This window comes from Hemiscyllium ocellatum, chromosome 18 (assembly GCF_020745735.1).
Source record: "Hemiscyllium ocellatum isolate sHemOce1 chromosome 18, sHemOce1.pat.X.cur, whole genome shotgun sequence".
Classification (NCBI taxonomy): domain Eukaryota; kingdom Metazoa; phylum Chordata; class Chondrichthyes; order Orectolobiformes; family Hemiscylliidae; genus Hemiscyllium; species Hemiscyllium ocellatum.
In genome coordinates this window covers 25,618,478-25,731,618 of record NC_083418.1, presented here as the reverse complement: position 1 = coordinate 25,731,618, position 113,141 = coordinate 25,618,478, and the positions used below count along the sequence as shown (strand labels likewise).

The window sequence follows — 113,141 nt, the reverse complement described above, 5'->3', positions numbered from 1 at the left end:
CAATGGCAGAGTATTATTTAAATGGTGATAGATAAGATATTGGAAGGCAAACGGATCTGGTGTTTCTGGGCAAGTCACTGAAAGCAAACATATAGGTGCAGCAAGGAGTTAGGAAAGCAAATGGCCTTCATAACAGGAGAGTTTGAGTACAGGAGCAAGGGAGTCTTGCAGCAGTTGAAGAAAGCAATGATGAGATATTCTTTCTGTGCAGGATTTGTCTCCTTAACAAGAGAAGATATCCTTTCCCTTGAGGACAGTGAAGGTTCATCAGACTGATTCCTGGAATGGCAAGGGGCATCAGAGAAAGAGAGATTTGAGTCCAGTAAGTCTGTATTCACTGGCAATTAGAATGTAAAGAAATCTGCTTTGAAACACCTAAAATTCTAACAGGTCTGGACAAACTAGATGCAGGGATTCTGTTTCAATTGTCCTGGAGATGCCTAGAACAAGGTGGTGAAGTCTCTGAATACAGGGTAGGTGATTTCAGACCGAGATGAGTTAAACGTTTTTTTTTATTCAGACATTTGTGAATCTTTGGAATTCTGTATCATTTAAGGCAGTGAAGTTCAACTCACTGAATATGTTTATGAAAGAAATGGATACATATCTAGATATTGAAGACATCAAAGAATATAAGAGAGAACACGGTGGTATGTCACTGATCTAAGAGATCAGCTGTGACCGTATTGAATGGTGGAGCAGGCTCAGTGAGCTGCTCATATTCTCTGTATTTTTGTGTAATCTTGTGCTCCTGCAACAGCTTCATGATGATGATTTATTGTGCAAAAAACCATTACGATCAAGTCAGCTAGGTTAAATGCCACGGATATTATTCACAGGTCTACTGTGATCTAAATTGTTTCAAAATAAGGGATGTAGTATAAAAATTTGAGACAGACAACATAAATACATGAAAATCCGCACATATGCCTGTGGATGTATATCAGTAGATCTTGACCTTTTTAACCCCACTACTGAAGCTGTTTTTGATTATTTATGTAGTTTCATGGGTACTTCATGCAGTCTTTAGCATTACACCCCCACCGTGTTTCCACTCCTAGGCAATTGCCTTGGTTTGCCTTGTGGTTGCTCCAGTCCTGAGTGAATGAGACCATTATGAATTGCTAGTTACCCTATCTTGTTTCTAGTTGTCTTGAGGTACATTCCATTACTGTGTTACAGCATTGGGTAAACCCTCCTGCTTAATTTAAACCAGCAACACAAAAAAAGTATCCCATGCCGTAATCTGTTAAAATTCGAGTGGCCAAGAACTACTTAATGTAAAAATTAACAACTTTATTTCTTAAAGTATAATAGAGAATAATCAACTAACAACTAATCACAAGTCCTTACTCTAACCTATCTTTTAGCTTCCCTTCTATAAAACTAGTCTGATAATACTCCCAATTAAGATTTACAAAACAAAACTTATCTCAAAAGCAAGCAGCTTTCGGCTCTTCTATTTGGATCTTTCTGTGTTTGTCTTTTCTTCTTAGGGATTCTGCTTCACAGGTTACTAATCGATAAAGATACTTTTAAGAGAGCTGTTCTTCAGGCAGTCTTTTATTTGCTGGTAGCTGGGCTGTTCTCCTCCAACTGTTCAATTCTCCTTGGTCTAATATCCCAGAGCATCGGATTGTGTCATTTTGGCTTTTAAGATTGTCAATATGCTAAATTCAAACTTGGGGTATAAGTTAAACTGGCCTAATTCGCTTTTTTTTGTCAATTCCAGGAAACCAGCTACTCCAGTAGCTGGAGCCCATTTTACATTGGATCTTGTTGAGAATACTTGGTGCTGTTACTGCTGGCTTTTTAACTCTCTCTTAAAAGGTATAGTTCACCCACATCTTAACAACTGTACCAGATTTTTAATTATATTGTTTAGCTACAATTGTTTAACATATCTTAAAAATAAATGCCCTGTATTGTTGAGGAAGTGACAGTTTGATCTGCCATTCTTATCATTGTCACTTTCTAACAGGAATAGCCATATATCAACCTCTGAGTAATAAACTGCCACACACAACAACACTGTGGCAGAATGCAGGACTACTGTTTCAGGTTGCTCCTGAAATATTGTGTTTTTTATTTTTGTGGAAGCTGATGTACTTTGGATTGAAGGACAAACCGGTTATCTAAGGGAAATTAATTAAATGCTTATTTGTTTTGAGATTTGGCTATTTGCAAAAGTTAAGCAGACGACTGGCATTGAAATCTGATGCTTGCAGCTTTAAGCTGAGGGATATTTTATTTGTATCTCAAATGAATGTTAAAAGATTTAACCTAAGGACTGCTCTGTGAAGTTATTAATAGCTAAAAATGAGTGAACCTCATTGAAATTAGTGACATGTGGATTTAGAAATGAAGTTATATTGCCCATGCCTAGCCTGGCATGTCACATAATTAGAGTAATTGGAACTATGGGTGGTTTGCTGGTGGCTAATAGATGAAAAAGAGCACGGGTGACTTGGCAGTGGAAGGAAAAAGCCATTCAGTTGTGTGTGATGACACTTCTGGAGACCGAAGAAAATTTTAGGTTTGAAGTGCAAAACAGCTTTTTCTACCACACACTAGGTAGGTCCTTCTGTGAAGAAGGAACTCCTCGATAGAGTGCAATTTCCAGCGAACTGAGCACCTTTCTACATGGATGCACAAAGATCTTTTTCCTGAAACAAAGACAGAAATTGCTGGAGAAACTCAGCAGGTCTGTGGAACGAGGAACTGAGCTAACATTTCAAGTCCAATAACTCTCTCCATTCGATCTTTTTGATCTCGGTCGATTTTGATGAAGAGTTGCCAAACTCAAAATGATAGCTCTACTTTTCTCTTCACAGATCCTGCCAGACCTGCTGTTTTATTTTTTTTTTCCCTCTGTCTAGCAATTTGTTTTTTGTTTGATTTCCTGGACCCACAGTTCTTTGTTTTATTTTATGAGTTGCACTAGCTTGGGAGTATAGGTACTCAAATCAGTTAGCAAAATGGAGAATTCCATGTTGGTTGCAGTTTACAAACCTTTGCTAGGATAATACTTGAGATATTCTTTAACCAAATTTCTATCTGTAGTGATTTAATTCTGCATAAAGAACAGGGAAATCCTTCCTATAACTGTTTCTTTGTTTTGTTTCTAAACTATTTTTTTTATATAGATATTTTTATTGGGAATTTAACATTTTGACAAATTTACAAAAATAAGCAGAATTTTCAAGCACAAACATTAATATAAAAATAGATCTTAAATATAAAATCATCAAAATTCAACTAATCCACAATCATCCAGAGTGTATAGTTGAGTCGCTTACATCCTTCAAATAAGAGAAAATGTTCTCTAATACACTCATAACAGTATGATAAAAAGGAAGCTATTTCCAAACAATAAGAACAAAAAAAAATTAAACATGTTTGAATGGAGATCTTCCCCCTTGTTCTCAGGGGGCCTTACTACCTTTCCAACGTTCCACCATATCCTCTCCCAAACAGTGTCCCACCCTCGACCCGGGCGCTCCTTAATAGGATTTAGATATAATACCGAGCTAGAGTTAACAGTGAGCGCCGCACCCCCACCCCTCCCCACCCATACCTGAGTATATCTAATAGCATCAATGCCACGTACAAACACACATAACTATAAAATTACAACTCCAACAGATTACAGTCAAGTATAATAACATAGCAAGGAAGACAACCCCGCTCCCAGAGGCAAAAGTAAAGTAGAATAAAGTATCCATTTCTCCCCACGGAGTGTGGAAGAGGCAAGCCAACATAAATTGTCTCTTACGATTTATTTAACCGAGTCTAAAAGTTTCTTGGCCTCTTCCGATGATCTAAAATTATACTCGGATCCTTCGTGGGTAAAGCATAACGTCGCTGGGTAGCGTAAGGTGTATTGAATATCTAAGTCCCTTAAACATTTCTTCACCTCATCAAACGCCTTCCTTCTTCGTGCCAAAGCCGGGGAGAAGTCCTGAAATAACATAATCTTGGATCCTTCATGAATCATAGCTTTAGGATCCTTTCCAAGCTTTCTGGAGGCATCCAGGAGTATCTGCCTCTCCCTATAACTCTGCAGCCGGAACAGGACCGGGCGTGGGCGCTGGTTTGGGCCAGATCCGCGTACTGCGACCTGGTAGGCCCACTCCACCCTTACCCGATCAGTTTCAGCCCCCAGGTTTAAAAGCTGGGGCAACCATCGCTCCAGAAATGCTGCTAACTGTCCTTTCCCTTCTTGTTCTTGAAGGCCCAGCAACCGAATATTCTTTCTCCGATTTCTGTTGTCAATATCATCCATGTAGATTTCAAAGGCCCTGATTCTCTGCTCGAGCGTTCGCACCTGTTCTGCAGCTGTTTGAGCTGCAGCCTTGGAGGTCGTGGCCTTTAGTTTCGCCCCCTCCACTCGGCCCTGTAATTCTCCGATAGTTTGATTCTGTTTCTGCAGCTTTTCTTCGAATGCATTCCATCTCTGTCGGGATTCTGCGATGAAATTGACGAGTGTCGATTCCAATCTGGCAATCATCTCTACAAGGCCTGTTTTTACATCAGTTGCAGCCGGAGGAGAGGAGGGTGGGGGAGGGGTCTTTGTTTTCTGAGAGCTGTGGGGTCCCTTTGATTTACTCATTATCCACTCAGTATTAGACTATTTAAATATAATATTCAGCAGCTAATTAAGATTAAAGAAATTTTTTGGGTGGTTTGGCAAGTGTGGTGGGGGCAGGAAACCCACTTTTCCCAGGTTTTGGGAAGGGCTCTGTAGACTCAGACTTGCTGAGTCGCCACCATCTTGGATCTCCCTAAACTATTTTTAATGTCATTGACTTGGAATATTTCTGTTCAGTTTTAGTGACTAAATCTTCTCTTTTTGTTCGTTCATATTGGCAAACTCGACCTATTTCATCCCAGTTAAGCAACATCAGAGTGATACTGACGTGAAGAAATCTGCTTTTGAATGGTGTCCCACCTTTTGCTGTTGAAGGGTGGTGCAAAATGGAAACTAATGTGATAGCAGAAGTTTTACTTATTTTCAACAGATTAGAATAGTGTTGGTGCAGTGCATGTTCAGAGATGTAGCTTTGTTGTCACAACCCCTCATCTGACGGAAAGATTGCATCTAGTTTCTGTAGTTTAGTGCACCCTTTGGGAATGAATTGATGCTTCGTTGTTCAGTACCAGGGTAGATTTCTCCCCAAGCTAATAGTTGGTTGATGGCTAGAATGCCTTTTTGGAAGACATCCCAGATACTGTCTATAATACCACTTCCCTTTTCCTCCTTCTCAGTGGTGATTACTGAATGGTGTCGAGAATCTGTAGCTAATTTTAGCACAAGACTTAATTGGTTATATTGCATCATTACCTTTCAAATGAACATTTCTTAAGCTGCTGTTTATCTGTTCCTTTGGGTAAATGCATCTAAATATGAAAAGTGCAAGGAGATATTTGGGGTGGAGTGAGGCAAGGCAGTACACAATGAATAGTGGGGTACTGGGAATTATCAGCAGAACATTTGTGCTTGTCTATTGACCCTTGAAGACAGCAGGACATGTAGAAGGGTTCTTTTTAATGCACATGTGGGGCATGATATCATTAGCTATGCCAGCATTTATTGCCCATTCTTAGCTGCTCTTGAGAGGGTAATTGTGAGCTTTTGCCTTGAGCCATTGCAGTCCATGTGCTGTAGGTTGACCTTTGGAAAGGAATTCGAAGATTTTGATCCAGAGACAGGTGAAGGAATGATATATTTCCAAGTTGGGATGGTAAGTGGCTTTGGAGGAGAAATTGCAAGCAGTGGTGTTCCGTGGTGCTGCCCTTGTTCTTCTAGATAGAAATAGCTGTGTGTTTGGAAGGTGCTATCTAAAGATCTATCTTCTTGTAAATGGTGGAAGGCAGAGTGGTTGTTTGCAGATGTGCCAATCAAGTGGGCTCCTTTTGTCTTGGAATACCCCCCACTTGCTTGGATGAATGCAGCTCCAACAACACTCTAGAAGCTTGATGTCATCCATCTCTAGTCTTAACTTGTGCAGTGGACAGGCTTTGAGAATTTGGGATGTGGGTTGCTCACTGCAGTATTCTTAGCCTCTGACCTGCTGTTGTAGCCACTGTTATTTGACAAGACCAGTTTCGTTTCTGTTTTTCTTTTTTTAAAAAAAAGCATATGGGATACTTGCATTTTACTGGTCAAGCTATTAGGTACAAGAGCAAGTGGGGTAGTGGGATTCTAATTGAAACATACAGAATACTGAATGGTCTGGACAGACTGGCTGTTGGGAAGATACACCTATTGGTAGGAGTGACTAGGACCTGAGGGCACAGCCTTAAAGGGAAGATCTTTTAGGACAGAGATAAGGAGAAACCTCTTCCGCCAGAGAGTGGTGAATCTGTGGAATGCAGAGGCCAGATCATTGAGTATATTTAAGATGGAGATAGATAGGGTTCTTGATTGTCAAGGGTTATGAGGATAGAGGTTTCTCAACCCCAATCAGCCATGATTGCAGGGATGATGGGCTGAATGGCCTAATTTCTGCTCTTGTGTCTTATGGTTTTATTTGTTAAGCTGCCATTGGGTGCACCTTGCAGGGCCCTGTTGATGGAAAACTATCAGTGTTCCTCTGTAATTAAGTGAAACAACAGGGTGTCAGGTATGTGCAGAATAGAATGGAAATATTAAACTTCTTGCTCGTCCCTCGAGGCGGAAACACAAAGGTGCATTGGGGAGCCTGCCATTGTTGGAAATCAGTGAGAATTTCAACTTTCCAGCTCTTGTATTGCTGTTTCCAACCCCTTTAAATGGTCACACCTTCAAACAGACAAACCTGGATATCTATTGGCAATCTGATTAATACAAATTCATGGACAGAGCTGACCCTAATGTTATAGTTAGAGTAAATGATTCATTAGTTATTAAGCCAATTTTAAAATAAACTTTTATCTCTCAAATTTGCCAAGTGAATGTTCCAATTCCTATTCAAAGTTCCTTTTTTCTTTTTACAATGTTATTTTGCTGCTTTTAGTTTCCTGTTCATGTATATGGAGATCCAGTTAGTTTCTTGGAGAACTGAAAATGTCAGTACAGCTCACATTGGGAATGAATCATCAGACTCCCTACAATGTGAAAACAGGTCAATTGGCCCATCAAGTCCATACTGACCCTCCGTAGAGCATTCCACCCATAGCCATTCCACTATTCCATCCCTGCAATTCTGCTAACCCACTTAGCCTGCACACCCATGGACACTAGGGGCAATTGGACTTGGCCAATCAACTTGCACATCTTTGGACTGTGGGAGGAAACCGAGCGCCTGAAGAAAGCCCACGCAGACGTGGAGAATGTGCAAACTCCACACAGACAGTCCCCCAAGGTTGCAATCAAACCCAGCTCCCTGTCACTGAAGCAGCAATGCTAACTACTGAACCACCATGTGCCCAGTAACGAGCACTACAATCAGCAGTTGTGCCACTGCACCAACCTTGGAGATTATATTCTTGTCAGAGAGACCCTGCTCTGTGTGTACTCAAGGACAACAGCCTTGCTTCCCCAATCCTGATTTATGTCTCTTGCCTTTGGAAGTAGACCTGTGTATACACTCCAGAACTTCTCTTCTAACATTTGGTACTTCACTTGGCTCTTCTCTTTTTCTAAAAAAAAATCATCTTCAAGAAAGTAGTGCTAAATGCTCCCAAACATTTTCCAGTAAAATAATAGAACAATAATAGTCATCTCACGAACATAGAAAACAGTAATTTCAAAATACATCCAGAAACGTTTGCTGATAATCTGAGAACTATTCTCTGAGATTTTGTTTTAGAAGAAACCACATCGCTCGATTAATTTTTGGAAGTTTTTTTTTTAAAAAAAAGAGATACTTAAGGTGGGACCTTCATATATCAAATATCTGGAAAATCTCCCAGATGGCCAACTTCTGTGGCCAAGAAAATTAAAATAATTCAGTAAACTCTCAACCTTAAAGCCATTAAACAAAGTCATGCATGGAGAGACACTTTACATATAAAGTGAAATGCTTATCAACATTTGCACTCGTGTCTGCCTGAAATATGGCCATTAATTAAAATTCATAATGGCTACTCTTTCCCTTCACAAAAGGAATGTGTTTAAAGAAAAAGAAACCCCCCTGAGGAAAACCCAGGTCAGAAAGGTAGAATCAAAAATCAGTTTGAAATTCATAAGGTATTTTGTTATCTCCTCTTGGGAGATGGTATATTCTAAAAGCCACATTTAGAGTCATGGATCCTGGAGCTTTTTGCAGGATGAAAAGATTCCCTTTGGCCCATTCTGTCCATGCCAATCAAACATCCACCTACAGGTAATTCTCCTATAATGCCATAGTTGCATTCCAGTGAAATCTCGCTTAATAGAAAATTGCTTATTATAAATAATAGGGCCTATGGGGTTCAGGGCAGACCAGCAAAAAAAATCTCAATGGCTCAATCACCTGAAAGCCTAATGCAAAGTATAATACAGCCTGAATATAAGTATAAATTCATCATTAATGAAACAAAAATTTAACAACGTGCATTTTCAAAAAATATAAGAAAGCTGCTCTCCATACAAAACCTCTCACAGAAAGCGACTCTGTCAGCAATTGGCATTGGCTCATGCACAGACAGCACAGAGGTTTTTTGTGCACATGCAGAACAAAGCACACCAGCTGATCCCCACTGGAATCGTGCTATTGTGAACGGAGGTAAGCATTCTTGAACATACCGTTCTCTAATTCTTCAGCCACGTTATAGCCAATTGCACTGCTGAAATGTGCATTATCTCCAAAACTACCTGTCTCCCAATCTTATTTTCCAGCACTTGGCCAATAACCTTGTACACAATGGCATTTCAAGAATTCATCTCTATCGTTCTTAATGTCTTGAGAGTTCCCGTATCTATTACCCTGTTTACGTAGTGAGTTCCAGATACCCACAAACCTCAGGATGAAAAGGAATTTACTTAAAATCTCCTCTAAACCTCTTGCCCTTTACCCCATAATTGTGCCCTTGCTTACTGATTTCCCCTTACTGAAAGGAAAAGGTTCCTTCTATCCACCTTGTCTATGCCTCTCATAGAATTACCCTCCACAATTGGATCTCCCCTCAGTCTCCTTTGCTCTAAGGAAAATAGCCGCATCTATTTAGTCTCTCTTCATCTCTGAATTGTTCCAATCCAAGCAACAACCATGCTGAATCACTGAGTATGTCATCTGGTGTAAAAAGTAGTATTTTCCATCCGAGTTCTCTCACTGCCTGAAAACTGAGAGGAAGTTCACACTTGTCATCTTGCATTCATCAGGACTGGAGAGCAAGAAATCCAAATGTGGAATGGGACATCATTAGCATATGCTAAAACGCTATGTATGTATTTTTCGATTGGAAAAAATAAGCTTGTGCATAAGTTACTTTGTTTTCATTTGAGGAAAAGGCAATGGTGACTGCTAATCCTGGCTGCATTTCCCATGGTAATGCACTGACCGATAGCCTGGCTTGCCAGGACTGAATTTAATCTGTTAAGACTGATAGTCAACCATCTCCATGCTGCCTCAGCACCCTCATCTCATGCTGTATAAATTGGTGTCCCCTTTCAAAGGTTTTGGTTTATTGTGTCCCAGGCCTGATGCGTGCAAGATGAAAAGCTTTTGACTTTGTCTCTTTCCAAATTTTTTTTATCTCTTTTCCTCTCTCTCTTGCTTTCTGTCTTTCGTGCACTCTTTGTTCCCTTGCTGTATTGCTTGTTGCTTACACTCTCCCTCTTTTTTTTGCACTGGCCTCAGTGACTCAGTCCACCTGCTCTCTTTCCATGATATTATCTGTCTTTTTTTTCTTGCTCCCCTTCACAGCTTCAAGGTTGCTGCGTTCCACAGATGAAGTCAAACATCTTTCTCCTTTCTTTCAGGGGGAAGCTGCGAAGGGGAGCAAGAAAAAAGACTGATGATATTATGGGGGGAGAGAGAGAGAGAGAGAGAGAGCGCAGATTGACTGAGTCACTGAGGCCAGTTCAAAAGAGGGAGAGTGTGAGTAACAAAAAACACACAGTCCTCCGAGGATAGAATCAAACCCTCGTGCTCTGAGGTAGTAGTGCTAGCCATTGTGCCACCCTAGTGTGTAATGGATAGAAGTCGTTATTATGATGGTGTAACAACAAATTCATAATCATGTCGTCATTTTGGGAATGTAATCCTTGCATTTTCATAAATCCACTCTCCATTTGTACCATGTAGTTTGTCCTTACTTATAGGATGTAGGATCATTTTGTCTTTTTATTGGAATATAGAGTATTGCTGGCAAGGCCAGTATTTTGGTGTTGATCCCTAATTGCCCTTGAACTAGATGACTGACTTGGCTAATTTTATCAGGAGTCATTTCACAGTCAACCACATTAACGTGGGTCTGACGTTGTGTGGGCCAGACTGGATAAGGACAGCAGAGTTCCTTCCCTAAAGGACGTTACTGAACCAGATTGGCTTTTACGATACTTGATGATATCTGTCACTGGCATCATTACGGACACTAGTTTTTCAATTTGATCTTTATTCATTCTCGTTAAATTTCACCCACCACCATGTTGAGATTTGAAACCATTTCCTCCAATGACTAGTCTGGTGAGGTTTTCACGATGTCCGAAACCGGGGAGGCGGTGACATGATTGTTCGCTTTGCCGGTTTCCAGATTAACCTGTTTTCGCATTTCTTTCTACCTCACTGTGACATTAAAATTAGCACGGGGATGACATCTGGAAGGATTTATTGACAGAACTGTGGAAATTCTGGGCTCCTTTCTGCTAAAAAAAATCTTGTTGAAGCCACAGCAGTTGAAAAATGTCAAATCCTGGCTTGGTAAAGTTTGAGGTAAGGACTGAAACAGAACTAAGGCAGGTAGACAGAAGTAAGGTGGAGATTTTGTTGAAATCTAATTATACAGCACAACATTCTCTAGGGGCTAAATGTCCCACTTTTCCTGTGTTCTTTGACTCACCAACTTTTCAAATGTGGAGCTTTTTCTTTCAGGAGTGTAGGTTGCCATCTCCCTAAGTCTGATCTGCCAGTTCCCAATAAATCTATATTTTATGTTTCTCCTTCTGCATTTTCTTTTCCTATCTCTGCTGGTCAAAAGAACTGACTGATTGATTTAGCAGCAATACTCAGAACCTTTCAAATCAGCACTAAGTGGGTTGTTGCTAAGTGATGCTACTTAATATCCGACGACTCAATGAGTGATGCAAACATATGCACCTTTTGTTGTTGTTGTCCCTTATAGCGGCGTGCTCACTGGGCTGTGTGCTGTTTGCTGGGCTGGAGCACCAACTAGATGATGTACAGAAAGAGAGGGATCCCGGCTGATGATTGGTCTGTAGAAGGAGTGGATCCCAACACAGTAGGGGATACTCGGGACACCAAGTCAAATCCAAGTGGACGCATTACTCGCCATGAGACTTATGAAAAGGCCCGTGAACTCTTCCAGTTGTGTGACAAAGAGGAGAAGGGCTTCATCACCAAGCGGGACATGCAGGTACTAAGCTTTCTACTTCCATTCCCCTGATGAATCCGTTCTACAGTGTAAATATTTATGGATGATTTCAGGTGAATGCTAGCAAGTCGTTGATAGGATCAATAGAAGATGACAGTTTGTGAAATGATAGGCTGGTTGGGTTTGGGGATGCCTGTGAAGAGAACAATTTGTGTCGCGAAATCTGAGTACTATATTCGAGGTGTCGGTCTTGGACTAATCAGTGGTATTTTTGTTGTCGATTAAAGTCCCGTTGCCAAGGTTTAAGGAGCAAAATCATGAATCTGGCACCCCCAGTGCTGGGAGAGCGCTGCACAACATACAATGCTACATCTGAGATGTGATGTTAAATGTCTGCGTTTTCAGGTTGACTTAAAATATCCCATAACACTATTTTTTTGAAAAACAGCAGAGTTTTCCCTGCTGTTATGGACAATCTTCAACCCTTTGCTGCTTTATATTTTAAAAAAAACTTATCAGCATATTGTTGGTGTGTGCTTGTTTGCATAAATATTCATTTGTTTAAAGTAAAGAAGTTCTGTTTGCTTTTAATATTTTTAAAGGCTTTTTTTAAATTAAGGAAGCACTTTGAACCATCCAGCATGGAAATAGACCCTTTGGTCCAATGGGTCCATGCTGACCATGTTCCCAAACAAACTAATCCCACTTGCCAGCACTTGGCCCATATCGTGCCAAACCTTTCCTATTCATGTATGATTCTGAATGTCTTTAAACCATTCTGCTTGTGCCCTTAGAGGTTATTAACAAGCTGGCTTTAAAAAAAAAACTCTTTGGAAAGCTGTGTTAAAGCTTGGAGATGCTAAAGAGCTGGGTCTTTTCCCCCAAGAGCTGAGAACTAGGATGCTATTGGTTGATCTCCACCAAATTATCTACCTTGGTATGCACGTCCATTGGTTCCTTTCAGATGCCTCTGATACTGATGTTCTTGAGGTCCTCGTGTTCATTGTGAATTAGTTTGCCTTGTTTGTCCTGTCCTAAAGCACATCACCTTACGCTTCCCTGGATTGAACTCCATTTGTCACTGATCAGTGCATCTGACTGGCCCATCTACATATTTGTCATTTAAGGTGATCCCTTCTGTTTGCTACCTCACCAATTTGTGTCATCCGTGAGCTTATTGATCAATCCTTCTCATTCAAGCCTAAGTCATTAAACATATCAGAAAAAGCAAGGCTCCTGCACGGACTCTGATGGGATTTCACTGGACACAAGCCTCCAATCACACAAAACGCCCTTTAACTACTGCCCCTCTGCTTCCTGCAACTCGGGCAATTCTGAATCCAATTTGCCAATTTTCCTTGGATTCCCAAGGGCTCTTGCATTCAAAGTCCGTCTCCCATGTGGGAGCTTGTCAAAAGCCTTGCTGAAGCCCGAGTAGGTAAAGTCAACGCTTTTGACATAATCTACACAACTGGTCACCTCTTTGAAAAATTCGATCAATTTGATCATACACGACCTCCCCCTTAACAAAACCATGTTGACTGTTGTAGGTGAATCTCTCCCCTTTCAAGCAAGGATTAATTCTGTCCCTTAGAATTTCTTCCAATAATATCCCCACCATCTAAGGTCAGACAGAGTCCTGTAGTTTCCTGCTTTATCCCTTCCTGAACAAAAGTACCCCATAGTGGATGTTGTCCAGTCTTCTGGTGGCCAGAAAGAAATTAAAAATTATTGCTCATGTCCCTACTAGTTCCTCCCTTGCCACAGTCAACATCCTTGGATACGTTTCACCCAGTCTTACTGGTTTATCTACTTGTGAGACGACTCAGCACTGCCTCTCTGTCTATATTAATATCTTTAATCATATCATAGTCCCTCTCCCTGATTTCTATGCCCACATTATCCCTCTGACTATTGAACACTGACATCAAGGATTTATTAAAATTCGTGTGTCTTCTGGCCCCATTCACAAATTATACTGTGGTCATTATTGGGCCTTACTCTTTCTACAGTTATCCGTTTTCCCATAATGTACTTATAAAATAACATAAGAACAACCTTTTTATTTTACCATTATCCTTTCATGCCTCTTTGTTTTCCATTTTTTTTCTCCTAGTTTCTGCTTTCACATTCTCTACTCCTCTCGGGCTTCTGCTATTTTGAGCTTTTGGTATCTTCCATTAGCCTCCCTTTTCCTTTTTCTTTTATCCAACGCTGTATGTCCCTTTGATGTCCAGTGTTCGCTGGATTTTAAAAAAAATTACTCCTGGAACTTGAACATTGCTGGCTGGGTCAGCATTTATTGTCTATCCCTAATTGCTCTTGACTGACTGACGACACCTTCAGTGTAAACAACTGATTTCCTGGAAGACTGCTGCCTCCCGCTTTGCTCTGAGGTGTGAATACTGTGGAACTTGATTAGATTAGATTCCCTACAGTGTGGAAACAGACCCTTCAGCCCAACAAGTCCATACCGACTCTCTGAAGAGTAACCCACCCAGACCCATTTCTCTCTGACTAATCCACCTAACACTATGGGCAAATTAGCACAGCCAATTCAGCTAATCTGCACATCTTTGGACTGTAAACTTGTGCCATCACCTAAACGTGGCCCCTGGTGTCAGACTAAGACAAAGAACAGAGGGTGAGATGCACCGTGATGCATGAACATGCGAATTGAGAGCAGGAGTAGCCCACTCGGTCCCTTGAGTCCATACTGGCATTCAGAAAGATTATGGCTACTTTTATGACTGAACCTTCATGGGACCCATCCTGTTGACTGCCTACCCTGAGTCCATCAGCCCTCTGATGGGGTCATAAATGTCACCATGGCCCAATTTCAAAGAGCATTTGGTGCAACACTTTATCATATTTTTGTCCTGTAACACTTTGAATGTGACCCACTGTTTTGACACAGATTTACCTGTCTAGTCCAGTCCAGTCTGGGCAGCTGCCACATATTAACCATTTTGTAATGACCAGTGAGCCTGCACTACTGGGCTGTTGTATGTTCTGCTATTTGACAATTTTAATTTTAAAAAAAATTGTTATGGGATGTCGGTATTTTACCCTAGGCCAGGAGAAGATGATCTGATCTGCCTTCTTGAACTATTTCGCTGTGTTCTGGACCAGGCCAGAATCCCTCAAAACATTTCAAGTATCCCGGACCTTAACTTTGCCATTTGTTTTAAGCAGGTGTACTGTGGATATTCCAGGAGTGATGCAGTTCGTCAAACACCTTACTGTTAAACAGAATTGAATTTATTTACAAGATTACTGAAATGAAACACAAACAAATGAGAACGGAATACCGAATAACAACCTAACTGAAAACCCAACAGATTATCGCAAATTAATGATGCTGTTCCAAATACTCTCATCAATCCCCATAAGCACCCCTTGGCACAAAAGGTGAAAGAGTCTTGCGAGAGAGGGCAGAGACTCGACATGGAACACCTTCTTCCATATAGCTGTTTTTTGGACCAGCAACCTCAGAACTGTACTGACTGCATTCAGTGAACAGCCAGACTGCTAAAACCAAACCAGAGAAAAGCTGAGCTGGCCCTTCATTGTTCAAATTTTTTGGTTAAATATTGAAAGCATTCTCAAGTAGATCAACCCCAGACCTTTCTGAATTGGTGTCTTTATGACCTCCTGAAAACAATCCCTAAGGCATAAATGTTGAAGGTGGTGGATGGGATGTCCGTAAACCAGATCGCTTTGCCCTGGCTGGGGTCAAGATTCTTGGGTGTTGGTGAAGTTGCAATCCTCCAGGTAATTGGAGAGAATGCCACCGGAGCCCTGGCTGGTGCCATGTAGGTCGTAGGCAGGCTTTGGAGAGTCAGGAGCAATATTCCCTGTAAATGGCTCAGTCAGGCACCTGATCCAAAGCCACGTGCATGCTGATCCACATGCCAACATGTCTCCGAGGTCAGTGCGTTGCTCTGAATTTGTGCAGTGAAAAAATGTTTGTGGGATTATTGGTCAGGAGCTGAGTTACTTGCTGCAGGATTCCTAGCCTCTGATCTGCTCTTGTCATAGTGACCATAGTAACTTAGATTTAGCAAACATGTTTTTTTTTAAAATGTGACTACAAGGTACAGAAAGAGAGCGGTAAAATCATTCCGTATTCCTGCCCCTGTTCAGATGAGGATCAGATCAGGTCCGTGTTGTGAAGAAGTTTGTGGACACTGCTGTAAGGGGTCAAGGATACCAATGATAGAGAGGAAAAAATGGATGGGCACGAGTGAAGCAGACTTTGAGAGGAGACGATGATGGTCGTGAATATAGTTAGGTGAGTTTCTGTAGTAAGGTGAGAGATTCAGAGAGAACGGGAATTACAGGAAAGGGGGGCTGGGTGGAGTAAAACTGTTAGATAAGTATATGCTCAGTGCAGAGCTGAGTTATTAATTGTTTTGCTTTGATGACCCATTCTGGTTACCTGTCCTGACCAATATAGATTCCAATATCTTTGATATCCAGTGACAGTGGAGGTGAGAGAAATGGGGGAGACTGATCTGTTTAATATGGATGCGGGTGGGACCTCTTGGTTCTGGGAGAGGGTACTGAAATGGAACGCCTCCAGCAGATTGCCTTGTGAACCAATTGGGAGGAAATCTTGGTTGAGAAAAGGGTAGGCAAATCAGAAGCACTAATATGGAAGGTTGTGTTGTTGGAACAGATTTCATTTCTGCCACCAGCAAAGACATCATTTGCTCCTCCTTTCCATATCAGTATTCCAAGACCCTTGTTCCGTCAGACATCCTGATCAGCTCTTTAACCACCCCCAACAGTCCTTGAACGTCCACAACACCGTCCTTTTGCAAATGTAGGAAATTCAGCACCTAACATCTTGCCTCCTCCCTTCTCATTGCATATAGGTGGGTGAATCTTGTCCTTAATTACCTGGGGCAACTTGCTCATGGAACAAGAGAAGTGCCCCATTAGAATAGATTGGTCGTCAAGGGTGCGATGCTGCTTCTCTGATTAGGGGTAGGATGTCCCTTATGCTTGCTGCCTATCAGTAATAAATACAGAAGTGATTAAGTGTCACAATGAGGAAATTGCCAGGGGGACCATGGTTTTGTGAGTGGGGAAAATCGACTACACCTAGGCTACAAACCTCCCACTATTTTTCAGAGGCCAGAAGGGGAGCCATGGTCAGCAGCTGATGTTGGAGCTGAGGCGGAGTGGCTGTTGGAAGTGTAGTGGCACCTTTTTTCTTTTTTGCAGAAGTGGTGTCTGCCCACTAGTTATTGGGACTGGGGGCAGGAGGGACTCTGTCTCCATCTAATTCCTTTTCAATGTGCCAGAGCACAAAGAGGCCACTAGGTGGTTGGAATGGAATATGGAGGCTGCATGTGGGTTTGGAAGAGAGAACAAGCTGTTTCAAACTTGGTAACAAAGGAACACTCCACTAACTAGGTTCTAGATGAACATTAAATCACTAAGGGAATGAATGCATAAGGTTTCTCAAACATAAGGCTGCATATGTTTCAGAGTTACTCTGGGGAAGATTTGTAATGGATACTATTGCAGTGGATACCTCAGATGAAAACGGAGATATTATAAAATAAATCGTAATTGCCTATTTAAAATTTTCAAACTTTGTGAATATGTGATAAAAATATATTAGCTGTGACCTGATCCATCTAGGAAGATGCATTTTGGATGATTGTTTTTGCCAGTTGAAGTAAGTATCCTAGGAGATTTATTTTTGGTAACTTTCATGTCTGTTGACTTTTGCTAATTTTAAGTTTTCTGGTGTGTAACCTTTTGCTTTTCTTGTGTTATTTTGAGTTTAATTTTCTGCTTCTGTGTGAGTTGCATCAATACACAAGCAAAAAGTAATGTTACTATGTGACTGTATCATATAACAAAGGGGCTAGTGAAAATGGAAATGTAATCTTCGAGGAGAGCCTTTGAGGGGAAAGAAAATAGGGCTTTGTGCAATTTCTTTTGTGCAGTTGACAATGCACTTAAATTATTTTGCAAACTCTAATTTGACCATGAAATAGTACTCTTTCTCCTGAAAGATGAGACAAAAGCACTTTTTAAAAAATTCAATGTGATCTAATTCTGTCTTCCTATTTATCTGTTTGAAAAGTCTTTATTAGACTAATTTGGAAATTATGCATTCAGAAAGGTTAGCTGTACTGTGCAGAATGCTCCATCATTTATGTGCATGAGAAACGATTGTCTTGCTCTGAATTTATTGAACAGCGATCTCTCGGAGAAATAAAGCTTTGAGGTTCGTGTATTTTGAGTTTGCTTTGTATTTGTACGCAAATTACTTCCGCCAGATCCGCTTCACATTATATTTAGCAACACTACAGATCTCCTGAATTCCATTTGCTTTTATATCTACCTTTTACTTGACTTTCAATGGAAAGTGTAAGCAAAATGTTTCTATTTTGTCCTGAATTCCCAATTTGCTTAGTGCATGTTATTAGATATTTCAAATCTTAGTTAACTGAATGTCTTTGATCACATGAGGGAGGTGCGACATGTAGTGCAGCCAAAATAAAGTAAGTCAACAACAGCTGGCAAATGTTGTTATTCTGACTTTTCCATGATTCTCACATGGGCCTGCTGCCTTTCGATGCGACTTAGGAGTACTGTGACTAGTGCAGTTGTCCAGCAAGTCTGAAAGTCACTTTTCCAATATGGAATCTAATTGCCTCAGGAAATTAACATTCCAGAGTTTTTTTTTCCTCCAAATCATGCTGTCTCTCTTTTTTTTAATTTAATCTGGATGTCTCAATTTTGTTTTGGAATAATCTTTGTTGCTTTCCAGTTTGCAGAAGCCACAGATTCCCCTGAAGAGGGTACTGTACTTGACCATATGCCCAAGTAGTGGAAATGCCCGCTAAGAAGCAGAGAGGTGTTTGGGGAACTGTATGCAAGGGAAACCATGAGAGCAATTCTTTCACCACTACCAGTATAGTCCAGGCCAGTAATGCCTGACCCTTCTACTCAACCACAAATGAACCACGTGCAGGGTTTCATCTTGTATGTTATCAGCTGCAACACACTTTTTAAAAATTTTTGTTGCCTCCTCCTCCTCCTCCGCCTCTAGAGACTGCTCATAACTATTCTTTTCAGATGATCAATTTCTCTACTAAAGTTATGCTTTCTTTTTCTATAGTCAGCCTTGAAACAGGTTGATGAATTATCTTGTATGCAACTCCCTGGAAGGCTCTGCCCTTATTTATAATCATCTCAAAAGGCAGGAGTACAATACCAGATTGTACTGTGCTTTTGACACTGAACAAAATCTCAAATTGTTGCTGTGACAGATAATGAGGAAGTTATGTGCATGAATCATCATTGCAAACCAGCAAGCCAAAGAGTACAGCTACTCTTTTTTTTTTGCCAACTGTATAACAGTTGGTCTGTAGGGATCAGTCTATCTATTTCAGTCCAAAAATGATGGGATTTTAAGCGACCGATCAGCATGAAAAAAATATGTGGAGAACTTTTAAACATTCTAATGCAGTCAAAAGGTCCAATTGGAAAAGCATTCAAAGTGGCATTGTACCATACATTCAGAAAGTTAAGACAAAAATATTGGTTATGTATATTTGGTCTTAGTTACTTGCCATTCAAAGTAGAATGTGATGATAAATTGAAGACTCGTCCAGACTGCATTACGGTGATCAGTGATACTATGGAAGTTAGGTTTTCAATCCTTATCTGTTTGTATTATTTGGAAATGCGAACATGGAATCATGCTAACAAGGAGCTGGAGTAGGCTATTTAGCCCCTTGACTGCTCCATCATTCAAAGAAGATCATGGCTGATGTGATTGGAACCTCATTCACGAACCCACCTCCCCCAATAACCTTTTCACCCCCAACACTTCACAAGAAGTTTTCTAACCTCTGTCTTACAAGAGTGAGGGCCTTTGTTTCCACCACTTCTTCAGAAAGTGATTTCTAAAGAATGATAAAATGCAGAACAAGTTTCACCTCATTTCTGTTTTGCATAGACAAACCCTAATTTTATTTTTTAAAGTGTTCCCTAGATCTAGATTCTCCCACAAAAGGAACCATTCTCTATCCATGTAGCCTGAGAAGAGTTCTCAGGATCTTGTGTTTCAATCAAGTTGCTGTTATCTCTTTTCAACACCAGTTAGTCTGTCCAAAAGTTAACCCTTAAAAGTCAACCCATTTATTCAGGTATTGGTCTGGTAAATCTTTGCTCAACTACTTCCAACTCATTTAAATCATTCTTTTGAAAGAAGATGGCCAATACTGTGGACACTACTTCATATGTGGTCTTACTGATGCCCTGAAAAAAAACGAAGCCTGACCTCCAGATCTTGTATTCAGGTTCCCTTGCGATATATAATAACATTTCTAATAGATTTCCTAATTATTTATCAGAACTGTATTCTAACATTTTGCTATTTATGAATTTGGCTACCCAGATCCCTCTGCATCTCAGAGCTCTGCAGTCTTTCACCATTTAGATAATCTTTCTATTTTGTTCTTCCTGTCAAGTTTGACATTCTCATTTTCCTATTTTGTCCCATTTGCCAGATCTTTGCCCACTAATTTGACCCATCTGTATCTCACTGTAATGTCCGTATACCCCTTCTGACAGCCTAACTCCTTCCTTACACTTATGTTATAAGCACATATGGTAGCCAAATGTTCTGTTCCTCCAGCATTGATTAAAAGTTGTAAACAGTTAAAGTACCAGTATGAATTATTGTGACATGCCACAGGCTGTATCTTACCTGCAAAAGAGCCATTTTTGCTTCCTGTTAGCCAATCAATTTTCTATCGATGCCAATAAGGCTGAGCTTTTAATTTTCACAATAATTGTTGATGTGGTACTTATATCTTCTGGAAATCGAAGCACAGTCAATCCACCTATTTCCCTTTTTATCCGCAACATACGCGACCTCCTCAAAGCACTCCAATAGATTGATTAAATGTGATTTCTCCTTTCACAAAACCCATGTTAATGCAAACCAGTTGCCTTTTAGAGGTAGTCTGAAATGCTTTGCTATATGTTTAACAATAGATTCTGACAATTTTCCTTTGACGATAACCTAACAGGCCTGTATTTTCTTTCTTCCTGTCTCTATCTCCCTTTTCAATTAAGGGCTTGCCTTCATTGTCTTCCAATTTAGTTGGACCTTCCCTGAAGAGTGTGTTTGGAAAAATAAAATCAACATATCGACTATTTCACTGGCCACTCTCTTTTTAAGACGAGAGGGTGAAGTCTGTCAGGACCCATTGACATGTTAGGCTGAAATATCAAAACTTTTCTCAGTGCCACCTTTCTGGTAATTTGTGCTTTTTTTCAAAGTTTCTCCCTCCTTTCCATTCCTTATTTATTGGAATGTTACTTGTATCCTCTATATTGAAGATTGATGCAAAATGCATGTTCAATTAATTGGCCGTCTCTCTCTCTTCCACCCCACCCCCTTTTTTTTCCTTTCTATGGGAACAATGCTCATGTTGTTAAATTTTTTTTTTGCACATATGTATGGCAACTTTTGCTAACCGATTGTATGGTTCTGGCACTTTTTTCTGTACACTACTTTTTCTCTTAAGTTATTAGAAGGTTTGCATAGCTTGGTTTCATTGTTTCAGATTTTGACTCCCTAGAAGTGTGATCTTGTAGCTAAAGGAAATAAAGCTCTTTATTTACAAATGTATTGAAGCAGATCTCCCAACAGAATTTAACATGTTTGAAGCAAAGGTCAAAGCTATGTTTTCTAGATTCTGGTGTGTCTAATGCAGAAAAGCAAACCGTCTAAGCAATTAAGAACCAAACTTTACACAGACATAACACATCAGGATTATAAGCTGAAGTACTACAAGATCCCAAAAAATATTGATTGCATTAGAGGACCAGTGCACAGTTGGATTAAACATGCTTATTCATTGACTAGTATTTGTCACTTAGGTAAAAGTCTACAGAATCCATAATCCACTTTGTGACCAGATGCAAAGAAAAGTACTCATTGTGATTTTTTTTTTTAATTGAGCAGCTAGGAAACTGAATTATTGAGGTGCTGTTTCCTTGTCGATCAATGTGAGCTTTCAAAAAAAAAAGTCTGATCGACCAAACTGAAGACTCCAGCATCAAATAACTACTGAAGGAAGGATGTAGCGCACGACCCTTGCAGGTTGTCAAAGGTTTGTAGGTCCTCAGTACAACTTCAATGGAGACACGATCACTAGAGAGCCAAGATAAAGGTCAACATGTTGAAGGTATAGTCTTCTACATGCACTAAGGAAGGACCCAGCTTTCAGTAAGTCCTGCAAAGCAGATGTTAGAAAAGACCACTAGCAGAGGCAATGCACAAGTGACCAGGCTGATGCAGCTACAAAGCTGTGCAATAAGCCACCTATACATAATGTACTCATCAGAGGCCATTGACATTCTGCTCGAGGTGTGTACATTAAAGTAATCCACAAAGCAGAATCACATGATGTACATGAAACCAGGTGAAGAACACAGTTCCCCTGTCAATTTTGGGCAGAGCATCAATGTCATCGTACTGCTTGATGTATTTGCAAGACATCAAATTATTTGGCCTCAGAAAACAGGTGACTGCCAGTGTAAATATCCTATCCCTATGAATTCCAAAAAAGAATTGTGTGTCTGAAAATGTGGAAAGCCATGACACAATGCTGTGAAGGTAAAATGTTTGCATAAAGCAGTTCACTAATTCCATGTGCAGCGTCAACATTGCTGGAATGTTAATACAATCTGTTTTTATGCTGCAGATGACATAGACCTGGCTAGCCCAGCAATTGCACTTTCTGCATACTAACTAAACACTAGCTACAGTCTAGCTGTCTCTGGAGTCTTGATCAGACTTGTTCAAATATGATATTGAGAAGTTTCTACAATTCTTCTTTCGGAAGAACAAACTGGCTTAATTCTGACCGCAGTAAAAGGGTTTTCTTTTTCAGAAATCGAAGGGATCAACTGGGTTACTCTTCCTCATAGGCGGCTTGTCCCTCCATTAAAGGCGACCTGATTAAAAACCTCTCTAAGCCAGTCACTATTCCAACAGCCCCAGCTGAGGTCAACAGCAAAGCAAGCAATTATCACCAATCATGTCATTTCTAGGTAGCCTTATCTTTTCAAAAATCTCAAGTTTACAGTGACCTTTCAACAGCCTTGTTTTAAAGAGATTTCCACAACACTTGAAATGAACCATTTTCTATTATACTTCAAAATCTTAACTTCCCAAAGAAGTACTAAATGTGAAGCATCTCTGTAATACTATGGTGATATCTGATGAGGAGAAAATAATCACAGGCTAATGTTCCAATGAAATTATAAACGTCCAGCAGCATAAAGATATTCTGAAATCCATCTAATGTATATGATAACCTAGGATCTATGAAGCGCTGAATGCATTTATAATAACAAACCCAGATTCATTGAAGGGAAATTTGCCTTCCCTGCAGAGAATGTGAAGGTGCTGCCAAACATTTAACATCAAGGTGTTGCCTTTTAATTCAATTGTGTTACAAGCAGATTTGATATTCCATTGCTTCCAGGCAATCCTTCATGTTGCTGCAGCTGATGAAATCCTCCAGTTAAATCAGTGGAGTTATATTCGATAGGAAGCCCCATTACGAGTGTGAAATGAGATTGTTTAGTATTGGAAAGCCACTTTTTAAACTTGAGATATGGTACAATGGAACTTGTAATCATTATTGTACAGCAATAACATGCAATGCTATTCTGAGAATTAATGTAACATTATTAGTTAATTACTGTTTTAACAAGTGAAACAATTAGTTCAGGTATTAATTGTGGTGAGTCAAAGTGTGGTGCTGGAAAAGCACAGCGAGTCAGGCAGCTTCTGAGGAGCAGGAGAGTCAATGTTTTGAGCATAAGCTCTTCATTAGGAATGAGACCTCTCATTCCTGATGAAGAGTTTCTGCTTGAAACGTGGGTGCTCCTGCTCCTCAGATGCTGCCTGACCGGCTGTGCTTTTCCAGCACCCCACTTTTCGATTCTGATCTCCAGTATCTGCAATCCTTGCTTTCTCCCCAGTTATAACCTCCTGTTGTGTGAAATTTAATTTTGCCCACCCCAGACCAACACTAGCAAAGAAGAAAAATACTGCTAATTGTTTAAGGCAGTAATTAAACCTTACTACCTATCACTGTTGCAATGTACCTTGTTGCAAATTATTGATGTTTTCCTCTGTATATGTTAAGTTTATGTCTTGCATATTATAATTTTAGGTTTGCTATGGCCTTACTTGTGTAGTTTATGTTCCTAAGTAGCAGGATGCTCTCCTAGAGTGCCCATTAATCTAGAGTGCCCTTGATTACCTGACGTGTTCTCTTCAGGACCATCTCATGTTTGCTCCTTTGCTGTACAGCAAGCAGAGGAACCTTTCTCTTTAAGTGCTTGTAGATCTCTCTGTCAGGAATGCTGTTGGTCATTTAAAAATTGACTGAGCAAAGAAAATTACTTTCTGAAAAAAACCTGTAAGCTTTCAGTTGTGTCCCAAATACATCAATACATCAGGCTGAGTTCATAACTTAGTAGCCCTTCAGAAGTCCACTGAATCATTTAGATTATGGCTTAGATTCTCAAGTTAGGAAATTCCCAACTTCATGTGCTCATACCATCTGAGGATACACAAGATGAGCGTGACTGCAGTTGGACAAGCCCACTCAGAAAAGGGGCAGATATAGACACTGCTGGATGCCGAGGAAGTCTGTTTTGAAAAATATCTGCCTCCATTCTGTGGGATTTTGTTGCAGCTAAAATTAAAAATGGAAATCTTTCTAACTCTCGCCCCCTGAAAAACCTCAAGATGTCCTTATGCCTCTGACATCAGGCTATGCCTGTTAATTATTATCATTTTCTCCATGCCATTTACTGACTTATGCTATATAGAACCAAAGAACTAGCTTTATTACTTTCCATTTTGTTTTTAGGAAAATAAAATCCTTTGGCTACTTGGGAATGAATATGTCAATTATCCAGATCCTTTAGACTATTCATATTGCGAGCAATTTAATACGTTGTGCATTTGGCAGTAGAGATTTGAGAGGTAGACCTGTCAGGCAGGCAATATCCTTCTTGGGGTTCTAGTGTTATAACAGTCAAATATGTCTGGGCTGTTGGTTATAATCATGTGTGTATCTGTAAAGGTATTATAACATTCATATTCTAATATTTTGAACCGCCTCACTCAAAATGCAGTAATATGCTATTCAGTGAAACAGGTCTGTTATATCATGACGTGTAGATAGCATTTGTCATTGTGTGGATGCTGTGAATTTAAGGCTAGAGTCCAATTTTCAAACCAACATTGAGTGATGGTCACTTAGAGTCTAATTGCTGTTCAAAATTCCTGTCAGAAACTTTAATTTTTCTTTAAAATGTCTTTCGCTGCAGGTTTCTTGATTTTCCCCATTCTGGCTTTGGGTATTTTAGTCCAGTCGAGTATTTATGTCCATGTCCTCATTCTTCCACATTTCTTTAAATATAGAGTACAGCGTACAGTTCTGGTCACCCTGTGAGAAGAAGGATATTATTAAATTGAAAAGGGTTCAGAAAAGACTTACCAGGATGTGGTCAGGAATGGAAGGGTTGAGTTATAAAGATAGGCTAGGACCTTTCTCACTGGAGTGTAGGAGGCTGAGGGGTGACCTTTATAGAGGTTTATAAGATCATGAGGGGCGTAGATAAGGTGAATAAGAAGGATCTTTTCCCTAAGGTCGGGGAGTTCAAAATTATTTTTAAGGTGAGAGGAAACAGATTTTTAAAATGATGTGGGAAGACAATTTCTTTTTTACTTTGATATATGGTTTGTGTTTGGAATGAACTTCAAGAGGAAGTGGTGGATCTGGATCCAGTGAAAACATTTAAAAGACATTTGGATGAAGTACATGAATTGGAAAAGGATATGGGCCAAATGCAGGCTGGTGGGACAAGTTTGGTTTGGGAACATGGTCAGCATGAACTAGTTCAAATGAAGGATGTGTATGACTGCAAAATGTGAGAGGCAAGAAAGTGTTTGCTTTCATGTCAAAATATTATAAGTGGCACATAAATACTAATGTTAATTTTGAACTATTATACGGATGAGTAGATAAATCTGCATACATTAGAGTGCATCCACATCCCCAAGCAACCATGAAACTAATGACCAGTTTGCCTACTTTATCACGTTGCTGTCTGAGGGAACATTGTTTATTAAATTACTCGAAGACCAGTATTTTTCCTGAATAATGTTAGTGTTTAAAAGCTGTCTGCAGCAATAGATCAGGACCAGCAAATTACAATGCAAACTGAAGGAACTCCTCTTCAGACTAAGCACTTTACAACCTTCTGGACTTAATATTGAGTTCAATACCTTTTGGATTGTTAACAAACTCCCCATTTCTTTCCTTTCTGTTAGCTTTTACTGGTTGTATTCTTTGTGACCACCACCTTCAACTCCCACCACAACTCCCTTACACCCCACCCCACCACCACCACCACCACCATCTCACTCACCATCTCCCCTCCCCAGTGGGACTGTCTGCTGTTTCCAGTCTGGCAGTTAGATATACCATTGTTTGGCCATTCTTACATTTCAATCACATAATCTGCTCTATCGATACCCTTTCTCTCCTCCTCCACCACTCCTCCAACCCCTTCCACCCCACTATTACATAATTGCTTCTCCCCTCTACACTTCATGTCAGCTCTGAAGAATCACAGACTCCTAGAATCCCTAAGTGTGGAAATTGGCCATTCAGCCCAACAAGTCCACACTGACCCTACAGTACAACCTGTGTCAGAAACAACTTGAAGCAGAATTATACACAAAAAAAATTGTTAAACTACAGCAGATCCTATGCCTCCAGTGCAGTCACCTTTCCCTGGCATTGCAGATTTTGTAACTTCATCCATTGATACAAATGCATAAATCAATTTTTTGCAAACGCCAGCTTCTTGTGCATCTCCATTTCTTCATCCTGCCAGTTCCAGCTATGCCTTCAACCATCCAGTTCACATGTTCCAGAATTCCATTCCTAACAATTTGGCTCTGCATCACACTTTGCTCCTTTAAAATTCTCTTTGGCAAAGTGGTGGATCCATCTACCCCTTTCCACGTTGTCATATTTTGACACTGCCCAATTTTTTCCCCCACTTTATGTTTCCATCTAGAGCAAATCTTTTCTGCATCCTACATTCCCCCTCAACCATCCTGCTCATAGATATCAACCTGTGCTAAATACCTATTCCATTTTATATACAGAACAAACTCGATTATCCGAGCGAGTTAGGCAGGGAATATTTTGTTCAGATAGCTGATAACGTTTTTATGGGACCTTGAGATCTTATTCAAATAATCTGAAATTCAGATATTGACATTCAAATAACCCAGGTTATTCTGTAATTATACATCTATTTACTTCAATTCAATATGGGTAATGGCTTTAGGATTAAGCAGTCTCACTGTTGTTAGGTATGGCTTGTGTTTCAGAAGCTCTAAAATCTGACAAATCATAACCAATTCTGTTGAGTAAGTCACACAGCAATAAAACAGGGCTAGTATACAAAAGATTCAAATGCCTAAAAAAGGAGTGAAAATAAACTCCAGCCTAATTTTAAACCTTGTGGCCTTTCCATTAGATGTCAACACAACACTCTGGTCATATAGGAACAACTTGAAGTAGAATTGTGTAAAAGCACCAAAAGTTGGTTGCATGCAATCAGAATTGTATTGGGTCAGGAGATGGTTTTGAGACCCATGTCAAAGTGCATTATCAGGCACACCCCAGTGCAGTGAGAGAGAGTGCTGACATCTCTGATAAGTTATTAAATCCCGACCCTAATCTGAAAACAAATGCTGAAAATCACATCGGGTTAGGCAGTATCCATGGAGACAGAGAGCAAGCTAACATTTCAGCATGGTGGCTCAGTGGTTAGCACTGCTGCCTCATAGCACCAGGGACCCAGGTTCAATTCCGATTTCAGACGACTGACTGTGTCGATTTCGCATGTTCTCCCAGTGTCTGCGTGGGTTTCCTCAGAGTGCTCCGGCTTCCTCCCAAACATATGCAAGTTAGATAGATTGGCCATGCTAAATCGTCCATAGTGTTCAGGGTTGATGTAGGTTGCTTGCGATCTATTAACAGCTAGCAGGAGGCCAGCCAGGAAATATTTGAGTGTGGAATTATTAGAGGTATAAATGAAAGTTTTGGGACAATACCAGGTGATGATATAGTTGTGGAAGTAAGCATTTGTCGTAATGGAAAGGATTAGCTGTGGATTGAACTATTTGTTGAATTGGCAGACATTCTTATTTGACCTAATAATCCGTTTGGGAAGGAGACAGAGTCCCTGCCCAAGAGATAGAACTTTGGGAATATCGTGATGAATACTGAAACCATTAGGTTTGCCAGCGATTTCTTTTTTTTTTGAGAAGATTTGTAGCTCAGGTTGATGATAAATATGTAAGTTAGCTTGCTGAGCTTGAAGGTTTGTTTTCAGATGTTTCATCACCATGCCTAGGTAACATCAGTGAGAGTTTCTGGTGAAGTGCCAGTGGTAAGTCCTGCCTCTCTATTTATAGGTCTTGGTTTCTTATGGTGGGTGGTGTCATTTCTGGTTCTTTTTGCCATGGTATTCTAACCAGGACTCCATCAATAAACACATCGACTTAGACCCTATCTACCTTCCCTTGAAAATAAGAACAGGAAATGGCATCACCCACCTTAAGAAATCAAGACCTATAAATAGAGAAGCAGGACTTTACCACGGGCATTTCACCAGAGACTCTCATTGATGATGATGTTACCTAGTATGATGAACAAAACGTTTGAAACCAAACCTTCAAGCTCAGCAAACTAATTACAAACTTATTGCTAGGTTTGCTTTTCAAATATTTAGCTTGCAGAAATTGGGATTCATTCAAGAATAAGCTTCAGGTGAGCACAGGAAGAGATGGTGGAGATGTTTCAGTGGCAGGACATGTGAAAATGAAATTGTAATTATATTGGCAAGGAAGTGGCTGGTAAGACCACTGGTAGATTTGAAAGATTGTTAGAAATTGGGGTCCTTATAAAAACTGAATTTTTTTTTCATGTGTAGCATGAGATCTGTTTTTAACTATTATTGCAATGGTTACATGCTTTCCACAAACATAAACAATTTTGAATAAATGAGACAAAAAGCAAGTAACAGCAAATATCACCAAGGCTCCTAGGTTCCATAATTAATGTCAGTGAACTATATGGCACCATGTGTATCTTATTGCTGTGTTTGAGAAAACAGAACTACTATTTCTGCAAAAAATGGAAGTTTAAGATTCGAAAGTGGGGCATGTGTATTTTGATGTCATGATTAATTGTCCTATGTTCATTGGTTAAGAAAGGATTCAGGCAAGTGATTGACCATATTTTTGGGGTTGGTCATCTGCAATCCTTGCTCATAGTCAGAAGGCCGTTACAATAGGGAGCTGCTGTCTTCAGATGGAGGATAGACCAGCAGAGGTTTAGGGAAGACTCCAGGCAGATTTCCCTAACACCTTTTGTCTGGAAAGCAGGATGCTGTCTTCATAACAACATTAATATGATTGACCTAGACCTTGCCAACTGCCTATTTATCCTCTGGTCTGATGAATAGGGTTGTCATGGGTTTTATACTTATGCATCATATCTAGACTGCTGCTTTTCACACCACCTGAAAATTCCTTATGAATGGTCAACTGCTTATATTAAGTAGCTGTGGTAATGAGCCCCAAAAATCTAACCAAGTTATATTTGGGTGTGAGATGAGTGGCTGTTGATAGAGATGCCCTGGCTATATTTGGCTGCATGAATGAAACAGAATGAGAGCTGTTCCACTGAACTGTACACCAGAGGAAAAGCATGAGGAGACCAATGTGCTGACCCACCTCAAATACTCTAGAGAGGTAGGGGAAGGATAACATACCACTGTTAAAGCAAAATTCAGTACACATCATTGGACAGGAGGCAGAGAAACTTCACAACTTTCTGATGTAACAGCTAATCAAGGGAAAGAGATAATTAGGCAGATCAACATTCTACTTTTACAACAAAACGTTGCATCAGAGGTGAAAAGTACTTCTTTCCTTGTTTTAAAATATCAAAGTATTCAGTCAGTGTTTTTGCTCTGCAATAAAGAGCGTCTCAAGCCTGAAAATAGCCAATTTATTGCACTTATCATTTGGTGTAAGCTGTGACTTTAAGTTACTGTGTCAGAAACCCTTAAGTATGAACCAGTCCTTGTGTTTCTCCTGCAAACAAGTGACGGTACCTGGAGAAGGAGGGTTGAAAAGTAGCATTCTGATCAGCAAAAGAATCATCTCAGCAAACCTTGTGATCAAGGATGACATCCATGTATATTTCTGTGTGTAGAGGGAATGCTTATAAATGGATAGAGTTTAAACTAGTTAGTAGAGTTAAATGTCAATAGTTCATAATTGTTCATCTGTAGTTAAAACCTATTTTGTTTATAAGAGACCTGGTCCCCATTTTGTCAACCTGGGTTGAAAACTCACGTAAAGTAGGAAATTCTCTGTACTTTTTAAAATCTTTTGCGTCAACGCCAGGAATAGTGGGGCTCTATTTCCAGAATGCTATCTTAGTGAGGCATAATAGTTTGATTTTGTGAAGTGCTGGAGAATTTATGTTTGACTACCTTCTGTAGATCTGTCCTTTGCTTCATTTACAGAGATTGCAGAATGAGTTACCTCTGACCCCGGAGCAATTGGAAGATGTCTTTGATAGCCTGGACCAGAGTAACAATGGCTATTTAACGCCCTTGGAATTCAGCATGGGATTTGGTATGTACTAGAAACCCTCCTGTAAATTGTGAAAATGCTATTGTGATTGAACTAAGCGGTGTCTTTTGTCAAGTTGGAGAAATGTCTTTACATAGCATTCTTTGCAATGGAGAATCCTACATCTCCACGAGACTTGTTTGTTGAAGCAAAAGTTTTTAGGTGCATGTTTGAAGGTAAGAAAGATAAAAAAGGTGGGGGGGGGGGGGGGAGGCGGGAGTGCAGAGAATCTGATTCATTTTGGATTCCTTTAGCAAAGAATGTGGTGACCGTGGGCTGCTTTGCTGTATTTGAATTTTGCCCTAAAATGTCAAATTCTCCTTCAAAAAACTCCGTTCAATATTTTCTTAATAACTGAAATGAAGGCATACTGAATTCAGGATGAATTTGAAGTAATTTAATAATTTTGTCTTTTTAATAAAGATTGTGATGCGGGGCAAATATTGATGACAATAAAGGTTATTCTAAAAATAAATGAGCAGCTCCATTAAACCAAGCCTCATGGTGCCACAATGTAATGAAGTTTATTGAATTCAAAAAGATAGAATTAAATGAATAAAACCATCTGTACTCTTGTCTATTCTGCACAAAAAAAAAGACCCACTCTCGAAGTGCTAACAAAGATAGTAATGGTAGAACTGCTAAACTACAAATCAATTCCTCTTATAATTGGAACTATCCTTTCAACTCCCACACAGTTATAATTAAAGGTTCTGTGTGGAAATAGCAAACATATTTTGAATAGGGCATGTTGTGTAAGGAAAGCATCACTGTTGCTGGAAACCATTGGCAACACTAGAAGCACTGAGTTCATCCTAATTTGCCTTTTATGTTCCCAATACCACTCAGAATGGATTCAGTGCTAATTAGTTGCAAAATTAGCATGTGTGTTCCATTTACATTAGCCTTCTGAAGAATATGGAGTAGGTCATTGTCAGCTGCACCTATTTCATCGCTTGTCGTAGAACGGAAACGAAACATGAAATAAAACAAGTTGTTACAATTTCCCAGAGACCAATTTAATTTTGTTTTTAAAAACCGAGAAACTTCCCAACAGCTACTGGAAATAGTCAAAGGACAAGATTTTATCTTTTCAAGACTTCAGCTGTAACAAGTAAACTCAATCCATATAGATCAAATATTAGTTAATGCATAATAACTGCATCGAACAAAGGAAAGGCACTTGTGTATTAAACCAATGCATGATGCTTCTCAAATTACTTGTTTCTGTGCGCAGTACTTCAGGCAGATGTGCAACATCGCAGGAACGAGTCTAGAGTATCTCCTAACAGACTGCAACTCAATCATGCTTGATCCGAATTTAATGCATTAGCAAGCAAGTAGGATGCTCATAGGTGATCTGTTGATCCTCGACTCCAATTTCCTGCTTTTATTTTCTCCTAATTCCCATACAGATTAAAAATCTCTCTAGCTCATATATAAGGACCCAGCTTCCAAAGTCCCCCGCGGTAAAGAATTCACAGATTCCCAGTCCACTGGGAGAAGAAATTCCTCCTCATCTCCATCTCCAGTAGGTGACTCTTTTATTCAGAGATGATGCTGTCTGGTTCTAGCCTCTCCCACAAGAGAAAACAATTTCTGTCAAGTCCTCCATAAATCCTGTATGTTTGTATGTGTTTCACCATTTTTATAACACAACTGTCTTGTAAAGTCATTGAAATAAAAAGGTGTATGCTGTATTTGGATCTTCAGGGAAAAAAGTCCTAACATTTATCGCACTGAATTACTAAACAATTGACCTCCAGTCAGGCTTTGCTGAAAACCTGATGAAAGTTGCAGGTGGAGAATCATGGAATCCCTATAATGCAAATAGAGGCCATTTGGTCTATCGAGTCTGCACCAACCATCTAAAGAGTGTTCCACCCAGTTCCAGCCCCTTACCCTATCCCCTTAATGCTGCAATTAGCATAGCTAATCCACCTAACCCCCCATGTCTTTGAAGTGTGGGAGGAAACTGGAGCGCCCAAAAGGAACCCATGCAAACACAAGGAGAATGTGCAAACTCCACACCGTCGCCTGAGTCTGGAATCGAACCCGGGTCCCTGGCACTGTGAGGCCACGATCAGAATAATGTATTGGTATTGGACAAGGTTAGAAGTCACATGATGACACTAGGTTATAGTCCAACAGGTTTATTTGAAATCATAAGCTTTCGGAGTTTGCTCCTCTCAGTCAGATAGGGGGGTGGGGGCAGGCACTGAAGTAGGTGCACCCAGCTTGCGATCTGGATTCCTGGCGCCATTCTGCTCCTCCAGGCTGTTTGCATGGAGGCAGAATGGAGAAGTGGCAGGTAACTGATCTAACTGATTTAAGGGCCTCTAAAAACTGATTAAGGGAGGCTCCTTGGAATTTTCAGTTTACCTCCAGGTTCTTGCATAGGTCCAACTTTGCTGACTGTAGGTGGACTCCCAGTAGTGGCTCTGGGTGGGGAGGAGTCACTGCTCCAGGGAAACCTGGATACCACACTACCTTACCTGCCCTTCGGTGCAGCTGCTGTCACATACTGTACTGTGGAGGGTCCACACCCACCCCCCCCACAGCACTGAACCTGGCTGCGAAACTCTTTTTATCATTAAATTTCTAAACGTTTCACTTCCAAATGTGCTTTTTTAAAAAATGTACCTGCTATTGCAGTCTTCTGCTGGCTTCAAACAGGATGACCTTGAGTTAACCCTCTAGCTTTTTGGGAGGGCGAGCCTGCTCACTGGCCATCCACTGATCACTATCGGGGAGATCGTAACATCTCACACTCTGTGGACTTCTCACCCTCTCGTTTTGAGCTTGATTCCTGGTTTCGGAAGCCCTGAAGAGAACAACCAGCCTTAGGAGTAGCTCATTATTAGATAAATCTTCTCTCCAAGAAGATGGTTACACAACAAGGGCTGTGTCCTTCTGTTGGGTGGGAGAAGTGGTATCCTGTGAACATCTGGGGCAACCTCACCCCAAAATGTCACCCTGACCCACCTCTGTCCCACACCTCTCCTGTCTCATCTCTCCATAAAATCCCAGGGCTTAGTCCAGGATCCGTTTTGTTTTCTCCCAGGTCTCTTTGCATTCCCAGTAACATCCACTTACAATGTTCTGATGCTTCCGGGAGAGCTAACTGATCCCCACCCTTTCACTTGGCCATAGACTGAACCCATTGAAACAGTCATAATTCCGCAAAAGCTTGACAGGATAGAGACAGCAGGTGATTTGTCCAACTGGAGAATCACAAAGGCAGGAGAACAAATCGGAGTGTAAAAGAGTCACTTCTTCCTTCAAAAGGGTTGTCCAGCGTCCCTCTGTCAGACAGTTGTGAATTTTCTATTATTGGGTATATTTTAAAGCTGAGTCAAAAATTGTGGCACTGGAAAAACACAGCTGGTCAGGCAGCATCTGAGGAGCAGGAGAGTCCACGCTTCAGGCATAAGGCCTTCATCAGGCTGATTCTCCTGCTCCTTGGATGCTGTCTGACCTGCTGTGCTTTTCCAGTGCCACACGTTTTGACTCTGACTCTCAGCATCTGCAGTCCTCACTTTCTCCAAGGTTTTAAGGCTGGCGTAGAGAGATTCGGAACCTTTTTTCTGGGAATCACTGCATGTGAGGGTGAGGGATATGATCAGGTTGAGTGGGTGAGACAAGATCTTTAGACCATACTCCTATTCTTACCCTACAATCTTAATCTGTATTTTACTGCTTTAGTTGGTAAGTGTGGAGCAGTGCAGGCTGCCCTCCTATGTTCTTGTATCTTCATTCTTTCTCTTCATTGCACCAGTTTCCTTTAGTTCCGTTCTATTGCTGCTAGATTCCCAATGTTTTGACTTCAAAGGGCTGGGATTCTTCAACTGTAAGTTTTTGTTTATTGACCCGTTGGTGGAGTAGCTCGTCCAACTGTGTGTGTCTCAAATGTACAGGACAATTCATAGGTATCGAGATATTGCCAGCAACAGAAAGTCGGGAAAGCTCAAAGCTTGAGGAAACGTTTGAATCCGGCTGGTCTGATGACCTGGATATCATAGATGATGAGGAAGAGAAGCGGTTTTGTTTCTTGATGCAGCAACTTGGTGCTTCACAGATCTTTGAGGAGTAAGTATTTCCTATTCTGTTTCTGTGTAGTTTTATCGCACCCCCCCCCCCCCCCCCCCCCATCCAATATCACCTAATAGGAAATAGGTTGGGGTTAATTTAGGATGTCTGGTTGGACAAGTCTGACCAAAGGGTCTATTTTCATGCTGTACATCTCGATGTAGTGTCCAGGACTTCATGATTTGCACATGTTAGGCAGGAAGCAAAAAGCTTTGAAAGCAACTGAAGCTAATTATGATGTAGTTCAAATATAATGGTGGGGACAAAATGGTGCCCTCAGGTAAGAAGGATCCCAGTGAATTGAAGCCCTGTAATTTCTCCTTGAGTAAAGAAATGGACCGTTTGCACTTTCACTGTGTTTGTGAAGAATAATGTGAATTTTACTTATTGAGTACATGAGCAAGGATGACTCACTGCAGCTGTACAGGACCTTTAGTGAGCCTGCTCCAACAACAAAAGCTATATTTGCCTGGTAGGAGAGCAGAGGAGGTTCACCTGGGATGGCAGTTTTGTTATATCACAAGAGATTGGGTTGACTTGGGTTTGTATTCATTGGAGCTGAGAAGAATGAGTTACGTCTTGTTTGAAATGTGTAAAATTCTGACAGGGTGGGAAGTAGGGATGCTGCATCACCTGGCCAAGGGGTCTGGAATAAGGAGTCATGGTGGTAGGCCATGAGATGCAATCTCTTCACTCAGAGGGTGGTGAATCTATGGAATAACCTCCCACAGAAGACTACAGTGTCAAATCACTGAATATATTGAAAAAAGAAATAGATTTGGAAGGTAACAAAGGGTAATGGAAGAGAGCAGGAGTTTAGCATTGAGGTAGAGGATCAGTCATGATCACAGTGAATGGTGGAGGAACAGCCTACTTCTGATTCTAAAGTTTTGATATAGTAAGAGTGGTTAGCATACTGCTTGTATTTCAAGTGGGTCTAACGAAATGTAAGGCCATACAGAAGCAAATATGTCACATGGTTTTCAGTTTTAAAAATAAACTAGCAAATTGCCACTTTTTTTAAGGAAAGCACTGCTCCATTTACATCTCAAAAGGGCAAAGCTTCTTGAGTGTTTTCTTTAAGGTCTTAATCCAACGCCTTGACTACGCATAGTATGGATTGAGCTCAGAGGGCCTGTCAACCGAATTAGAAGCGGAGAGTGGGACAAGTGAATGCAACAAAGTGGATTGGGCAGAGTAAATCCAATCTTTTTATTATGTTTTGATTGAGTTAAGTAAGCAAAGTTTTTTTTTCTTCCTCCATCCTTTTTTCTTTGGATGGTGTATAGCTGTTTTCGGGGGAATACTGCAAGTGCAAGATTTTACCCACACCAGGCTGGGTCTAAAGTAAATTGCCCAGACAACCTATATTCCTTATTCCTGTCTAGTGATCCTTGGTAGAAGATGTCTTGTGTTTGGCTGTCACATGATAACCAGATTAGTTTTGATTGTCTGACAGTGAGAGTAATCACCATCAGGCTGACATTCCTTGACTCTGACTCCTTGTACTAGAGAGATACCAAACAAAATTGTATTGCGTCAAGTAATTGGTGCCTTAAGGTGAGGAAAGGAGAACTGAAGATAAAGACCTCAATAAGTAACAGTTATGTTGGAAAGGTTAAAGCTGTGAGAAAGACATAGAGCTCTTTATATAGATTGGGACAGACAAAGAATGCAATCTGAAATCTAACCCAATTGTGCATATTTACTGGAAGCTTTCTAACATGCTCCTGCAAAGCCAAGTCTTGGGCTTCTAAATATAAACCAAAATCAGCAGGATATATTGCGTATGATGTACCTTTTTTTTATTCTTGATTTAGCCTGGTGTAAATAGCTGCCATTGAAAACTGATACAACCACATCCATTGTGCACCTTTCAATGGTAGGAGACCACCACAAACCAATGAAACTATGTGACTTTATAAATACACTTTCTCCCCAAACCCTTCTGGGGACAGCAGGTGAGTAGCCTGCATAGTAGTGATGTGATAAAAGCAGCTAGAACACCACACAGACAACAAGGGCTAACGCAGGATACAGTCAGTCATTACCTTTTTTAAAAAAATTAAAAGTCACAAGGGCATAGTATAATTTAGGTTAAGAGAAAAATGAAGGTGGGTAGTTAGGATCCAAGAATTTGCTGGAAAAGCTCAAAAGGTCTGGCAGATCTGTGGAGAGCAAACAGAGTTGACATTTTTGGTCCAGTGACCCTTCCTCAGAACTCAACGTTCACTCTGATTTATTTACACAGATGCTGCCAGACCGACTGAGCTTTTCCAGCAATTTCTGTTTTTGTTTCTGGTTTACAGCATCTATGGTTTTTTTTTAATCTTTACTTTGTGGGTAGTCAGGAGTTCGTTTATATAAAAGAAGGTGACTCATTGATGTGAGGAAGCATTTTGCCAAGCTTGCATGTAAGGGAATATTGTACTGGTTTTGAAATAAGTGGGTTGAGCCTTGTATTGCTTTTTTTTTGCTACATCTAAGTTGCGTTGAATTTTATGGATGGAGTTGGAGTGTGGCGCTGGAAAAGCACAGCAGCTCAGATAGCATCAGAGGAGCAGGAGAATTGACGTTTTTGGCATGGATGGATCTCTGCAGCGGGGCCTAATGAGATTTCTTGCCATACCTTACCAAATTTTGCCTCATTAATTACCTGCACTGCCCCATAGCATCGCTCACCCAATCCCTGGAGCAACTCGGCGCTTGGTGGATCTCTCTGGAATTCACTGGCATCTCTTGCACCTGTTTTATCCTTAAAAGCCTTAAAACAGAGAGTCCGGAGCTGTCTTAGATCATTCGTGAGATTTGTCCCGAGACGAGAACAGGCCATGTGCAGAATGGCAACAGCTGTTTAGGTACTGGAGGCCCCACCCCCCCTTGCTCTCAGGTGATCAACATCTTGATGGCAATAAGGCTTTAAGATCTAGATGTCTTCTTACTTTTTTTGGCTCTTTGTTTCTGCTATTCTTTTTATTTTAATTTCTGGTTTTGTTACCAAGATAGCACTGGAGAATGGCGACTTTGTACACTTTGCACTGTCTCGTGTATTCCTCTACTTGAGTACATGCAACAATAAAATCTAATTATAATTCAACTCTCGTGCTCTACCACTCTCCCTGTTGTGTACAATGTCTTCTCTCACCTGCTGTTATCTCTCAGACCCTAAAGTCATTGACCCCATGTGCCCTCTGTGCTACCAAATTGCTCACTTGACCCACATCCCCACCTGTGCTGATAGTAACAGCTGTCCCAGACGCTTTGGTCTCACTTAATACCTGCTTCTCTCTCATTCCAGGAGGACAATAACCTCCACATTAGGACAGAAGGACTCAAAGAGCATGCTGGACTGTCCTACACTTGGCTCTTCACCCCTCATGTTGAGAGCATCCTGACGCTGAAGGCTGAATTGTCTGGCTGACTGTTTTCAATCCCTTGGAGTAATGTTGAAGGCTGCTCTTGGATTACTACACTAGAGTACCCTTTTTATGAAGACTATCTCTCTCCACTTGACTGAGGGCCTGCTAAGAACCATGGCATGCTTTCTGACTTTGTGTCTACACTAAATAGTATGGCAAGATAGAAGTGAATGTGCTTGGTAGCTCTGGCTGAGGGATGCAAAGTGGGGATGGTGTTAGCAATTGGTGTTAGTTAGACCAAGTGAGTGAGTATTGTGACTGTGGGGCTTTGCCCAATCCATGAGCTGGGTGCGTCCCCCTTGATGCAGTGTCCAGACTGCAGCGCTACAATGAGAGTTGCTGGTGCAGGTTAAGTTGCAGCATTGAAGTGGAGATGTGTCCTGTAGAGGAATTGAAGATGTGCCATGATGGTTCTTGTTGGAAGCCTATGTAAATGGATGTGATGGCCATGTGTGTATCTGGTGCCTATAGAGCATGTCCCAAGGTGTTGATACCTGGTGTCCAACAGGAAGCTCATTCAGAGAAAATGGTGTACTGAACACACCAGCTGCTCACTCTTTTTGGTTTTCCCATGTCAAGCCATCTTGATATTTGCGTGGGTTGGGGAAGATGGAAAGCTGAATGTTAATAAGGTTAGCCATTAACAAGGTATTTGACAGGCAATCATCTTCCTTAAATGGCAACTGCCTAATGGAAGCTCACTATGCCACTTGTTAAACCATAAAGGATGGAGCAAAGTGTTTTTGAGATGGGCCTCCCCTGATTCTGTCACTAATTAAACAATAGCCCACATCACTCTGGCTCCTGTGTGATTTCACTCCTAAGAGTCTGGTTAGATGTTCTTTATGCTCACGTGCTGTGTGACCACGTTGCTCTACCAGATGTTTGCTTTTAACTGTTCACCCAATCAGTGTCCCTCAAGATTTTACAATCCCCTAAGGTCACCCCTCAGCCTTTGATGCTCCAGGGAAAATAGCCTCAGACTATTTAGACTCTTCCCTGTAGCTCAACCCTAGCAAACATAATGTGGTCATGCCACTTACCAGATAGATCAGTGCAATTGTACCCAACAGGTTTTGTATGGCAATACTCAAAATGAAATTACTGATGCTAATTCATTCATATTATAGCACTGTTTGTTAAGTTAGCCGGTGTTCTGGTGTTCACAATAGATGTGTACTGTTTCCTTTTAAAATCTTTTTTTCTCTCTCTCCCTCTCCAGTCAAAGTGAAGTGAGAGAGTTGTGGACCAGATTGCGGAGGGACAAGCCTGAGCTGCTGGCTAACTTTGAACAGTTTTTGTCTAAAGTTTCAACACATGTCCAGGAGGTGCAAAATGACAAGATAACCATGGAACAGGCTTTGAAACGGTAATCAATTTAGTAAGCAAATATTGCAAGGCACAATCAGTGGGTGTTGAAATTGACTTGGTCCCTACCACTATCCAGCAATTCCCATTGGAAAGTGTTAATTACCAGGCACTGGATGAAGCCAGTATTAAGTCAGGCCATAATGTTTTCTACATTCATGGGGAAGAGTTGGCCACCACTCTCAGTGTAGTCACAGGTGAAGTGTGGGCAATTGGGTGATTAAATTCCTGAGAGATAATAACAAAAGGGGTATCGAAAGATAATGCAAAGCCATTAGAAACTCCACTTCAGATTTTCTGCTGATGCACTTGCTCCTTTTTGCTTTTCTGTCATTAAATTAGATCATTTTCTTTGTTCGTCACCAGTTATTTTATTGGCAAACATCAGGTTATTCTGAGCTGAATTATTTTGTTGAGTACCTGCCTCTTGTAGCAAGTAGTATACATGTGTGGAACAAAGTTTTATCATCTTTTCTGAAGCTCCTTTCTTTATCCCAAATACAGGAAGGAGTGTGACCATGATCGAGAGGTTCGATGCTTGTACGAGGAAATGGAGCAGCAGATTAAGCGGGAGAAAGAACAGCTGTTGAATCAGGTAAATGTTTAATTTTATGGTGGGGGTGAGGGAAGGGTGGTGATGCACAGATAATTTCAAGTATCCTGCATTTTTTTTTGTTAGTCAGCTTTTAATAATATTTATTTCCTCAGAACTTTGACGGACATTTTCTTTCATCCATTGTCAAGAACCAGAACCTGATTATTTATAAAAAATTGGCTTGATGAGTAAATATTCCATTCAAACCATACATTTGTCTGTTCTGTCATATTGTGATAGGTATTTACAGCTTTATTAATACTATGCTATTTTATAGTGTGATTACTTATTCTGACTGCTGGGTTCCTGTAAATCAGTCACAAGCCAAAATTAGGATGACAAAGGGACTATTTAATTACTTAAACAGATGGATTTTACAGAAGAAGATTGTAAAAAGACCACTGAATCATTAAGAGTAGGAGATCCATTTGGTTTATGAAGGAAGAATTCTTTTAGGCCACACGCACCAGACTTGACTTGAGGAAGTTGTTGAAAAGGACCTTGCTTAAGCATTGCTTATTAGATTGTGAAAAGTGGGATGTAATCCATTGAATCTTTCTGTTTGACTGAGAATTGCATACGTTTAAGCAGTATTGTGACACAGAATTGTCAAGTTACAAAATGTAATTTTTTTAAAAGAAGAAAGCAAACCAACATTGGTATGCTGCAAGATTAAAAGCTTTCAGAGCTATGGAAGAAAGCAGCATTTGAGAGAGTACAGAATTAAAAAGCTTTGAGGAAAATAGAAATAATCATGTTGCGAAGAACTGGCATAATATTGCGTGGTAGGTTTAATATCAGAGTTAGATCAAATAAACACATGATCGGACATCTTTGAAAAAACAATTCGTAAGATACAAAATAGTTTCCATGCTCATCCCTAAAGCACGAGATTCATAAATCAATATCCAATTGCATTTAATGTGATGTTATAGTTCATCCTAGCCATACAGAATTTCATATGTATGAAGTTTTATAAGCTTTTGATAATCCCTTCACCTGAGAATAATTACAATACTCGAAAGAACACGACATAATAAGAATGCATTATTCAGGGGCATCCATGGATTAAAGCCTTCACAAATGAACCTACATGGTGCAGGTGGAACACTTTTCAAGGTTAAAGTGAAGGGTGTAAGATAGTAGAGACTGTCCACAATTCATAATCAAAAAGCCTTACTCTTTAAGTGTGTGTACACATTTGACCTCCACGTTCTTGAAGTAACAGGAAGCATTCAAGAGAGACCAAATTATGCCAATTCAGTTCAAGGACAGCAAGGAGGAAAAAGCCATTCATTCAAGTGGTAGAACCCACTTGAGCTCATCGACCTATCTTTAACTGGAATTGTTCAGGCACCAACAGCACTTGGTGAACAAATTGTAACAAAAAGTGTGTGGATCTGGAAATCTTAAATAAAAACAGAAAATGTTGGAGCAACTCAATGGGTCTGGTGCCAACAATGGAGTGAAAAGTGTTAGTGTTTTAAGTCTAGTATGACTCGTTATTGTAATTGAGGGAGGCTGGAAAGCAATTTTTTTTCAAAAGCATTTTTTAAAAAATAGAGATCAAGTGGAGGAGAAGGGAAAAGTGCTGAGAGAAAAATGCAAAATAAATGCTAATAGAGTATCTCAGGTAGTAGAGGAGTGATATATAGATGAAGCGCAAGTGTTACTTGCCTGCTATCTGGTCTGCTGAGAGCAAACCCATGTAAGCAAGGCAGAGTGGGGAAGATGAGGTGGTGTTCCTCCAGCATGTGTTAGGCTCTGCTGGCTCACTGGGTTTAAGGGCCTACTGCAAGAAAGAAATGTGGCGAAAACCACTGTAACCAAAAATTGGTAATGGTTAGAATTATGTCACATGAAACAACTTAGATTGCATGCCTTGCTGTAGTGTGGCAGGTGGGCATGAAAGGCATGGAGAGGGAGGGACTCTGCATTGATCAATTAACACATTTGGCCTCAAAATATTTTAAAGGACTATAAATGCAAGTTGTTGGCTCCCCTTCTTCTTTTGTAAGTTAAAGAATTAGCTCTAGCTTTATGTTTTATGAGAAATCAGATCTTGGTTGTTGACATCTAAATGAGAGAAGTGGGACAGGTGGAGAGAAGTCTTTTTGCAGTGTTTACTATTCTAGACAAACATTTGAATTTTGAAAGTAAATGAGTGACTTGGTGGCTCAGTGGTTAGCACTGCTGCCTCACAGCACCAGCGTCCTGGGTTCGATTCCACCTTGGGCTCTCTGTGTGGAGTTTGCACTTTCTCCCTGTGTCTGCATGGATTCCCTCCTACAGTCACAAAGATGTGCAGGCTAGGTGATTTGGTCTTACTAAATTGCCCAGGGATGTGCAGTTAGCCATGGGAAATGTAGGGTTACAGGCACAACATGTATCTGCATGTAATGCTCTTTGGAGGGCCAGTTTGGAATTTGATGGGCTAAATGGCCTGCTTCCACACATTCTAAATAAAAACTGCTTGACACAAGGGATATGCGGAGAAAGGCAAAAGATTCATTGATTTCAATTCTCACCCCAGAGACTTGAGCATGCCATCTATACAGCAGTGCTTAATGGGTGCTGGAACATCAAAGATACATTGCACCTCTGTTTCATCCAAAAGACAGTCTGCTATTTCACATGAACATAAAAGATTGCTTGCAAAATTCCAAACATAATGGACGAGTTTGTCCAGGCCAGTCTTAATTGTTCAAGCAATGTTAGCCAAGCAGATCGTCTAGTTATGTATTTCATTGCTGGTTGCATACATGAAGATATTTGGGAGGTTCTTTATTGACTGTGAAGCATCTTGAGATGTCCTGAGGTTGTGAAAAGTGATAAATAAACTCATTCCTCCTACTCCTTGAAAAGACTAGAAATCTTTTTCTCATGCTGTTAACTCAAGAATAAAAGCTGGCCAGGACACTGGGAAAGCTCTTCAAATAGTGCTGCCAGATACGAAATATCCACAGAGTTGTGGTTTATTATTGCTTCTGAAAATACATTACTTCATACCTTGCAGCATTTATTTCCGTATTGCATTGAATTAGCAGCCTTCGAATGGAGGCTAGACCATATCCGTCTGAATCAATGGTGAAGTGCCACTATAGAGTCTTGGCTGATGCTTTTAGCTGGGGAGAGAGTGGAGAAGGAGGAAAGGACGGATGGGGAGGGAGATGGTTATCCCAGAGCCTAACTGGCCAAAAGGAGATGCCAAAAGAAATGTAGCATAGGAGGCCTATTCAGGGTAGGGTGACCATCAGGCGGTGAATCTTTGGAACTCTCTTCCTAAAAAAGAAGAGGAAATAGACTCTTTGAATACATTTTAAGGCTGAGATGGCTACATTCCTTGGTCAATGATTAGATGAAAGGGATAGCTGGAAATGGGAATTTGAGATCAAACCAGCCACTATCTTATTAGATAACAGAGCAGCTGGGGGGACCAAATAATCTATTCCTGCTCCTTGTTTATATGTACATCCACATTTCCCAGCAAGACCGTCCCTACTTGATGTTGTGTGTCGCTGGACAAATAGCATGCTTGCGATCTCAGTTCATCAAACTCAACCCGAGTGAATAACTTAACAAGTAAAGGCCACACGGATTCAAATCAGAAAACAATGTACCCAGGGCTGCCCTGTGATTGGTCAATAAAATGAGAATGGGCAGTTGGGGAGGAGTGACTGAGAGGAATACCTTACCAAAGGCTGGATTCATGAAGGTTGTGACTTTTGACCGCACTGTTCATACCCTGCACAGCTTATCATGGACCCTTCCCAGACTGTCCTGTGAAATTGGGCTGAAGTGAAAATGGCCCCAGAACCCAAAATGTCAGCATACCCCATGTGCCACTGGTAATCGGACTGATGGGCAATGACTGGAACTGGGTTGTGCAGATATTCTGGGAGCTGAATTAATGCGCCCAGGCAGTCTCTGATCATGTGGGCTAGCGTCGGATCTGCATGTCCCTGAATGTAAATTTTAAAAATACAATCTGCCTGATCAAGGACAGAGTTACTTCAAACTTTGCTGGAGAATGCTAAATGACAGACTTTGTTTGTTTGTTAACTGCACTGCAGTATATTCTTGCTCTTGCTATGTGTCCCAGCAGGATGTGTGGAAGCACAGTGACCGAAACCATCAGCTACAGAGGGAACTCAGCAGTAAGGAGCAGGACCTAGAAAATATCATTCAAAAGCAGAAGAAGGTATGTTGTGAGACCTAGATTCCTTTTCAAATTACTGGTTTTAACTTTGGGATTTGTTTGTTTTGTTTTCCATAAGGAGAATTCTCTGGGCCAGCAAAAAAAAATGTACCTTTTATAATGTCATGTTTGAAAGCAAGTGTCTTCATACGCATTTTTTCTTAATGAGTGTACCTAGACTGATTGGGCTCCATATTTAAAATGTTCCACAAAGAATGTATGCAAGTTGTTCTATTTTCACTGGTTTCTGTAAGCACTGGATGTTTGTTCTAGCTAGAAAGTATGGGGGAAGAAAAAGACACACTGCCATTAAACAGCTGTAAGGGCAAACCTTTGTGAGCCAGGAGAGTTTGACCCATGTAGGGTTGTGTGGAATAGAGCAACTTAATAGAGCAACTTCTTATATGACGTTGTCTTCCTTGGCGTTTTCCTTTTCTCTCAATATGTCTTCCAAAAGATTAGAGATTTTGTAGCAATCTGACTGAAAGATTTGTTATTTAGTTCAAATTGCAAAGGGACACTCTTATTCTTGCATACTGGGTATTGTTATTTGTATTAAACTGAGAAAAAGCTGCAACACAAAGGGACTTGGGATTACTTGTACATTCAGAAAGCTTGCACCCACACAGCAGATAATCAGGCAGGCTAATGGAACGTTGGTCCTTATTTCAAGGGGGTGAGAGTAGGGAAGTCTTACTGTAACTGTACAAGGTGCTGGTGAGACCACATCTGGAGTATTGAGAATAGCTTTGGTCCCCTTATTTAATTTGATTTGTCTCTGGGTGCAGTGTAAAGTTTTTTTTTGTTTAGCGTGTAGTACTGGCAGATCATACCATACAAAGATCATTGAGAGACTGATCAGAGTGAGGGATACAAAGTTATGGCTGCAAAGAAGGTGCACAAAAGCAAGACCAACAATAGATTCGAAACTTGAGAGACATTGAGGACTGCAGATGCTGGAGATCAGAGTTGTGTGTGTGGTGCTGGCAAAGCACAGCAGGTCAGGCAGCATCCGAGGAGCAGGAGAATTGACATTTCGGGCAAAAGCACTTCATCAGGAATGAGGCTTGTGAGCCAAGGGTGTAGAGAGATCAATGGGAGGGAGATAGAGCTGGGGGGGAAGGTAGCTTAGAATGCGATAGATGAAGGTAGGGCTAATGGTGATAGGGTAGAGCGGATAGTTGGGAAGGAAGATGGACAGGTCATTGGGGTGGTGCTGCGTTGGAAGATTAGATCTGGAATAAGGTGGGAGGAGGGGAAGTGAGATAACTGGTGAAATCCACATTGATGCCATGGAGTTGGAAGGTCCCAAGGCGGAAGATGAAGTTAGAGTGTGGTAATAGAGGAGGCCCAGGACCTGCATATCCTTGGTGGAGTGGAAGGGGGAGTTGAAGTGTTCAGCCACGAGGTAATTTCCTGTGAGTAAATATTTCAATCATTCCTTTCCTCTTCTGGAGAAGTTTGGATATTTTCTTCCTTGAGCAGATTTATACAAGTTCAAAATTCAGTTGAGGCCTGCCTTTCTGCTAAACAGATTAGAACAAGTAGTAGCCTTGAAAATTGAGATGTGGAGGAGTCTGTGTTGGACTGGAGTGGACAAAGTTTAAAAATCTCTCAACACCTGGTGAAAGTTCAACAAGTTTATTTGGAAGCACTAGCTTTTGGAGCACTGCTCCTTCATCAGGTAGATGTGGAGCAGGACAATAAGATACAGATTTTATAGCCAAAAGATCTGTGTCATGCAACTGAAATGATATATTGAACAAACCTAAATTGCTGTTACGTCTTTCATCTTTTAGAATGGGTTGCAGGTTAAAGTTCATTAAAAGAACGACTTTTAAGTCACATTCTTGAGGTAACTTAAAGTTTTATAAAATAATGTGACAGCTCAGCTCAGTCAGTGTATTAAAGGATGAGGTTAGCGTCTGTCTGTATCCCAATCTTGAGTCAGACTGGTTCTATTTCCAAAGTAGGAATTTATAAAATGTTATATGGATTGACTGCCTTCATTGTCTGCAGATTGTGTTTTTTGAGCAAAAATAGAATGTATCTGCAAATGCAATTTCACCCCACAGACTTGTATAAATGTGTGCATATTTTGTGCACATGAGTGTGATGGCAGTATAAGCCTGTGACTGTGTGTGTGTTTTTGTGGTTAAGAGTGTTGGGGGTGTATGTGTTTGCGTCTGAGAGAGGGTGTGTGTGTGTTTGCGTGTAGTGTAGTGAGGAGACCTGTAGTGTGATGTGAACCCAAGGTCCTGGTTGAGGCCATCCTCATGGGTACTGAACTTGGTATCAGCCTCTGCTCACAATCACGTTCTCTCTCTCTCTCTCTCTCTCTCTCTCTCTCTCTCTCTCTCTCTCTCTCTCTCTCCCCCCTCTCTCTCTCTCTCTCCAGATACATTCTGCACGGCACTGTGATCTTTTGCTATAAATTCTGTGTCTTATGATCCTGCCCAACTAGCTACCTAATGAAGAAGCACAACTCTGAAAGCTGGTACTTCCAAAAAACCTATTGGAGTATAACCTGGTGTAGTGTGATTTTTTTTAACTTTGAAAATTGATGCAAGAGTTGTATCTTGCAGTCAGTGAACTGCAAACCAAATTCATTTCAAACTGTTGTGATTTATCTACTGGTAATTCACTTTCGTTATTAGGAACAAATCATTTAATATCTTAGCCAAACATACAAAAAATAGATCTCTGTCCAAAACTTACTGTGCCTTGGCAGAATGAGAAATTGCGAAGTTCTTCTCCGTTTCTCCAATGTGACATTTTTTTCCCCTTCCTTCCAAACCACAATGGCAACTCTTATTCTGTTTTAATTTATAGTTCTCTTCCTGCTGAATTCAACCCTTGACTCCATGTTTTACAACTATGTCTTTGTACAAATGACTTACTGCTGAAGAGGTATGAGAGGCCTCATGCATACACTTTTCTTGCCATAATGCTCTGACTTTATTTATTGGTCTGTAAACTATTCTCTGGAGTAAAATGTTCCTCTGACTTATGCACTCGTGACAGTCCTTCTGTGATAAAAGCTTGGGTTTCGAGCTTTTATCAGCAGTTTTAAGAACATGATTGAAACCATTCCTTTCTACATCTTGAGCCTCTGCTTTTGTTTAAGGAGACAAAGTAAAAATATATTCATGATTGTACAGAGACTTATCCTGTCACCTTAGCAATAGGCCTGTCCATTGTCCATATTGGAGTCCATTGTGAAGGATGAGATTTCTGAATATTTGGCTATGTATGGTAAAATAGGCAAAGTCAGCATGGTTTCATCAAGTAGAGGTCATGCCTGACAAATCTGCTAGAACTCTGAGGAAGTAACAAGCAGGTTAGACCAAGGAGCGCAATGGATGTTATCTACCTGGACATCAAGAAGGCCTTTGACAAGGTGCTGCAAAGGAGGCTGCTGAGTAAGATAAGGGCCCATGGTGTTAGAGGCAAGGTACTAGCATGGATAGAGGATTGGCTGTCTGGTAGAAAGCAGAGAGTGGAGATAAAAGGGCCTTCCTCAGGATGGCAGCCGGTGACTAGTGGTGTTCCGCAAAGGTCGGTGTTGGGGCCACAACTTTTCACTTTCTATGTTAAAGATTTTGATGAAGGAACTGTAGGCATTCTGGCTAAGTTTGAAGATGATTCAAAGATAAGTAGAGGGACAGGTAGCATTGAGGAGTTGGGGCAGCTGCAGTAAGATTTACACAGTTAGGAGAGTGGACAAGGCAGATGGAGTACAATGTAAGAAAGTGTGAGGTCATGTACTCTGGTAGGAAACAGAGGCATGGACTATTTTCTAAATGGGGAGAAAATTCAGAAATCCAAAGTGCAAAGAGACTTGGGAGGTCTAGTTCAGGATTCTCTCAAAGTAAACTTGCAGGTTGAGTCAGTAGTTAGGAAGGGAAATCAATGGTGGCATTTATTTGGAGAGTACTTAAATATAAAAGCAGACGTACTTCTGAGGCTTCATAAGGTTTTGGTCAGACCACATTTGGAGTGTTGTGTGCAGTTTTGGGTCCTAATCTTAGGAAGGATGTACTGCCCTGGAGTATGTTCTGAGGTGGTTCACGAGAATGGCTGGAGGAATGAAAAGGTTAACCTATGAGGAAGGCTTGAGGACTCTGGGACTATACTCTGGTGTTTAAAAGGATGAGGGGGATCTAATTGAAACATACTGAATGGCCTGGACAGAGTTAAAGTTGGGAAGAAAGAGTTAATCTTTCCATTGGTAGGAGAGACTAGGACCTGAAGGCACAGCCTTAGAATAAAGGGAAGATCTTTTAGAATGGAGATAAGTAGAAATCTCTTCAGCCAGAGAGTGGTGAATATGTGGAATTCACTGCCAGAGAAGGTTGTGGAGGCCAGGTCATTGAGTGAGTATACTGAAGACTGAGATTTATAGGTTCTTGATTGTCATGGGGATCTAGGGTTACAGGCAGGAAGTGGGAGAATAAGGTTGAGAAACTTATCAGCCATGATTGAATGATGGACCAGACTTGATGGGTTGAATGGCCAAATTTCTGCTCCTATGTCTTATGGTCCGAGAGAATCTCATTGGGTTCTTCTTGCTCACACTGGCTCCCCTGTAAAAATTGAATGCAGAATGGATGCTATCGTATACCTAGATGATCCTGAATGGTTTCATAAGCAATCTATTGTTTGACATCTAGAGGTTTTGATGCATGCAAACAAATAAAGCCCTAGAGATTGGTTGATTTTCAAGCTCCTGGTGTTTATTTGATACAACAGTGAATGAACTGCACAGCTGATCAAGAATTGGACCATTGTTAAAGTAACTCCCCTCGGTCCAAACAATTATAATAACCAGCAGCACACCCTCTAGTTCATTGGGATCTGATTTTACCATTACTACTAAATCTCCTGATTGTTCACATGTCTCATCTCCAACAAGAGAGAATCTAACTATCACCCCATGACATCCAATGGCATTATCGTCCACTGCTATCAACATTCTGGGGGTGGGTGGTGGGGAGAAAGGTGTTGTGGTTAACTATAAACTGAATTGGACCAGTTTAGATAAATATTGTGGCTACAACAGCAGGTCAAAAGCTGTGACTCTCACAGTGAGTAACTCAACTCCTGGCTCCGAAAACCTATCCACTATCCAGAAGGTAAAATTCAGGAGTGTATTGGAATACTCTCTCCTTGCTATTTAGGACAAAACAGCCCACTTGATAAGTATTAAATCCACCAACATTTATTTCCTCTGTCTTCGACACTCAACAGCAGAAGTGAGTACCATCTACAAGATCATAGAATCCCTACAGTCTGGAAACAGCCTTCGGATCAACAAATCGACACCAACCCTCTGAAGAGTAACTCACCCTGACCCATTATTGACCCCTGACTAATGCATCTAACCTACACATCCCTGGACACTACGGGCAATTTACATGGCCAATTCACCTGACCTACACGTCTTTAGATTGTGGGAGGAAACCAGACCACCCAGAGGGTACCCACACAGACATGGGGAGAATGTGCAAACTCCACACGGGCAGTCCTCCAAGGCTGGAATCGAATCCCAGTTCTTGGCACTGTGAGGTGGCAGTGCTAGCCACTGTACCATCCAAGATGTGTAGCAGAAATTCATCATGTCTCCTTAGATAGTATCTTTCAAAGCTATGGGCACTATAGTATTAAAGGTGATGGTCAACAAATATTTGGGAGTATGACCACCCATAAAGTCTCTTTCAACCCATTCACCATGTAGTAAATTTCCTTCATTGTAACTGGGTCTAATCCTGGGCATTGTGGGTCTATCTACGGCAAATGGAGTGCAGCTTATCACCATCTTCTCAATGACTACTATGGATGGACAACCAATACTGGCCCAGCCAGCAAAGCCTATGTCCCATGAATGAATAAAAATACGGTTATAAATTGGTAACTGAATTCTACAAAATCCAAGTCCAAAACATCTCGGTGGCACTTCCTCTAGTCTACACAGGAACCTTTCTTCCTAAACATTTCCATCTCTGTTGCTGTCTCCTCCTTCAACATACTTGGTGAAGCTTGTCTCTCTAATCAAGCTTTTGGTCACCTTTCTCTAATATTTCCTCAAGTGGCCCTTTGTTGCATTTTGCTACTTGATCCTATGAAGCACATTGAAATGTTTTGATACTTTAACACTAAGTTATGTAAAAATGCAAGTTGTTGGATGAACTGAACCTGGCTGAAGTGTTACAGAAGCCTCTATGATCCCAGATAAGTGAATGGGAATTAGTAAGGTTCTGGTAAATGTAATTGGGCTGAAACTGGATTGGCCTAGCTTTTTATACCATTTCACAATCTGAAAGGTTGGCAATGCCCTGCATGTAGGTGCGCCCTGGGAAGAATGGCTACCAAAATGAGACACCAGAGGACTAGTGACACACATGGAATCATATACCAAGGAAACCAGTATCCTCCAGATAGAATGGAGCAGGGGGAACAATTAATATGTCCATTTTTCTGCATGAAGTCAGGACAGTCTTCTCCCTTAATTACCTCTCTAGACAATTGAAAGTGCAGCACTTTCATGGTATGAGGGCACTATGAAATGGCCAGGAGAGGTGCTGCAATCTCCCTGACTGAAGAAGCAATCGGGTACAACCATTTAAATGAATGAAATGGCCTCGCTTTCGAGACCGAGAGTGAGATGGGAGAGATCTCCATGGAAACAAATGTTTTAGAAAACAAAAACTGAAGCTGCACTCAGCAAACATTAATTTGCAATGAATGGCATCTCACCATGTTTTGAAAAAAAAAATCAAAGTCTTTGAAGGTGATTACTTGGAATTGTGGAATTTGTGACCATGGTGATGTGCATCGAGATTCCATTTGGCTTTCTATTTTCCATCCAGTCTTTCAAGAACACTCCAATTAGCCAAGTATTGACATGAGTCATAAAGATGTACAGGACCGAAACAGACCCTTGGGTCCAACTTGTCCATGCTGACCAGATTTCCCAACCCAATCTAGTCCCATCTGCCAGCACCTCCCACCCCTTCCTGTTCGTACCCATCCAGATGCCTTTTCACTGCTGCAATTGTACCAGCCTCCACCACTTCCTCTGGCAGCTCATTCCATACAAGTACCACCCTCTGCGTGAAAAGGTTGCCCCTTAGGTCTCTTTTATATCTTTCCCCTCTCACCCTAAACCTATGCCCTCTAGTTCGAATGGTAAGTCACTGGCCGGATTAGTTACAGAAGACTAAATGAACCTAAATTGGGTAGTTTCTGAAAATAGGTATGTAATTTAGTCAGTGCCTTTTCAGTGAAATGCAGGCAACCTGTTAAATTTGTTTTCTGCTCTTAAAGGTTATTGCATGCGGTCAGCAATAATCATGCTATTCATTGGCAGCACAAACCAGCCACTGACCCAATATTGCTATTTGCTAGCATTATGTACAGCTAGTCTACACTGTTTAATAAATCCTGCACCTCTTGGAATGTATGTTGTGATTTCTATGAGATGCTGGGGTCATTTTAAATCAAGCTGTGCAACAAATGATGTCTCAGCATAAGCATGTACATTCTCCAAGGATAACCACTGAGTTCAGTGCTCGGGGTTCAGCCCCCAGGGCTAATTATAGAGTCATTGAGATGTACTGCACAGAAACAGACCCTTTGGTCCAACATGTCCATGCTGACCAGATATCCCAAACCAATCTAATCCCACCTACCAGCACCTGGCCCATACCGCTCTAAAGCCTTCCTATTCATATACACATCCAGATGCCTTTTAAATCTTGCAATCATACTAGCCTTCACCACTTTCCCTGGCAGCTCATTCCATACACATATCACTCTCTGTAAAAACGTTGTCTCTCAGGTCTCTTTTATATCTTTCCCCTCTCACTTAAACTTATGCCATTTAGTTCTGGACTCTCTGACCCAGGGAAGGGACTTTGTCTATTTATCTTATCCATACCCCTCAAGATTTTACAAACCTTTATAAGGTCATCTCCAACATAACCTCAACCTCATCCTCCGACACTCCAGGGAAAGCAGCCCTAGCCTATTCAACCTCTCCCTATAGCTCAAATCTTCTAACACTGGCAACATCCTTGTAAATCTTTTCTGAACCCTTTCAAGTTTCACAATATCCTTCCAACAGGAAAGAGAACAGATTTGCACGCAATATTCCAAAAGTGGCCCAACCAATGTCCTGTACAGCCGCAACATGACCTCCCAACTCCTGTACTCAATACTCTGACCGATGAAGGAAAGCATACCAAACACCGCCTTCACTATGCTATCTACATATGACTTCACTTTTAAGGAGCTATGAACCTGCACTCCAAGGTCTCTTTGTTCAGTAACACTCCCTAGGACCTTACCATTAAGTGTATAAGTCCTGCTAAAATTTGCTTTCCCAAAATGAAGCACCTCGCATTTATCTGAATTAAACTCCATATGCCACTTCTCAGCCCATTGGCCCATCTGGTCAGGATCCTGTTGTAATCTGAGGTAACCGTCTTCGCTGTCCACTACACCTCCAATTTTGGTGCCATCTGCAAACTTACTAACTGTACTATTTATGCTCGCATCCAAATCATTTATATAAATTATGAAAAGTAGAGGACCCAACACCGATCCTTGTGGCACTCCACTGGTCACAGGCCTCCAGTCTAAAAAACAACCCTCCACCACCACCCTATGTCTTCTACCTTTGAGCCAGTTCTGTATCCAAATGGCTAGTTCTCCCTGTATTCCATGAGATCTAACCTGGCTAACCAGTCTCCCATGGGAAACCTTGTCGAATGCTGTACTGAAGTCCATATAGATCATGCCCTCTGCCCTCATCAATCCTCTTCGTTGCTTCTTCACAGAACTATATCAAGTTTGAGACATGATTTCCCACGTACAAAGCCATGTTGACTATCCCTAATCAGTCCTTACCTTTCCAAATACATGTACATCCTGTCCCTCAGGATTCCCTCCAATGAATTGCTCACCACCGATGTCGGGCGTACAGGTCTATGGTTCCCTAGCTTGTCCATACCACCCTTCTTAAACAGTGGAACCACGTTAGCTAACCTCCAGTCTTCCGGCACCCAACCTGTAACTATTGATGAGACAAATATCAATCACTCCCCGAGCTTCCCACAGAGTTCTTGGGTTGCCAGGCCACAAGAAATTCAATGGTCTTCTACATATGGCCTCTATTCCTGATGAAGGGCTTTTGCCCGAAACATCGATTTTCCTGCTCCTCGGATGCCGCCTGACCTGCTGTGCTTTTCCAGTACCACTCTGATCTAAACTATACAAATGGTCATTATTAGCCAATGTATTATAAGCTACCATCTGCATTAATAGCCTCAAATATTCCTCCATTTAATGTATGCCTATTGCTCACTTTCTAACAATCATAGTACATACCTAACCAGTACAGTTTGAACGCACCCTCCCACATTTAGTCCTGTTGTATCTCTGTTTGCACACATTGCCAGCTATTCAGCTATGGTAGCTACACCATTTGCCAATGACATTCACTGACTGACTTCCCTCTGGTTTGTAGGCACGACCAGACGGAATTGCAGAATTATTACAATGCAGATGGAGGCTATTCGGTCCATTATGCCTGCACCTGCTCTGTACAGTATAATTCTTACATCCCTCTCACTTCAGTTGCACAACACTTTTAATCTGTGCCCTCAGCCCTCACATTCATGTTTCTTTTACTAGCAGAAACTGCTTCACCCTGCCTATTCTGTCCAACCCACTCATAATTTTGAAACCACAGTCTCTACTCTCCAAAGAGGACAGTCCCAACTACTTCCACCTATTTTTTTAAGCTGAGGTTTCTCCTATCTCTAACCATTCTAGTAAATCACTTTTGCACTGTCTTTAATGCATTTGCATTTTTCCTGTAATGTGGCACCAACCACCGTACACAATACTCTGGCCGAGGTCCAACAAGTGTCCTCGTTTTTGTGCACTCTATACCTATTAATAAAACAGAACATAGTATGCTTTATTTACTGCTCGCTCCACCTGTCCTGCTACCTTCAATGATGTATGCACATTCACACCCAAGTTCCCGAGTTCCTGCAGCCCCTTTAGAATTGTGTCTCCTTTTTATGTTGTCTTTCAGTGTTCTTCTGCTCAAAGTGCATTACCTTTCACTTCTCTGCATTGAAGCTTACCTGCCACCCATCTGCCCATTCCATCAACTTATCATTAGAGTTCCACAGTGTTCTCTCACTGTTTGCAATTTTTTCAAGTTAAGTGTCATCTGCAAAATTGAAAATTGCTCCCGACGCACTAAGCTCCAGATCATTAACCTATATCAGGAAAAGCAAGATTCCCAATTCTGATATCTGGAGAACTCTTCTACAAACTGACTTCCAGCTGGAAATATATCCATCAAACAATATTGTCTCACTAAGCCAATTTTTATCCCATGTTGCCAGCCTCCATTTTATAATATGACATACTTTCCTTGCAAGTCTGTTGAGAGACACTCAATCAAATACAGTGATGATTAAAGCAGCGATGTGGAGGTACTTCTGTATATTTTATTCTCCACAAAACAAATAGTAATTGTTGAAATGGGAAGGGTCTTTGTTGGGGCTGGGTACAAGACCAGCGAAGAATGTGAATTAATTAGGACACATTCATACCTATACCACTATCTCACATTGTACATTTACCACATTTCACAGTAACCAAGATGGTGGCAGAGCAGCAGTACAGCATGTGGGTTCCTGTCCAGAGCTCATCTGCTCCATCCCATTTTATGCTGCCTTTTCTTTTGCCGCTTTCTTTTCTTTCTTTCATCTGCTTACCTTCTGTGGAGAGATTGGTGGCCTCAAGATGTCCAGTGCATGTGAGACAAGGTTTCTTCGCGGTGGTGGAGGGAGTCGACTTTAGTGCAGCATGGGTGGAGATCGAGCCCAGAGTGTGAAAGATTGAGCCCAATGTGCAGGAGATTGAGTAACAACATTTTAAAAGACATCTGGATGGGTAAATGAACAGGAAGGGTCGAGAGGGATATGGGCCAAGTACTGACAAATGGGACTAGATTAATTTAGGATATCTGGTTGTCATGAACGAATTAGACCGAAGGGTCTGTTTCCATGCTGTACATATTATGACTCTGTCACCACTGCTTTTTTTTCTCTGCTATCCACTTGATATTGGTGCCCTTTGGTTCTTGAGCCTTTCTTCAAAAAGAATTTGTTTCTTTGTCTTTGTATAGAACGCCCATGGTTTTCAACACCTCAATCGCATTTCCTTTTTAACTTTCGCTTTCCAATGGACAACGACCCCAGCTTCTCCAATCTATGTAACTGAAGTCTTTTATCCCTGAAACATGTCTTCCTTGCACGTGTTAACACTTGTCGTACTTTTTTTTTTAAAAAAAGCACTTCCGCCTCCAATGGGTTTAAAGCTACACACATGATTTCATTACATGTTACATTTAGGCAATATGTGGATGGGATAGGTATGGAGGGATACGAACCAAACGCCGGCAAATGGGGCTAGTTTAAATTGTGAACACTGGGAGGCATGGGCAGGTTGGGCCGAAGGGCCTGTTTCCATGCTATAGGGATTTTGTAAACTCCAAAAAGGCAATTTCACAAAACATTGAAAAGTTGACATGATTTGGAGATGCCGGTGTTGGACTGGGGTGTACAAAGTTAAAAATCACACAACACCAGGTTGTAATCCAACACAGGTTTAATTGGGAGCAATGTGTGCTTCCAATTAAATCTGTTGGACTATAACCTGGTGTTGTGATTTTTAACATTGAAAAGCTGGTAGACTTACCAAAAATCATAGCAAACAAAGACATAAAGATCGTAGGGTGCTTAGATAGTGAGGCATTCCAGGTTATGGCTGCACAGAAGGTGCACAAAGCAAGGTCAACATTAGCTCGATTAACATTATTTGAAGTTTGAGAGGGCCATTCAGTAGTCTAATAACAGGGAAGAAGCTGTTTTTGAACCTATTGGTGCATGTCTTCAAGCTTCTGTATCTTCTGCCTGTTGGAAGAGGCTGGAAGAGAGTATTACTGGGATGGGAGGGGTCTTTGATGATGGTAGCGTTTCCACAGCAACGCGAAGTATAAATGGAGTCCATAGATGGGAGGTTGGCTTGCTCTGGGCTATGCACGCAACTTCCTGTAGTTTCTTTCGGTCCGAGGCAGAGCACTTGCCTGACCAGGCCATTACGTACCCGGATAGAATGCTTTTTATGGTGCATATATAAAAGTTGGTGAGGGGCCTTATGGATGTGCCAAATTCCTAAGCCACCTGAGGAAGAAGAGGTGTTGTGCCTTGACTGGCATATCCAGGTGGCGGGTCCAGGACTTGTGTTTTCGTCATTCAGAGGAACTTGATGCTCTCAACCCTTTCCACCGTATCTCCATTGATGTAAATAGGGGCATGTCCTCCTCCTTTTTGCTGAAGTTAATGATCAGTTCTTTTGCTTGCCAACATTGCGAGAGAGATCGTTATTGTTGCATCACAACAGATAGAATCATGGACCAAACTCAATAGGCTGAATGGCCTCCTCCTATTGAATGAATGATTGTAACAGTGTCAGCCAGCTGGACCTCATATTCTGAGTTCCCTGACTGGGGCTGTTAATCTGGTTCAATCAGGGGGTCCCAGCTGGCGCACACAATAGGAGTGCCAGAGATACTGACATTGTGGAACTGACTGCAGGAGAACTATAGTCAAGGCCTCTGTGGAGTTATCTCCCCTATTTTCCGTGTTTCCCTTAGGATAGCATTGCATGAGGAAAATCATCTCTGCGACTTGATTGAGGCTTTTGGGGAAGTTACTAATAAGATTGAGGGCAGAGCAGTCGATATTTACTTGGACTTAATTAAAGACTTTGACAAGGTTCTGCATGGTCATGTGGAATTCAGGGTGAGCTTTCCAATTGAATATCAACTTGGCACAATGGCAGGAGACAGACAGTGGTGCTAGAGGGTTGCTTTTCAGACTGGAGGCCTGTGACCAGTGGTGTGTCACAGGGATTGGTTCTGAGTACTCTGTCATTTATATAAATGATTTGAATGAGCATATAGAAGGCATGGTCAGTAAGTTTGCAGATGACCCCAAAATTGGTGGCATAATAGATGGTGAAAGAAGGTTTTCTAAGATCACAAAGGGATCTAGATCGAATGGGTCAATGGCTGAAAAAATGGCATATGGAGTTCAGTCTGGATAAATGCAAAGTATTACATTTTGGTACAACAAACAGGTTTGGAATTAATACAATTAATGGTTGGTGTTGTAGAGCAGAGATACCTAGGGGTTCAGGTACATAATTTCTTGACTTTGCATCATGTATCGGCAGGGTGGTTAAAAAGGTGTTTAGCATGCTTGCCTTCATTGCTCAGTCCTTTGAGTGTAGGAATTGAGAAGTCATGTTGAGGTTGTTCAGGGCATTGGTGAGGCCTCTGAACTACTGTGTCCAGTTCAGGTTGCCCAGTTATAGGAAGGATATTGGTAAAGTGGTGAGGGTTCAGAAGAGATTTACCAGGATGCGGCTGGGTATGGAAGGTTTGAATGATAAAGAAAGTCTGGGACTTCTTTCACTGGAGCATAGGACGTTGAGAGGTATCCTTCTAGAAATTTATAGATTCATGAGAGGTTTAGATAGGGTTAATGGTCAGTGTCTTTTCTCTCGAATGGTGGAGTACAAGACTTGGGGGACACATCTTTAAGGTGAGGAGAAAGATTTCAAAAAAAGACATGCGGGGCAGATCTTTCTCACAGAAGGTGGTTCACATGAGGGGATGTGGTGGATGTGGGTACAATTACAATGTTTAAAAAACATTGGGATAAGTTACATGAATAGGAAAGGTTTGGAGTGAGATGGGCCAGGAGCAGGCAGGTGGCACAACGTTAACATGGGATTATGTTTGGCAAAGACTGATTTGACTGAAGGGTCTGTTTCCATACTGTATGATTCTCTGACTGTATGCCCACGCAACCCAGTTTTACTGATGAAACATAAAGAAGGAAAGCTAAGCTTTTAGATAGCATCCTTCAAGACTGTGGTGTCCCAAAGTGGGGCAGGCGTACTGACATTCCACGGAAATACTGCACCATTTGGAGAATGTGTGTTTCGGAAGAGACAATGAACTGAGTTCTGGTGATTCCCAAAAATATCTCAAGGTGTAATTTCAAAGAACAAGCAAGTTCTTCCCAGTATTCTAGTCATCGCTAAATTGACATCACAAAAACAAGTGATCTGATTGCTATCATCTTATTTGTAAGAGCTTGTCATGTGTAAATTTCATATCGATTACGTTGTAACACTAATACTTCCAAAAAAAGGCTTTATTGGCTGTAAAATGCTTTAGAATGGCTTGAGGATATGAACTAGTCAGGCAGGAGGCTGGAAGAACGCAGCAAGCCAGGTAGTGTCAGGAGGTACAAAAGTCAAAGTTTCAGGTGTAACACTTCTTTAGGACTGGGCGTGGGTGTGGGGGCAGCTGCAGTTTAAGGGGAAGACATGGACAGGGTGGTGAAGTGGGGGATAGGTGAAGACAGGTAGAGTGACGACTTGGTTGGTCAATGAGAGGAATGAATCTGGTTGGTGGCAGGGAGGAATGGAAGGGAGGGGCAGGGGCTGGGACAGGAGTTGGGGAATGGGGAGGGAGGTCATTTGAAATTGGAGAACTCTATGTTGAGTCCTCCAGGCTGTAGGCTGCCCAGGTGGAACATAAGGTGTTGTTCCTCCAACTTGTGCTGTGGTTTGTTTTAGCAATGGAAGAGGCCAAGGATGGTCATGTCAGAAAGAGAGTGATTGGGGGAATTAAAATGGGTGGTGACTGGGAGGTCTGGTTGGCCCCTGCGGGCCTGTCTGCAATGTTCAAAGAGCCGTTTGCTATGTTTACGTTCGGTCTCCCTGATGTAGAGAAGACCAAGGCAGTATAGAAAGGTAAGTCTTTTACTTTTGCCCAATTTAATCACTTCAGTGGGAAGAAGTACTTCCTGACATTGATTTGTGACGCACTTTTTTTTTATCCATTTCAACATCACTGGCCACTTCAATAAATGGGACTCTCATCTCCCAACGCCCAAGATGTCCAATATTTGACTAAATGAGTGAGCCCTTCCTGGACTGCGTCATATGTTGTCATGTGAATCTTTTAAAAGCATAGAAAAGGCTCTTGTTAGACTGTGAATTTGACTCTGAACCAAGAAGTTAATGAATTGTATATGTTCTGGACCTGTGAATCATACATTTTTCAATTCCAGAGACTTAAAAGTAATATTGATGCACTTCCTTTCTCTAAATATAGACTTAATTGGAGATCTACTTGCGTCAGCCTAAAAGCTTCTCTGCTGATTGGCACTGAACTTGAAATTACAAAGCTCTTTATCGGAGGGTGTGGGCTGACTGGAAGTAACTGCGAAGCCTGCAGTTAGAAAATCCTTGCCTATTGTTAAAAAGGACTACAGCTAATCAGCGGTGCTGGCATGTCTGCGTACTGATGTGTCTCCTGAAGGAAAATGATCCATTTCCCTTTTTGAGGTTACACCGTAATAAGAAGCAGGTGATGGTTGCATCTTGACTCATTGTGTCACACTTTTGAAATGCCCTAAGGCTCTTCACAGAGTTGAAAATCGCCCCTGGAGCAGATTGAAAAAGAGGAATATTAGGAGGACTGATCAAATGTGTAGTTGAATGGGTTGGTTTTCTGTAAGATCTTAAAGCTGAAGAGAATGTTTCACGTAGAGAATTCTAGATCTTGAGGCTAAGGTAGCTGAAGGGATGGCTGCCATTGCTGGGTTGATTGGAAAGAGGGATGCACATGAGGCCAGAGCGAGAGAAATGCAGAATTCTTAGGAGGTTTATAGAGTTAGAGGAGGTTATGAAAATCTGTTTGGTAGTTGGGAGGATGTTGGTGAGGTAAGAAGTCATGAAAAGATTTAAACTGCTTAACTCTTTGAATAGAGTGAGAGTCTTTGAATTCTTTACTCACAAAGGGTGTTCTTCATCATTGTGCGTGACTGAAGTAGATGTTTGGACATTAAATCGAGGGATTTGGAATGCTGTGGGAAAGTGGGGTTGAGCTAGGTCATCTTAGTATGATCTTAATGAGTTATGGCAAAGTGCATGAAGGATTGTACAATCTACACTTGCTCCTATTTGTAATGATCTTTTAAATGGATAGTCCTTAAGTTGCCATGGTGTATTTACTATTGGCTGGTTGAGATCAGCTCACCCAGCGTAACATGCGCATAAGTTTTGCATCTTTATGATTTTCCATTGCTCAGGGGATTATTCAATGAAACTTGCAGCTTTCAGGGGAATTGACAGATTAGCAATGTGACCATGTTCCATACATTTCTAATCAGTAATGTTGTATGCATTGTAACATCTTTACTTTTATGTGCTGCCTGTGATGTGAAATCTAAATGTACTTTACTTTCACTGATCACATGCAGCCACTGGTCTGCACTAGCCAGATCCCACAGGCAGATTACTAATCAGTCAGCTTGATTTATAATGTAGGGGGAAGAATGTTGGCAAAGGCAGACATTGATCTCTCTTCTATATTTGTAGTAGTGCCACAACCAGCTGAGCTGACAGGTTTATGCTTGTAAGAAGAATGGTCTATTTAACAATACAGTGCAGTCTGTGTCTCTCTCAAAACCCTGCTGAGAGATATCACATAATGTGATAAATACCTGATTGTGGCTTGAACCCACAACCTCCTGGCTCTGAGGTACTTTCCAAACTGAAGTAATTTGGACAATCAGGATTGGAATGTTCACTTTATTCTGTGCAACAGGATTCAGGTATGAATTGATCTATTTGGCCAGTAGGTTTTCACATTTTGGATTATTTTTCAATGAATTCATATACACCCTTTCAAAATTGATCACTTTCTTGATTATCCACCAGATCTTGTGAACTAATATGATATTTTTATTTGAAAATCAGAGGCTTGTGCTTGCTGCCAATATTCTAACATAAAACCATTCTAATTTCTGATCACTGAAGATGATATGACTCATACACCACCGCTTCCAATGGCCAGAAATAGGAAATACCCATGCTTAATGCAGGGCTGAGCAAGGGTAATGTTTGACCTCTGCAGTAAGTTAGGAACTGAAGTCAGTGCAGGTTAGAAAGGGGGAAATGGACAATCAGTAAGGGATGTATCAAGGGTTGGGTCCTGTGCAGATCTAGCGAAATAAAAATGGATTCTGCCACATAGCATTAAAGAACCCTGTCTGATTTGATTCATTGTGTTTACAGTTGGAACTACAACTTGAGGAGTATAACTATGAACACACCGAGACTAGGATTCAGAATGAAAGATTGAAGCGGTTGAATGAGGACCTGCAGGACCAGCTGGATAGGACGAAGAAAGACTTGGAGACTACACGATTTAACCTTCAGGTCCTTCAAGATGAGGCCCGCTATGAACATCAGCAGACAGCCAGGTAGGTCTCTTTACTACATGAGTTCGATAGGCTAGATGCTTTTTAAGCCATTAGAGCTTAGAGAGGGATTCCAGTCAGCTCCTGTACTCCTCTTTGATCTCATTCCCTGTGCAACCCTCATCCCAGTTGACCATTAGGAAAACAGCTGAGATAGCTTTAGAGTCCTTAGGATATTGCTGGCACCAAACCTGGGAAGAAGAGTCATTGGAGGATTAAAAACAAACTCTTCCAACAAATCTGTTCATTACTTACAAAAATGTTAGTTAAAGGTAAGAGATGGTGTTTAACTGACAGCCAAGAATCATCCAAATAGAGAATGAAGTTTTTGTTTCGAGTTGTAGGATATTTACGGTAAGGATGGACTTGTTGAGTGACCTTTGTGGGATCAGTTCAGCAGAGTAATTGATTGCAGGAGTTCACGTAATGAGGCCCCTGGGAATGCACCCAATCTGTTGACAATAGGTAGGATAAGCTCCTGATCATTATCAAGTAGAAAAATCATCAGTTAAAAATCACAACACTAGGTTATAGTCCAACAGGTTTAATTGGAAGCACTAGCTTTCAGAGCGCCGCTCCTTCATCAGGTAGTTGTCAATTAGTACTCTCTAAAATAGTCAATGGCCAGAGATTTTAATTAACAGCCTCTGAGAAAGAAAAGTTTGCTTTTCTGCATCTCCACTCCTCCTGTGCACTGCTGGCTTTCCATAAAGGCTCTCCTTTACAGCAAGTTGGTCACAAAGTTGTAAAACATAACAGAATTGTAAAGTTGATTTCTGATGCAGATTTGAGTATCCAAGCTACACTTCAAAAGTAATTCCTCTATTGTGGAGCACTTTGCCCATATCTTGATGTGATGACGAGGTGCTATGTAGAAAGAAATTTAATTCAAATTTAAATGTGGATTTTGTCCAATTGAGTGTATGCTGTCACTTAGCTGTCAATTTGTTCATCATCGATAAATAGATTAAAATATGAATCCATTTGGAATCCTCTGACCTTTTTAGTGGCTGTTTCCATTGATCACTTTGACCATTTTCCTAACTTAAGTGACCTAACTGTGACCAGATGCATACCAGAGATTGTGATTCCAAGAGTAGACATCTTTAATCTGCATATTATTTGATCATCTGTTGTCTACATTTGACCTTTTTATAGTCTTCCTAATCCATTACCTGAAAATAGTTTGAAATTCTGCCCGTGGATGGAGCAAGTTTTTGCAAAACCACATTGCTCTCACAATTTAAGGTCTAAATCCAAATTTTATTCTTCTGTGACATCGAACAGAAACCCCACAATAGAGGTGATAATAGCGGAGCGCTGCAGTTATTTATAACCATTTACTCAGTCATTTTATTTTCCCACAGCTAATAAAATACTGAGTACTACTGGTGGGAGTTATACCACGATGTACATACATCTCATCTTATGAGATATAAGGAATGATTGGCCTATTTAGCACGATTCACAGACCCATTAACCATATCACCGGCTAAGTTGGAAGATCTACATTCCTTTTACGTTATGTATTATTTACTTTAGATATTTGACTTAAATGTCAATTTGCTCTTTTCCCCCCACAGTACAAGTTGGGAATAACACAATTAAGTTTAACATTATATTAAATAATTTTAGTAATCGGCAATTCAATTCACGTTTTGTAGTCAGTGCACATGCATAGAAAAGTAAGCTGGAGCACTCTAAGGCTAATTAAATCTGATTTGTATTTGTGAAGGCCCACAAATGACAAAGAAAGGTTCTGACTAATAGTCCAAAAATTAAGGGAAATGTTAAAGATCACATCACAAGTGCATTGTAATTAATGAAAAACATGAAGTCACGACTTAACTGGTTGCCTTTTTTGTCGAGAGAATGATAACATTTTTGTTGAACATGTTCTAAGCATCTGTCCTTGTAAAATCTAAATTTAATTCAACTTTCAGATTTGATACAATAGTCTGCTGCCTTTTTTTTCTGAACAACAATTTGAGGGAGTACGGTTTTAACTCCCCTAAGCTGTTATCCACAACACCAAAACAACCATCATGTGTGCACAGGTCAACTGACTGTGACAAATCATCGATTGAAGAGGGGGTGATCCACCTCCTCATCCAGGTGCCAAAATGACTGACACCATGGCTGCAATGATGTGCACAGTTGGGCTGAGTAATGTCAGCTGGCCGTGATGCTGTGTGTCTCCATGCGTCCACGTGTTTCTGGTGGCATTTGCAATAAATGTGCCCACTGGGTCAACTATCCAAAATGGCACCCTGTGTATGCAGAAACACCACAATTTCATTGGCTGGCTGTAGCAGGATGCAGGAAGAATCTGTGGCACGTGCGACGCTGCCGTCACCAGGCTGTGGATGAGGGGGCTGGGTATGGTGGAGGTAAAGGTAAGCTTGGGATGGGGAAAGCGAAGCTCCCCCTTGCTGATGGCTTCTAAGCCACTGTGCAGATCCTCTCCCAGGAGCTGTGAAAATATGTCTATGTCTATCAGTACCCCCCCACTCTCCTCACCGATTACTAAACTCCCTCATACTTGCTGTTGAATGAAGAATGTCACACCTCCTTACTGATACAATGGCTGCTGGCTCATGCAAAGAAGGGACTGATCATGGCAGTTGGCCACAATGCTGTATTCCTGTTTGTGGTTGTGATGGCACCCAGAATGATCACACTCCTTTATCTAAGTGCCTTTTGTTCCAAAACCCTTTGGACCATCCACCTCCAAAAATGACAAATTAATAAGCGCATAACTGTTACACTGGTGTTCAGTTATCTGTGGGCCTGGATTTTCAGGGGGGTGGCAATCTCCTGCCTCTCTGTCAATAAAAAAAAGATCAAATGAAAGAGCCCCACACATTTGACTCAATTCTGATCCGGGCTCGTTCAGAACTGCGGTACGGTTCTTCTATCGTGACAGCTTCCTTGTATTGTAGATCTCCCCTTGGGGAGAAGGCAAACCCCTCCCCCTTTCTCATTGCAGTCAGTTGTCATATTCTGCCATTTAAATGCCTTGCATTGCTACTTAGAGTCATACAGCATGGAAACAGAACCTTCAGCCCAACGCATCCATGCTGACCCAATTTCTCAAAGTAAACTAACCCCATTTCCCTACATTTGGCCGTGTGCCTTCCTATTCATGTACCTGTCCAAATGCCTTTTGTAACTGTACCTGCAGCTATCACTTCTTATGATAGTTCATTCTGAATGAAATGTTTAACCTTAGGTCACTTTTTAAATCTCTCCCTGTCACCTTAAACCTGGGAAAAAGACCTTGTCTATTCATCTCATCCGTGCCCCTCATGATTTTTATAAACCTCTATAAAGTTATCTCTCAGCCTCCAATGCTTGAGAGAAAATCGTCCCAGCCTATTCAGCCTTTCTCTATAGTTCAAACCCCTCAAACCGGCAACATCCTTGTCAATCTTTTCTAAATGCTTTCAAGTGTAACAGCGTCTTTTTCTCAGAGCAGGGAGATCAGAACTGAATGCAGTATTGCAAAAATGTACAGCTGCAACATGATATCCCAACGCTTATACTCCATACAGTGACCAATAAAGGCAGGTATACCAAACACCACCTTCATTACCCTGTCTACCTGTGATGCCACTTTCAAGGAGCTATGAGCCGTCACCAAGATTTCTTTGTTGGGCAACACTCCCAAAGACTCTGATGTACAAGTCATTCCCTGATTTGCTTTCGGTGCTCCAGTTTCCTCCCACAGTTAAAGGTGTGCATTTTGATGGATTGGCCATGTCAGGTTGCTCCATTGTGTCCAGGATTGTGCAGACTAGGTGGGTTAGTCATGGGAATTGCAGGGTTATAGGGTAGAAGGGTTTGGCCAGAGTGTGATGCTCTTCAGAGGGATGATGTAGACTTAATGGGCTAAATGACCTGCTTCCACACTGTAGGGATTCTATAATTCAATGGAACACCTCACGTTTATTTAAATTGGACTCTACCTGTCACTTCTCGGCCGATTGGCCCATCTGATCAAGGTCCTATTGTATTCTGAGACAACCTTCTTCACTGTCCACTATGCCACTAACTTTGGTGTCATTTGAAAACTTACTAACCATACCTGCTATATTCACATCCAAATAATTTATCCAAATGATAAACCTGTGGACTGAGCACCAACCTTGTGGCACTTTGCTAGTCACAGGCCTTCAGCCTGAAAAATAACCTTCCACCACCACCCTCTGACTTCTGCCTTTGAGCCAATTTTTGTCTCCAATTGACTAACTCTCCCTGGATTCCATGTGATGTAACCTTGCTAACCAGTCTCCCAAGTGCAACATTGTTGAATGCCTTGCTGAAGTCCATATTGAGAACATCCACTGCTCTGCCTTCAATCTTCTTTGTTGCTTCTTCAACAACCTCAATCAAGTTAGTGAGACATGATTTCCCATGCACAATGCCTGTTGACTGTCCTAATGAGTCCTTGTTTTTCCAAATACATGCAAGTCCTGTCCCTCGGAGTCTTCTGAACTCCAGGAAGCTCACCACTGATGTCAGGCTCACTGGTCTGTAGTTCCCTGGCATTTTCTTAGCACCTTTCTTTTAAAAAATGGCACCACATTAGCCATCCTCCAGTCTTCCGGCACCTCACTCACTGCCATTGATGACATGAATATCTCAGCAAGAGCCCAGCAATCATTTCCCTAGCTTTTTAAGGTTCTGGGATACATCTGATTAGTCCCCAGGTATTTATCCACCTTGTGTATTTTAAGACCTCCAACACCATCACCTCTGAAATATGGACACTTTTTTTTTCCCAAGATATCGCTATTTATTCCCCGCTAAGTTCTCTAGCTTTCATATCCTTCTCCACAGTAAATACTGATGTAAAATACTCATTTGGTATCTTTCTCATCTCTTGTGGTTCCACACATAGATTATTTGTTTGGTTTACTCTATCACATCTGGTCAACTAGAAGCTCTGAAACTGTCAGTTCATTATTCATTTCTTGGTATTCATCACTGATGAGGCCAGCATGTAGTGTCCACCCTTCGTTCCCTGAGATGGTGACGATGAGCCATCTTCTGTTTTGATACGGCTGACAGGTTTGCAAAGCTACCTCCGATCAGGTATCGAATATATGCTGAAGGCACAACATTGAATCAAGTGACATGAAAGATACATTACTCTCCTGCACTGTTCAAGGCTTTGTGTACATGCCTTTGTGTGACGCTCCCATTCATCATTGCTGTTTGTATTTCTAAAGCTAAAATGTTTCCCCAAGAAAATTACCTAATCTGCTGGATAGCTGGTGTGATACTGAATGGACATGAAAAGAGGGAAGGCCTCAGGTTCTATTTCTCAGTCCCCTGTCCAATCAGTAATAGGGAAGTTAAAACATTGAATTGCCTAAATCTAATAGATTTGCCGAGGCTTTGAGACTCCTGTTCCGGTGAGGGTTGGCTCCATTTTTATCAATGAGTGAACGTTCTCAGTGATGGAGAGGGATAGGGAAGAGTTGATCTGCACCTCAAAGCTAACAGCATGTAATTTGTGACAAAACATAGCTACGATACCCTCCATGGAACTTCCATGTAGTTGGACTAATCTCAAACTCCTGCTGTAAAAATAAGGTCTTGATACAATTAATCTTTTTTTTTCTGTGAACAGGGATATCCTGAAGGTGTCAAAGAACATGCAAAAAGAAAGAGAAAGTCTACTGAGACAACTAGAACTTCTCAGGTGATTGATAGCAGGAGTCTAAAAGACGTAGCACAAACCTTGAATGTTGCTTTCTCAAAAGATACAATGTTAATTGCATAATATTTTACTCTTGTGATAAAGAAGCTGTTTGATAGATAATATCTTTTGGGTCATTTTCTTGCTGCTTGAGGCATTTTTCAATCTTTCTATTAAATTTATCAAAATATTAATGGGAATGTTAACTTGATGTTCACCGTGTTGAACTCTTATCTGTTTTCTGCATGGAAATGAAAGTAATGAAAGAAGTATATCTCTTTCGTGGGGAAAATGGGAAATTGAAATAGATAACCATTTAGCCCCTTACGTCTGTGTAGTTGTTCCATCATGTCATAGTTGATTTGTGTTTGAACTGAATGTACCTGTTTTTACTTTATATCCATTTTGCTTGTAAATTGTGGAAAATATGCCATCCTGTCACTGTGATGGAGTCTGTCCCAGTGGAGTCATCCTGTTGTCGCACTCTCTCTGCAGGAGGATGGGCATGTGCTAGCACAGCAGGCAAATGTACTGAAGCTGATGCAGTAATAGTCAATGGCTCCACTACTTTGGGTAGGGGGACTGTTACAATCCCACCCCCCCCCCACCCCCCCCCCCACCCCACTTCTCTCCATCCCCATAATAGATTAAAAATGCCCTTTGAATGGTGGTTCCATCAAATAGTAATGGGTGCTTTTATAAATTTAAAAATCCAAAGTGTTGAAGAGAGAAATGATTAACGTTTTGAATCCAGTAGTTATTAGATTAGATTAGATTAGATTACTTAGTGTGGAAACAGGCCCTTCGGCCCAACAAGTCCACACCGACCCGCCGAAGCGCAACCCACCCATACCCCTACATTTACCCCTTACCTAATACTACGGGCAATTTAGCATGGCCAATTCACCTGACCCGCACATCTTTGAACTGTGGGAGGAAACCGGAGCACCCGGAGGAAACCCACGCAGACACTGGGAAAACACGCAAACTCCACACAGTCAGTCGCCTGAGTCGGGAATTGAACCTGGGTTTCTGGCGTTGTGAGGCAGCAGTGGTAACCACTGTGCCACCGTGCCGCCCATAATTGGCCCATAATTATATTGTGCTCTAACTGTTAACTCTGCTTCTCTCTCAATAGAAGCATCCTGCTGAGTTTCTCCAGCACTTTTTTTTGTTACAGTTGCAGCTTCCACAGTGTTTTTTTTCCCTCAAGGGTGCTTCTATATGGCCAAAATCATGGAACCGTGTAAATCTTAAGATGCGAAGCTTTTTAAGCGAGCGCCATTATAATGGATCTGAAGTGGGGAGATCATCCCAGAATGGTGACTCAGGGAACGGCGTTGAGTATTTGTAAACATCGGAGGGACTAACTATGTGGAGAAAGGCATGTATATGGCTGCTTAACTGCAAGTCGATCCTTTTTTCTCCCCCAATCAGGGAGATGAACAAGAAACTCCGAGATGAAAGGGATGCCTACGAAGCCAAGAAGCTGGTTAGTCTCAAAAAGCGACTTGTAATGCAGAGACGTGACAATTGCTGCTGCTGCTGCTGTTGCTTTGGCTGCTCTCCTGTGGGACCACGCTGTACTCCCTGGGCCCACTGTAAACCAGCGCAGCCAAACTCCACGCCTGTCCAGCTGTATCATTATGTGGGTGCTAAAGAGCAGGACGGATAAATACCAAGCCATTTAGTTTGCACAGTGTTGGTTACTTTCAGAGTGGGTTAAATCTGCTTGAACTCAAAGGAGTGAATCTCACTTGAAAAAATGTCAGGTCACCTTTTAAGATGGCTTCATTTTTCATGAATGTGAGCACACTATTTGCACTTGCTGATAGAAATTAGATTCTCCGTAGTCATAAGGATTGATAGTTATCAGTTGCAATGTGCAGCAAGGAACCGATCATAATATGACATCTTTGGCTAGAACAAATTTATTCCTGGATTGTGTAGCCTTTTTCTATCTATACACTAATTTTGATGGAAAGCTACACCGTTAAGATGTATTTTTGTATGTACATAATTCTATGAAAGAAATAGTTATAGCATCTGTTACTTTAATATTTTGCAATGTGAGGCCAGTTAGTGACCAAAGGTTTCAGCTGCTGCTACATCTTATAAACACAGTTTATAAACAGAGGTTGCTAATATGCTCAGCGATCACCGGTCCAGTTGGCGGCATGGAGTTAAATATCGGTGTGTTGATATTTAAGTATGTTAACATACAGGATGGAAGTTTTTACATGTATGTGTGTATACATGCATAGATATCACAATCGTTTATGAAGTGTTTCAAGAAACCACAAGCTGCTGTACTGATGGATGTAGTTATATGTTGTTACCAGTAGTGTTTCTGTGGCTATTTTTATACTTGGATGTTTTGGACATGTTGGGTAACCTAGAAGATGTTTTTTTTCTCTCTATAATTAGGGACCAATAAATCAGTTTTCATTTTCACCAGCAGATTCCTGGATAGGACAGTTTAAACTGATTTCCTCTCAGATAATGGGCACTTTCCTTTTGTTTCGATCTCCTTTCCCGTTGAAGTTTTTCTCTTGTTCTCTGCAAACAATGTAAATTTTGGAGGCCTCTGTACATCACCCCGTGCTGTCCCTATGCATCTTGCACACTGCGTTGGCTGTGCTAAACTTTGAGCTCTGTACCTGGGTGACCAGTTATGAGACTGTCCCACATTTGTCTGCATCCTGTAAAAAAAAAACTCTCCCTGTAGATCATTTGCTTTGTGTTTCCATTTAGGTCCTGAAATGAGTCTGCGAAACTCTGGACTCCAGACTGGCGATGGAGAGAGTCTCTTTTTGTTTTTGCTGTTGCCTTCAGGTCTTTGTGACTGGGGTATGGGCTCAGTGAGATTGAGGAGAAGGCATTGGAGCACCACAAACTGAGGCTGTGAGGGAGAAACTGCAATGGTGTGAGCAAGCCCAACCAGGGAACAGCAGCAATACTGGAACTGGACCAGAATGGAGAGAGAATAGGACTACAGGAGAGCAAGGGACCCCTATCTTCCAACCAAAGATTTTTCAGAGGCAGACAAAATATCACTTTTTGATGTCGCAGCTTTATACCAAATGCTAAAACATAATGACTCATTGTGCACAATAGACGTTTCCTTGCAACAAAAGACCAATTCTTCTTCCGACGTTGCTCAAAATTGATCGTGTAGACAGACAAAAGCCAAGCAAATTGTCACAAATGTCAATCGCAAGTTGGCTATATCAGACTTAGTATCTGAACTGATATGAACGCTGGGCCTCAAAAAAGATAGCTAGCATTTGGTCATTCAATGGTCATTTCGTTTTTCAGTGGTCTTTTGTTCCCCTCAATTTTTAGCATTTTAATTTCCCTGCACATCCTGACAATTTCCAGAAGGAGAGAAACACAAGACGGTGCTGGTGGTATTACATTAGCAAGGATAGAGGATTGGTTAACTAATAAAAGGCAGAAAGTTGAGGTACGGGAGTCATTTTCAGGATAGAATCAGAACCCCTACAGTGTGTAAACAGGCCCTTCGGCCCGACAAGTCCACACCGACCCTCCAAAGAGTAACCCATCCCCCTACCCTATATTTACCCTTGACTAATAACCTACACCATGGGTAATTTAGCCTGGCCAATTCACATAACCTGCACATCTTTGGATTGTGGAAGGAAACCAGAGCACCCGGAGGAAACCCACGCAGACACAGGGAGAATGTACAAACTCCACACAGACAGTTGCCCGAAGCTAGAATTGAACCCAGGTCTCTGGCGCCAAGAGGCAGCAGTGCTAACCAATGAGGCAGTGTGCTGCCCACAAATAGCAATATTTAACTAGTGAAATGACACTGGCATCAGTGCTGGGGCTACAATCATGTGCAATTTTTGTTCACACTCAGATGAGGAAAATGAATGTACTAGCCAGGTTTCTGGATGACACAAACATGGGTGGGAAGCCAAGTGATAAAGTTGACAGAGTCTGTAGAGGCCTATAGACTGGTTAAGCAAGTGGGCAAAAATGTAGCAGATCGAAAAAATGTTGGAAAATGCATGGTTGTGCACTTGGGCAGGAAGAATAGCAGAGCTGAGTATTATTTAAATGGTGAAGGATTGTCAAAAGCTACAGAAACTAGAGTTTGGAAGTCCTCGACAATAAAACACCAAAAGCTACCATCCAGTCCAGCAGGTAATCGGGACAGCAAATGAAATTTTGATGCTTATTCCAAAAGGAATGGAGTATCCAATAGGGTTGTTTTTTGATTTTTGTTTGCTGAAACTACTCAAGGCACTGCACAGACCACAACTGGAATACAATTATTTGTTTTGGGCCTGTATCTATGGAAAGTTACACTGGCATTGGAGGCTGATGAGAAAGTTCATTAGGCTGATACTCAACTCGGAGGACCTGTCTTAAGAGGAGAGGTTGAACTTGTTGGAGTTTAGAAGAATGACAAGGCAACTTTGTTGAAAGCTACAAGGTGCCTTAGGAGACTTCCCAGGGTAGGTGCAGAGAGATTGTTGCCCCTTGTGGCTGAATCTAGGACTAGATGGTATAATCTCAGAGTAAGCGACCACACATTTAAGATAGAGGTAAGGAGGAATTTAATCTCTGAGGGTAGTGAATTGTGGAATTCTTTACTGCAGAGGGCTGTTGATGTTGGATCTTTAAGGGTATTCAGGGCTGTCATAGACAAACATTTTAATGAGGAAGGGAGTCCAGGCTTATGGGTAGAAGGGAGGAAAGTGGTTCTCAGATCAGCCATGATCTCAATGAATGGCAGAACAGACTCTATGGGCTGAATGACCTACCTTAGCTCTGATATGTTATGGTTTTTTTTTTGAATACTGATTAATTGGATTTTGGATTCTTTGGCAAAGTTAGAGTCTGGCTTCACATACATTGTTGCTCCTTTTGTTGACCCTGTAGAGCAATGACCAAGTTCAATATGGCTGAATTTGCTCAAGTGGTTTGCTCAGAATTTTTTGAGGACCCTGAATTGCAATTGTCCAAAAAAAGTTCTTTGCCATCTCTGAAAGTGCTCAACTAGCAAGTTCATGTGTAAGTTCATCCTTTTATGTAAATAAGGGAACTGTTCCACAGCTGCATGTGTAGATTTTAATCAGAAATATTAGAAAATGACTATTTACTTAAAATATCCCCTTTCCCACTCTGGGGGTGAAATGAATGCTGTATAAATTCATTGCTCACTGTCTTGAAACTGGATTTTTTTTGCAACTTCAGATCAAGGAGCTACGTTACAAGGATATTTCCTCATCTTTGGAGATGGGGGAAGCAATTATTTCTTTAATTTGCCTCAGGTCACTTTCTATTTCTCTAGCGGTCTCTTGCAAACAATTATTCTTAATGTGTTGTATATAATTTACATTATTAGCCTTTAGATTCTTAGGTGAAAATGATTTGAATAACTTGTAGATTCAATCTCTAGCAATGAAGATTTCTGCAAGGAATTGTTTGATTGACAACAGACCAATGGGAAGGAAGAATATTACCTCAGAATTCTATCTTTTTATGAAACTTGGTTGTACAGCCTGTCATTTGGTGAATTCTCTCTGATCACAGAGTCATTAAGTAATACAGTCCATGCCGAACATAATCCCAAACTAAACAAGCCCCCGCCTGCCTGGTCCTGGCCCATATCCCTTCAAACCTTGTTGCTAACATCATTGTCAATTATTGTTTGTGTAGAGACGAAAACAGATAGTTAACTATTTTAATCTTTGGTGCTTCTTTCCCCCCTATGCACATTAAACTGTAGTTGTGTATAACCCTGCACTTTTTCCCTGAGGTTCAGTATTAATAATGGAATATTGATAGGTTTCTTCTAGTGTACTTGTGCTATCTATGTACTGATTCTTATGAACTGTAGCTGTGTCGCAATCAGAGCAGTGTGAACACTGTATACATACAACACTGAGCTCTCTGCCTGGCGAGTTACAATAGGAATGTTCTAAGGGAGTATCTACACTCCTGACATGCTTCAGATAAGTTTTAGAAAGTGCATAGGAGATGCAGGTTACCAACTGAGAACCATTGTTTATGAATCATGTTTGACTCAGCATGATTTTTGCATTATGTGGTACCAAACCCTAGGCAAGAAAGGAGGTTTGAACTCTCTCTGTCTCTGTCTCTCTTTCTCTCTCAGGTCACTGCTTTTTATAGCTCTCTTCTGCATACAATCCTCTCTCCAATTCTACTTAAAACTCAAATTAGATTTTTTTTTGTGATATCTTCTATATTTAAAATTCTGGATTGCTACTTTATCCTGACCAGCTACAGTACAACCTCAATTATCCGAACATCAATTATCCAAATTTTGGATTATCCGAACAAGATCTCACGGTCCCGGTGCTTGGGTAAACCACATTATCCGAACTGTCGATCTGAACAAAATACTTTCCACCCGGGTTGTTTGGATAATTGAGGGTGCCCTGTACAACACCCCACCCTTTCCAGTCATTTTAGAGAGAGCAGGTTTAGCAACTTTGACCCTCATGATCAAATTATAGTATATTAAAATATTCCTAATATCTGATACAATAGACATTTTGGGGTGGTGAATTGATTAGTTCAAGATCAAAATGATAAATTAAACTTATTATATAATTCAGGCAAAAAGTTATAAATGTGTAGTCATGCACATAAATATTAAAAATATATTGAATCATTTAATTGCAGAAAATGCCAAATTGTTAGTGCTAAAGTATGACATAGCGTGTAATTATTTTGATGAAGAAATTATAAATGAATACTGCTATGTATAAGATTATTTGAGGGAATCCCCAATACACTGGTCTTTTGATAATAAAGTTTTATGATGTGAACAAACTTTGCAATATTGTTTTAATTTGCAACACTTCTAGCACAGCTTTCGTCTGACACTAATAAAGGAATGAAATGTTTTTCTCAGCATTTGATTGGAAACAATGACAATTTGCATTTATCTATCACCTCCGATGTAGTAGGTCAGGAACTTGCATGAGTGTTAGCAAGTTTCTGCCAAACAAGGTATTAAATGAGAGAAATGCTTTAAGGAAGCATTTTTCAAAAATCAGGTAATCCATAAAATAATGGCTAACCTGCCTCACAGCGCCAGGGACCTGGGTTCAATTCCCGCCTCAGGCGACTGACTGTGTGGAGTTTGCACGTTCTCCCCGTGTCTGCGTGGGTTTCCTCCCACAGTCCAAAGATGTGCGGGTCAGGTGAATTGGCCATGCTAAATTGCCCGTAGTGTTAGGTAAGGGGTATATGTAGGGGTATGGGTGGGTTGCGCTTCGGCGGGTCGGTGTGGACTTGTTGGGCCAAAGGGCCTGTTTCCACACTGTAGGTAATCTAATCTAATAGGTCATGCTACAGCATCCATTTACTATTGAGGGGTAATTTTCTAGTATTGTGCTCATGGTCTTTGTCTCTGTCCTTGCCATTTAAACTAATGGCTAGATTTAATTGCATGCAGTACATAGCCATTTTTCCTAATCGTACTTTGAACAGGAACATTTCCCCATAGATGGTATGAAGTCAGCACACTAAGCCTGATTTTAATGTTGTGCATCAATGAGTGGACTTTGTAAGGTTTTAAATTGGGCTCATTAGTTCTGAAATATCAGAAACCTGTTACAGGCTGATATGGGATTCAGACGATTAATATATCAGATAATAGACAGTCATGACTGAATAGTCAAAGGGAATCAAGGGTCATTGTTAGAAACAGCATGTTGGTTTCCAATAAGTTGCAAATGTTACCAAGAAAATTCAAGGTGGAGAGATTACCTTGGGGGTGATCATTGACTCTTAGGAAGTCAAATTAAATTTGAATGTGGTGTGAATAAACTTGAAATTTTTACTGTCCCTATCTTTAGGTGTTTTAGCATGAACTGGTTAAAAGAAATGGGTGCTTTTTAATGCATTGGCGTATCAACTTGAAGCATTAACACTCCTCCTTCCACAGATACTTCCTGACTTGCCGAGTTTTTCCAAAATTTCATGTGTGTACTTCAAATTTCCAGGAAGTGCAATATTTTATGATTGGATCCTCTAATGCCTTGCTTTTGAAATGGACATATCAAACTCTTGATCATCAGTTTTTTACAACTGTTTTACCCAGCACTGGACCAAGTTTGTTCAGATTTTTGTGTTTCTATATATGTTCTACCCTGTACTGTTAATGATTTGAACTTATTCTTTTGAATCCATGTACTGTTCTCAGTTGAAGAATATTTCCTCTAATTATTTGCCAGAGTAGAATTGAGACATTAGTTAAGAGGTGTTTCGTGTTTTGTTCACTCTGTCATGGCTGTTGTCATTTGGTGAACATTGCTCAGAGGCACTTTTTTTTTGTTTTTTTAAAAAAAAAATGTCTACCCAAACTATCCAGCTGTAATTGCATGATACTACCAGAGTCCAGAGGACCGAACACTGAACAAATTATCTGCTTGAAACTGATGTGAACAGTTGGTTTGCAGTTTCCACCTCTCTGAAAATACCAGCATTAAATCTTCGCACTCCCTGATCACCATGACTTTCCTTAAGCATAGCAGTCTTCCTGTATATTTTCAATCGGATTTGGAAATGAAGGGTGTGGATTTGAATTGTGTAAAGCTCCGCCATGAAACTGAACTCTACTGAAGATGTTATTGAGACACAGGATTCTCTTATTCCCTTTCTTTTAATATTCACTTCTTCCATTCCTCAGCTTCATCCTGCCGAAATCTGGTCTGGAATCTCTTTCATACCAGAAATATTTTGACCTATTGAGACTTAGTGAAAAGTGTTCACTGTAACCTGCCTTGCGAATAGGAAATTTTGTCCATTTTGGTAGCTGTTTGCAGAAGGAATGGTGTCACAGACACTGGGAAACTGCGGGCCTTTTCACTCCAATTGTTTAAAAGGTTGCATAATGACCAGTGAAATAGTGGCATATACTTTGTCAGGACTTACACCCTTATCTTTTTAAAAAAAACACTAGCCCATGGGATGAGGGCATCGTTGGCCAGGTCAGTATTTATTGCCAATCCCTAATTGCCCAGAGGACAGTTAAGAGTCCACCACATTTCTATGGGTCTGGAATCACATGTAGGCCAGCCCAGGTAAGGATGGCATTTTTCCTCCCTAAAAGACATTACTGATGGGTTTCTCCAAAAATCCACAATGGATTCATGATCATCATTAGATTCTTAATTCCAGATTTTTTTAAAAATTCAAATTCAAATTTCACCATCTGCTGTGGTGGGATTTGAACTTGGTTGCCCAGAACATTACTTAGGTTTCTGGATTAACACTCCAGTGATTATTACCACTAGGCCATCCCTTCCCCTCACCCCCATTATTCTGTCATTTCAAATTAGCAAAGCCACTTGCCAGACAGCAATTTGCAGGTATTGGTGCCACTTCAGGCCAGGCTGTGTGACATACTAAGTCTTTTTTTAATAATAGTTCCAGTGGCACAAAACCTTGCTGCAATGATCAATACAGAAAAAGTGAGGGGGAAGTGATTGATTGGCAGAAAGACAGTGAGAGCCTTTGGGATGCTGAGGATGATTTTGCTTTTTTTTTGGTTTTGTTAAAATACATTATTGTCTATTGAGAATATTTAATGTTAATTCTTTTGCCATCACAGATTAATTGTGGCGGACTTGTTTTCACTTTCAGACTTCACCCAGCAAAAAGCCTCTGTTGAAGAGAGGTTCAGTGATAGGGAATTACCTGGTGGAAGACAAACCAGTCAAACGGTTAGACCTGTGCCAATGCAAATATAAGTGCATGCAATGAATTGTCCGGTATTGATGCAGTTACTTTTTTGTTTTTTTTGAGTTGCTGCTACTTCATCCATGGTATTGCATGATATCTTCATATAATTGCCTGCATCATGAACATTTCCGTGTGTGGCACTGCTGTTTCTGCAAGGCTTTGTGATTACTGATTCATGTAGCCAAGATGTCAAAATTGTAGATCATGTAACATCCTTCATGTGAAAAAAATTATAAATTTTTGAGGAGCGGGAAAATCACTCCCCTTGATGTATGATATTCCTTTGGCATTGATGCTGTCCACTATGTTGCACATGGACATAGTCGTATATAGGTCCAAACCCAGAGTAGACCAACACAACCAGATCCAGAACTCTGTAGTGCACTCAGGGAGAAATGTAGAAGGAAGGATATTTTGGAACAGTGTGACCCTAGTTTGTTCTCCAGTGCTTTCACAGGCTGTAGCGATAGGGTACAGGCTGTAGTGTAAGTTGCCCATTTATTTTCTCTTATTGTGAAATGACACTTGGTGACATGAGGAAACTTTTGTGGGGAAGCGATGTGTGGCAGTAAGTGCCTTCTGAGGAGCTGAGAGAGAGAATGTGAATGTTGCATTACTGAGCTGTGAGGAAGAAGAGGGTATACTGGGTATTTGGATCTCAGAAACAGTAATAGAGAGTTTGACCCTCCAAGACTGCTCCATTTCTCTTGTTGCCTCAAATTCATGGCCTTTGGAGGAAGAAATGTCAGATCCTCCTTCATCTTGTGTGAAAAGGTGGTTGGAGAAGTTTTCTCCTAAATGGTCTAACTCTAATTTTAAGCTCATGCCCCAACATTCCTACCACCGTCTGAGGAAATAATTTAACCACTGTATTAACGACATCTCAAAAGTCAGTCAGATTAGCCAGGCATGAGTGCAGAACCTTCTAACAAAGCCTCTGTCCCACTCCCTTCTTTTGACCAACCTCCTATCTACTCACATTCTCAGTTGCTCTATCCTCTAAAACAAAAGCAGTGATTCTTTTCTTCAAACAGACATCAAGATGAGTTCAAAACAGTGGTTAATATTTCAGATGTGATTATTTGTCAAGTCTTGGAACTCTTCTTGACGCTGTTAGTGCACCACCATTGCTTCTTTGGTTCAGATCCAGGCCAGACTAGATGAAGTGAATATTATTTAGGCTTTCCATATAAAAAATGAAACTAATTTTGGATAATCCACTGAACGTCTGGTATGTCTAGGAACATGGTACAGAATTACCCAACGTTAAGCACAAGCTTGATTATATTGGCAGTCTGGCTCTGAAAAAGTCAAGGAATGTCTTATTAGTAGATTAAGGATTGCTTTTGTGTAGGTAAAAAAATGAAGTAGACTGAGGTACTGTAGATCTATCTGACTTTGGAGATTTTCAAGAAGACTTCAGGTTCTTTGGAAGAGTTTATCTTCATCAGTCATAAGATTGTAAAACAACTTGAAGTGCCAATTGACTAGTACAGGATAGAACTTCATTCCTGAGTTAAACTTTTGAACATTGGAAGGTTATGTGGTAATTCTGCCAGGTTGTTTAGATCCCACAAGCTCTTAGATATTCAGAACAATTTGATTTCTGGCCAATTCTTAAAATGGTTCATGCGGCATCACTGAAACATTAAAATATTCTTATCCAATGTGTCTGCGAAATGGATTGGGCATACTGTGTGTTGGGTTAGCACCTGCCGGACACCTGATCCTGATTTATAAACAGAATTAACTAAATTTCTTTCTTCCCTCCCAAACAATCATGGTCTGGATTTTTTTATTATCTTGACTACAAAGAAAAATTGGAAAATCTAGCTGCCGGATTCCTGTTCAGTGCTTGGCTCTGCTCTGCTTTGACACCAGACTTGCATATGAGAAAAGGGTCTTTATTTCGGAATGACACACAACACTTGCTTAGCCTTTTCATTGTACTCATTGGATTGTAAGTTCTGCTAGGTATGTAGAATCACAGACAACATGATATTGGCTGGGCCTGGTAACATGGCCAAACCTGATTCTTACACTGGAGAAGTAGCAATTGTGTGCACAGGTATACTGAGCCAAGACCACAAATGTAGCAGCTTTATTCAGCATTTATGATGTTAATTAGGTATCTAACAGTGATTTTTTTTTTAAGAAGGTTTGTAGCTAAGGTTGAGGTTCTGGGTGTCAGTTTGCTTGCTGAGCTGGAGGACTCGTTTTCAGACATTTCATCACCATACTAGGTAACATCATCAGTGAGCCTCCGGTGAAGCACTGGTGGTATGGCCCACTTATTATTTATATGTTCAGGTTTCCTTTGGTTGGTAAGGTCATTTCGTGTGATGTCAGTTCCTGTTCTTTTTCTAAGGGGGTGGTAAATAGGATTCAAGTCAGTGTGTTTGTTAATAGCGTTGTTAAAGTGCCATGCTTCTAGGAACACTCACACATGCTCATGATGCCAAAAGGTCTGAGTAGTCTGGCAGTCCGTTCCGAGATGCCTTTGATGTAGGGGAGAGTGGCTATGGTTTCTGAATGCGTTTTGTCTGCTTGTTGGGGTTTGTTGTTAAGAAATCTGGAGAAATGACTGCCAGATTACTCAGATCTCTAGGCATCATGGTAGCCCATAAACTCATCAACACACTAAAACAGCAGTTAATGAACTCGAAAGACGTAATACAGACAACATGCCAAACTAATGTCATTTACAAAATACCTTGCAAGAACTGTAACAAACATTACATTGGACAAACTGGCAGAAAACTGGCCACCAGGATATATGAACATCAACTAGCCACAAAATGACATGACCCACTCTCACTAGTATCTTTACATACTGATGAGGAAGTTCACCACTTTGACTGGGATAACACACCCATCCTAGGTCAAGCCAAACAGAGACACGTGCGAGAATTCCTAGAAGCATGGCATTCCAACTAGAACTCTATCAACAAACACATTAACTTAGATCCCATTTACCAACCTCTGAGAAAAACAACAAACTGACATCATCACAGGAAATGACATCACCAACCCAAGGAAACCTGCATACATAAAATAGAAAGTGAGCCATACCACCAGTACTTCATCGGATGCTCACTGATGTTACCTAGTATGGTGATGAAACATCTGAAAACGAATCCTCCAGCTCAGCGAGCAAACTTACACCCAGGTATTTAACAGCTAATTAGGTGTACACTAGGAACAAAACTCAAAACTTGACTTGCCTTTGTGATTATTGTATCTCAGTCAAGTTTGCAAGTGAGTGGAGTGCATGGTGAAAAATGTTTCATAAACACCACCCATGTGAATTTATCGTCCAGGTCTACCCTCCCAAATGCTGTATTGCCTTTCTGGTGTTTTCCAGATTTAAATTGTCTTGAAACTCCCTCTCCACCTCCAATGTAATGAATGTACCCTCTTAAATCTGCTTTGTAATGTAAACTCAGGAGATGACCACTTTCTCTAGCAGCTCATTCCATACATGAACCACCCTCTGTGTGAATATTTAAGTTAATTCAAAAATTGAGCTATAATTTCAGTTTAAATGCAACGGCTCAAATATTCCACTTTCTCGGAAAATTTGGGTGCATCTCCATCATGACAGGTTCTGACCAAGTGAGGGGATGTTCGCGTGACTTCCAACCTCTAAGGTCACGTTGTGGCTTTTTTGGGTGCAGCAGAGATCCGCCTGTAACTGGAATGGAGAGACCACTTTCTCTGCAGGAAATTTAATCTTAGAAACATCCATGAAATGGCTTTGTGATATATTATAATTTCAAAGATTTGTGGCAGTTTATTAGCTTTTGGTTTTTAATTTTAACTTGGAGAAAAATAATCAATTGCAAATGCCTGAAACTTAGAGTCATAGAGATGTACAGCACGGAAACAAACCCTTCGGTCCAACCTATTCATGCCAACCAGATGGGCATTGGATAGGCATATGGAAGTAAGTAGGCTAGTGTAGGTTAGGTGGGCTTGGGTCGGTGCAACATCGAGGGCCAAAGGGCCTGTACTGCGCTGTATTTTTCTATGTTCTATATCCCAATCCAATCTAGTCCCACCTGCCAGCACCTGGCCCATATCCCTCCAAATCCTTCCTGTTCATATACCCGTCCAAAATCCTCTTGCAATTGTACCAGCCTCCACCACTTCCTCTAGCAGCTCATTCCATACATGTACCACCCTCTGTGTGAATATTTAAGTTAATTAAAAAATTGAGCTATAATTTCAGTTTAAATGCAATGGCTCAAATATTCCACTTTCTCGGAAAATTTGGGTGCATCTCCATCATGACAGGTTCTGACCAAATGAGGGGATGTTCACGTGACTTCCAACCTCTAAGGTCACGTTGTGGCTTTTTTGGGCCCAGCAGAGATCTGCCTGTAACTGGAATGGAGTTCTGCCTGGGCGGCCTATTGGGAGGCTTTTTGAATGCAAAGCATTAGTCACTCTCCCCCTCACTCCATTGCAACAGAGGCCAAGCAGGTGTTTTTGTGCAGCGTGTCTCCAAGGTTTGCATATGTCGACAGTGCACCTCTGCTATTTCCATAAATTTTAAATATATGTATATGTGGTCAACTCTTCCCTTCCTGACAGAAACTGTAGATGAGTTGGAAAATGTGTCCGTTTCCCATCTCTACCCAGCTGATTTACACTCCGAAACCAAGGGAAAGAAAGCAGAAAACCCAGCCATGGTGTACTACTCCTTCCCTAGACAGCCCTTAAAATGCATGAGAAATTGAGGTCCAAGTATGCAGGCTCAATGTCCTGCTCTCAATTGCATTACTGACTTAATTTTAAAAATGGTTGAATATCAGCAACAATATCAAATACAAGGTCCAAGGCCACATTCAAAAATTTGAGTTTTTTTTAATACAACACTCAGCTGCTAGAATTCGGAAGTAACCAATCCAACTCTTGGCTCTGGAATGTCACACTTTGCTATTTCAATGAGATTTATTAATCCATTTAAAATAAACAAGTTCACTTCTTGTCTAAAATTTCAAAGCATAATTTGAGATGAATGCGTTTAAGTTGGGTATACTGTGAGGTAATTTGAGGTACCCTTTTGAATTTTCCCTAAGTAACTGTGGTATTGAATCAGGTTTGGTTTTGTAACCTCTACTTCCCCTGCGCTTGGGTTACTTTTGTTATTGTTTATTGAAACAAGCTGCAATGACGCACATCTTTCCTTTCAAAGTACTTTCAGCTTTCCATAGGCTTTTGATGAAAAGTACTGCTGTCAAACCACCCTGAGCCTTGGATGTATCATTGTAAAATAGATATTTACATGGCTGGCATTAGCAAGTAATTGTTCAGATGAAAATGTTTTAAATTGGTAGGGTGACCAGACATCAAGATTTTCATTGGGTGACCCAGAATACCCAAACATTTCTGACAACTAGGTTCAAACGTTCCAATTTTTACCTTCTCCCATTTTTTTTTTTTGAAACAAATTTGGGTCTGAGAGGTGGCAGGAAAAGTCTATTAAGTTTCACACTTGTTCTTGTACACACCCATCATGTCATGTTGCCACAAAAAGTTGAGAATTTCTTTGGAGACCCAACAGGGTGGTGCAGGAAAGGACACATTTTGTTGTTCCCCCGTATCACCCTGTTGAATCTCCAAGAAAATTGTCACAATCTTTGTGGCACCAACAGTTTCAATGCTGATGATTTCTTTTCAGGTGATCCACAGAGGAGAAAGTGAGGACTGCAGATGCTAGAGAGTCCGAGTCAAACGGTGGCACGGGAAAAATACAGCAGGAGAGTTGACGGTCCAGATGAAGGGCTTATGCCCGAAATGTCGAATCTCTTGCTCCTCCGATGCTGCCTGACCTACTGTGTTTTTCCAGCACCATCCTTTTCAACAAATGATTTCCACAGGAGAGTTGTCCATTGTGACTGGCAGATGTAATCACATATCCTCCCATCTTCAACTGAGCCTCCATCTGAGCTCTGCCATTGGACAACCAATATGTCAATCATCATAGAGCCCTTGTTCCCAAGGCTTTTCAGTGATCCCTGCTTTAGAATTTTGAAAATCTGGTCACCCTATAATTAGCAATGTTATTTTAATTTACTTGCATGGAATAAGTTCGGATTTTTGTGAGTGTGTGTGTGTGTGGTTGGAATTAATCGTCAGACTTACCTGTTTGATTTTGCTGTATTTATTTCTGTATTGGTGCCAAATGCACTTCTGCATAGACAGCTTGTTGCTGCAGATCAATCTCCCGTCTCCACAGAGGATGTGACTTTGGAACCCAGCAAGAAGAACTGTCGATATTTCTCCAAGGAGACAGGCAGAGGAGACTCTGGTGATGAAGAGCTGCTTAGTCCAACATTGACAGAACACCACAGCCCTCTAGAGGAAACTGCAGACTGCAGGGTAGGTGGACTACCTATGCACACCTCAGAAGAGGAAGAATTTGATGAGGCCCCACTTTCACCCAGAGGCCAGCCTATTGGCATAGAAACAGCGGTGAGTAGAGGCAGCTGTACTTTACAGGTTGGTCACTCTTCTTAAATCTGCTTTTCTGGCAGCAACCCGAGCCCATAACAAACAATTGCCCCCATCTGAACTTCAGGCTCAACTACAGTTTATTTAAAAGAAAAAGGAAATTTGCTGAGAAAAGGGATGCAGCAGTTGAATACAATTAGGGATACATGACAATTTCACAATTTGCATTTAGTCTGTAGAGTTCTTAGTTTCAGGTAAGTGAATTTTATGCTGTTGTAATCTTGTTCATTTGTAAATACATCTGATGATAGTAGTTGGTTTATGGTACTTGAATTGAATAAGCATGATAATATACAACTTAAATTTATTATTATAGCTTTCATCTGTTGTAGTTGCAATGGAAAGAAATGCATCAATTATGCACCAGAAACACTCACTATTTCTTTCTCACTTTCTCTTTCTGTCTCTCTTTCTGTCTCTCTCTCTCTCCAGTATAGTCCAGGCTCCCTGCACCCAGCTGTGTACCCCAGCACTACTTTCAAATGCTGTGGGAGGGAAAGAAAGAAAGAAGGGCAAATAATAGCAAATCATTATTAATACTTTCTCGTATTTGTAAATATCTATTCACTTTTTTAGATCATAGCATCCCTACAGTGTGGAAACAGGCTTTTTGGCCCAACTTTTCATCAGCTGTGTGTGCAAGTCTGTGCAGCTCCAACTGCAAGAATGAAGGTTCAGATGTGAGCCACACTTGGTGCTCCATGAGATTTGATGAGCCAAGTTGTCATGTGAGCAGCTCCTGAACCATGGGCAGGCTAAGGGAACTTGAAATGTGCTTGCTACCTTAGCAATTGGTGTAAACCTTTTCCAGACTGCAATAGATTGTTTGTGCATCACAGCCAATACTAGTTCCTGATGCTGCATGGTGTGGTCAGGAATGCTTGGGACCAGGATTCACATTCCACACAGTTGGTTAATGCCTAAGGTTTACTGCATGTAGTGTCCACCAGTACTGTAAAGGTGTCTGTGTGATGGTATTTTCTTTGAAAGGCTTTCCCTTGCTCATGAGTGAAGCCTCCCTTCCTCTCAGAATGAACACTCATGCCTTCCCCTCCCGTTTATCTCACAGGTCCCTTTCCCCTTCCCAGCCTTGAAGAAGGGTCCTGCCCAAAACCTCAACTCTTGCTCCTCGGATGCTGCCTGACCCGCTGTGCTTTTTCCAGCACCACGTTTTATCAACTCTGACTCTCCAGCATCTGCTATCCTCACTTTCCCCTGTGTGGTAGCAGCCATTTTCAACTCCATTGCACACTTGATATTTTCATCACGATGAAATGAAACAGTGGATTCATTTCACTCAGAATCTCGGGCCCTTTGCCTTCTTCACTCTACTACCCCCCAGCCTTGCCCCTCACACTGTCTCTGCCTATTCTACCCTTCTCAACACTGCGTCCACTTCCTCTTCACACGTGGTCCTCCTTTACTCCACACTCCTCCATCCACCTCCATTCATTTCTTCACTGCCAGACGTGTAAATTAGATAACTCATCTTAGCCTCCTCCTGAGGTGCTCACCATTACAGATACCAGCTTCAGCCAGTTTGATTCACTCCATGTGATTATCGTACAATGGCTGAGTGTGACAGGACAGAGCATGGTCTCTAAAACCCAACAATAACCTGGCTGTAATAATGATGTCTTGGTGCCACCCTCTAGCCAAGCTGTTCCAGTACAATGCTGCCATTTGCCTGACAAAGTGGAAAAACTGCCCAGTTTTGTTCTGCCACCAAAAAGATGTCCTCCTACATCCAGCCAGCAACCTTCCGATGAGCCCACACTGGAAAGTCAGCCGTGTGGTGGAAGGTGCCATTGACAATACTGTCAAGCAGCACTTCCTTAGCCATGATCTGGTCATTGATGTTCAGCCTGGGTTCTGCCAGTACCATCCAGTCAGAAGGGGAGGAGAATGTGACCATGTTTTGTGGTGTTTGGCATCAAGAAACCTTTAAAAAGTCAATGGGTATCAGGGGACAGTTCTCCACCATTTGGAGTCATAGCCAGCAACGTGTACCATGTTAGAAGTCAATCATTTCTGTCCTAGGACATATTGTTGGAGTTTCTCAGTGATGTTCTCGGTCCAGCTATCCTCGGTTGCTTCATGACAGCGCTCCAATGTAATGTGAGAAATTGAATGGTTCATTGATAGTCTCACAATGTTCAGCATCCTTCGCAAACACTCTGTGCCATCAGGCAACGGGAATTGGACAACATTCAGGGCTGATAAGTGACAAGTAACTTTCATGCAGCACAAGTGCTAGTCAATGACCACTTCTAATGAGAGAATCCATATCCCATTCAATGGCATTGTTATTGTTGAATCCCCTACCATCAGCATACTAAGAGTTACCATTGATTGGAGACTGCTCTGACCAGCCACATAAATACCATAGCTACAAGGACTGGACAGTAGTTGGCATTTCTGCAGTGAGTAACTCTCTTCCCAATTTCCAAAGCTATCTATCCCCAAGGCACAAACTAGGAGTGTGACGGAATACTCTTCGCTTGTCTGGAAAATTGCAGGTGCATCCAAAACCTTTCGGAAAAAGCAATCTGCTTAATTAGTACCAAATTCACCAGGTTTAACGTTCGTTCCCTTCATCATCGGCGCATAATATTTACAGTGTACCATTTACAAGATACTTTGTAGCAACTCCCGAAAGCTCCTTTGACACACTCCTCAAACCCATAATCTCCTTTCTCTGATAAATGACACACTGATGCCCTACCCTCTCTCTGTTGATCTCCACTCCTTGCTTCTTCTCAATTACTATTTCTTCAAATAGTACCCGCTTCTCTGTATTAATACTTACTCCCCTCATCTCATCACTCTTTCCACCTTTATTTATCCCCATTTCTCATTTCTCTTCTCCACTCATCTCATCTGCAGTCCTAATCTCTCAATGCCTCTCCTCACCTTTTCCCTCTTAGAAATCATGTAGCTCTTCAGCTGATCAAGACTGTTCTACTAAAAATGTACTACCTATACTAGTCCCATTTTCCAGCAATATGCCCATGACCTTGAATGTTATGATACTTTTAAAAAGTACTTGGATGAGCACTTAAAGGTTGTGAGGTATCCTGCCTCTACTACCCTCCCTGGCAGTGCATTTCAGATCCCGTGTCACTCTCTGGGTGAAAAGGAAATTCCTCAAGTCCCCTCCTGCCTTTCACTTTATAGTTATGCACCCTTCTCCTTGCCCATTCAACTAAGCTGCTTTCTGATTACCCTGTCCATGCCCCTCTATCAGGTCCTCCTCCGCCTTCTCTTTCCAAAGAAACCAACCTAAGCTCAGTTTCAGTCTCTCTTCATGGCTGAAATGCAACATCCTGGTGACTCCCCTTTGCACCATTTCCAGTGCAATCACATCCTTCCTAGAGTGCGGTGAACAGAAATGCACACAGTATTCCAGCTGTAGCCTGACCTAAGTTTCATACAGCTCCAAAATGACCTCCCTGCTCTCATAATCTATGCCACGACTGATAAAGGCAAGCATCCCATATACTGCCATAAGTATCTTATTAATCTATCGTGCCACCTTCAGGGATCAATGGGCAGGTATCCTAAGATCCCTCTGAGCTTTCTCGCGTCTTGCCACTCATTGAGTACTCCCTTGTCTTGTCTTGTACCTTCTTCCAAAGTGCATCACCTCACAATTATCAGAAGTAAACTCCATCTGTCACTGGTCTGCTCCTCCTGTAGCCTCACACCTTCCTCCTCAACCACCCATCCAATCTTAAATACCATTAGCAAATGAACTCATCCATCTCTCCCATGTTCTATTCTGCATCATTTATCAATATTACAAACAGTAAGGGACACAGCACCCATTCCACTGTACACAGGGCTTGAATCACACAACCAGCTTGAGACCACCACCTTGTCTCCTATCACTAAACCTATTTCAGATCCATCTTTCCAACTTGCCCTGGAACCCATGTGCTTTAACCTCCTTTAACAGTTTTTCCATGTGCGAGCTTGTCAAAGGTCTTGGTGAAATCCTCAAACTATACCAACTGCCCATCCTCATCCAAACACTCGGTCACCTCCTTGAAAAAATTCCACAAGATCCCCGCCCTCTGACAAACCTATGAAGACCATCCCATATCAAACCTTGCCTCTAAATGGAGAAAATTAATTTTCTCCTCTGCTGTTTTCCTTCGCTCTGATGTTAAGCTCACTGGTTTTGAGTTCTCTGGTCTATCTCTACAAAGTCTCGCCTGGATGTACTTCCATGAATCTCCTAATTTCTCGATTCATCTCTGTGCCACTTTTCACAGCTGTCATTTATCACTACTCCCCATTATCTCTGCTTCATTACAGCGACCTTCACGTCTCCATTAAAATCTTTTCACCTCGCCTTCCCTGGCTGGCCATCCCTTCGCCTCACTTTGCCTGTCATTTCCATTCAACCTAATTTCTTCATCGGACCCCTATCCTGTCTTCTCTTTTCATCTCCTTCATCCCATCATGTAAGACTTTTCCATTCATATCCACACCTCTCCCCACTATACCGTATCTCGCCTATGCTCTAATATTGAGTGATATTCATTATATTTGAATTTTCAGCCTGTGTAGCAGAGAACCAAATGAAGTAAGACAGAGTGATTAACGCATCCTGCTTGAGCTGCATTTTTAGGCTAATAGTATTCACCATTATTAATCTTTGAAATTCACAACCTTTAAATGCATAAATCAAGGAATCGCTGCCCTGCTCCTTCAGAAAGTTGTATGATTATTTTCTCTTGCTGACAGCCACACTATTAAAATACATTGACTTGTGTCAGATTGCTGTACTTATCTGATACATGAGGACTAAACTTGTGTGAAGAAATTAGGGTTTGTCCATTCCAGTGTTTTGGCCGAGAGGAACTTCCCATGTAAAAGCCAATGGGCAATCATAGAATGCTTGCAGTGCAGATCAAAGCATTCAGTCCATTTGAGGCTGCACCAATCCTCTGAAATCAATCCCATCCATAAGCCCCCTCCCCCCCCCCCACAACTTTATCACAATTTACCATAGCTATCCCACCCAGCCTGAACACTACAAGGCAATTTAGTATGGCCAATCTACCTAACCTACACACCTTTGGACCATGGAAGGAGACCACAGCACTCAATAGAATCCCACATAGACCCTGGGTGAATGTGCAAACTCCACATAGACAGTCACCCAAGGCTGGGATTGAACCCAGATTCCTGGCAGCAGTGCTAAACACTGGACTACCGTGTCACCCATAGCCCCGTAGTTATGGGGAATTCATTGTTATTCTGTTTTTAATAAAGACCTTTGCAGCCATTTAACATTATCTGAGTTGGACTTAAATTGGTATATTAATGTGAAATTATCGGAAGACTCTTTCAAAATGAATGCTCTTTTATAGATATGTTAAGTCTTAATTTTGTTTTTAATAACACCATCTGGAACAATTGCATTTTAGTAATGACTTTTGCAAGGTTCTTTGGTTCATTGTATGCTTGCTATGTTTCCTTTGGGCTTTCCCACAGTATTAAACTCAAAGTATTATTTTCGCAACAGATTGTAGTTATAAATTACAATTTTCATGCGTATTTACTATTGGACAACTCTGGCATTTAATTTTAAATTTTATTGATAGAGAGAAGATAGAAAAGCTAATAAAAATGTCCAGTAAAAGTTGGTGTTGTCAAAATGTACTAATATGAGTCTATCAACTAATGTGTAGGTTATCTGGGAATAATAATAAATGTCTATCTATCAAAATGTGGGGGAGCCTGGGATATGGAGCTGTGAAAAAGTGGGATATCTGTGAATAGGGGGTTGTGGGTTGATGAAAGCTTGGTACCTGGAATGGATGGCATACGGATCTATAGAAGAGTTTGGTATCTGAGAATGGGTGAGAGTTAGGTATATGAAAGAGTGGAGAACCTGGGAAGGGTTTAGGGAAATAAGAGGACGTTAGATATGGGTCTGTAAAAGTGAAGGATACTTGAAAGGGTGGAATATAAGTCAAAAGAGGTAAACTGATACGTTTTCTTTCGTACTTTTTTTTTAATGCAGGAGTCTGAAGCATTGGGCTCTTCCCCTGACAGAATATTTAAAGTGGTGTTCGTTGGGAACTCTGGTGTTGGAAAGAGCTCATTTATCCATCGATTCTGCAATGACCGATTTCTCTCAGAAATTAATCCAACAATTGGTAAATATGAAACTTCTCACTGTACACTTGGAAAGAAGTCCCCTCCTTTAGCTTTTTTTTTGTTTATGAAGGATCTGAACTATACTGGAGTCCTGTTCAAACATCAAATGTGACCTTCAGAAGTGACCATTCTTGATTTGTGACCCTCAATTCCACATAATTGAGGCTAACACTTGAGTTCAAAATTGAGGGAGTGTTTCAATTTGAAAGAGTAATCTCTCCTGAGGAGGCAATAAATAGAGGCTTTTATTTGCCCTTCCAAGAAGACAAAAAGGATCCCCTGGCATTTTTCAAGGAAGAACTGGGAGGGGTTCCCTGGAGTTCTGATTAACATTTATTCCTTAAACCAACAAACAACTAGATTATCTAGTCAGCTTATTGTTTGTTTATTTATGTTTTTTTTTCCTCATTGGATGTTGTTCTTGGCTAAATCAGCAATTTTGGCTGTCTCTAAATGAGAAGGTGGTGGTGAGCCGTCTTCTTGAACTGCTGCTGTCTTTGTGGTGTACATACAAAGTGTTGCTGGGTAGGGAGATTCCGTACTTTGACCCAACAAGGTAAAGGAACAGTGATATAATTTAAGTCAGAAATGGCGTGTGTCTTGGAGGTAAACCTGTTAGTGGTTATGTTTCCATGCAGCTGCCACCCACCCCCCCCCCCCCCCCCCATATCAAAATAATGCTTCACAAATACTTCAGGCACATGTCAAAAATTCCTTCCACCTCCTTTTATATAATGGAGGTGTTCCACGTAAAAAGCAGAATGGAATCTTTGAACGTGATGAACCCTTGAATGCTGATGTTTGTTGTATGTGTAGCTATCATCAACTTTAAGTGTAGCGATATACAGGGCCTACTTGGGTTAATCATGGCAGAGAAAAGCCTATTTTCTGGTGTAACCAAGAGAGGCTGTTGTATTGACAAAAAGTAGTTTATTGCATGTTAGTGACTATTATAGGTTACATTAGATATTGTAACAGAGACCAAGAGGAGAACCTGGATGTTGGGTTGTATTTTTTTCATATCCTAAGCTGTTCTTTCCACAAGTCCAAATGCCGTCCTCTTATTGTTGATATTTAAGGCCTGCTCAGTATTAACCACTTCGGACTCTTGCACTCCAGTACAATGGAATCCAATGGCATAGTTTTAGGCAAAAGCAGAATTTGCTGGAGGAACTCAGCAGATCTGGCAGCATGGTGGAGAGAAAGCATTCTGGGTCAGGTGATCTTTGTTTAAAATGGGATACTGGTTGACAAATGTTGCCTGGTGGTGAATCAGAGCTTACCTTTCGAATCAGGTAGCAGTGGTTTCAATTCCCAGCCTCAAAACTTGGGCACAAAACCTAGGCAGACACTCAAGTGCAATCCTTGGGGAATGTTGCATCATCATAGATGCTGGCTTTTGAATGAGACCTTAAATCATTCAGCCTTCCTGCCTTCTCAGTGGATGTAAAAGATCCCCCACAAATATGAACACTGCAGTTGACTGTTAATTTGGAAGCAGATAGGAGGCACTGCCCCTAGGGATGTGTTTAATTAATGTTGAGATAGCCACAATGTACATCCCTGCCTCTGCATGCTCTTTTAGAAAATCTGTGTTGCTATCCTGGGATTCAATTGAGAGCAGTAAACCTAAATAATCCATCTTAACTTAATGAGACCAGTCTTGGAACAGTGTACTAGGGAAATGTGTTTTTTATGACCAACAAACAAAAATATGAAAATCATGTGCTGATCTGCTCATTGGGATCATTGGAGGTGACCTTGTATTCTTTGGTTTATGTGTGTAGTTGAGGATTAGTTAAGTATAACTCCTGCAGAATAAAACAATCCATGAAGGAATAGATTACACATATTCTATTAACATCTCTAATATAAGTGTTTGAGAGGATTAAATAGATTATCTATCCAACCCCGACCCCACCCTAATTCAGACTGTCTTCCTTAAATTGGTGATTTCCTTACTTTGCTTCTCTTCTCTGTGCCCCAGGATAAATTATGAACTGATTGGGTGGTGATTTGAAAGGTCCATTTGTCACCCTGTCACTTTGAAATGTTTTCATTACTGCATGAACTCAGATTCTGCTTCATGTAAACTGATGGTATGGGAATTTCTCTGTTTGTCCAAAGACATGAAGAAGTTGATATTAATCCAAGATTTGACTTGTTATAACTTTGGTCAATTGACTCTATTCTCTCCTCTAACTCAGAAGGTTGGGAATTTATTAATGAAACTTATCAACTTCAGTCCTAAATCCAGATTGACACTTGGGGCTGAATTTTCACTTTGGGAGTGGGAAAGAGGAGCTGGAACTGTTTGCAGCTCCTGAATTGGACAGTAGGGGAAACAATTACTCTTTGACTGATTTGGAGATGCCGGTGTTGGACTGGGGTGGACAAAGTTTAAAAATCACGCAACACGAGGTTATGGTCCAACAGGTTTAATTGGAAGCACACTAGCTTTTGGAGCGAGGTTGTGTCCTCCACAACCACCTGATGAAGGAGCGGCGCTCCGAAAGCTAGTGTGCTCCCAATTAAACCTGTTGGACTATAACCTGGTGCTGTGTGATTTTTAACTCTTTGACTGAGGCGCTGCTTTAATTGCCATGAGACAGGTGGGCTCCTGACTGAATTCAAGATGGCAGGTTGGGCCCTGTGAAGGCTTTATCACAGAGTAGCTACCACCAACCATGAATGGTAAATAATTGCAAGGACCTTTCAAGACGGAAGCAGTCTTCCACTAGCTTTGTTTGAAATCATAGTAGTGTACTTGCAGAATGAAGTCAATTGGCTTATCACACTCTTCAAAGGAGCATCATTACCTAATACCAATCTCCTACTTCTTCTACATACCCTTACACACTATTTCTGTCCAAATAATTGTCCAATGCACTCTTGCACTCTTGCCTGCCTCCTCCACACTTGCAGACAGTAAATTCCATATCCCAACTGTCATGTTTGTTATTGTTGCAAATTTTTTAAAGCCTATGCCTTCTCGTTCTTATTCCTTCTGAGAACATGAACAGTTTCTCTCTATACAATCCATTTGTCACTTTGAAAACCTTGATCAGGTTTCCTCTTGTCCCTGTAAATCTTGCCCTTCTTATAAATCACTTCTGCCAGAGTCAAGGATGTCTCTGAGAAGGTACAGGATATTCGGAAAGGAACATGTGAGCAGCCACAGATCGTGATCTTTATGATACTAACAACATGGGCAGACGGAGAGATGAGATCTTACAAAGGGAATTCATGGAATTAGGTTGAAAGTTGAAAAACAGGACCTCTAGATTTGTAATCCTGGGATTATTCCCTGTGTCATGTGCTAGTGAGACCAGAAATAAGAAGATAATAGAGTTGTATGTGTGCCTCAAAAGCTAATGTAGGATGGAGGGTTTCAGATAACTGGATCATTAGGATCCCTTCCAGAGGAGGAAGGACCTGTACAAGGAAGGCACCAAGATTGTCGCAGGCAGGTTTGCTTCGGTCACTTGGGAAGGTTTAAACTAATGTGGCAGTGGGGTGGGAAACAGCAGTAGGTCAGCACATTGAGTGATTGTAGAAAACGTCGATGTTAAGTAATAAGAAAAACAGGCTGGACCAGGTTAACGAAAATGGTGGGACAGGCAATCTGAAATGTATTTACTTTAATGCAAGGAATATAATAGGAAAGGCAAATGAACTTTGAGCTTGAGCTTCGTACATGGGATTACGCTGTGGTAGCTATTACAGAAACTTGGTTCAAAGACACTGGGTTACGGGTGGCACAGTAACTAAGTGGTTAGCACTGTCACCAGGGAGCGGGTTTGATTCCACACAGTTTCTCCCTGTGTCGGCTCCGAGTGCTCTGGTTTCCTCCCACAGCCCAAAGATGTGCAGGTTAGGTGGATTGGCCATGTTAAATTGCCCACAGTGTCCAGGGATGTGCAGGCTGGGTGGATTAACCATGGTGGGGAGTGGGGTAGGTCTGAGTAGGATGCTCTTTGGAGGGTTGGTGTGGACTCGATGGGCCTACTACCACACTGTATGGATTCTAATAGAAAGGCAGGACTCTCTCAGCTCAACGTTCTGGGATTGAGATGTTTCTGGTGAGATAGAGGGGATGTAGCAGGGGTGGGGGAGTCCCGTTACTGATGAAGGAGAATGTCACAGCTGTACTGAAAGAGGACATCTTGGAGGGTTCATCCAATAAAGCCACGTGGATGTAACTCCCAGAATAATAAAGGTGTAATCATTAAGGTGGGATTATATTATAGGCCTCCCAGTACCCAGTGGGAGATATTGGAATAGATACATAAGCAGATCAAGGAAAGATGTAAAATCAACTGTGTATTTGGTGTACTGTATGCAGTTCTGGTTGCCACTCTATGGAAGGTCTGGAGGTTATGGAGAGGGTGCAAAAGAGGTTTACTCGGATGTGGCCTCAATTAGTGTATATTACCTATAAGGAGAAGTTGGACAGGCTTGGATTGTTTCGACAGAATTTCAGAGGCTGAGGAGTGACCTGGGAGAAGTACATTAAGTTACTAGAGGTGTGAATAGTCAGTCTTTTTCCCAAGAAGGATATCTCAAATTCTAGGGGCATAGTTTTAAAGTGAAAGGGGGGTAAGTTTAAGGGAGGTGTGCAAGGCATGTTTTTACACAGAGGGTGCTAGATGCCTGGAACATGCTGCTCGTGAAGGTGGCAGAAGCAGATACGATTACAATATTTAAATGGTATTTAGATAGACACATGAGCTGGCAGGGAATAGAAGGATAAGGGCCATGTACAGGCAGATGGGATTGGTTTAAAATAACATCACAACGCAGACATGGTGGGCTGAAGGGTTTGTTCCTGCGCTCTACTGTTCTATGTCGTTTGTGGAAACCGGACCTATTGGATAATCTCAGTCAGCTTCCCCTGCCCCCCCAACTTTACAAACCCTAACAAGACTTTTAATGAGACTAATTTGGTGACTACTCATGGAGGTGGACAGCTTATGCCAGACTCAAAAACCTACCTTGTCCAAAATATCTGACACTGGTATCTGGAAGCCTGTGTTTTCGGGGCTCTTTGTCTTCGTTCACACCTCGGCAGTTCCTGATGTTCCCCCCCTCAATGTCATATTTGAACTAAGCCGTAATCTGCTCACTCACACTGTTACAAATTATTTCAAGACTTGTTTTTAAAAGGAATTGTAATTTCTCTTGATGTCTTTGCCTGAATTTATCTGTTAATCAATACCTCCCAAAATGATTACCTTGTAATCTTTCTCATTGCTGTTTCATATCTTGGCATATGTGTAAATTGCTAAATGCAGTTGTTTTTAAAGTGATTCCGTGAATGGCAATACTTTGGGGGAGTGGAGCAATGGGAAAGGTGCTGTACATATGCACACTTCTTACTTGGTGTCCCATTTTAATAAATAGTTCCAGAAAGTTAACAAATACATTTGGCATGGATGCTTTAATCAGTGAACTAAGAAAAACACTACAGAGTTTTGACTCCATTGTTGTGTAACATTCATCACTTTCTGTCTGGCTGAGGAATAAAATTTAGATGGGTTAAAATAACTAGACAACATCATTTTTCTCTAACCAATGGTGCCAGAAACTGATTTTTTTTGTGCCATTGTTTTCAATGTTATATTTTCCATATTCTCGAGTCCATTCTTCAAGCTAACACTAACTTTGCTTTCAATTTCTTCTCATGAAGGATAAAATGTTGTTCCCCCACAGGTTTAGTATTCTTGTAATTCTATCCAGATGGAAAACTTCAACAGGATGTCTCTCTTTTTGGTGATGTTTATGAGTGTTTATTTTCTTTCCGTTGTCAGGCATTGATTTTCAAGTGAAGAGCTTGGTTGTAGACAAAATCCGTGTGGCATTACAGTTGTGGGACACTGCAGGGCAAGAAAGGTAACTGGCCTGTGCTGCTTTTCCTCTGGATAGCATATCATTTATAGGGGAAATTTAGGGGAAACACGTACATATACCTTTCAGAATGAACCTGGCTGACTTAAAAGCAACATAGTTTTATATCCATGCTATGTTGCATCAGAGAGCAAAAGCTCTTTCTTTCAATCTGTGACCAAGACCATTTTAACACATGAATTGCTATGGTTTGCAATTTGACTGCAATCTTGGTCATTGTTGTGAATAGTTGGCCATGATTTGGAGGTGCCGGTGTTGGACTGGGGTGTATAAAGTTTAAAAATCACACAACACTGGGTTATAGTCCAACAGGTTTATTTGGAAGCACTAGCTTTCAGAGCAATGCTCCTTCATCAGGTGGTTGTGACCATTATGTAGTCTTCTGAGCTTTTCTAAAATAAGGTTGTATATCTTAAATTGAAAGCTGATGTGTTAAAGTATTTGATTGAAAAACTTGCAAGTACAAGTCTTAGTTTATCTTATGTATACACATTTACCTTACCATCTTCTGCTATATTGGTTGATCAGTGGTTTAATGTCATACTGATAATCTCATCAGGAGTTCTCTTTTAAATGTATTTGATCTACAGTATTCTCACAATAAGAAATGTAGGGTGCTGTTAGAGAAATTAGTTACAGTTGATTAACAAGCAACTTCTGTTTAGTTTTTGTCCAGTTAATGCTATTCAGGTGACAAGGGAGGTGGTATCTTCGCTACCTTTTTATGGAGAAGTACAAAGTAAATTCTGGTTCAGTTATAGAGTCATATAGTGCAGAAAGAGACCCTTCAGTCCAACTCGTCCATACCGACCAGATATCCCAACCTAATCTAGATTAGATTAGATTACTTACAGTGTGGAAACAGGCTCTTTGGCCCAACAAGTCCACATCGACCCGCTGAAGCGCAACCCACCCAGACCCCTACATATACGCCTTACCTAACACTACGGGCAATTTAGCATGGCCAATTCACCTGACCCGCACATCTTTGGACTGTGGGAGGAAACCGGAGCACCCGGAGGAAACCCACGCAGACACGGGGAGAATGTGCAAACTCCACACAGTCAGTCGCCTGAGGCGGGAATTGAACCTGGGTCTCTGGCGCTGTGAGGCAGTAGTGCTAACCACTGTGCCACCGTGCCGCCCACTTAGTCCTGTTTGCCAGCACTTGGCCCATATCTCTCTAAATCCTTCCTATTCATATACCCTTTTAAATGTTGTAATTAAATGTTGTTACATTGTGATGTCTTCTTTCAAGGTTTCGCAGCATAACCAAGCAGTATTTCCGCAAAGCTGATGGTGTTCTGGTGGTGTATGATGTCACATCCGAGACTTCATTCACTGCTGTCAGGAACTGGATGATCAGTGTTCAGGTAGGAGAATAGAGAATGTGCTGTTATTGCTCTTCTAACACCAAAAACCCTTATTGAAGATTTGATAGATTTTACGCTTACTTTTGGCAGGAGGTGGTGGAAGAAAAAGGGGTCATTTGCTTTCCCTCTGAACGGTTTTATATTTGGAGGCAGTCTGGCACAGAATTGTTAGTGTGGCATTGTGTTCTGAGACAAAATGGTAGAAATTGGCTGACACCTATAGTTATCCACTTAGTGAGTTTTGAATCTGAGAAGTAAATTAAGAAAACAATAATCAGAGGCTAAAGATCCTCGGTCTTTATCATTTGCAAAATAATTAAATTAGTGGCTAAAAGCCTTGAACCATTGCCATCACTTGCATCATCTCATACAATGGTTTTAACGATAGAATGTTTTGAAGTGCTTTGCAAAAATGCGATTGTTTTTTTCAAAAGGGTGACAACCCAAAGAGGAGGCCATCAGAGTGGTGCAAAAGGTTAGATTGGTTTTAATGATAGATTTAATGATGATGTAGCTGGAGACAGGGAAGGATTTAAGGAGGGAATTGTAAATCATAGAATCCCTACACTATGGAAGCAGGCCATTGAGTCCACACCAACCCGCCAAAAAGCATCCCACCCAGGCTCTTCCCGCTACCCCATCCCTGTAACCCTGCATTTCCCTAGGCTAGCCAAAACATCCCTGAACACTATGGGCAATTTAGCATGGCCAATCTGCATAACATGCATGTCTTTAGACAGTGGGAGGAAACCCATGCAAACATGGGGAGAATGTACAAACTCCACACAGATGCTCGTCTGAGGCTAGAATTGATCCCAAATTCTGGGCGCTGTGAGGTAGCAGTGCTAACCACTGAGCCATTGTGCCGCCCCCAATGGTGAACCATACTGGTAGAAGGTACAGTTGCTGACAGGGGTGAAAGAAGGGGCGAATGCAAAAGACAGAAACCAAATGGAAAGTTTTTTTTTTAGAAATGCCTATACACCTGAAGAGGATTGAGAGAGAAGGAAGATATTTAAATCAAGAATTTGAATTTGAAGAGTTGGAAAACCAGAACCTTTCGTAGATTTGCAGAGGGAGCAAGGGGGAGATTGTGCTGCTTTAATTATATTTTGAATACATTGATGTTTACTGTTTCAATGTCACTTCCTGTTCTTATCTAGAACTTGAAACCTTAAGAACTTTGCTTTCAATTTCTACCCCTGTTCAGAAGACCATCTCTGACTTGTCCCTTCCTTAAGTTTTTTTTTTGTTTCCATTCTGAGGACAGATTATCAACAAATAAGTCACTGTAAGCCCATTGACTCCCACAGTTAACTTGAATGTTCTTCCATATTATTTGCTTCCTGCAAGGACTCTATTCCATATTCCATGCTCCAGGTTTATCTGTATTTGTTACAACATTGTAAACATTTAATAAACTAACGTCCTTAGTAGTTTATCTAGTCATTTAAGTTATTCTTAGAAGTTATGTTTGAACAAAATGTTAAAAATTTCTGACGATGTAAGTTTTGTCTACTAAATTTTCTAAAATGGGCAGTGTGGTGGCTCAGTGGTTAGTACTGCTGCGTCACAGAGCCAGGGACCCCAGTTTGATTTCTGCCTCTGGCAACTATTTGTGTGGAGTTTGCACATTCTTTCCATGTGTGCGTGGATTTCCTCTGGGTGTTCTGGTTTCATTCCACAGTCCAAAGATATGCAGGTTAGGTGAACTGGCCATTGAAAATTGCTCGTAGTGTTCAGGGATGTGGAGGCTGGGTGCATTAATCAGGGGAAATATAGGGGTAGGGGGATCGGTCTGGGTAGGATACTTTTCGGAGGGTCAGTGTGGACTTGTTGGGCCAAATGGCCTGTTTCTACATGTAGGACTTCTATAAAATAGTTGAATACTCTTTCCAGCTCTGAAAACCTGGACTGAGAACAAAATAAATTGCCCTTCTGCTGATATAAAACTTCTTCTTAATGGAAACCTGTTTGTCACCTCTAATCTGTCACAATCTCTGAATGTCATAAAAGGTCAACGCTGTAAACATTTAATCAATTAACACCCAGGTAGTTTATCTAGTCATTTAGCTTACGTCATATATTTTCTTATGTTTAAACTCAAGGTTCAAAACTTCTGACCTCTTTTAAAAAAAACTTCTCATTGAACTAAAGCTTAAAAACCCACTTAGGGCAAACTTAAAATTCATATTCAAAATGATACAATAACATAAAATATTATCACAAGAAAGCACAGCTTCACACAAGGAGCCATGGGTGGTGAGTAAAGGGACATTGTTTGGCATGGAGGATATGAAAGGTCATGCAGGTTGATTGTGGGTATATATTAGTGATGAGGTGATCAGGGACCATGACTTTTGGGGTGGGATTGGTAGGTGGGAGCTGTTGCTTGGCATGGTTTGGGGGTTGCATGGGGGGTCATGGACATTAGGTCAGGGTTGCATTGCTTGGTGGGTGACATAATTTGGCATGGACTTCATGAAGGGCCTAGATGGAGCTTAACATAGTTTGGCATAGGAATCATGACCTTTTGACCTTACCTTTTCAAAATGTTCCCTCAGCCACATGATGGTTCTTGACATGGTGAGGCATTACAAATCACAAGTCCTTTAAAGCTTCATGAAAGTTGCTAGGAACTAAGAGTTATCTCTTCTCACAAAGAAGCAGACCACGTTGGGAATGCAGGCTTGCGACACTAATCTGCCTGCATCTTTACTCTGCACGAGTGAAAATCAGGAACAGGGTCATAACTGGATCCTAGTTGCTCATGACTCCTTGAATATTCAACCCAAAAACTGTTTCCATCTCCATAGAACTGCCAGACCTACTGAGTATCTCTGCCATTTTCTGTCCTTATATCATGTTTGCAGAATTCACTGTGTATTTTACTTTGTCAAAGTATATTTGGTTTTAAACTACATCAGAGTTGAGAGGAGAGGATGCTAGTCCCATTTACTAACCAGCCTCTTGAGATTGGAGGGCAGGAGGAAAGATTTGCTGAGGACTGAGGAGGATAAATTGCTTAACTCAACAAGTTGTTCTTGCTTGGAACTCTTTCCTAGAAAGTTGAAAATGCTCCATCATTGACCATATATAAAACTGGGATATGCAGACTTCTGGTCTTTCTCAGTGAATTAAAGGATATGGGGGAAGTGGGGAGGGATAGGTGGTAGGCAGTCAAGCAGGAAAGTTCAATGTTATTTTTGTTCATTGTTGGGATGTGGCTTGGCTGGCTGGGCCAACATTTATATAGTCCACCTCTAGTTGTCCTTGGGAAAGTGGTGGTGAGTTGAAGCCCTCTGTAATGTTGAATGGTGGAGTTTGCTGGACGAATCATGTTGTCTACACCTGCTCATATGTCTTATGTTCAAACTCCCTTTGCTCCCATCTGATGTGGAGATCCTCTGGGCGTAGATTTGATTGATGGGAAATTATATCACACCAGCTAATTATGCTACTGTGAGACTTCATTCAGCATTTGTGACTCATTTTATACTGACCTGTCTGCTTTATCCAATTATTGGATTATAGAGACGTAGATTTATATTATGCAGAAAAGGCCCTTCAGCCCATCGAATCTGAACCAACACAACTATCACTAAAGATGCAGTAATCCCAATTTCTTGCACATATCCATATCCCTGAATGTTATGATACTTGAAGTGCTCATCCAAATTTTTCGTGAAGATTGTAAGGATTTTGACCTTCCCAGGCAGTGCATTACAGGTTCCCATCACACAGTGGAAAAGGATTTTCCCACATCTTTGAATCTCCTACCCCTTACTCTAAAACAATGCCCTCTTGTGACTTTTCCATCAACCAAGGTGACCAGCTCTCTCTTCACCCTGTCCATATACCTCACTATCTTATACACCTCAGTCATGTCTTTCCTCAGTCTTCTCTGCTCCAAAAGAAAACAATCCATGCCTCTTCTTTACAGTTCAATTTCTCCATTCCAAGCAACATCTCTTGTGAACCTTCTCTGTACCCTATTTGGTGCTAACACATCCTTCCTGTAGTGACGTGACCAGAACTGCACACAATATTCCAGCTGTGGCTTGACTAACGCTGTGTACAAACTGCAACATTTCCTCTTTGGTCTTATACTCTCTGCCACCACTGATGAAAGCAAGCATCCCAAATGCCGCCTTAACAATCCTATTCATATGCTCTGCCTAGATAATCTAGGTTTTGGAAGTGGAAATTAAAATAATATAATTTATTTCCTTCCCAAATAAAGGGAGTTTCTTATTACTGTTCTGATTTAAACAGGAAGGAATGGATGAGAGGGCAGCTATTTGTCTACTTGGCAACAAGGTAGATGCTGTAGACCGTGAACCACGACAGGTGTCCAAAACAGAAGGTGAAAGGTTAGCAGAGGTATGTAGAACTTGAACTTCAAGCCTGTGACCACACTTTGGACTATCTACTCTGCATCCAATGTAAAGAGCACTAAAACCTGTGGCACTATCATTGAAACCTGTGCCAAGATTGGTGTAACAGTGGGATTAATATTAGTTCACCTTAATCCATTTTTTGTGTGTTACTTATTTTGATTATTTTCAGATTGTAAATTGACATCTAGCTTTTGGACGTTTTCAACCTCCTCCGGTTTTGTAAAAGCGCCAACTGCCTGAGATTCATACAATTTATGGAACCGCAAACATAATTATTTGATCTACTCCCAGTTTGGGTTCATGTAAGCTCAGGACCTATTTCTCAGCAGCTGTTCAACCATATTCCTTATTACACTGTACACAATGGTCAGGCTAAGGAGCAACATACTCTGTGCTCACAGGTTTCAAGCCCATAGTAGTACACTGGCATGTGACTACTGAAATAAAACAAAGGGCTGTAGATGCTGAAGATCTGGAGTAAATAAAATTGCTGGAGAAACTCAGCAGATCTGGCAGCATCTGCAGAGAGAAAGTAAATGTTTTGAGTCCAGTGACCGACTCTTCATTTCTGAAGAAAGGTCACTGGGTTTGAAACATTAAATCTGTTTCTTTCTCACCACAGATGCTATCAGACCTGCTGAGTTTCTCCAGTAAATTCTGTCTTTGATACTGATATGTAATCACTGAGGTCATAGTGGCATCACACCTTACCACATAGGTATATTCATTAAACCATGTCTTAACAATAATGAGCATAGAATAACGATTTTCTCTGTTGTTTATACCATCTTAAAAAAAATCAACAGCGGTGAACGAAATACAAAATTCTGATCACCTTACTGAGAGAAAAAATATTGTGCAGTTGATATAGTTCAATCTTTGTACAAGCTGCCTTTATGACTATTTTCATTTTTAAAAAAAATTAAGTCAGTACCTAGAAAATTACTGATGAATTTCATTATGAAGTCAGGAGAAACATCTTTGCAGAGAGATTGGTTAGAATGTGAATTTTGGGTAGTTACATGTAATGGTTGAGGTGAATAGCATTAATGCCTTTGAGAGGAAGCTAGAGAAGTAGATCAGGGAGAAGGGGGCAGATTATGTTAATAGGGATTAATGAAGTAAGTAGAATGGGAGAGGTCTCATATGAAGTAAAATTACTAGCATAGATTAGATAAACCATTCTATAAAATCTTTTTGAAGTCTCAATGACGAATACTGATCCAGTGAAGAGAGCTATGAGGATTCGATATTTGAAGTTGACAAGATGTACTCTTAGTTTGTATTGATTAGTGCTGACTTTGTTCTCTGTTATGGGGATATTAATAACGCCATGTTTATTATTCTTCCCAATTTGCCTGTGGATGTGGTGCTGTGTTGTAATGAAATGTGAATTGGTGAAAATACAGTATAACTAAATCTCACTTTGGAAGTTACTGACTTTAAAATATATCCCGGGGACCACTTAAAAACATCAATTGTTTAATAGTCAATTGTAACCAAGTATACCCTGATATATCCAATCTCATGTTAATTACTGAGGATGTTTAGCACAAAAACAGCTATTTGGAAATATTAATGTATTTGTAAGGAGACATTTGTTCTGTCAATTTTATATCTCACATGAAAAAATGAATAATACATTTTTTTTCAAATTAGGAGTATAATGCAGTATTCTACGAATGCAGTGCCAAATCAGGGTACAATGTAATGGAACCACTGATGCATGTGGCAAGGTAAATTATCATTATTTCCTTAACATTATTTATTTAAAATATGCTTGCTTGAATGAATAAAACAGTCAAAAATCTATCTGTGCTTCCACTATGAATATCAGCTTTACCATTGGTAAAGAAATGAAAGAATGAATAAATATTATCCAGCATTTCCTAGTCTATATATATTAAACTCTTCAACCATTTAAGTGTACCATGGCCTCCTCTGGCATCCATATGAGAAAGCAGGCATGGCCTTAGTTTAATGTCTGATTAGAAAGATTGTACTTTTAAAAGTGCCATTTTCTGTCAGTACTTCACTGGAGTATCAGCTGGTTTTTGTGTTCAGGTCTCTGGAAAGGGATTTGATCCCAAGCCTTCTGACTTTGGTGGTCACCAGTGCTGACATTTCAAAGTTGTTTAGCCTTCACGTCAGTCAATAGCCAAATGGACATTATATGCTGCTTATGAAAAGAAAGTTTGAGAATTCGGATTCTTGTAGCTAATGAAAATGATGCTTTAGCAGCTCTATCTTTCCAGATAAATGTAATATTTTGCCAATGTGTGCAGGACATGGGTGCAAAATTACTGAGTGTTCTTTTTAATAATAAGTAGGCTTTAATCAATTTATTTTAATAAATTTTAATACTACATTCCGTTTCCGACAATGTATTTTTATTTAGGGTTTGGGATCGAATTTGTCCTGAGTTTAATATTTTCCAGCTACAGGCTTTGTATATTCAGAAATAAAGATGATTTATTTTCAGGTGCATGCCACAGGAGTGGTAACACAATGTCTCACACATCATTACGTACAGATGAAGCATAGTGGAAAGGTTCAATGGCTGAATGACCAACCTTTCTCTAATTTCTTATGCTCACAATATAATAGGTTCATAGAGTCATAGAGGTGTAAAGCACAGAAACACACCCTTCGATCCAACTTGTCCAAGTCCACGAGATATCCCAATTTAATCTAATTGCTCTTGCCAGCACCTGGCCTATATCCCTCCAAACCCTTCCTATTCATATACTCATCCAGATGGCTTTTAAATGTTGTAATTGTACCAGCCTCCACCATTCCCTCTGGCAGCCCGTTCCATACATGTACCGCTTTCTGCATGAAAATGTTGCCCCTGAGGTCTCTTTTATATCTTTCCCCTCTCACTCTAAACCTATGCCCTATGCACTCCCCCACCCCAGGGAAAAGACTTTGTCTATTTATCCTATCCATGCTTCTCATGACTTTATAAGCCTCCAGAAGGTCACCCCCTCAGCCTCCGACGCTCCAGGGAAAACAGCTCCAGTCTATTCAATCTCTCCCTATAGCTTAAATCTTCCAACCCTGGCAACATTCTTGAAAATATTTTTTGAACTTTTTCAAATTTTACAACATCTTTCAAATAGGATAGAGACCAGAACTGCACACAATATTCCAAAAATAACCTAACCAATGTCCTGTACAGCACACCATGACCTCCCAACTCCTGCACTCAATACTCTGACCAATAAAGAAAAGCATACCAAACACCGCCTTCACTATCCTATCTACCTGTGACTCCACTTTCAAGAAGCTATGAACCTGCATCCAAGGTCTCTTTGTTCAGCAACACTCCCTAGGACCTTTCCATTAAGTGCATAAGTCCTGGTAAGATTTGCTGTCCCAAAATGCAGCACCTCACATTTATCTAAATTAAACTCCAGCTGCCACTCCTCAGCCCATAGGATCTTGATCAGATGGGCCAGTTGTAATCTGAAGTAACCTTCTTCGCTGTCCACGACATCTCCAATTTTGGTCTCATCTGCAAACTTACTAATACCTCTTCTGCTCACATCCAAATCATTTATATAAATGACGAAAAGTAGTGGACTAGATGCAGTCTTAGTGGATCTTAATTGAGTTGATGCTTTGGCTGGAGTGTAGGTCTTGCAAAGGATAGGTTTCTCATTTAAGCTGACTGACTTGCCATGAGATTGAGATCTTAAATCTGGAAAAAGTTGGAAAAGGGTTCTTCCACATCCAAGGTATTGCTGTTTTATTACCTTGTTTGCTTGGTTAACTCTATCTCGTCCAATAGCATCTGATGGCCATGTGTGGACTGTGATGGAATTCCTTCAGTAAATTTTCTGTAGTTTCTTTTTAAAGCCGTGGACTAAATGGCTGCCTAACCCAATTGATCTTGCAGTGAGCACTGAATTTTTTTTTTCCCAAACAAGATAATGGGTTAAGTCAGTAGGCATCCTGTGGTTTTACATTTTCACATCTAAATAGCTTGAGACAGTGTTTGTGCTTGAAGATATTTCGATGTAGCTTTTGTGTCCGAATGACTCATTTGAGTTAGTTCCTGAAGATTCATGAGTATGCATCAGGTCAGTATGTATACTTTTGTTTCCTCATGATAAGTCAGATGATTCTCATCTGGCATCCTGTTGCTGTCTTTTTATAGATTTAAAAGTTTCTAATATGTTCATGCCTGTACTGGACATAAAAACATTGACATATATTTGATGAAGTCTCTGTACACTCTGAACAGTGACTCAGGGAAATTCGTTGCTCAATCTGCATATTAAGCGTGATATTAGCAAAGTGTTGATTAATCAGGTTGAAATGCTGAGGCCACCTACTCATTCTTGGTGTTTGGGCAAGTTCTCAGGGATCAGATCAGAAGTAGGGAAGAAAGAACTCCACATGAGATGTAAGGAAGATGGAAGAAGGTTCTGATGAGTAGATTCAAAGCATTATCAGTTTTCTGATATTTCTCCAGTCCCATGTGGAGGATGAATATTTAATTCATTGACATAATTTATTTTCCAAAGTCTAGATGAGCAAATTGAGCAATAAGTGACTTGATATGAAAGAAGTAAATGAAACTACTTGAAAGTGCATTGTGTATTTCAAACAACTTGTACTTAAATAGCACCTTCAAAACAGCAAACAAGTTAAAGGCACTTCGCTGGAGTAAAATTAGAAGGAAAAGTTTTAGATTGTGGAGATATTGAAGCAATGTGACCTAGACTGCAGTGATAATGGACCATGTGATCCAGACTGCAGTGATATTGAATTATGTGATCAAGTTGCAGTCAATTGATCTGTTAATTAATCATCCAGTGAACAACATGGCAACTATTTAAGGATTGTTTTCCAATTTGAAAGCAGTTTGTATGTAATATGAAAAAAGTGTCCTGAAACAAAAGCACAGGTACTTGTAATTTGAATGATTTAGACACACACACACACATGCACACATGCACACACACTCTCAACCCCCACCCCAGACAGACAAAGACCCACATACACACGTATATTTTGTGTGGTGAATTTGTATTGCAGAGTTACATTGCACTCTGCTCAAAAACTGCAAACATTCATTTAGAACTCTGAGCTCAAAAACTGCAGGAATTTATGTAAAACACTGTTATCTCACTTATTAGATTAGAATCAATCTAAACATCAGGTCATAGACAGAGAACACAGGGGGCTAACAGCTTCAACATATTGTCTAGCTATCCCCATTGTTAGCAGCTAACCCGAGAATGTAACTTTAAAAAGAAGGGTTTTGTGATTTACACATGAAAGAAATGAAACTATCACTGTATTCTAACAGATGAAAGACTTAACAATCAATTTTTCAATGTATAATTTCAGTTACATCACACTGCAAATTTTTGCTATAAATTCTGTTATGATCGAGCCCTCCACAATCACCTGATGAAGGAGCGTCGCTCCGAAAGCTAGTGTGCTTCCAATTAAACCTGTTGGACTATAACCTGGTGTTGTGTGATTTTTAATGTTGTAATTTGAAAGCTGTTTTAAAAATCCAATTTGATTCAAACATTGAAAAATGCAGGGAATGGTGATTGAGTACCGTATTTTTACTTTAAAACAAACATTATTTACAGATTGTTGAGTGAACAGGAAGACAAACAGAGAGAGGATGCTTTGCACTTAGATGATGACTGCAGCAAGAAAAAAGGTTGCTGCAAATGAAAATGAACAAAGGTCCATTCGCCACTGTCACGAGAGCCGAGAGAAAATGGGTAACTTGAATAAACTGATGGCTTCACTAGACATTCCTGAGCTATAGGAACGTGCCCTTAGTGTTTTACCATGTTTGCCTTTAGAACCATTTTTGCCTTTGAACATAGATGTATTCTTGTCATTACTATGTGTTGTGCTGCTGTGTCCCATTGTTACACCAATTTCTACTTTGTGCAGCACACTGGCAAAAAAACCGATAACAGATTTCATATGGCATTCCTTTAGAATCAACTTGGATGTATATTGCAATGAGATAATAGAATTGATAATATATTCCTGTGCTTGATATTTCAAGTAGCATTTAGCAATGAATGAACCAGTTTCTGTTGTATATGGCAGACATATTTTCAATGTTCAAATTATTTGATGGTGCCTAGCATTCCTGTGGCAAGAGATGAGTTTACAAAAACATTAACCTACTCCATAAATGGTAGTCTTGACTTGTACATCATTCATTGATTTTTTTTTAACAGTATAATAGTATACAAGCAGCATCCATTAATGATGCCTATAGTATATCAATAGGATCAAGTATGCAGCCAAGTAGAATATACCTTTTAAAAGAGACAATATTTCTAGTGACTGAAACTACATAGAATTAACAATGTGAAATATTTATTAACCTCACTTGAAGTCTTTGGAGACTCCTGAACACTGCCATATGAGCTCCCACCAACATTAATTGTCAATTACCTTGTCCATTTAATGGCCATTCTGTTCAAACTTTTTGAAATTGTATTTATAGGCAAAGTTAGTGTTCCATCCCATGTAACTCTAAGAAACCTGGACCTTTTTAAAATTACTTATTAAAAATGCTGTACCAAAGACAATTTAAATAGGGATAAAAATCAACCTGAACAGTTCCAGCAGCAGGTCAATATCCTTTATTTAAAAAAACTTACACTTTCCTGAAGGTGTCTCACAATATCAGTATTGAATATTCAATTATCCTCATGAACAAGTGCCATTTCAGAATGAAAGTAACCCAGGTTTGACAGTGGTTGTAATTTAAAGACAACAGAGTGAATATTAAATATTGTTAAGAGAAACAGAATGTCGATGCTTTTCACCTTGCATTTGTCAAAACCAATTCCAACAATGTCAAATTTCAAATGATCAGGACAATCTATCCCCTCAGAGTAATTACTATGAAAGGCAAAATGGTCATTGCATATGGACAGAATTGGTAATGCCACGTTACCACAACCACCTTCTTTGCCAAAATGTGTTTGCTCAAGTATGTACCATGGAGTCTTTTAAATTATGTTTGCCGTGATGACTTTTCCCTTCAATTAAAAATATGGTTTCCCACTCTGTGACGAGGACACCCATTACATTGCCAGAGCATCTTCAGAAATTTTACAATGATTTCCAAGCCTTTCGGGGTTTTCCTCCTTTGAGATCAGATTGCACATAGATTTTGATCAAAAATCAATCTGACCAGAGATGACTCTCCAAATGAGCACATCACAGTATGAAGTTGATCCATTTCCAATTAGTATTTACAGCAAATGGGACATTGCAAAATGTTTTAATAAAATCAGGAAAATATTTCTTTGCACAAACCAACTTTCTCAGAACTTCTATCAAAGTTCTAAATATTGTATTGAAACATTTTTAAGAATGATCAAAGCAGGAGGTGTTGATTTCAGTGAGCAACTCAGGAGTTGAACTCTGTTCCAGGCAACTGATGTTTCAATGCCAAACTGTGTTTGAGTGGGCTATAGTGCTGTGCCACCTAGTGGTGGCATTCACAATACATGTGGCTCAATCCTACAGACAAAATCCATGATCAACTGCAAGTTGAGACTGATTAAACAAAGCAGTGAAATGGAGAAAGCTATGGGTTCCCCATGTTCCTAGGTAATTCAAATATGGAACAAAGCTTGAATATTTTTCCTCTGCTTTGCAGAGTCCCTGCTTATTAATGTGTGTTATTTCTAGCAGATATAAGTTAACTATAATATGAGCCTGACATGATCTTAAATTGGTTGTTAATACAGCTGTTGGTGCACAATTAGGATTGTTCAGTAAGTGCTGTCCAATCACATTTAACAATAAATGTTTTGGTTTGGGTTTTGCAACTGTGAACTGGCTGAGTATGGTCTGTACTCTGCCTATTATGGACAACCAAAGAAACGCTGTTTGATTTGATCAGTCAATGACTGAGAATTGTGGCCCACATCTTTTGTATTGTGCCAGCAACAAATTTCACACATGCTACTCAATTGCATGGGTAGAAAGAACACTTTTCTGGACCGACTGCAGCATCTTGCCAGTAGGAAAACACCATTTATTTAGCCAATGCATAGTAACAGTGTGGAACTACTTCCTTGATCGATTGCTCAAATTTGAGATAGCACTTTTCAGGATTGAAAGTCTTTAGCCTATTTGCAAGTTTTTGTGATACTCAACAAGTAATGATCTGATCAGGACAGCCATTGTATTGCAAGATAGCTTTCCGCTCTATTTCAGCATGAAGCTTGCAAGAAGAGCAAATGGCTGGGACACTATACATGAGACTGATGAAGTAGTCAATCTTGTAGCACATGGAGCTATAAAACTTCCCAAGTACAAGTAGTTCTGCTATAAAGTGTTTTCTCAGTGTGCATTGCCTATACCATGATTGATGAATTGTGGATGTTGTTCAGATAACATGAACTTTATACTGAACGGGTATAGTGATTTTCTGTTAGCGACTTTCCACAGTGCGATTTTCTATAATGAGGTTGCAGAAGAACACAACTGTTGCATAATGGCAGAATGACCTGCACATAATCAGCAGTGAAGCCAGACAGTAGTGGAAGCTTGTGCCCGCCTTGAATGACGAGCTGGGAGAGCCTATAATTCTGTGCTTTTCTCAATGGCAGTGCCTTGGTCAAATGGAAGTGATTGCTAACCGGATAACACCCATTCATCCTTGCATTTGTCCTAATCAGTGCAAAATGAAAATGTTTAGCAACATCTCGCTTTTCAGCAAACTTCAAGTTTGTGCTTTCAAACTGCATGCTCAATATTGTTAGTGCTATGAACTGCTTTCAATATTGTTTGTGAGTTATCTATCCATTAATTGCCCTGCAGCAGCGTGTGCCGTGATGTCACATACAAAAGCTTACTGATTTTACTTGCATGCAGACAGGCTATAATCATTTCATGTCCTTTACATTATCCAAAGTTTAATGAAAAATAGCAGGTGTTGATCCAACAACTCTATAGATGACAAAATGCTTCACAACTAACTGTAGATGCTGTAAATTTGAAACCAGAATATGATGGGAATTCAGTTCTGGCAGCATTGTGGCAAGAGAAAAAGTTAACTTTAAATACCCAACAATTTTTCATTTAAAAACTGTAACTTTGTTCTTCTCTCCCCACAGATGCTGCCTGATTGCTGAGTGTTTCTAGTATTTCCGCTTTCATGTTTTACATGTGCCATTTCATGTCAGAAATATGTCTCTGTATTTTAATAGAAATAAACTGTCATTGTGTCGTAATAGTATCCATTTATGTTGACATTTAGTTGAGAAACATTTGATCTTGTATAATTTCAGAAGCCTTTAGTTTTGGCAGCTGATGTACCAAAGTTCATCGTTCATGCAAGACAGAATTTGCATTTGTATAGCACCGTATCACATTCTGGAGACGTCCCAAAGCATTACCCAATCAGTAAATTCTTTTTGTTGAGTGGGCAAGTGTGTATAATGTGGGATGCCAATTTTTATGACTAGGAAGCTTTTTTTTTAGTTTTTTAAATCAAGATTGTACCATGCCAGTATAATTCATTGCTTTTGTTAGAACCCTCTGAGCAGGAAATTAAAGAAATGTTTTGTTTTAGAAGTTTTAAGGACATTTTGCATTCTTTCCCAGCATGATTGAAACTGCATAATAAACAATGCACTCCAATTGTTTATTTTGCTGATTGAAAAGGCTGAATTATTAAATATTTTCCGCCCTCTGACCTGAAACCATTGACTCCTAATGAGGCATAATTCAATTTAAAAGACATATCATGCAGGGAGAGATGGTATTTATTGACCATTTCTAGCTATGCTGGGAAAATGGTAGGTTTTTGTCTTGAATCATTGCCATAACGTGGTGAGAGTTCTTCCACAACATTGTCTGTTTTTCAGCATAACACTTCAATTCAACTGAGTGCCTTGCTGGGCACTTAAGACAGCAAAATGCTCTAGGTTAGTATGCAACTGGAGGCTCATAGACCAAACTGGATGGGGACAGCATGTTAACTGAAGGATACGAGAGGTCCTGAAAGAACTAGTTAGTATTTCACAACAAATCCAAAATTTTATGGCCACTTTTACTGATTCAAGATTTTTTGTAAGCTCAATTCATTGCCAGCAACACCAACTGATTGCTGTGATGGAATTTTTCTTTTTTTTTGCAACTGTAGGTCATGTTTATCAGCCTAGTACAATTCATAGTGGATTAGAGGTTTTTGAGTTCAACTCCCAAGCCAGCACTGGAACCCCTAACCTAGGCAGGTACTTAAGTGCAATAAACTGGGGGTTTGTATTTATAAAGTTATGGATTAAACACAAGCAACTCTGGCCTGTTCTCACCGAACTTAAAGATTCCATTGCTCCGTTTGAAGAGTTTCATATCTTAATTATTTCTGAATCAACATTGCTAAATATTAATTACGCGATTCAAATTAATTTAATCTGCTATTTGAATTTATTGGGAAGTAGATCCTGGTGTGACAAGGCTCAATTAAATCTAAGTTCTTTTCATTGTATCATGGTACTATACTAGTTTGAACAGTATTAAAAACGTTTTCAATGGATTCTTGTTTATTCAACTTGTATAAGGGAAAATGATCATAAAAACTATTTTACTTTAAAACTATAGCATAATAAAGGGCATTAATTAAAAACATACGGTCTTGAAACTGCTGCTTTAATCAGTAAAACTGAACAGAGGTGAATGCACTTCTGAGGATCTTACTTCATATTATTTCGAATTTAACTTTTGTTCCGCAGTTTATTTCAGCCCAATTTTCCCTTAGTTCACAGTTTAGCATGCAGATGTGCATATACCTCTACAAATTAGTAGAAATCAAGGTTATAAATGTGTAAAACAAAAAGTAACTAATCAAACTCATACTGCTTTACAGTGACAGAACAGATCAATTTACTTTACCACTGGAATTCTGGATTTTAACAGTTTTACTGGTCTATTTCTCTCCATGACAATTTTTGCTAATCCACTTTCAATAGAACTGTAACATTTTGTGTATGTATCCTTTAACAAACGACTTGTTGGGCACTGGAGAGGAAAAGTTATCTAGAATTCCAGCTCCTGATCATTGTCTTGAGATTCTTGCTGGAACAAATAAGCACAGACATGGTAAATAAGACTATGGGGGTTTGGAGCAGAATTAGACCATTTAGCTCATCAAGTCTGCTTGGCCATTCAATTATGGCAAATACGTTTATCAATTCCACTCTTCTGCTTTCTCCCCCTAACCAATCAAGAACCTATTTATCTCTGTCTTAAGTCAATGACATGGTCATGGTCTCCATAGCCTTCTGTGAAATGCGTTCACCCTCTAGTTGAAGAAATTTCTCCTCCTCCTCAATTCTAAAGGGTCAACCCTTCACTGAGTCCTAGTCTCTCCTACAATAATTAGATTCTATTACCTACAGGCCCTTTGGCCCAACCAGTCCACACCGACCCTCGGAAGAGCAACCCATCCAGACTCATCTCCCTCTGACTAATACACCAAATACTATGGGCAATTTAGCATAGCCAATTCACCTGACCTGCACGTCTTTGGGAGTATGGGAGGAAACTGGAGCACCCAGAGGAAACCCACGCAGACACAGGGAGAATGTACAAATTTCACACAGTCGCCCGAGGCAGACCCTGGTACTGTGAGGCAGCAGTGCTAATCACTGAGCCACCATTGCCTCCACATTTAATGTGTTCAGACCTCTCGGTATACTGTAAATTTCAATGAGATCCCCATATCTTTCTAAACTCCACTAAGTACATACCTAGGGTCCTTGAATGACAAGCTCTTCATCCCCTAGATCATTCTTTAAACTTCCTCTGAAATCTCTAAGGCTAGCACATCCTTCTTTAGGGACAGGGCCCAAAAATTGCTCACAATAGTCCCAATGCAGTCTGACCAGAGCCTTAAACAGCTTCAGCAGTACATACCTGCTTTA

At 40.7% G+C, this 113,141-nt stretch overlaps 1 protein-coding gene across 1 annotated transcript; it reads left to right on the top strand.

Annotated features, from left to right (window-relative positions):
* Nucleotides 1-234: 234 nt before the first annotated feature.
* On the top strand, nucleotides 235-106,997 carry cracr2b (calcium release activated channel regulator 2B). The gene is made up of 18 exons (XM_060839172.1): nucleotides 235-322; nucleotides 1,733-1,830; nucleotides 11,248-11,499; nucleotides 30,154-30,265; nucleotides 34,180-34,351; nucleotides 38,993-39,139; nucleotides 39,643-39,733; nucleotides 43,836-43,934; nucleotides 61,179-61,366; nucleotides 67,002-67,073; nucleotides 68,508-68,741; nucleotides 83,033-83,306; nucleotides 89,383-89,518; nucleotides 95,330-95,411; nucleotides 96,685-96,799; nucleotides 101,075-101,182; nucleotides 102,859-102,935; nucleotides 106,815-106,997. Exons 3-18 carry the CDS (start codon nucleotides 11,299-11,301, stop codon nucleotides 106,900-106,902), a joined length of 2,196 nt encoding a protein of 731 aa, XP_060695155.1. The 5' UTR covers nucleotides 235-322; nucleotides 1,733-1,830; nucleotides 11,248-11,298; the 3' UTR covers nucleotides 106,903-106,997.
* The last annotated feature ends 6,144 nt before the right edge of the window (nucleotides 106,998-113,141 follow it).

Bases quoted from the DNA above. Each gene is read 5' to 3' on its own strand.
- cracr2b (XM_060839172.1), top strand. From the start codon at position 11,299: ATGATGTACAGAAAGAGAGGGATCCCGGCTGATGATTGGTCTGTAGAA. The intron at 11,500-30,153 runs GTACTAAGCTTT...CTTCATTTACAG, and splicing joins TCACCAAGCGGGACATGCAG to AGATTGCAGAATGAGTTACC. The intron at 102,936-106,814 runs GTAAATTATCAT...CATTATTTACAG, and splicing joins CCACTGATGCATGTGGCAAG to ATTGTTGAGTGAACAGGAAG.